Below are 106,971 nucleotides of genomic sequence, written 5' to 3' on the forward strand. Positions count from 1 at the left end.
GAGATGGCATGAGAATTAAAAAGAAAGAAAAAGAAAGAAAGAAAGAAAGATTGAAAGAAAGATAGATAGATAGATAGATAGATAGATAGAAAGAAAGAAAGAAAGAAAGAAAGAAAGAAAGAAAGAAAGAAAGAAAGAAAGATTAAAATGTTTCAACAATTCATCCAAAGAAGACAGGAAGCACAGTCTCCATCTCTGCAAACACCCCTTCACTCTCATCTCTAGCTCTCTCTCTCTCGTTCACTCTAATTCACTTACAAAGACAACTTGAAACTTTGGTATTTATGCAACACTATGAACACTATGTGTGATGATGTTTTCTTTTCTCATGAACCTTTCTACAATGGTAGTTGAGCTAACACCTCCTACCTCCTCCCAGTAATTTGTATAAAGAGGTTGATCCCGAAGCAGACAGGATCTTAGGATTGGAGGGGAATGAAGGAGATAGTACCATTAATGGTACTATAGCACTTCTATAATTCAGGCCATCTGAAAGAAAGTTCATGTACTAGGAGTACTAGGGGGTTCAGATATGGTTGGCAAAAATGACCAGAAGTTCTGAAAAACTCCAATATTAAAACAGTAGAAATATATTGTTTATTGGGTACCACTGGGAGAGCATACTGGAATGGGAAAACCACTATTCTGAATCTGACAGACTTTAGAAACAAGAATAGGTTGGATTTCTCAGGTGCTATTGACTAATACATGATGCTATGGTTCGTTTCTAGTCTTACAAGGTTCTTATTGTTCCCAAGGACAATGCTTTTAGCAAGGCAGACAGACAGCTGTTTCCCATCCAGTTGCACTCTAGAAAACTTGAGAAAGTGGAAAACTTGAGAAATCTTTCTCAGCAAACAAGCTTGCCTTTAATAATGTAGTACTAAAGAATTATGGCATTTTCATTAGACTTGCAAGACTTTGGCATGCTTAATTGAATTTGAAGAGTTTTACAGAGGGAGAAAAAAAAAAAACTAATTATGTATCAAGGCTGAACAGAAATGCTGTGAAGGTAGTTGAAAGCAGTTTGGATATAGCCAACACTAGGATATAGCCATATCCTTGTGTTGCCAGTAACTAAGAACACAAAGAACAAGAGCTGTTGGCTTTAAAGTGTTGTGGAAAATTCATTAGATAATGCCCTTAACTAGTACAGCAAAGAAGCAAAGAACATGCATGTGCTTCCTTGCACCAGATCTACAGCTTGAAGCCTTTAAAGGTACACTCCCCTTGAGCCCTACAACATAAATTCTGTGTTCTACCTGAGAACTTCGACTTTTCCTAATATGACATAATCCAAAACACGTGAAATAACTTAACAAATGTGCAGTTTTGTTTGCATAACTGAGATTTTATTAACATCTCTCTGACACAATCTATGGCTGACAAATTATTCTTCATTGCCCCATAGTTGACATAGGTCTCTAATGCAGATTGTAGACTGCTTGTTCGTTTGACAGTATATATACTACCTATGTCTTCTAACCTTTACATAGGTCCTTTGAAAACTGTTTTCAAAACTTTTTAGATTGCAAACACCAATCATCTGTCAACATTACCATTGGACCACCATGAACCATTATCAAATGTTTAACTGGTAACATTTGCACTAGAGCTTGACAGACTGCTTGCAGATTTCCCACTGGGACCTGACAAACCAGCAGTGGCCCCCACACAACAGCTTTGAGATTGGTTAATTTAGAACATGTTATTTGTTATAAGTCTTCCAATGAATTCTTCCTTTTCTGTCTCACTAATCTTAGCATCTATCACAGTGGATCAAAACCAAATGTTAAAGGGGGGGGGGGGGGGGGGGGGGGGGGATAAAGAGAACAGACTATGATACTGTGAAAGCCAGAGAAATTGCTTTTTCTGTACCCTGCCATATTGAAGAATTCCCCTTCCAAATCTGAGACTGCTCATGTAACATATCTGCATCACCTCTGTAAAGGCTAAAGGAATGGGAAGTCCATCACAGCAGACATTTACATTCAGAAACTTATATTTTTATAAGCATCCTATGCACCATTTATGTTTTTCTTTATTTCTACAAAATCTGAAGTTTTTGAAAAAGAATATAATATTTTAAAAGATTGAAAATTAAATGCTAGAAATAGCTTTTGTATGCAAATGACATTTATATGTAGTTGATCAGCAAGCTATTCTACTTATGCACAGTATAGAAATACTGGTGATTATAACATTTTCTGCTCAGAATTTTGGTTATAATCATTCTGGTATGGGAAGAATATATACTTGTGTAGAGGTTCAGATCTTGTGAGCTATGATGAACTGTATAACCCTTTATTTCTTGTGTTTCGTTAAGAATAAATTATTTATTATTTAATATTTTTACCACGTTAAGTTGTCAGTATTTCCTTCCCTATAGAGATTCATAACATGAGATTTTTTCAGATTTTGAATGCCTGGAGCCAGTCTGAGATTTTTTAAAGGGTCTAATATTCTGATGAGGTTAGGCAGATATCTTCCTTTTAAGACTGATCTTGAGAATTATTATGTTACCTCTCTCTGTTAAAGTGTTGTAAATTAACATTGTGAATTCTTTTACAAGGGATATGAGTATCTTTATTTTGATTTTACATAAAAATGGCATGACGGGTAACAATACTGTTTTCACTTGGCAACTTTTATTTTACTAATCCTGCATGGATAACCTGCAGGCTGCTCTCCCTTGGAGGGGTCCATACCCTCGTGTGGGTCACCCACAGCTGCAGTCCTTCATATGCACACCTTAAGGAGCGTGGAGTGTGTCCTAATACTGCACCACCAACCACCTCCTCAGCAACGTCCCCTACCATGCATCTCCTCCATTTCATTTCTCCAAATGCATCTCTTCACATTGTTCCTCATGAAGTCCCTTTTAGCATAAGCATATCTTTACTTTTGGGTGTCCTCTGTGAGCCTGCATGTCTCCTCCAGTCTCTGCTGCCACAGCTGCTACTGCCCTTTCTTGCATGAGTCTGAGCAGAGGAGCCATGTCTTGGGACACTGTTTCCGTCTGTTGCTGAGCTGGCCCAAGGCCGTTCATGGCTGCCTCTTCCACAGGGCACCCTGCAGTCCATACTCCCAATTTCTGCCTTTTACTCCCAATACAACTAATTGAAAATTGAAAAGCCAAATTTTTTGAACACATAAGCACTGCTCTTCAAAGCCATTATGTGACCTAAATGCATGACTGCAGGATCTCGGCCTAAACTGAGTATGCATGCATACCCTGTTCAACTTCCTTTCACCATCTCTGCAAACAAAAGACTTTAAAAATCAATTAAGCTGTCAAAGTGTAATAATTCATTTAAGTGTAATTCCTTGAATTAATTAATTTGTCAAAACTGAATACCTAGCATTGGTCTCCAACAACTCTTACAAACTGATACTTCTAGTGACATACTCCCACTCCTAAACTGTACCAAAACCATTATATTAAGCAGATGAAAAGACACAAACAAACCTTATAGACTCTGAAAATCACCCTTCTCTTTTTCTCCTTTTCTTTTTTTTTTTTTAAAGGAACTCTTTTAAAGTCTTCTATTCTGAAATTTTATTTATTGAAATTATCCCAAAATGTTCTAGTTATCGGTGAAACATAACTTCAAAATTGAGAAAACTGGAAGGAATCTTTTTTTCATTGCTGCAATCCAGAAAAAAAAAAAAAAGGGAAAAAAGGTAGTCAAAAGCAATTGTACAAAAACAGTGCTACGCCTTATTTTTTGTTCTGCTAGAATTAGAAATCTTGTTGTCTAGAGCCAAAATCTTAAGAGCTAATGACTTCCTAGGAAAACTAAAATTCATAGAGCTTGGAAAACCCTCCAGAAGCCATTTAATTCATTCTCCCATCTTTAACACTTTCATTTCTCAAATTTCTCCATTGATAACTTTCCCTCTTTGCTGGACACTAATAATGTCCTAAATCTTCTTCTCATACCTATTGTCTTTAAAATTACATATCATTTTCTGCCTTTAGCTTTCAGCTTTTGTCTCAATATGTTTTTCCTGTGCTCAGATGTAGTGTCAGTTTTAATTTCCCCCATTTCTTTCTAGAGCTCCAGGTCTTGAAAGAGCTCACAGTTCGACCAAGTCTTCTTGTATTCTCCATCTTTCTGATTCATGTCTTTTTTTTTTTTACGGACCACCTACTTTCTTTAATTCTTTTTTCTATTAGGTAAAACAAATTTCTTCTGAAGTATCTGAACTTGCTGAAGATTGCCTGCCAGAAATATGGAGATTTGGCTTTCCTGTTTTTCCCATCCACCTGTTTATGAACTTTAAATAACTATTCCCCAAGCTATTGTTCACTGTTATTTTCTCAACAGTTCCTCCCTATCACATATTCTAGTCATTTGCTGCACAATTCACTGGGCAGTTTTAAATTTACTTTGCCACCACGTTAGTGGTGATTCTGCTTTTTGCCATCAAGACGTATTATTCTCCCTTTCTCCTGCTTTAACTGTTATCTTTACATGTGGAACTTGCTCCTACAGCAGGATGCCTAAGGGGAGCCACACAGGGTCACTGCCTGGAGCCTCCTTTGTCTTTTTCTCCATGAACCTTTGGACCTGCTCCAGGCCATTCCCAGAGCTGCCATTAGAAGGAAGAGATGGAAAACTCCTGGCAGCCTCCAATAGCATCTCAACATCAGGATCCTGGGAGGCAGCATACTTGCTGCTATATCAGGTCCAGACTACGGAAGGAAGTCTCCCATATGCTCAGGATGAAATAACCTGCAACCACCTTGACCACGTTTTGTTTCCTCCTACAAACCTTGGTCCTGAACCTCACAGCCTTGGGCTGCACAGCTTTGTCTTCTTGCCCACAACATTTCTGAAATATAGAAAGTTTCTTGGTGGTTAACTTCTTTGTTGTCTCTATGACACCTGTACAGCATTTATGGGCCTAATTCTTTGCCTACAGGTGTGTAGAAATTCATAGATAACCAAAGAACTTTATTTTATCCTTGATCTCAATTGGCAGCTTCCTTGGTTCATAATGTCTTCAATCAGATACAAAAAGTGAGAGGAAGGGAGAAAGAGGGAACCCACTCCTAGAAAGAAGGATGATAAGCCAATCTCTAGTACAGTGGTGTTACAAACCCCTTAAAACAGGACCTCTAAAGGATGTGGTGTTGACCCCTTAGCAGGCATGGTGCACTTTAGCATAATTACATCCTCTCTTTGTCCCAAAACCTAGGAAGATTTTTACGTTGTCTTTTTGAGATTGGAGTCATAAAATTAGGTCAGCTGTGGGCAATATATTCAGCTTGCTTTCATACACTGCAAGCCTTGTTAGCAGGGCCTCACAAAGCATCTCTTGAAAAAGGAATACAAGATGCTCTTTGTAAATAAAAGTTCATGAGTCTGAGTAATGAAGTCGTTTTCCAAAATTGCAGTGAATGATATTCTTTTTCACAAGCCGAGAAACTGAGAGGTGGGCTTGAGGAAAAGGATTTCAATGAAGCATGTTAGAGCAACCACTTCGCCCTATTAGCCCATGGCACAGCCAGCCTGCCTCCGTCCTCCTCCTCCTCCCGCCCACAGCCTCCCCTCCCCCAAGCCAAAAGAAAAGGTTTGTCGAGCGGCTTTTTAATAAATTTGGCACCTTCCTGCGTTCCACTGAATAAACTGGAGATGTTAAAAAATAAAAATAAAAAAACAGCTGTCACAAGAGCCCCTGCTTGGCGCAGAGGGGTCGATGGTGCCCAGGCGGGGTTGTGGGGGTGGCGCAGGGGGAGGAAAGGCTGACCTCACTTTCTGAACAGCAAAGTTTGAGTGGGAGGGTCTGGGCACGAAAGGTAAAAAGGGAACGATGTGAACATGTGAAGGAAGCCAGAGCACTGAGCACAGCGTCAGTCTGTATCCTGACAGGGGGAGATAAGGTGGCTGGGGAGCCAGCGGTGCTTTCCTGGAATACAATCTCCGTTTGACACTCTCTGCTTAAGCACTGCCCATCTGTATGTTATTGAGCTGGAGCCTCTGGGGAAAAAGAGGAGCCACAGGCACAGAGAGTGAAAGAGGGAGGCAGCAAAAGCGCTTTTCTTCCCTTCCTTTCTTTATTTTTTTTTCCCTTTTAAATAAGGATCTGGTTAGACTGCCTTGAAGTGCCACATCTGGAAACTGAACACTGAAAGTTAAAATAACTGAGGCACCACTAAGCCAAGGGGGGCTGATTGCAGAAGAGGGTAAACAATTACTAAGACGCTAGAAGACCACTGCTGGATGTGAGGGGAGGAAATGGCTTTGATCTCCGCCTGGCCCCTGGTTTTTCCAATATTATTCTTTTTGAGATGCTTCTCCTCCAGCACAGCCTCGAGCGCGGGAGGCGCCTTTCAGTTTGACATTGAAGGTAGCTCAGCGGTCAGCGTGCACGAAGCCACTGTTATCAGAGGGCAGCAGCAGGCAGTAGCTACTGGAAGCTGGGTGCCTTTTGCTGAGGTACAGTAACTGCGTTCTCTCTCTGGTGTCTGCGCTTTCCTGCTTTCATCTGTCTGTGTTGAAGTTCCCATCTGGTTAACGTTAGCTTAATCATTCGATCCTTAAAGCGATACCGGAGATTTTTTTGCGGGGGGTCTGAGACACTGCATTTGGAGACTAGAGAGATACAGCTCAGGACTTCAAAATGTACACATGCCATGCCTGCTGCAAGCAGACAGCTGCTGTACTCTGCAGTGAGACCAGCTTAGCACGTCTCTGACTTTCCTGCCAACATAACTAAGCAGGCCTGTGCAAACAGACCTATTTTACAAGGGTTAATTGTCACAACACTTTTCTGCTTGCTCCGTGTACTGCATGGGATTTTAACTCACTTAAATTTCCAGAGTCTCTCTTTTGGGGGCAAACACCGTACTCGAGAGTTTTGTGCTTCTGTCTCTGAATGCCATCCACCTCCGAAATTTGAAGTTCTTTCTGGTGATGAGAGCAAGGATAATAAATCAAATGTGTGTTGGAAACTGCCTGCAGAGAAAACACCTGCAGAGATTTTAAGCCTTCCAAAAAGTATGAGGTTGGGATTAGTGACAAATGAAATTAGAGAGATCAGAGAAGTAATTTGACTGTGGAAAATTTTCCTGCAGTCCCTGTATTTGGGGATTGGTTGATACTTCTCATTCTATCATCTGGAATGAACTATTCAAAAATAAAGCTTGAGAAAACAATAAATTACTCCAGCATACTCTGAGAGGGGGAGACAGTAATGTCTCATGCGTGGGAGATGCAAAGTAGGAGGCAAATTGAGTTACATAAGGTCATGGGAAGAGAAGGAGTAGTTCTTGTAGCATAACATCCAAAAATGAGGTGCGATTAGCACAGACATGTCAGTATGACAATATCAAGATCTTAATCTCTTATACCAGAAGGCTAATCTCCCCCTCCCTCCCATCCCCCCGTACTCCAATTACCAGAACTAATAGCCATGGAAATAAATGTACAAGCCTTTCAGAGGGTCGAGGTTACCGCAGCACTGGCCAGAGCTCATCGCCACGCTGCTGTGCCTCCAAGCAGCTGCACAGCCTCCCAAAATGCCTGCCCACCCTGCGAGGGACTCTCTGAGAAACATGACCTGTGTGAGAAAATTGGAGACTAAACTCTGCTCTGCTCGGTGTAAGGGCTCTCAGGAGCCATCGGGGACTTGGACGGGCTCCATGCTGTGGGATGTACATCCCTTCTCCACCAGGCTGGGATCAGCCCCTGGGAGGCTGTGTTGCCACCTGTTGCTTACAAAATGGAAAGTGCCTGAATGAAAAGCCAGATTTAGGAGCCGAAGGGGTTTTGTAGCTGGATTCCACAGGATAACGGGCATAAGCGATTAATAGCCTTTCTCAATATGATTATGTGGTACATTGTTCCCAAAAGTCATGTTAATAGGCTTTACCTTAGGAAAGTGCTGTGGAATATACTGAACATTATAAAGGAATAACAGTTCCCATCACCCATCCCAGTCTTCCCTAAAGTTTCATTTGTACAGTCTGATCTTACAGGCCTACTAACTGGTGTTCCTTTCAGCAGTTTATTTCAGCCCCTGCAATGGCAACTTTTACACTCTGTTCAGATCCCATGTTACAAATGGATGCTGCTGCCTGCAGTAGTCATGCCAAGGTCCTCGACTGCAGGAAGTTATGGTTTCATGAGGAAGGAGCTCAGGGTCCCTTGCTACCTGCAGATGCATCCCATAATTTCATTTCAGGGCCCACCTCCACAGCAACTTCTTCTGAGGCCCAGTAGGATTCCCTCTAGGGGCAAGGCTGATGGCTCTCTAGCAGTGAGAACCTCCTACCCATCAATCTACGAGTTGGTAACGGCAGCTGGGGAACCTACCCTAAGCCCAGAGATTGACGTGGTGGCCAGAGAACGAATTTGGTAGTCTCTTGCCAGGAAGGAGCATTTTCTCCAGCCGTCAGAGACTTTCCCTCTCCTGAAGCCCACCATCCCTCACCCAGCCCTGGGAACAGGGCTTATCACAGCAGTTCTGAATTAGCCTTCTCCAAGCCCAAGTTCTTAACCCACAGCTCACAGCGAACCGCAGTATAAACTCCCTTACACAGCACGGCTTGATTCAGCTCCGTCGTCTAAATATTGACTCAGGCCCATAGCTCTCCCAAGCAGACAGAGGCTGTTAGTCATGTTGAATAGTGCCAAGTTATACAAGGGGGCTGGTTACTGAGGCAGAGCTGGAGAACTACACAGAGCTTTATGGTGGGCTGTGGTGCCACTCAACCGCAAAGCCAAATGTGCTGCTGTAAAGGCAGAGCACAGACCACAGCAGACAAAAAGTATGGTATTTCAGCATGTGGGGCAGGTGATGGACAGAACTGGACCCACACATTATTCTGCTCTTCATATCATCTTTAGAAATCTGTGAGGTCTATAATAGTACTGGTGGGAGTTTGCAAGCTGTAACTGGTGTGATCTTCTTAACTTCTGGTAAGAGTTCATAATTATGAACCTACTGAAGAACATGCAACCCCAGTTAATGTAAACAAGCATTTTAGTGTATATTTTTTAGTCTTCTACTTCTCTTCCTTTTCCATTTTTGGCAATCTTGAACTCAGAGGAAGTTGGAGAAGTGGTTTAAAATATTGAGAATTAATGCTAATATGGAGCTTTCCTGTGCCTTGGATTTGAATGAAAGTCTCTTTATGGCAGAAAAGAGACTGACTACATTTTCAATGCCATGCTAATATACTGTACCCCATCACAAAGTGGACTGTGAGTTTGAGTAGGACCTCAGGCAACATCCAATACCTTGGTGCCCTGGCTGTAAATCAATATGTAACTGGGATCCAGTACACATAATTTAGGCACATAACCTGTGCTTAGACTTTTTCATTTTGAATGAGGTATTGTATTCAAGTACAAGACCAAATTTCCCATATGATAATGGAGACACCATTTTTTTAAAATCCTATAATTCCTAGTGGTCTTCTCTGGAAGCCCTCAAAGGACCCTCTTCACCTGCAAGGGCTATGTCGGTTCTTACTTCAGGACTGTTTAAATTAACTTGACTAGATTCCACCCAATGAAATGTAATATTACCTGCATAATAAATACTAGTAACTGTCATCATGGAATAATGTATCTAGCTCTGTGCCTCTGTTTCAAGAAGAATGCTTATAGATTGATGAACATTATTCCAAAAAGTATCATGAGAAGGATTAAATTGCTAGGAATTTAAAGATAACTGAGAGATTCTAGAATTCAACCTGCTTAGCTCAGAGGAAGATTAAGAAAAAAATTTGAATTAATTGTGTAAGCAACAAATTTTTAATGATAGGCTGGTTCGTCTAATGCATGAAAATGCAATCATATGCAGCAAGTGGAAATTGAAAGTGACTGTGTTCAGACTAAAGGTTAGTTGTAAATTTTAATTTTAAAGGTAATTAAGCAGTGAAGAATTTATCCAGTTGTGTTGGATTGTCTATCAAGAGGCAGAACAAGATGCAAAGCACTCTGTCAAGTACTCACTTTGCCCATGTGCTACTTAGGATGATTAAGTTCCTTGGCTTAGGAACACAATAAGGCAGGGGAGATGTTAGAGTGCTGCAGTCCTAATGTATATGGGGAGAAAATGAGAGGCAGTGAGCCCAAAGTGCCGGATCCAGTTCACCAGTGTAACCCAACTACAATTGGTGGTATTAAGTTAAAGATTGATTTTTCCAAATATGGACAGATTAAAATAATTTACAAGGAAGTTTCATCAGAGGTGGAACACAAAGATTTCAAACTGACAGTCCAACCACAAATGAAAGCAAACTATTGAGTAGCAAACATCTGAAATCTTTGTTTTCAAGTTCCACACATTAGCCTGGATAGGACAGAAGGAAAGGAAAGGGGGCAGTGGGACACATCTAGTTTTGTTGAGGCACAGAGACAAGACAGAAAATCAGAGCTAACTTTTGAGAACAATTATATCCCACTGTCAAACACATGCCTTTAAAATAAAAGGCAGGTCATACATTATTGTTTGGATCTGAAGCCTGCCACTGTCAACATTTATGTTTGCAAATTCCACTGACATGATGATTTTAATTATATAGATGCAGATTTTGTTCCCCGGTAGGAGCAAAGCTGCTCATAAACAGTGGAAGAGTACAAAGTCTAAGGTGAGAGTAAACAGTGGGGCAAGACTTCAAATACTGGAGAACAAGGCAAATGTTTCCCTTTGATTCACATTGTGTAGTCACTAACTTTAATGTAAAATGAATGTAAGGTGATATCCAGATGAAGATTCATTTAATTCTGATGTAAATGACTACAGGAGGTTCAAGAAAATAGTGAAGAGAGACCAGTATAGGAGATCAGTTTAGGAAGGATTAATGGAAGAAAGAGAAAACACTCTGTGGAGACATTTGCCAAGTAAAATAAAAAGATGAACTGAAATTTCCTCTGTGGAAAGAAGGGAAGCAATTAGTGGGAAAGGAGGAAAACTAAAGCAAGAAGATGAAGGAGAGGAAAAAAAATAGAGTAAGAATGAGATAATCTAAAGTCTTAAGGCTAAAGAATATCTGAAGTAGTTGGAACAAGGCAGGAAGCCAATTCCCGTAGTGAAGGAAGGCATGATATTGTTGGATGGATGGAAGAGGAAAACTGTTTCCAGCATCAGTGTTTTTGGCTCAGGAGAAGGGCAGAGAGGCAGAAGAAGAGAAGTCCTTTAAAGGAAATGATTGTCATAGTCGAGGGAAGATATAGCTATCTACCATAAGAGACATAAATAAAGTTAACTGTTGGAGCTTGCACAATAAAATGACATGTTTAACAATCTTTTTTTTTTTTCCACCTGCCTTCTACCATAGTTGCTGATCTAAATTTTCAAAAGCTAGAAACGATATTTGAGGTGCTTTCTTTCTGGTTTTCTAAAGCAATAAGCAATAATGAGCCCAGGAACTGTGAAAATCTCACCTCTCTAAAATGGCTTACATTAAATATCTGAAACAGAGTGATCAAAAGTCTTAGCCTCTTGTTAACAAATGCTCAAGCTATCACCAAATTTCCTTCACCCCTTCCCCCATAAGGGCTGGAACAGGAGGCCCTGCAGACTGTTTAGAGAAAGCACAATTTGATCCTTACTTGTGGCATTAATCTCTTCAAAACAAACTAGTTCTAAAAGAAGCAGCAGAAGACCTAAAGCTGAGGTCTGAGCCAAAAAGGGTTTTAGCTTGACAGAAATCTTTGTATTCTTTTGAGCTAATAGGAACTGCATCTACCTTTAAAAAAGCAGATCTTTAAATGAATTCATTTCAGACCCATAGGGTTATGTTAGGTTAACTCCCATAACGGGCACTTTGGATTTCTAACTGCTGTTTTTTTTCTGGTGCAACAAGGTTATGTTCTGAGAAACGTCTATTAGCAGGGAGGAAGTTTTACTGCAGATGTTTGTGATTCCAGCTTAAGTTTCTCATCAAAGCTTTAATGAAAATCAGCTGCTAGGAGGAGAGCCGCCAGACCCCAAACCTTTTAAATCATAGGAAGCACAAGCGAATGGAACCAAAGGACAGGGTAGATGGATAGTGGGAAATGTTCTCCATTTCAAGAAGGTGCATAAAGCACCCACCAGAACAATGCTATTTAAACCCTGCTGTGGCAAGTTCCCACAAAGTTTTGGGCAAGTACCAGCAAAGTGCCCCAAAGCTCTTTCAGAGCTGTGAAAACCAATAAAAGGCATTTCATGCCCACTCTTATTCATGACATGGGAAGGAAGGAAAGAATTAAAAGTCCAGTTTTTCCAAGGGGCGCAAGAATAAGAAGCAATAAAATAATTAGTTTCTGAAGGAGAACATGTCCTGATTTAATCTGATAACAAATATCTACAATTTTAATTGCAGCTCTTAGTGTTCAAAAACTGTTCGCGAGGAAACGGGTCTAGTTTCTGAGTAATATATTATCAGCCACTGGTAATTTACAGTTTGCTTCTGGACTTAGATTTTCGAACACCCAAATATAGACACATTTGATTGTTATATATTTTAATTGGTTCTCTTGAACATTTGGATCTGATCCCAGCTCATTTTCAGACACTGACATGAGCTGGGGATGTTTGGGTTGTGCATCCTAATGCAAGATTCAACAATTGCTGAATAGTACTGTATACAAAGCTGTTAGAGCTCCACAGTTTTTGAAATCTAATTCTTTGTCATTAAATGATCTCAGAGAGGTTTTCCTAACAATCAGTCAGGAGACATACAATGTATACTTGACAATGCAAGCAGATATTGGCTAAATTGCAGTAAATGGGATCTGGTTTGTCATTCCTCTTTAGATTCATTATGCAATTCTTTAGATGTTTTTTTCCTTAAAATAAATACTTCAAAAATAATAGGATTCTTTTTTTTTTTTAAGACAAATCAACAAGAAACAGACAAAAAATCTACATTCAAGAACCACTAAGATACTAAATATGAGCCAAAGAATAACAGAGGCTAGTGAAAAAAAAATTGTAGAAATTACTATTCTGAGTTTACAAGATTCTAAAAAGAACTAAAACATTATATCTTAAGTTCTGACATAAGTAATCCAGAGAGCATGGGAAGAACTGGCACACCTGAATGCTAAATTGAAACACAATTTAATAAATAGTGAATAAAAAGAACCTACCTGCATGGACAACTTGCAATATGATCTGTAAAATATAGCCGCTTTTGCTAAGACTGTAAGGCTCTGACTGATTATTAAACTCTGTCTTCCCAACAAAAATGAATTAGAATGAATTTATTCAGCCTTTCACCATTGGTGTCAGGTGTAAGAAAATGCACAGGGAACCAGCATCTAAACCGGATCATTTCTGGGCTGTGTTTTAACCCTGTTACCACCCTGTGATGCATCTGCCCCAGCATATGGGGCGGGGGGGGGCAGAAAGAAAAAGCCAGCAGGGTAAAACACAGCATCACCTTCCCCCCTCCCCAGCTATTATTATTAGGCATATTACTATGCCTACAGTCTTGGGTGCCCTAGGAAAGCTATCACTGAGTGTTGGCAAGAACTGGGGAGCACCAGTGCCTGGCAGAGGTGCTCCTGGGAGAGGTGGGCAGGTGATGAAGGTCCAGACAATGCCTCAGAAGGGATTTGTGCACTTCAGTCACCCATGACCACCTCCCTCAGGTTTACCATAGCAGATTTAACATTGCAGTAGTACAAGTGCAGTAGTACATGTTTTAAGGACCATTTTTATTATTTTATCCCTTCAAAAATTTTGTGCCTATCTGGAAATCTCTCTGGGGCTGCTGTCATTTGACAATTGATTTTGTCCCCTTTATCTGGGGGACTCACGTGAACAAAGCAGGACTCATAAAGCACATTTATGTGAGTGTTTTATGGGGACAGGGCGGACAGTGGTTAATGGGGAAACAAAGCAAAATTATTTATCTATTTTCTTCCAAATCATTTTCCTTGAATAAACTAGGCATTTTGTTTGAAAGAAGAAAATCAAATAACAACATTTCCAGCTGCAGATTTTCTATTTGCAAGAATAAACATCTGTAACAGCAATATTTTTACTTAGGAGCTGTAGTAATAATTACATTAGAGTGGAGGATGGTGTTAATCTCCCATCCTTAGCCAGCCTGCAGGCACCTAAAACATTTTAGTCCTTCCCCTTTTTCAAGAAGAATGCCTTTTAAGCAGAGGCTTTGTCTTTCCCACTGTATATGGAAAAAATGACTACACACTTCTATGGAGAATGCCTAGCTGAGAAATGTTTATGTTGGATCCAACCCCATCTATGTTGCTGAATGGCATTTTGTTTTTCACTCAGACTGGGGAAGGGGTAACAGCCTGGAAACGTTTTCAGCACAGGAAATTTTTAATAGTTAAATACAATTACTTAGTTAAGGTAATAGATAATGTTGTTGCTCTACATAAAGCCATCTGGCTTTCAGCTTTTGCTTGTTTTTTCAGGAGTCACAGTTGCTCTGTCACAGTTACAACAGAGGCATGCACAAACCCACTCAAGGAACATGAACACAGTGTCAGTGGGCACGGAGAGGATCTCCCTCTGATTTTTGCCTGTTCCCTATTCTCTTCTTTGCTTATTGGTTTGGGCATTACCCGTGGGCAACGACCCATATTGCCTCTCCCTCCAGCTCCAAGCTCCACAATGAAACAGGGAGAAATAGAAGTAACTTTTGTTCTGTATCCCCTCTGCCAACAGGATGCTACCTACAGTCAGAGCAACTGCCTTCAGTCTTGTTAGTTTTAGTTTTTGCCATCACTGAGCTTTTTGTCTAAAACTCTGGGAAGACAGTTTCTGTCAGCACAATAATCTGGTCTTTATTATCATCAAAAATAATATCTACTTTAGAAGCTCATGAGCTGATAACTCTTCAGGTGACACATATATATTCCCAATTGTCAGGGATAAGCCAGCAAGCAAAGTTTTCAAATAGTCAGTTATTAAGTTAGAGACTTGTCCTGTCTTCCTTAAAGAAAACATATTATTTTCTGTAAATTTTGAGGAAATCTAAACTCTTCTATATATATAAATGATGGAGATTTTATAGTCTTTCTTGTTTGGCTTGAAAATCAGACTAAATTCACTTATTAGACGTTTTCTTTAGCAGCTGCAGACTGGCCAGATATGGCGTGCATGTCTGCAGTCCAGCCCTTGCACTGTGTTCTCAGGTGGGGACATCTTGAGGACACAGACAAAATGAATGATGCTGAGTTCCATGCAAAAGGGACAAGAGAAAGGACACTAGTAATAGAAAATAAGGCTTCATTTCTTTCATCATTCGCTGAACAGTTCATTTACTGAAAAACATTATGGATTCAAAATTAGTGTCACTGCTTTTTTTTTTTTAATGTTTGAAGATTCAAATTGCTGAGGTTCATAAAAAGACACCACTGCAGTTTTAATGAGAATTTCATATAATTTACCTAAAAAACCCCATTATTAGATTCACTTGCCCAGTGAGGCCTTAATTTTCATTGAACCTATCATATGTTAGAATTTAATTTAAGATATGAGAATATCCAACAATGTTGGGGTTTTACTTTGGCTTTCAGCAAGAAATAATTTGCTTTTACATTTGCAAGCTAAATAAAATGGAAAGCTTTTTATTTTGTAATTCACATAATTGCTTTACTTTGTAATCTCGTTAAATGTAATTAGAATTTAGATACCTGTCAAGATAAGTGGATAAAAAAAGATTACCAGCATTATGCCCAAAACTCTTCATCAACTTCTGGTTAATTTCTGATTTGCAGCATCAGTGGAGCACTGGAAGAAATTCTTTCATTGGTAACAATGTCAGAAATTGAAGATAATGCAGGAATTTGCTGTACTACACCAGAGCATTCATTATAAAATCTATCATGAATATTGATTTGGAGACTAAGCTAAAAAATGGGTTCCTCTCAGAAATGTTTTTAATTTTCAAAATAAATTTGAAAGTTCAAAGAACTAATTTGTATGAGGTTTTTGAAATGGCAAATACAATAGACTGGGTTTTTGCATGAAGTTATCTAACAGCTGTAGTGTCCTATTAAAAGGGGCAATTAACTGCTAGGCTATGATGTCACACACCAAATTATTTTCTCCAATAATAATAGTTAGAATGTGACCTTTCTAGTTCAGAATAATTTGATACTGTGGACCAGAGGTAATGAAAGCTTATAGAAATTAAAAATAGTGCCTGGAGGCCTCAGGGGAAGCTGGTGAGCAATCTTGTTTGTTTTTAATTCTCTAGGATTGTAAGGCTTCAAAGCTCAGATAAATTTAGCAAAAGTCAACAGAGAAGAAATAAAATTGCAGAGCAGATGTCTGCTTTTGTCTACACGTTAGAAAGTCATGCAGTGTAGAGCAGGATTTCTGTCCATCTCTCTTTACACTGAGTTTAATGATAGAATATGTCTGGCCAATGGGTTTGGCCAATTGGTTGGTTACTAACTTCTGAGCGCCTCATTCTGCAGAGAAAGACCAAGCTCCCTCTGAAATGTCACTACATAGGGATTTATAGGTTCAAGCACAAAGACAGTGAAGTGAAGAATACAGAAATTCCTTAAATGTCTTAAAAGCTCTCCTATAAAGTTAATTGCAATTTTTCTTGTGAAATTTTAACACAAATAATTTCTCTTTCTCCCTACTCCATTTGACTAATCCTTTTCATATATCTGGTATGCTCTGGCAGTAAATCCTTGCAGGTCACTCATAAAAGTTGCCCTCAAATACCAGAGTGTGGTCTATCCCTTGCAAAGGATGGAGACAAAAAATGGGAAAGAAAGACGGCACAATGCCAAGCAGTGCCGTCTAAGTAAGCAAATAATTTTGAAGCATGATTGTTTAGTTGGAAAGCAAAAACATTCTTTCATTGAAGGATTAAAAAGACTGGAAGTCTTTGTACTGGCAACTGCTTTACATTCACTGCAGGTATTGGAAACAATTCATCACCATGTAACTGTCTGCCCATGAGGGGATATTCATTATTCCTAGTGGTTTTGACCAGTTTTCTTAAAAGAAGTGACTTGTTTTACTATCGTGGATTACATTGGGTACACAGAGGTTCTTCGTTTTGTGAAAACTAGAACTAATGGAAGTTCTGCAGACCATTTTCTTTCATTTTACCGTCCTGGGATTGACACCAGCTCAAGGAAGCATGAAACTCTGTAATACATTTACCAGTTGTGCATATTGTGCAAAAACAGAAAAGCTTACCTTGATCCAACAAATGAGGTGCACCCGGGAAGAGAATTAAAAAACATCCTGAAACCATGAGTGCAAATAGTAATAATTCATATTATTGAAATATAGCTATTATGTAGTTATTCCATCAGAATACAACAAAGCCCTTTCCAAAGAGGACTGTTGTCATTGTTCCATTTCACAGATGGAAAAAATGAAAGAAAGACTGATGTGAATGATCACACAAGAGATGAGCAGAATAATGTGTATTCCTGGGTCTCAATGTCTTTATGAACATAGTTAGGAACAATGGAGTCCATGCACCAAAACAAGGTGACAAGTTTCTCAACTGTTCGGAGAGAAGCAGTATTTTTGCCTTGTGTTAATTTCAGACTTAATATAATGAAACTATCACTGTGAAGGTATTAGTAGACTAGAGGTGGAGGGCATGTCATGAAGTGGATGAGTGACTAGAACCAGGTGCGGGGAAATGCCAAGCGGGGAAGAGGAATAAGAGGATGAATGGAAATCCGGACCAGAAGGACACGAGCAGAGAACAAGGTAGCAGCAGAAGGGCTGTGGGAACTGATGGGGGCCAAATGGAGATCCACAACCCATCAACGTAATGTTCTGATGTACCATTAATAGAAACAGACCAAGAAAAGTAAAGAGGCCTCCCCCAAGAAGGGCCAATGAGAGACCATCTCATCTGGTTGGCATTTACTGTAAGACTGTTTAAGTGACATTCAAGCCTCATTGCCAACAAGAGAGATACATAATACAGACAGAACTAAAAGGTATCCTATAAATAAAAACTAGACTGAATGTGTGCTATAAATATAAACTAAGGAGCTATGGATTTAATGAATGTCTCACTATAAATAAACAGACCTACTGGAAAATGCTGTCTGCAGCAAACCCCTCAAAGCTACAAGTAATCACCAAGCTTTTGAGGAAACTTGAAGCTACACAACTCTATCCATAAGAATATTCTTTCTCCTTTTGCAAATTGAAATCTGTCCAAATTTGGGGGACCTGAGAGCTAGAAGAAATTGAGAAACAAATGATTTGTTGCTATATAGATATGAATGTAAAAAAGCCACAGGACAATGAATGATGGTTAGGAGAATACTATAACCTTCATCAAATACTTTTATATAAAGAGCCCAAAGATACCTTCTAGAAATATTTTCTCTGTCCTGCCCTCAAAAATCTGAACAAAATAAAGCAGAGAAAATTTAGAGAAATTTTACCCCAAGTCATACAGTTCACATAGGATTCAATTCCATCATATCCATTGTGTACATGGCCTACACATAGTTACATCAAATTTAGTTGTAAAGATGGATCCTTTCAGCAGGCTAGAGGAGTAACAAAAATGAAAAAGTTTAAATACAGTTATCTGATACTTCGACCATTTTCAGCTACTGAGAGGTAGAGACCATCCTCTCAAGCTTATCCTGTAGAAGCTGTTACAGGAGAAAATTTATCAGTTTTGTTCTGCATTTCTTGATTTCACACTGTCAGTTATCTTGTGAACAGTCTAATATTCGTGCACAGAGCAGAAGGGTGTAAAAGTTGTGAGGAAGAGGAACGGTGACATAATAATAAATAATGTTAAAAGTACCAAATAATATTAAAAGTACTGTTTTCATGAAGCTATCACTGACTGCCCTGCCCTTTCAGAAAAGAGGAATCAGGAGTCTGATCATACAGAGGTGTTTGGCAGCATCTGTTGCTGGGTTCAGTGATATATATATATATCCAACTTATGAAGTCCAGCAAGACAGTCTTTTGTGGTTAACTAGGCAAAACGGGAAAGACAGATTACCTGATGATACACACTGTTCAGATAACTTCCATGAGTTACTTACCTGTAAAATGCGTATTGTCTCATGGGGACAGGAAAAGACAGCATAGTTCTGTTTTGTATCAGTCAAATTCATCCCAAAACTTAGTTAACTGTATTTTCAGCTGTAGGGGATATTTGGTATAAAAATGTTTCCAGCATACGAAGCAAGAGCTGGTGAGCTAGTGCCAGTGAATTCCCCACCCAGAAGAGTGGAAAAGTCTGAGCTGAGATACACTGGAGCATCACACATTGCTTGGTTGGGCAGAATACCAGCTGGGTAAGACATAAGATGGGGATAAAAGTTTTTGGCAATTAATGCCCTGCAAGAAACAGGGCTCCATCTCAATAACTTAAAGAATTGTCTGTGTAGACAATTTAAAAGAGCATTAACTTATAAACATCCTATTAATCTGGTAAATGCAACCTCAGATTGGCCCAGCACAGATGTCTATTTGTAAAAGACAGAAATGCATGCAGACTTTTCTGTCTGCTAATCCTACGCAGCAAGCACAGTCTGTAAGTTTTCTAGTGACCTTGCAGGTCCATCCAGTGACTCTGAGACCAAGGCAGCAATGAGCATGGCTGAGTCAACACCAGGATCCTGCAGAGCAAATATAGCTGTACCTTTTCCCAACAGTTAACCCTTGCCCATCCCCATGTACTCACACAGAGTTGAAACCCTCTCCAGCCACAAGACACTCCTAAAAACTATGCATGCAGAATGCTTGAACCAAAATAAAGCATTCAGTGGCTAAGCACCTTGCCTGTGATCCGTAAAAGTGCATGGTAGCTGTGTAAGAGGACAAAAAGCCCAGAGTTCCTGAGAGCTTTGCTCACCAGTAGCATATGTTGACACCGAGCTGCAGTTGCACACATTGTATACAGTACAACTGTCAGATTTTGTTTTTTGGCAACAAATGGAAAGGGATTTCTCCTGCAGGTCACTAAAGGCAGGAAGGTCAGGACAGTGGGGCACAGTGTTATTGCAGCTCTTTTTTTTTTGCATGAAGTTTCCCAGCAGACTGAAGAAGAACTAAATCTTTGTGTCTACACTCATGAATAACATGTCTTTGACCTGAGGAATTTGAAATGTCTGTTATTCTGCTCCCAGGGAACAAGGAATGGTCAAATGTCCATCAGCCTGCAATTTGCAGTCTGGATTTTTAAAAGTCCACGTTTAAAAGTACTGGACATCAATTATGCTTTGATCTGAGAAGCAGATGTAGAAGTCATGTTGGTGCCCTCAGTACTTCCTTGCTGAATGAAACACCATAAGTAGACTCTCATATCTGTATGAGGTAAAAAAGAGTGCTTTGTAGTTAATGCTTTCTAAACATGATAAGCTGTACAATTTGTGCCTACCCAGAGTGGTTTAGAGCTAGGATCTCCAGGGGTCAAACCCTTTGTTTACCTACATCCCAGTCTGGCCAAGCAGTATTTTTATTGCAGTAAGAAGTGTGCCTTTTGGAGGGAGCCAGAAGCTGTTCTTAGAATGGGGTCATGCTTCAAGGAGCTGCCAGCCACAAGCTCCGCAGATTGTCCAAGTCACTCACAACAATTTAGAATTCTTCTTCCCAGATGCATCCAAAATGTTCAATTGAGGCTTGAGCTGGGAATGAATGTGACAGCCTTCACATGATGCCAGGGATCAGTTTTGCTCTCTGTAAAATGGGATAATCTTGTATCTCACAGCCATGTCTTAGAACAAAAGTCCCTGTTTGCAGTGAGCACGGAGTATCTCAGATGACAATACAAACTCTTAATAATAATTGCTTACAGATTTCTTTCTTAAATATGTTCAATGTTCTCCAAAGCCATCCAGTTGAGATGGGACAGAGTTACTAGCAGCAATAAGAACAATTCCCAGATACCAAATGTCTGGGGGTATTTTAAAGCTCTTCCTAAAAATTCTAGATTTACCAAAGGTGTTAGCATATATTTTATTTGCAGATTTTTGAATGCACAAGTATTCAATGGAGAAGGTAGCACCAGGGCAGGGTAATATAACAGAGCTCCCTTTGAAAGCTAATAGTAAATATCAGAAGAGAGACAACCTTGATGAAGGGAAACATCCCAAGATCATACTCTGAACTGGCCAGAATCAAGCAAACTCAAATGTAGCAAAAGAATTGCTTGGGTGATTCCGTCTATACACCAGAGCTAGCTTTGCAAGTCTCCCTTCGCAGTCAGGAGCGAACAGGCGCAGCTGACCTACTTTAGACACATTTTCATGTAAAAGGAATTAAAACACACAAAGGAAGTCTAGCTGGCTTCTTCCCATGTGGACATCTCCAAACTGCTGACTCCTGGCCTGCTGTGGTTTGGGCTTCCTAATCACGCAGTCCTGCTGCTCAGCTGTGAAGGTTGCTGGCCAGGACGGCCCTACACTCACACGGCCACAGCTGTACTAGCACAGAAATGCACGTGGGGCAAGGAGGTCCTCCGAGGATCAGCCTGGGCCTGTCTTCATTGCTGACATAGACAAGCCAGGTGGGACCTGCTGAATGCTGAAAATTTGGCTTAGCTAGGGATTGAGCATTTCTGAGCAGGAAGATTCTATTGTAGGTGACAAAGACCAGGAATCTCTTTAGAAAAGAGTCCTACCTATTCTGAAGAAACCAGAGAAACTTGGAATAGCATCAAATCAAGTGTACAGTAGAGGACTACTTTCTCAGAGCTGTTTGTGTAATTCTCTGATTTCAAAAAAAATAATTAAAGAAATAAAAGTACCAGAAGATATTCAAACAGGAAAACGTCTTTATTTTTAGGAAGGGCAGTAGGCTATTTATCTCAAGTTGGCCTAAGCAAACAATCTTCAAAAAGGCTCCAGTACTGTGGCTGCCAATTCTAAATACAAAAAAAAAAAAAAAAAAAAAAAAAAAAAAAAAAAAAGGGTATATAAAATAAACAAAAGCAAGCATGTTTGGGTTGGGTTGAGAAATGTCCCCAGAGAGCAGATGGATATTGTTTCCATGGCAATGCCATGTATTTTTGTACTTTTTCTACAGCAGATTGGTCTCTATTAAATACAGACCCACAGATTTTAAAATGGGTGAAGGATATTTAGAGTATTTATTCACCCCTGTATAGCTGAAGATACAGAGTTTCACAGAATCAGTGTTATGTTGAATCCTAAACTTCTGTTTAGCTAAACCCTACTATCCAGAAAAAAACATTACCTCTTGATGTGACGCTGTCAAGAATGGAAGAATCCCTCACTCTGCTCAATTTGTCTGATTCTTTTCATCAATGCAATGAAAATGTGCTTTATTTACTCGCATCTCTGATTCTGACAGGTTTCAATAGATGATGCTATGCCTGTATCTCCTTATATCACAGGAGTAACATTTTTCTCTTTTCTTTTCCCTAGGCTCTGGGGCAAAGCTTGATAATGCTGAAGTAGCTTCTCTTCTCTTCTCTTCTCATGCTACAATCATTTGTCTAGCCTCTTGACATATGAAGAAGTAATGTGAGGGGTTGTGAGAAACAAAAAAAAAATGCATTTTTGCCTCATGGAATAAAAAAATCACTGTTGTACATAAAATACGAGTGTTTATGACAAAGGATTGAAATTGTATTTTCATAAGTCTATGATATTAGTTAATTAAGGTAATTTTAATTTCATCACAGGCCTGTGAGTTTATACAATTTAAATGTGACCAGGCTGCATTCACTTTCACTACCCTGAATTGACTTTTAAAGTGAAAATCTACTAACACCACAGTGTTTTATCCTTGCCTTCATGTCTGAACATTCATGCAGCCTACAGAGGATCCTTCTCAGACCTGGAAAGCAGCATGCCTTTTAACTCTATCTCTAGTAGCAAAGCGAGTAACACAGGCCGGTTAAAACCAAGTCTCAGGCAACACTAGACCTAGCAGTGACTTGGCAGCTGATGTGACAATATGTGACTGCTACTTTGAGTGCTGTTCTTCAGCTTCAGTGCCCCCAGTGAACCATCTGTATCCTCTTTTACAATGGTCCTGGAGGCATGCACCATCTTTTGCTTCGGGTTTTGTTCTGGGTCAAATGCAAGGAGGCCCCTGGTCCAAGACTCGAAGTCATGAGTATGAGGAATATAACAAGGGCTGAAATTGCTTAACGTAGATCATTTAACCCTGAACCCACCTCCCTCTGTGTACCCCAGCACTCAAGAAAAAGTTCTGGAATTAACACTGGTGAGGATCCAAGGAGCCTTTTACTGCAGAAGAGAGACCCTTTGTGCTTTTATATGGTCACAGGAAAGTCACAAGTTCCAGTACTAACTAAAGAGACATGACATGTTTTCTTACCTTTGATGCAGAGTCAATAGCTACATCTGAATTACTGAATAAAAAGCAGTCTGGGGACCTCCTAGTCGAGTAGCATAACACAGCACATGTCCACGTGCTTAAACCCTCTCTGTGCTTGCCCAGAAAAGAGCAGTCCCAGACGTGTTGCCTCATGGGAACATGTCCTAAGAGATGCCATGCTCTGAAGTGTGCCTGGACATTGTCAGGAAAAAAGCAATCTGTCAAAGAGCAAAATCAAGGCAGAAAATGAACCAGCAGTCAGCACGGATATTCATAAGCCACTGTCTGAAACTATGCCTTGCCCTTTCTTTAGTTGGCTGAGGCAGACGTAACCGCAGAGAACACTCTGTGCATATTTACCAGCACAGCACTCTTTTGGGAAAAGCAAGGCAGAAGAGACAGGGTCACAACAAGCACGCCTACCCCAGCGTGGCTAGCTGGCAGTGTGGAAGCAATGGGGACCTAGTACTGCCCTCGGCTGCTCAGGTGCAGATCAAGAGCAGCTGCAACCAACCAAATTGGTGGAACTGCTTCAATATAAATGGGAGCAAACTCATAACCCTGTGTATCTAGACTGCCTTCTGTCTTCAGTCCCATCTTGCACCCATACCATCAGAAGGGTCTAAAGCAACAGTGCATGACTAGGGACTCCACAGCACTTGCAACACTGCAGCTGGTTCTTGTTTTTAAGAAATGTAATAATGAAAGCCAGGTGCAAGGGGGGGAGAAAATTAAATGCACTATGGGTATAAAAGATTTTCAAGAGCTCAGCAACATCCACATTAGATTGGACTTTTCAGCTTCAACTGGAATAAACATTGTTCCCTTGGGGAAAAAAAGAAATATATATATATATATATACGCACATAATAATTACAAGGATGTAATTGCTAATGCAGACCTAGCATTTTGGCCTACTGATTGTCTTCAGTATTCAGAAACAGACACTAGATGGATATGTTCCTCACTCAATTGTCTACATAACAATTTTTTGGGGAGGATATTTCCATTTTGTTCCAGAGCTGTTTGTGCTTTGTATGCAATTATTTTGTGCTCCCAGAACATTCAGCCATTGAATCCCTCAATTAGCTCAACACTCTAACACTTATTTTTATAAATATGATGTTGGCTCACGCCCTGGAACAACTAACAGATCACTCCATTATCACTAGTAGGGCAAGGAGCAGCAAAAATATATCAGAATAATTGAGAATGCCTGAGAAAATTTCTGAACCCCAAGCAAACAACTGTATCCAATTTTCCTCCCATTCCCATCTCCCTCATAGCATTGATTGTTAATACCTCATTTCTGGTTTAAATTGATGCAACCCAGGGTTTAAAATAGTGCATTAAAATAGTGAGCATGAGCACCTTCCAAGCTGTTGTGATGAACTGAGGAGTTATAGGGAGATAACACTGCCAGAAGTTAGCCAGGTGACTTAGGAGCCTACCTCTCATTCTCAAGAGGGGGTCTGACAGCCACAACAGCAGGCACACCCCAGACTAAGGTAGATGTCTCAAGGGGCTGGGAAGTGTATCTGCTGAGAGTAGGGGGTAAGCTGGTTCCCAGCAGGCTCCAGTGGCAGCCATGCAAATCTGGCCATATAGCTGAAACCACTGATGCTGGGCTGAACTACACCTAACTTGCTACTGTTGTGAGTGAACTAGATAAAAGCTTGCTTGTGACTGCAGTATAGACATACCCTTTGCTGAAGTTTATAGGATATTAGATTTATGGCCACCTGAAGCATATGCACAGATGCCTTTGCATATACTCCTACATTTCCATTGTCCATATTCATCATCATATGTGAAAAAGGATTTTGCTTAGACCTGCAAAACCAAGAAAGCTTTTGGACAGACACTAGTGGACCAGCTAGGACCACCCACCAGCTGAAGGGCATAGGAGAACATAACATGCCTTAGAACTGTATGGGTGGAGAGAAATATTGCCAAGAAAGACACTGGGAAACGAATCTGTTTTCAATTTAGAAAATAATTGTCTGCCTTCCACAGTGTGTGGCGTAATCATTCAGCTGAAATCCTTAGTCTAGTGGGAGCCAGACCTACAGTTCTGTGTTAAGACTAAACAACTGAAACAAGCAGTGCAAACAGATAGTATTTCTGATGTCCCAAAGTGGATATGGATGAAGGCTTTTCCTCCGAGGAGCTATTATCTAAGAAAGTGTTTCCAAAGCAAACCGGATAAAAAATGGTGTGTAAGAATCTTAAAGGCAACTGAGTTTTCCATTTATGTTCATCTCAGCTCCTCAGAGCTCTCTGGGATAAGATTGGATTAGTGATTCATTTGTAAGCCTGTTTTTTAAAGCTTGTTGTTAGTCATCTCATAAGATATGTTATTTCCTAAATGAGCAGCTCATCCAACTGGATAAAAGCATCTATCCACCCTTGAGAGTGGAAACTCTCACAGAGATGAACCTCGGGATTGCTGGCTTTTGCTGCCCACTGTCCCACAACTGTATCTGTAGCACAACGCAGGCATACGAGCTCAGGTCCCAGAAGCAATGGAGCTAAGTTCACTAGCCCCAGCCACCAGCAGGCCAGTGAGCAGTGCCACTCACAGGCTAGCTTTTGCAGCCAGTGGACATAACACTGAGCAGCACTGAATGAATATTGTAGTCTTGTTGTTCTTGTCATAGCTCAGAGTGGGCGTGCAAAGGCCCAGTGCAGAAAAGAAATCACCCTTTATTTCATGGCAACCTAGGAAGATGAGGAAGAGGAAGATTCAGAGGAAATCCAATCCTGATTAGAGCAGTATAATAAATAATAAGTGTCATATCTCGTGCAAATGCAAATTATGTAAGATCATGACCTTCTGATTTGCTTGAATTTCCTACTTTTTTCAAGAGCAAGTGACCTCAGAACACAGAAAGCATTGTGTAGTCAGCTACAAAAGATATTTCAGGAGAGCCAAGTGTACCTCAGGCTCTGACGATTCTCTCTCTTCAAGTGCTAGCAAAAAGAGGGTGTGGTAAATAATTTCTGAAGATCTGAATGATACGCTAGGGCCTTCACAGAAGCTCTGCAACAACACTGCAAGAGTTATGCAAGAGTAAGAGCTTTAAGATCCAAAAGTTCATGAGTCTGCGTGGATCTAACATCATCTGTGTGATGCAGGGAGACTGCTACACAGGGTGAGCAGGCACTGCCTGAGCAGCAGAGGTTGCTCCTGAGATCAGCTTCTTCATGTCTCGCCAACTTTGCACTACGGTGGAAGTTCCTCAGTGGAGAACAAGAAGTTACACATAATAGATACAAAAGCAATCCTCTTTCATTTTATTTTTGTCTTTAAGTAAAAGCAATTCTTTTCCTATGAATGTACCTTCTTTACTGAATAATGATCAGTAACTTCTAGTTAACCCATCCTCTAACACAAAATGCAGTAGGAACCTGGCAGCCCACCCCCCAACCCCACACTGCAGGCACCCAATGCTGATCAGGGGCAGCACACAGGCAGGGGTGCTGGCAGCTTAAACATCGTGAGGCAAAAAGCAAGCACCAGGGCAGGGAGCATAAGAACAGACCGGAGTTCAGCAGTGTGTGCGTAGTCTGCTGCGATAGGGTTGTGGAGCGTGCTCGTGGGAGACCTGATGGTTGTAGTTCTCGCTTTCCCCCGCCTCGTGCTTTCCCCTGCCAAACCTAACTCTCAGAATACACAGGCATAGGAAATACTTTATTTTTATTTTCTTGTTGCAGGGATGCCAAGAAGGATTTTACCGTACCAGCTCAGGAAAATGCTCTCCTTGCAACTGTAATGGCAATGCAAACAGATGCCTTGATGGATCGGGAATCTGTGTGGTAAGGAATTCCTCGGCCACTCCCTCATAGAATGACAGCACTAGTTTTTGTATCTTTTTTCTGATAACATGAACCTTTTCGCCTTCTTTTTGCTCTTGCATGAGGCTTCACATGAAAGAAATATTTCCCAGGCAAACCCAAGAAACTGTGGGCCACGGTCTGACTCTACTGTTAACACCAATGCCACCAATGCTCAGTTTCAATATAAAGCAAAAACTTCAGCTTTTTGCTGAAGGTCAGGGCCAAGATCAAAACAACAATGAGATTATCATAGCCAAATTTCATTCTCACTTAAATTATCTCTGCAGATTCAAAACACTTTTTGCATGCAGTATTTGTGAGAGTCAGTATGCTGGGGAAAATTTTTAGTCCATTAGAAGTGTGGAAAGAGTTTTGTGTCCCCCCAGAGAAAAATGCATAAATTCAAACACATTTCATTCTCCCTCAATGAATACATTGCTGTATATCATATAAACAATTTACAATGGTGAGTGACCCCTGTGAGTGTATACACATGTGTTACCCATAGTAATTCTGCTTCACGGCAGCCTCCTGCTGTGCAGGAACAACATGAGGAGGTTGAAATAATACACCAAGGGAAGAGCATGTTGAACTCCAAGGTAGTATTACAATTTCCCATATGTTCGGTCTCACTCATTATCAGCTCAGACAAAAAGCTGTGAGTTGCATTAGTAGTTGATCACTTGTAGCTCCAGAGCAAAATTCAGGGCAGTAAAACCAACTCCAATTACTAATGGGTAATCAGAGCAGTAATATGGTAAAGAAAGGATGGAAGTTAATACTGTAATGTATCTGAACCACATAGCGAGAGCTAGGCATTAGTGTACTCTTTACAGGTTTGTATAGATCCCAGAGCTCCAGTCTATGCCATGGATTTATTGTGTTACTTTTGACAAGTCATAAACCTTTGCCCTCAGTTTGTCTCTTTGTAAAATGGCCTTATAATATTCACATACTTTGCATTGCTGCAGCTTCTACCAAGTTTTCAGTTATAGCTATACACAGTGCCATGCTCCATGGAATATTTCCATTTCCATTCCCGTGGGAGGAAGACAGTGCAGCTGTTCAGCCCAGGAATAATTATTATGGCTTGGCCACTGTAGCGTGCATAGGATCGGCTAGTTTCTGCAGAACACATATTGGACTAATTGGTTAACATTAAATTTTTTAAATGGTTTTACATTGTGAGGCATTCCCTGCTATTCTCTTTCACACGCACGTGACTTCTGTGCATGCGAAAATGACAAGAGGAAGTTTCTGATGGAAAACTTGAGAACAAGAGGGACAGCTTAGCAAATGTCTGCTTCTCATGACTCTGGTAACCAAAGAGTTTCTGGAGTAGAATATATGAGGTAGGAAAGTGATTATATCCTCAGTTTACAAACACAACAGAAGACTTGCTTGCTGTCTTCTACACAAAATGAGACTGATGTCAAGAGCTGGAGAGAAAGAAAAAAAAAGTTGCTGTATCATCAGGAAATAATCTCAAAGGATCTGTATATTCCTGACTAATGTTTCTCTAGTATACTAAACTCCCTTACTTGATCAGGTAGTAAAGAACAAACTAAGAGCTGAAGCCCAGTTTACTGCTTGAGTTCAAATAAGCCATTGGATGGCTGGTCTGAATGGTTTAATAAGCCATTAAGCTCAGGCCATTTAAGCTCAGGCATGATAACAAAACAGAACCAGAGATGCCCATGGGGACTGCAACAACAGGACTTCGCTGAGGATGTGGAGATCTCCAGGGAAGATCTTTCAATCTTCCAACTGGTGAAACTGGTAAACCACGAAGTGTGACTGAGAAAGCCAGGGAGAATAAATGCTTAAAGAAAGAAAAATGTAATTTGGATTAAAACAGGCAGAGGCATGTTAGATGAATGAATGAATAATTTGGGGAAAAGAGAGTTGACGGTTAAGAACATGATTGGTGTCAGAATAAGCAGTCAAAGTAGCCACCCCTAAGGGCCGTTCTTGAGAAGCACAGGAATGGATCTGACCAAAGTGTTCTGTGGGCTGAGCTTGGGCCAGAGAGCAGTAGGCATCTGTATGGCTGGGAATTTCAGGGAATAGATAGGACCACATGGTAATGAGAGTTCACTGGTTTCTTCCTCTTTAATTTTTAGGCAAATTATTCCAATGAATGTTGCAGTAGTAACCACCACACCTGATAGTTAGACATAAGACCTTCTGCATTCTGTTAATTTTTGAAATGCTGAGGGAGGGAGGGAGGGAGGGAGGGAGGGAGGAAGGAAGGAAGGAAGGAAGGAAGGAAGGAAGGAAGGAAGGAAGGAAGAAGAAGGAAGGAAATAGAGATAAGAGAGAGAGATTCTGTTCATATCCTTCACTATTGTTGTTGTTGACCTGCATTTATATCCATATAAACCTGTTATCTCCCTGCTTCTAACATGCAACTCTGTTCTGAAGTTTTATCACAGACTCCCCAGTGGCAACCCAGGTTACTTTAACCATGTGTTATAGATGTTAATGAACAGCCTTAGCAGAAGATTTTTAGATGAACTGATGTTCAGCAAAGTTAAAAAGTTTTATGTTTGCATGTTTATTCACACAATTGAATGATTTAAATGTTTATATATATATATATAAGTTAATTCTGCTAACAATGATGGGAGACAACATGAAAACAATAATAACATTGTATTCGGTGGGTGGATAATTATTTTTTATTGTTGTTTAAATAATAACTAAGCTGTAAGAGCTGGATAAATGAACAAGCTTCAGGCATTATGAAAATGAAAAAGTACCCTACTTCAAAAGGGATGAAATGTAAGGGTCAGATTCCATACAATGCTCTAAGACCTTCATATTATGCAAATCCCCCAAATCAGTTCAGTGAATGTAGTTCCCACTGCATACAAATTAATGAAATTTTCGTTGGCCTCTGCCCTCAATTTGAAATCAAATAAAATTAAACTGCTATCAATGAAGCCTTAGGGTAAAGTACTCACATCCTTAATTCCTGCTGACATAAGTATCTATCATCTGGTCCTGTTTTAAAATTTCTCTCAGCTTATTCATAGAGTATAAATCCAACCCATTTGTCTCTAAAAGCTTATCAAATGATACAATCAGTGAATCAACAATCTCATTGGGTAACCAGACAGAAGAAATTATTGCAAAGAGCCTTTCTTGGATAGATGTCCAGACAAAACTGGTACAGAAATCAATCACGTCATCCTGTGATTATAACTGAAGAGCCACTCAGCCCATTTTTTAGTGTGCCCAAGTGTTAGAAGAGCAGTCAGCACAGTGTAAACTCCATTTATGATATAATATAATACAGATGTCAAATAATACTTCATTTCAAATACATTATCTGGTAATGCATGTAAGGCTGATAGGGGAAAAAACATTATTTTTTTGTATTGATTTTAGACTTTGATATTTTAATAGTATTTTAACCTTCTCAACCCTAGCTAAAAGAGGAAAAGGAAGTCACTTGTAGGACCATGTAGCTTTTGATTTTGGAAACATTCATATATGTGATAACTGGGTCAAACTATAACAACTACAAGTTGCAGTCTGCAGATAGAGTGATGTGCATTTCTCCTGCATAAAGCCAAGCAATGAGGTTTACTGTCAGTAAGATCTGAAGATATGAGGGGAACATTTTGCCTCTTTCACCACCTCCAGACCCTACCCCACCAACAATCCACAACTGAGCTATTTCTTTAGTGTCTTTGTTGAGGGATCAGCTGTTGAAAATTCAGCCATGGCAGCAGGCTTCAAATGACTTGAAAACTGAGCAAAACATCACAGCAGCCATGAGGATCATCTCTGAAATGAGTGGCATACAGAGATGAAAAAGCTTGCCTAAAACAATGAGCTCTAATACTATATGCCATTAACAACATAGGCAGGTTTTACGATATTAAAAATTTTGCATTACATTAGGAAGGAAGTCACTTGAGGCGGCTGCACAGTACTATGACAGTGACTTCAGAAGAACACAGCGAAATGAATTGGCAGTCTGAAAGGATTAAAAAATTGTAGAGTTGGATATCCTGACAAAATTTTTGTTGGACTGAGTTATCAGTGTGCAATAACCACAGAAAGTGGTTACTGCTATTAATGGAGGGTAAATATTATTCTGTGGTTAGATCTTCATAAATGCATAAAGGCACACAGAGCAGGAACAGTAAGTCTGGAGAGAACATTACAGCTTGTGTGTGCCTACCTACAAAACTTCAAGTGCTATGTTATCCTCTGCTACATATATTTGATCGGTATGTATATAAGGTATCCAAAGAGTACACAAAAATAAATAGGTGGATCAATAGATAGATAAGTAGATAATGACCATTTTCAGAACAAGAAAGGCCAAAGGATCATAATGATGGAGAGGATAAATTCTCTGGTATCCTTTCCAGCCTTTTATGGAATTCTTGACAATAGAATGTACTGTCGTGTAAGTGATTTGTGTTTAAGTGTTTGGGTTTACATCTGAGTGGAAAGGTTGGAACCAATTCGGCAGTTCTGCCTGAGAGAATATGTTCCACATGATTGCCAAGGCAGGTCTGGAGAACCGCCAGTGGATCTACAAACATCCATCAAGCACGAGCACAAAACCACAGGGAGCTAGCAAAACTCTCCAGCTTATTAGGTACTCCTGGCTTCATGAAGAGCCTTGCAGCTTGCAGCTCAGTCTTTCCTTCTTGAAAGATGGACTGCATCTATCTATAGTGCCCAAGGTGATACACCTTTGGAAAGCTAACAAGAACTACAACAGTCTGGTGTTGAAATGCAGCCCTTGTCCAGAGGGTTTTTGTACACACTTGTCAGAAGTGCCAGTGCTAATAGTCTCAGTGCCTCAGATGGAGAAATTTCCCTCCCCCTTGGCTCTGTTTTAACATAGAATATTTGCTGTCCTAACGGTTTTACTATTGAAAACTTGCAACAACGACACTAACGCGATCACTTTCCCTGCACAGCCTCTTCAAGAGGCTTGTAGGAAGCCAGACCAAGACTGCAAGGAAGTGCTGCCCTTGCTCTCACACTAAGCTAAGGCAAGTGATGGATGGAGAAAGTAGAGAGCCAAATGTTTTTGGCAAGACATGAACTCCCACTTTACTCAGCACAGGACAAGCTCTACAAACCAAAACTTTGACATAGATGGGCTATAATGACCCACACCAGACAAGTTTCAGGGCTGAGTTTTGTTGCTATTCTCATTATTTCAGGTGGTCAGCTGTCTTTACGTTACACGTAGAGGTTGCACAACATTTAGTGTTTCTTTTTACTGCCTCATCTCTTCCATGAAATTTTGAAAGCTAACACTGCAGCTCACCCACTGTGGCTGGAGAGAGAAGGATGAAATCATAAACCTTAAAGACGAAAAAGATAAAACACGTAAATCTCATGGCTTTCAAGTCATTATGCTGAAGTACTTTTTTTACTATTATTATTTTGGGACAGCAATGAGCTTTGGCATGCTGGCATGTGCACTACTATGCAGCTCTGTAACCTCAGATAGGAGGGCATGTCACAGATTTGGAGATTTTTAAATCTGCATCCAGATACTATACCTCAGGCCAATCTCTACTGGCCTAGCAATAAATACAGACAGACTGGACAGTAATATAAACCAATTTCATCACTCTACACATATAATTTATTTATTCCCATCCAATCTTTCTACATTAACAATTGCTACAAAACTGCCTCTAAGAAGAACAAGAAATAAGGGAGAAAAAAATAAATCAGTTCTTGCTATCTTGTAACAATGACTGCTTTCATCTGCAAAGTAATATTCAGAATTCCTAACCGAGGTTTGAGGGTACTTCCAGATTTCACAGATAATGTTTTTAGGGTTTATTTTATTAGAAGTAGTATTTTGTTCACTTTACTAGCCTCACTAGAAGCAGGGCTGGATATTAACTTTTGTTGACCTGGAGAGCCTCCATACCATCCCGCATTAGGTGCCTAACAGGGGTGCCCTGCATCGCTCTGTGCTAGGTCCTGTCTTTCTCCTTTAACTGTAGAGGGTACAGAAAATTTGTCATCTATCTGTTACCTGTGGAAGAGGTACAGCCTGCCCAAATTGCACTGTGTTAGCCTTTCAAGGAAATAACCTTCCTAAAATAATTGTCTAAATGGCACATTTAATGAAGCCAGTGCCTCTGAAGACCATTAAAAAGAGCTCTTCTCTCTTCAGGATCCTAAGTTAAGGTGGGACAGATTCCCACATCTTAGATTTTTAGTAATACTCATTTGCAGAAAAGCATGTTTGTCTTTTGGGGGGACAAATTATAATTTTACTTGTCCTGCCTGAAGAGAATCAACAAACTCTTCAATATTATTTCTGCACAAGCATATTTACAGAGCAGAACTGCATCACACTAAGTGCTCCGTGATCTCAGAACAGCAATTCTGGTTTTGCTTTCCAAGCAGAGAAGTGCAAGAGCTCAGTGATGACAATCACTCCCCCCACAGCACCTTTTCATGTGCAAATATGTGGAGTACAGATGGTTACAGTAAGGGCAAGGTAGAAATGCTCACCCTGACTGATGACGCTCCATGAGACCAGAGCAGTTTGACCAGCAAAGGTCAAACTAAGGCATTTTCTAACACAGGAAAATACAATCCAGCCACTCTGTCATATGACACGTTGCTGCTGGTGTAATGACGGATGAATGATGGTGTGCTATATCCTCATATAGAAGCTTTCAGAAGCCAGGCTGTTATTACATCAGATTACTTCCTCTGAAACTGAATTGTCCAAGGAAAAAGGACACCTCTGCCTACTTTTGCTTTATGAAAATAAAGGCTGTATTAACATGGGCATATGGAAAGAATTCAGCATAGAACTTCAGCTTAATGTAAATTCCAAACATAGTTTACCAGGAAAAAAAAAAGAAAAAAAGAAAAAAAAAGTATTTTATAGCTTTGTTGCAATACTTTTCACTGCATAGCTCTGTCTGTTTTTGTGAACTGTACCATGTCTCACTCTGTTCTGTGCAAAGACAGGCAGCAATTTTCTGCTAGCTTCAGTGCTTGATGTCCTAAGAGACATATCAAATGACTATTTTCTAGAGATCTTTACTTCAATTTTCCTTGTCTTTCAAAGGAAACAAAAAAAAAAAAATACTGAGTTGCTTTATTTGAAAAAAAAATAGACAAGAATATTACTAAACATGTTTCACAATTTTGTGAATTCCTTTGAACAAACCACTGAGACAGAAAAGGCTGTGAACAATCACACACGCAGTCAGATTTATGACACCTACTGTAAATGATGCCTTTCATTCTAAAACAGGTATGAATACTTGCACCAAGAATACCCCTTGTAAGTCTTACAACAAAGCACTTTAATATCCAGTTTCTCAAAGAATGCTAAAAATGGAATTCCATTTTTTATCCCATGATTATTTCTCAGTCAAAAGTGGCCAGTTCAGAAGCAAAACATTTTTCTCAAACTACAAAACCAACCCCACTCAGCGCTGAGAATCCCTCGTGAGCTGCAGGGAGGGTATCCTCCCTCCTTCAGCGATGTCTCATAGGCTTACTGTAGTTAGTAGCTTTGTTGGAGATGCCAAGATAACACAAAATAAAACATAAAAGGACACCTTTTATCACTTTAAAACTGTAATTCTAAATATCCACAGGAGTGCTGATTTGTTAAATAAGATAACGACACTTCGTCATAATCACTGGAGAAAAACCTCAGAAGTGCTTCCAGCACTCATCTACCATGTTCTTTGGGGTAAGAGGCCCTTTTAGCACTTCCCTTCAGTTTAGAAGATAAAAAGCACTGCAGATTTAAGGAGCAGCATCGCCTACTCTGCTGCCCTGCTGTTATCATCCCAAAAGTGTCTGAGCTCTGGAAACCACTAACGGATTTATTCTGCTAGTACCCACATGTTGTCTGGGGAGCTGAGGCCAAGAGAGGTGATGTGAATTGCTCAGAGCGAAAACAAAGAGCATGACAAAGGCTGCGATTGAATGCAGCCCACCTGAGGCCTCTGTCAGCATTTTAGATACAGGATCCTTCTTTCTCTTTGAGCTCTCGATGCCCACACTCTCATCTCTTTCTTGTGGTGCATTAAAATTGCATGTGCATTGAATAATGACAAACACGAGCTATTTTTTAAATGGTGTTAGCCTTCCACTGCCTCTTGTCTCACACCACGTGTCACAGCAACCTTGTGGTTCATGCACTCTTGCAGGAATAGAGTGCAAGAGCTGGACATCTCCACAGTGGCTGCCCGTAGCTCTGCCCTTGTTTACTCCTCTCGGCTTCTCTGCTCTCACCAGGCTTCTTTTCTCCACCTTGTCTGAGTCAAAATTTCTTTCTTTTCTCATTTTAGAGCCCTTTTGTTAAAAGAACTTTCTGGTTTTGTGCATAGTAAATACTCTCTTTACATGAAATATTACTACGAAAAACCACTTTATGCTCTGCAACTATTTGTGTCTAATTCATTTAAAGATCCATGGAGAAAGAGGCTGGCCTTTTTCTTTTTTCCTTATCATATTCTACCTGATGTAGAGTTCTCTGGTCAAATGGCTTTCTGGCTTTGTAGAAATAAATGATTGCTGTGCAGTAGGTTCTGTATGACCAGAAAAATGCAGCACAAGCCTTGAATCCTCCTTGAATCAAAAGAGGTCTGAACTAAATTAATAAGTCCTAACTGGGGGACTTTAATGAGATTCAAATAAAGAAGATTGGCTAAAAAACATCAGATGCGCTCTGGCAAGAGTGATTGTCCTTTACTGAAATGATGTTTTTCAATGGAGATTGATGATATTGGCACACGGTATTATGAAAAAAAAATCATCAGTGTTGCCAGGGCAGAATTCTGCCACTAAACCAAACTTTTAATATTGGGATACAAAACTCATTTAGCAATGCATGTATGTACAAGTGAAACACAACTATTTGTTTCCATTAAACATCTTCCCTAATCTCATCCCTCTTTCCTCATACTGTTTTATTCAAAGCACACTCTATGGTTGGAGTAGAAAGTGAGTTCCAGATCTGTAGGGTCTTGGCTCAGCAGGACATCAGTAAGCTAAGCTCACCTCCCCCCAGCTTGGTGCTACTAGAGGAGCTCTGCCCACAGAACCCAGCATGAAACACCGCCAGCGCTCCCGAAATCTGACACACAACTTCCCGGTTCTTTCAGACACCACCAGCTGCTGACAGCTCGGAGACTTCTGCAATGGGATTAAATGACTACTGGAGGAGAAACTGGGACACCACAGTCATTTCCTAGAACCTGCGCCAACTCTGAGCACCACACAAGAGGTCCCCTTGCAGGGCCTGACCGAAGGCCTCTGCAGTCAACATTGAGTCTCCCATGGTGACAATAGGACATACTGTTTGGGGATAACACCCAGCCTGGCCTGTTTCTGAGGTCTCTTGGCTTCATACTCCACCAGCATCCACAATTGCTGTATTAAGGAACATTAATATACATACATACATACACACATAGCATACATACAGCCTGAATCCTCTTAGTGTTAATTTATGAACACATTCCCCATGAATCTCTCTTGGAAATTTTCACCCCTGCAAAAACTGTCGCCTCCTGGCAGCAAGTTGCAGAAGTTTCTTATCTTCTGGATAAAGAAGTACCTTTTAAAGTGAAACCTCCTAAAAGTGAAGTCTCCTAATAAGTTTACTGAGTGTCCCTCTTCTCCTGTACTACAGATTTTGAGTGAAAATTGTCCTGCATTCAGTTTATTTCCCATCTCTGTTATTTTACATACCTCAAATACCCTCTCCTGTCAGCCTTTATCTCCCTCTGAACAGCCCTAACATTTTCAGTCTCTATTCATAAGCCACTGGTGAATACAGAACAAAACTGGTCTCAGGACCAAAGCTTAAGTGAACTAAATAGTGACTCTTCCCCATTCTGAAAAGTGACCATTACATCTGACCCTTTGCTTCCTAGTCTTTACCAGATTTCAATTAGTAAAAGAAACATTCTTCAAGTCCTCTGACAATTTAGTTGACTTTTTTGAAAGTCCATAAATGTCCTCTGGATCCCCTTCATACTCTTGCTTATTTGCACCATTATACAGCAGGTTAGTGAAGCAGCACTCCCTGACTCAGATGGTGCTTAGTCGCACACTCAGAGACCTTCTTCTTCATTACAGATGCTGTCATCTTACCAGGGATGGAAATTACATTCATCAGTCTATAGCTTCCATGATCTGCTGTTTGCAGGTCTGAAAAGGAAAGAATCAAGGACATGAACCCAAAACTACAGCAAACATGCACTGCACAGAGTAGTGCTCTGCACACTTCTGCCATGGACCTGGCCCTTTGCTTGCCTTTCATAGCTATTTGCATCCATACTGTATCAGGTGCAAAGTGGTGTCATTGGAGAGTTCTGATTCAGGGGTATTGCAAAACTCATTGCACATTTGCAAGAAAGAAAAGTGCTTCTGTGCACCTTTCCTACTCTTTGAAAAGCAATTCAGCAAGACAATTAGAATTTGGAGGGTTGTGTTTTTTCAATGGCAGCTTCTGGGTATTTTGCTGAAATGAAGGCAGGAGCATTGCCATGTGCATAGGGGAAAGCCCACGTAACCTGTCACATCTGTGTGTAACCATTTTTAAATTAAATGATATAAAAATGCTTATTTGGGCATGCAGAACCTCTGAATTCAATTTAGTGTCCTTTACAGAGAAATTTGACTGCAGTGTGTGTGTGTGTGATTGAAAATGTTATCTGAGGCACAATTTTCTACCCAGCATCATGAAATATTTTCAAATAAATATTCTGTATAAGTTACCATAGCTTGATTTATTGTCTTAGAACTCCAAAAATATCAACCAGTGGCTGATTTGCCTCTGCATGGGGAATTATATTTCCTCAGAAATATCAGACTGCAGAGATAAAATTTGCTTTGAAAGTGAGTGACATTTTGTGCAGTTGCTCTGTATTTTATAAAAAAGCCACTGCAAATGCAGTTTGGCATGAGAAAGAAATATGTTAGGCTCCCACTTCTTCCCACCATTAAACAAACCTCCTTTAAGATGAGAACATGGCATCCCTTAATAGTGTAACACATTTCATCTCAGGAGAAAAGCATCAGAGCTACATGGTGTATTAGCCACCATTTGCCTGCAGATTCCCCTGATGCTCTTTTCCAATCATCAAGCCCAAGGAGCAGCCTCGCTGAAACCTGCCTAGACTGAAATCTGTTGACAGCATTTACCAGCAGACATTTTTCTTGTTGGTTTGATTGCAGCAAAAGGGATCTTTCCTGCTGGCACTTACAACTCAGCAAAGCTGACCGCTACACTTGAGTACCCATGGCATCTCTGACAGCAGCCGGTGCTGTTTCTGCTCCAGCACCTGGCACACACGTATGTCTGTTTTGTCCTGTCCTGCACCTTGCCAACACTCACCGGCTGGCCAGTGTGATCATTCAGAGCATTTTTATTTGTAGCAGTACTAGCTAATACTGGGTCTGGTTTCATCCTTCAGTTCCTTGAAGGATTGGGGTCTGGCCTCAGCCCCTATTCTGTTTGGCCAGGTGTTCAGCTAAATGATTTCTTTCTGAACTAGGCAGTACCTTCATCTGACTTTCATCACTCTCTCTCTTTTCACTGAAGGACTGCCAGAGAAACACAACAGGGGAGCACTGCGATCAATGTCCGGACGGCTTCATCAGTGACGTTGTCAGGGGAGTGCCCACCTTCTGCCAGCCTTGCCCTTGTCCCCTGCCAGGAGCTGCCAAGTACGTGAAGAGTCTTTGTTTGTCTTTGGTTTGGGCTGCTTTGGGCCCTTTGCAAGGTGGGGGCAGCATCCCTGCCTGGGTGCATGAGACAAAGCTTCTGCCCTTCCCAGCAGAGGAAAATAAGAGGACTTCCCACTTACAATCACAGTATTTGATATTCGAACAAATTCAAGTTCTCCCTCTTTTATGTAGGAGAGATTACTCAGCTGTCTGGCTACTTTTAGGAATGCCTAAAAGACGAGTTACCGAGGAAGGTAGCAGCAGGGATGTGTGTAGTAGAGACAGACAGACAGGCAAAAAGGGCAGTCCATGACCCCCAGAGGGTGAAGCCAACCAGGACAGAGCACAGCCTGGCAGACTCCTCTGCAAATAGCAGCACAGATAAAAGGAAGGAGTGGGAGGACTCTGTGACAGGTACGCTGCCACTTCAGCTGACACACGGCCACCTTCAGGAAAGAAGCTCTAAGGCCTAGTAGAAAATCAAGGCTGAGCCAAAGAGCTCCAGGTGTCACCCACTTTGTGCCTTCTGAAGAAGCAGAAAGCTACAAACTGTAATCAGTTTTTGGAAACCTGGTGGCACATCAGTAGCGCAGGTGAACAGTACATAACCAGCTTCCTCTTGCTTGAGTTCCACGCTCCATGAGAAAGGCATCCAGGCAAATCGCAACACAGGGCCCAGAAGAAATGCTACGTGCCAATGGGTTGAGGCTATTTTTAGTTGAGCTACCTACTCCCCTTGTGTGTTTTTTTTTTTTTTTCCCATTCTACTTTCAAGCAGGGCTTGTCACAAAGGGGGAATTTTCTCATCGTGTTTGTTTGTGGTTGCTATAACGTTACTCATCCAGCCCTAAGGTGGGATGAGCCGTGCTTTGCTCAGCTGCTTGGTGGCACAAGCCCAAAATGGCAACAGGACAAAATCTCTCTGGCCAAAGTCCTACAGGTCACCTCCTGGCTTTCGTGGCGAGCTGCAGACATGAGGAGGGCTTTGGGGTGGAGAACAGCTGTTGTTGAAAACCCGCAGTTTTGACTAGGTTAGAGAGAAAACCCTCAAGAGACAGGGGAAGAACCTGTTTTTGCTTACATTTATAAAGGCTTAGGAGGGAGGGTGCTCACAGACAAGGCTTCCTGTTTCCTCCAGTTTCAGTAGCAGAGGTAATGCCAGAAATAGTAGAAGTACAACAGTCGGAAGCAGTGCTTTCTCCGTAGCAAAAGGGATTTTTTTAACCTGTTGGGCACAGAGCAGCCACATGGGTGTAAGGAACAGCACTGCTAACCACAGCCTGGGCTGCCCGCTCCCAAAACCCAGCCAGGACACAGCAGGGTGGCTCAGGCACACCTCCAGGCCTTCCTCCCTGCAGTGCCACTTGGCAGAGCATGGTCACTTCTGCCTGAGCCCAGACCCTGCCTGAGCCCGCAGACCGCTGGGCTTTGTGGCAGTGCCCCCAGCCACAAGCAGCCCTACAGATAAGGGGCTCCTAGAGATAAGGAAGCCCCGAACCCAAAAGGGCTGCAGTGTGGGATAGGGAAGGGAGAACAAAACTTGCCAGGAGTCTTCATGAGGACGCTTCAACATCTGCATGCCACGCCTTTTAAATTATCCCAGTAAAAATCCACTTCAGTTTTTCAGGGTTTTCCTTGGAATCAAGTCCTGAAGGCAACACCTAAAGTAGTGTCCTGCCTCAATTTGCCTTATGCCTATATTTAAATAACATGCAGAAATTTCCTGTACAGCTTTTTGTATGACAGAGACCCAACAACAGCAATAGCCTTCAGCTGGGTCTGGAACACAGGCAAATATTAAAGACTGAGCAACATTCAGCCTTGCATAACTAAATTCAAAGAACAACCATTCTTTCTTATTCTTGTATTTTTCCTCCATTCGTCCTACTCCATGTACGGTAAGGCAAAACAGTAACTCTAGCAGAAAGCAGAGACGCATTAAAAGCCTTAAATAAAGAACACGCAAAGGTTATTTTTTTGAACTCTGTTTCACTTTGGAAATAGCCAGTGAATCCATAATAGTTAGACAAAGTGACCAAATCTGTAAACTGACAGACTCATCAGATACATATTTGTTCTTGGGATTCATCTGCGTGTCATCAGATTTTCTGGCCAGACCATCTTCATGTCTACTGTCCAGGGAACTTTTTGAGTAAACCACATGAAGTGTAATGTCATCCCTTTGGAATAAAAAAAGGGAATGGGCATTGCTTCACAGTCCAGCAGATGTTACTTCTTTTTAAACCTTTGGGAATTTTATGAACTTTTCTTCCCCTAAGAGGTCACAAAAAATACAAAATCTCAGGAAGGCTTCAGTCTTATTTCATAACTTAAATCCACAATGCGGTTTGTACAACTACGTGAAGGAATTAGGCTTTGTAAAAAAAGAGGAAGGCTGCCAAACTCTCATGATTTTCTTGACATGTTCTCATAAAAGCTTTACTGAAGTCAATTTGTGAATTCTGTGAGAAGGATCTCATTTTGTGTTCTCTCTGGTTATATGAAATGTTTTGAGACAACACAGACCCAGACGCAGTTTTATTTGACCCTGGATGTCCCAGTAGCTGAGAAATGCTGATGGAAAATGAAATCTTGCAGGAATTCTTGTCACCTTTCAATGCAGCTCTTTCCTGGAGCAAGCAGTGTGTAGATCATGCTCTTTCCCCGTTGCTCTGAGTCTTTTGAAATCCTGTGCAAAAGGGATGCAAACTGCTACAGCTGCCCAGCACAGCTCAGCATCATACTGGAACAGGAGACAGAGAGGAGGATGCAGACTTACAGTTTTGATGCTGTCAGTTCTCAAGGGGCACGCTGCCTTTTAGAAACCAGAGCTGGTACCACTCAGGATGAGGTTAGCAGCAACTCAGGGCCTCCATTTTAGAAATCATGGGCCTGCAGCTGACAACTGCTGCCTCTCAGTGTGCCAGTTGCTTTCCAGTGCTGGCAGGAATTTGCTCACACAGATTGCAATCTAACTGGAAACACCTCTGGGATGTATGTCTTCTAACAGCAGATGTATTTAAATCATGTATATCGCCGTGTTTGAAGTGTATGGAATTTGCACTTTCCAAATTTGGCTGCTGTTCTCTCTTGTCTCCTATTTTGTTATACAGTTGTTAAATCCTGAAAACACCAGAAAGCAAGGAGTCGATGGTTTAGAATCATGCCAATGTAAATTACAGCACATGGCATTACTGCAATCAGTATCACTAAGTGGCAAGCTGGTCTCACAAGAGGTCCCGGAGTCTTTCCAGCTTTCTCAGAGAGACCGTAGAGCATCCTCAGTTATCGTAAATGAGGACAGCACCAATTAGTTCACTTTTCACCACTTGCTACTCCCAGATCAGATTTAAGGAAAATTGTGGGATTTGCACAGGAAACTACTGTACCCATTCCAGAGTCTAAATTCCCGAAGGGCTCTCTGCAGTGTCTTTTAAAAGCAATCTTATGTCCCTTAAAGTACAGGAGAGGAAGCAATTAGGTCTGCATGACATACATATTTATCCAAGTCCCTGGTCTAAAACACGTGAAACAAAACCTGAAGGTGTCTCTGATCTACACTGCAATACAGAAATGTATATGTATCTGGGAATTATATAGCTCCATAGTGTTATACACTAATTAGTGCTTCCTATACTAATTAAAAAGACTAGACAAGGGGTATAGTGTACATCACATATGAAGCTTAAGGATACCTGTGAAAAAATATTTAGCAGTGAGGAACCAAGAGCCAGAGTTTGCACTGACAGCAAATGTCCATCATTTACAAAGATAAACTCCCAAGTGTTTGCCATTGCCTGCAATTCTAATGATTTATTCTAATGAAATTCCAGCTTTGCAGACTCCTGTTACCGAAAAAATGGAAGCGTGCGCTGCGTCTGTAAGGAAAACTATGCAGGACCCAACTGTGAAAGGTAAGAAACTAACAGGATAACTTACTGGTCAAAATGCCAAAGTCCAGGAGCCTTCAAAGGAATCTTTGCACACTGGGGAGAAATGTTGTGGATGTGTATTCATTTGACTGAATCACGTTTGTCAAAGGATTTCATTCAGTTCATAATAAAATCTGTAAGGATTTGCTGCAGAGACATGTCAGGGTAGGACAGACTTCTACATCTGATGTATTTTGATCCAGTTCTTGCACTTTGTATACCCTCATGTGGTGATCTTTGTAAAAGGAATACAACTTACAAATCAAAATACAAATCAGAAACAGCAGCTGAAGTGAAAAATTGCCACCACAGAGATGCCTCTTGCAATTCCCTGCTCTGAAAAGATATCAGGCTTCTGCCAATTAAATGCTTCGAAAGCAAAGGAGAAAATACCTTATCTGCTCAAATTCGTAATGAGCAGACTCCTTCTTGGTTAAATTTTAAATGTACTTCACAGACGTAATTAAAGCAAACAACCACAGGTCAGTGCTGCTTTTCAACTTTTCCTTATGCCCACAAGCAATTTCCAGTAAATATCTTTTAAATTACAAAGTACGCAAATAAATGGAGCCATGCAGCAGAAATATAGCTTACTCTCCTGTCTCATAAAGGCCTATCTTACTCACCATGGACACACATGGACAATGTTTCAGTGAAGAAACGTGATTATAATTCAAAAATTCTCCTTGAGCATCCAATAAATTAAAAGTGCTCTAATACAAAACTGAGGGGTGTAGGATGGCTCAGATAGTGAATTTCTCAACACCTCATTTTGTTTTTCCTTAAAGCCCCTGAAGTATTTAAAAATTCAATCCACTGTCATTAATGGGCAAGGTCTGAATTCAGACAATACTTTTCTAGAGAATGGAAAAAGGATATTTGCTCCTGATGCAAAGAGAAATCAATGTGAAAAAGGTAAGATGGAAAAAAGAAAAAAAGAAAAAAAAAAAGTGAAGACTTTTGCCTTTATAGAGGGTGTAAAAATGTCAGCATATTACCTCCACAGCACTAGCACAATGACAGCAATAGTGAAAGCCCTCTTGACAGATGGCACAAAAATGGAAAAAAAAAAAAAAAAAGCCTTCTTTCCAGGCCTGTGGCTGTATGCTTTTGTTCTTAAGAAATGTCAGATGTATGCACAAAGGATAACACAGACAATTAAAAGGTCAGTGAGGTTTCCTAATAGTTATTAAAATGTCATCCTAAACTACAAGCAAATCAGATTGTATGAAATGAGCAGCATATTCACTGCAGCAGCAGAGAATGGCAGCGGCTTTCTTTTCTAACAGTCACTACTCAGCCTTACACACTGCAGCTGTCTCAAGGAAGGCAAAGCTGTGTAGATGGGTTAGGAAAAGCTACAGAAAGAAATCGGCCTGCCCTGGTCACTGGGTTAAGTCTTTGACAAACCGCTGGGGTAAGCGGCAAGCAGTGACAAAGGGCACTTCCCTCCTGCAAGATTGCTGGTCCTGCTCCCGTTTGTGTCAGTCAGGACATAAAGCATTTCAAAGACTAATGAGAGATGCCTTGCTTGTCCCTGTCCCCTCGCCAAAGAGCAAGCCCCTGCCTTGTTCACACTGCTGCTGGGCACCACCACTACTGGCTGCTGGTGCTGGCAGCAGTCACAGTATAGGGGCACCAGGTGAGAGAGGACATTGCCCCTGCCCTCCCTGCATCCCATAGAGCAGCTCATGTCCCCAGGGCAGAGGAAGGCAACGTCCCACTGCCCTCCATCCCTCCCTGCCCTCCCTAGGGGCAGCGAGCTGTGGGACACACTCCTTGGGCAGTGCCTGGCAGACAGCCCGCTCCGTTTCCCCTGGCGCTTGTGTAGGAGGCTTCCTTGTGCTGCTCCAGGGACTTGGCGCAAGTCTAGCTGGTTTCTTTGATGTGTGCCAGCAGACGGTGTCGTGAAATCGTGGAAGCCTGTGCTAGGAACTGGGAAAACACACCTCCCAGTTCAACATTTAGCATTCACCTTCACATCCAACAATCATGTTGCTGCTGGACTCCAGCGATAAAGCACTGAGGTGGTAGCAGCTGAAATCCAGGTTTTCTTAGTGCCCAAAAGTTAAAAAAGATAATTGAGCAAATGATGCTTTAGTGTCCAAAGTGAACAGATGAGAAAGGTCCTTTTGGCATTGCCAGTGAAGAGGAAGTTAATTTTTTACTCACAAATAATTGCAGGAAGCAAACATGGCTATAAGATGAAACAAAGTTTAACTTAGCAGCTTTAGTATTTCCACAATGCTGATAAATCACAAGGGAGAGGAAATATTCTTAGCAACAAAGAGCCCCTTATTGATACAACAGAGGAAAAAGACATTTACCACAGGCCTCTACTTTTTCAGACCATAAAGTGCAGAGATGGAGCAATATGTTTCCATCCATCCATCCCTGTTCTTCCCACGTGCTACCAACCATTCAAAAGAGGCCAGCGAAAGTCCAAGCCTATGATATGCCCTCAGTGGCAAAGGGAAGGGGAAAGTGAAGTTGACACATTTATTCACACTCTAAAAGTTCCTATTTGTTTTAGACAGCTACTCCAGATGAGGAGATATGGCTAATAAAAGTGAGTCAGATGGTCATAAAAAGCAGCATTCACTTCCAGACCCACAAATGCATCTGTGAGGATGTGAGGAACTGCCACTGCATTTCTGGCAAGTGAACTGAATGTCGTATTTCAGAAAAAAATTTTTTAAATCACCTTGCCCTTATAAGAGGGAAGAAACTGTGGGCCTGATGGGAACAGTAGGCAGTCTTTGCTAGTCACTGTCTGAAAGCCAAAGCTGGCTAACAGTAAGCAAAGCCCCCTTCTCACCCAAGCTCTGCTGAGTGGCTTCTGTGAGTTGGTGGACATGTGAAACAGGCAGGCTTTTGGAAAATGCCTAAGCACAGAAAGTTAAAGAGAAATGCTGCAAGATTTTGAGAGTTCAGAATAAATCAAATAGTACAACAGATTTTTATTTTTTTTTAACAGAGGGGAAAGTTTTTCTTTTTTAAACTTCATAAACATTTTGAAATTTGGAAAATATGACTATGCCACATCGTCTGAAATATTCAAAAATTATAGTAAGCCTTTTGGCATAACTATATAGCAGCATCACCCATCACTGCTTGCTCAAACTCCCATGGAAATAGGGAGTGACTCCATCAAAGTCAGTTAAATCACAATCTTTACACTCAGCATTGTATTCACAATTCTTCGAGGGGTGCAGAGAACTCCAGGTCACATGCTTTATTCTTTACATCTGGGTCACCCAAGTGATAAGATCTGCACCGAAAGTTCTGGCAGTGCTGCAAAGAGACAAATAGACTCTTTGCCATTGGCAAAGGCAGTATTTGAGGCAGCCAAATGGTTTATATTAGGATGCTTAATATTTTATATGTGTTTTTACTGTGGGGGTTCAGGACTGGAACATGAACAAAGCAGCATTGAGGAAATTACTTTCTTTATTAAAAAAAAAAAAAAAAAACTTCAGCAAATGCAGGAACAGATCAAAACTGGAAGCTCTTATCAGATCGCCCACATTTTCATTGCTCAGACACAGCAGAACCCAGATTTGTCTATGTTCACATTTTAGGAGACAGCAGGCCTCAGCCCAGGTCCCCAGCCAGAAACTTGGGAAAATTACACCAAACTGCCTGAGAGCTCACCCTCCCACCCAGAAACAGCAGAACAAACAGCGCCTGAAGACAGGGCTTTATGGACAGGAGAAAAGACTAGGACAACAGGGCAATAAAACAGGATGACACAGAGTACTCCTTACCTAAATCACACTGACAGCCATTCAACCCTCTGATACCTTCAGTGAGCAATCACTGTGCCAGCTAGTTACCCCGTGGTCATTCTTCATCCCCAGTTTGGGGCATGAGTTCCCAGCCCCTGCGGTGCAGGCTGCGGGGTCATGCGCACTCCCGCAGTGACACCATGGGTGGCACGGGCTGTCCCCATCCTGCCAGCTGAGACCCCAGTCCCACTGCTTCACAAGGTCATGCAGCAGGCAGGAATAAGCATGCTCCCTGCTACCAGCAGAAACTCCTTTAACCGAGACCCTGATGATGACACCAGGTCTACTACCTGTTGTCTTAGTGTAGGGTCACCCAGAAGCTTGAGGTATTACTGCTCACCCAGAAGCTTGAGGTATTACTGGTTTGACTAGCCTTTCAAAAATCACCACAGTTTCAACATCTCTTCCATTTTAAGATGGAGCAAGCATTCAACAGAAATGTTGCTCAAATAAGACAAAACATGAAAAGCAATTCGGGCCCATTTCAGGCCTTCTCTGAGGTGTCTGTTGCCCACCTCCCTTTCTCCCTCTGCAAACCTCCAGAGGCATCCTCCCCTCCTGGGCTCTTACTCTTCTGGCCTCAGCCAACAGGCTAACGTAGAACAAATCCGAAACACAGTGGGGATGTAAAGGGAGGCTGGCTTGGTGTCTGTTTGATTTTGAAAAAACCAGACGCCATCCCAATGCCATGTCATAAACGTATTTATTCAGCCCCCTTCCGGTCAGAGCTCTGGTATCTGCATTATAATGAAAATAACGTCTGAACTTCCCCTGAGTTTCCACATCATGAAAGGCAGTCTCTTGCCCCAGTTTCCTATATAACACAATATAGCTGGAGAGATCCAAAGCTGAAAAGACGAAAATAAACACTAGGACTGCATCTCTGCCAAGGTCATGCTGTCATATATTTTAAAACAATGGGAACAAATCATTGCACTGCTAAGGATACAAAAAAAAATAATGCAGACTGAAGTGATTGAGATACCAGGAGTGTTCAAGAAGGGAAAAATAAATAACTGTACAGACTGACGTTAGAGCACAAAACAGCCTCTGCAGAAATACAGCTTCTAATTTGCCTTCTGTCCTTTAGTAGTTGCTGACCATCATCAATTCATGGGGACATAAATAAGGTCAGAGAAAAAACACTACCGCAGATGGCAATGTCATTGCAAGTCGTCTCTGGGCTCTCTTTTCCTTTCAGGTGTGCCCCTGGTTACTATGGGAACCCTTTGCTAATTGGAAGCACTTGTAAAAAATGCGACTGCAGTGGCAACTCAGACCCAAACCTGATTTTTGAAGACTGTGATGAAGTGACCGGCCAGTGCCGCAACTGCCTGCGCAACACCACGGGTTTCAAGTGTGAACGATGTGCTCCGGGGTATTATGGGGATGCCAGATTCGCTAAAAACTGTACAGGTATGGTCTATAGTTCAGCGTAACAGAGCAGAGCAAAGAGTGGCACAGCATGGGGCATGGATTGCCTCCCGGGAATGCCTGAATCAGTCATAAAATGCCTGGGAATGGGCCTGGGAGGCAGGGAGTGCTCCTGGCCACCTGGTGGGAGGATTTGGATGCTCCAGTGGATCAGCCCTGGCACTATCCCCCTGTCATTGCCCATGAGCAAGTCTCAGAGTACAGACCCCAACATCCCAGCTGAATGCCTGGGCACAACACTGCCTACATCTTGTATCAAAAAAGGGTCCTTAAGCTCTATTTGGATATAGACATCACCTTTGTGTTTGTTCATACCACTCACATACCACAGCCGAAGCATGCAACCACCATGAACATCTGAAGTCCTCCTGGGTTCGAGGTATAGGGCTATAGGCCTCGGGACATTTGTGATGTCTGGATCAAACCTACATCCTTCTTGCAACTCACTGTACAGCTGGACTTCTTACTAGCTGACTATGAAGTGCTAGGACATGTTTGGGGACATGGAGGATGGAGGCCATGAGGATATTCTGGACTCAAGTGTCTTATGTGCTGCAGTCTTCATTTATGGGCATATTATGCCACTAGCAGTCCCTTCTAGTTTTGCTCCTGTCTCTGGGATTAATTCACATCACTAAGTCACACACTTAAATTCCATTTACACTGAATGGAAGAGATGGTGCCCACACACAGCAACCTGAAAAGCCAATCCCAGGTATCCAATCCAGCCAAAAAGACAATGGCTATAGGGAACAGTGTGTCTCAAAGCTCAGCTCATGCTTGGATCTGGGCACCCAACCCAGGCCTGCAGTTCAATCTCTGTGATTTTGAGGTTGCAAAAGCAAACCCTGTTTATGTGCTTCACTGCCTAACTCAGCTCACCAGAGATGATTTAACAGCAGTTCTCCCATATAGAATGACAGGATGTAGCTATAGATAGCAGTTTTCAGCCTCTTTTCAATAAATTTCTTAGCCATTTGCCCTTTATCCACACTTCCAAGCTTTCTACAAATGTCACTCAGAAATAAAGGTAAATTTAGAACCTTTCTCCACCAGTAAACCACAACAGCATTCAAAGCCTTAATTCCATATTAAAAGTTTGGTACCTCCCAAACAAATAGATGAAATATTATCAGAAGTGCTTTTGAAATGAATTCACTCTAAACATTTGTGTGAAAAGCTAAGAATTATCAAGTTAAATAAGAAGACTTTGATTTTCTTGAGCAGCAACCTAATCCAAATTTTAATCTTAGAACCGTAATCTTACCAACTGTTTTGGGGGCTAGACTAGATCCTGTCATACAGCTAAGACTTTTCTTTCACTTCTTGATAAAAGAACTAACAAATGAAAGCATTGTAGATGTGGGAGCTGGGAGACACCAATTCATACTTGTGGAGAGATCAAAAGGTTGATTGCCCCATAAAATTCACAACCAAATTCTGTTCTCACATTAGTACAAAAAATGAGTAGTTCCACTAACTGTGGTTCAGTTTCAGAGAAATATTCCAATGTTAGCACATCATGTTTAACTTTGAGGCTGTTTTACACATTTTCCTTGAAAATACCATGAATGTTCAATGTGGAATGTAAATACAAGCACAATTCATAGAGAACAATGAATGGGCTGCAATAAAATAGCAGTAAACAATTTGGTTATATGAGATTCTGCTGAAACCATGAATCACAAGAGCAAAATGAATGCCAGATAAGTCACTACTGTTTTTCTGTTCTGCTAGAGATTTTGTTATTCTATCAAAGTGTTCCAAGAATATTTTAATCTTTAAAGTAATATATTTTAAAGGGTCAATTAAATCCTGAGAGAGACACTTTAGATTAAAAATTATACTTTTTAAAAAGCCACTTGTGCTGGCAGTAGAAATGCAGCTTACTCAAGTTAAAAAAATGTAAAACCTCACTTACTCTTCATTGTAAGTGGTAGGAGATATTTACTTTTTGATATGCTCAAGCTGATGATGGGATTGGAGTCCACTATCAATCCCTCATAGCTGGAAATCTTAATTTAGTGGGAGCCTGACACAGCGCTGAGAAATTCCACAGGCCTGCAGAGAGGTATGGAACTAATAATTAACTTCAGCTGTACTGCTTTCCTTAGTCCATCTCCCAGACATCACCCTCTCTAGAAGGTGATGTTTTGGAACTACTTTTTTGACCAGCTGGGAAGCTTTGAACAAGTCTCTTCAGCACAGGCTTTCTGTTTTTTTTCTCATATTTTATCTGGTTTAATGAAGGGAAAATCAACCTGAGAAGCCCTTGATTTTGGTTTGACTTTCCATGCACAATCCTATGTATAATTATTACATTGGTCTTGGGATGGGAAAGGTGGGTTGGATGTTTTGAAGACTATTAATTTTAAGACCCTTTCTTTTTCCCCCAGAATGTAACTGTGGAGGGAGAATGTGTGACAGCCAGACCGGAGAATGCCTCGCAGACAGTCCTGTAGTTTCTACTGGCACAGACTGCCCCACCATTAGTAAGAATACTATGAGAACACCGAAAGTGACTGTTGTTCTTGTATTTCAATGTTTGCAGATACTAACTTAAGAGCTTGGCTCTCCAGTGGACTTAGCACTTATACCTTGATCCTGCAGTGCACCTAAACATGTGAAGATGCGCAATGTCTTGCTGACTGTGTATTTAAACATATGCTCAAGTGCACATGAGTGCACAAGCACGTTCTGCAATACAGACTGAATATTTAGGTACCAACTGTGGAGCAGTAGAGATGTATCACCAAAGCCACTTCTCTAGACTTAGAAACATAGTGACTGCAAAAAAAAACATATTCCAGCCTTAAAAGTTGCTACAACTATTTTATCTGTGCTGTCTTGCATATCACTTCTGTTTTTCTAGTTGTACATCTAGTATAAATTGTTACTGTTGAGAATTTGACATATACACATCAGTCAGTTGCTTTTCAGCTCTCTTTTAGTCTAACTATAGGAAGCCTGGGGAGCTTCCAAATGTATTATGTTGTAACTACTGGTAAACACTGATTTTTATATATATATATATATATGTATATATTTAATGCTAGTATTATTACATCTGTGGTTTAATGCAGAAAGCATAGCACATACAGGCTTCTAAACCTGTTCCCAAGAAGAAAGGGGTCCCAAAATGCAACCAGAAGGAAAATATTTGGCAGCTTCTGCCAACAAGAATACAGACTAGATGATGCCAAGCAAAAGTTCCTGTAGGAATCTGTGTTTCATGTTCATCTAAGTCTCTCCCATTTACTGGTGGCACAAATATCACTAAAAAGAAGGTGGCACTGGAGGCATTCAGCCAGAACAAGGATGTAGTGCTGTGCAAGCATAATTCAAACATGTTGTAATTGTGCTTTAAGAAGTTGCCTTCCTAATCAAATATGCATCCAAGAGTCCAGCTGTTGGACATCCTTACTTCTCATACCACCAGATTTTAAATACAGAATTCTGGCTTCTGGCAAAATGAACTTGTTTTTTCACCCCCCATCTGTTGTTCTTTGGGACACAAACACACGGAGCCTCTAGGGAATATCCAGGAAATGCCTCATCTCTCTCTCCCTACTGATTACAGAGCCGCCTCGACAGCCCCTCAGAGTAGTCCCATCTGGTGCTGCTCAGCTGGAAGCACTGTGACTGTGTTGTGGGACCTTTGGAAGTGGTATATGAAAGTGAAAAAAAAAATTGTATCCATCAGGTCCCGTCAATGACAAAGAGAGGGAACCCCATGGGGCAAGGGCACTCAAAAGTAAATTGAGGATGTTTGTTGTTAACTGACACGAACACTTAAAGAAAAAAATGACACTTTTATTTTCTTATCAGGCTGCGATAAATGTATTTGGGATTTGACAGATGACATCCAATTAGCAGTTCTGGCTATCGATGAAAGCAAAACAACTTTACTGAGCATTTCTACGGGTGTTGCAGCTCAGAAACGCTTGAATGACCTGAACCTCACTGCTACCCATCTCCAGGTACAAACAGTGGTGACGTTTCACTTTTTTAATTTAATTTCATTACATGAATTTCCACTCCATTCGTGTAAATTTCAATTCCTGCCCTCACTAAAGAAATGTGTTTTGTGGGTGCACTGACTTCTTTTCCTCTGCACACAGGCAGCGATGTCCAAAAAAAAGAACCACTCTATGCTTTGGACCATCCAAGTTGATGATGCTGCAGATGAAATGAATGATCTCCTGAGAGAGGCAGCAACTCTTGAAGACCAGGTTTGTTCACAGCCTCCTGCCAGAGCACAGAAGCTTTGCGGCTTTTCATATTCAAATGCTGGCATAGGAGGCTCACCAAACAAGGGTAGCTGAGAATGCTTTCTATTTCTAAACCTTCTGCTTTACTTAGGCTCCGAAATAAAAGTGTAAAAGATCTATCAAGTCATCTTCTCAGAAAAGGAGGAGAGCAGGGCCAAAGTCTGCTGAGTGTTGTCAGAGGTTTGTCACCTCCCCTCAGGACTCAAGTTCCCACCTTAATCCCTACACCACAGGCACAACATTTGATCTGAGGTAGACACACTGCCTTAGTATTTCAGAGCAAAGTAACCAACATTAAAGTAATTTGGACTGACTTTGGGAGCCCTTGTACTATATTTATTTTACACGTATGCCCTTGTAAAAATCCATTTAGCCTGATTAGACACTTCACAATATGCTATGAAGCTGCCAGTGTAAAAGCCTTTTGAGGTACCCACTGAGATGGAAGCTGATCAGCACTCAAGATATGTTATAACACAATTATAATCATAAATGTTATATCCTCATTCAATTGCTAAGCTATAAAATTAAGGTTATCTACTCTCAGCTCACTAACACTTCTATTGCACCCTAAAAGAATACCAATATATGTTAAGAGAAGAAAAAAGGTTGAAAAATTTCTTCTCCTGTATTTTAAACAGGTATTATTAGCCAGTTTTCTGTTGCTGAGATATATATATATAGTGAGATACATCATGTGATGTTATTCCCAAGCAGAGATAACCACAGCTGCAGTATGACTAGAGTATATTTCACGCTTATTGCAAAAAGCCAGACCTTGTATTCATTTACCAATTCCTTCAGGAGACAAATTTATACCTTAGGCTAAAACTCAGATGCAGGAGCAAGAAGAAGAAACACAAAGGAAGAGAAAATAGGGCTGTATGGAGAGGTGGAAGAGAAAATGTGGGGGTTAGTATTTTTAATCAGCACTTAGCAGAAAGGGCACTGCAGAATTACAGACTCTGTGTTCAAAAGAGAGGTTTGAATGAGAATAATAAATGGGATCTGAAACTCCCAGAATCTGCTGGCGATGAGCTTAGAGTAAAACCACACAAAACTCAATCCTAAATGTTTGGCAGAGCCCTGGGGGAGCCATGTACCTCTCCTTCCCAGGCTCTGGGCAGATTCCAGGACAAGTCTCCCTCTGCCAGCAGCAATTTGAGGGTCAATGAGAGTACCCCTCATCTGTGCTGCTATGCTTCCCGTCAATTTTATGGCAATCAGGAAACCTGTCTCAGCAATTGCCCATGCACTTAATAGTTTTATTAATAAAATGTTTGGTGAGGAAAGAGTATTATTTAAAGGCAAATGTGTGTAAAAACAGAGAGAAGCTGCTTAAAATAAGCACAAGGTGACAATGCCAAGCAACTGAGCATTCGTAGGAAACCCTGACAGGAATAAAGGAATACAAACAGAAAGCACAGCACATGCCCTTTGAAGACGTAAAATAAGCAAGTCAACAGAAACAAACAGCAAACCCTTCCACAGACCCACGCTTCATGCAGGACCACCTCCATTGCTGCCTTCCAGCTCACCCTGGTGTCACCACAGGCTGCATGGCAGGAGGGAGGCCGCGGCCTGGTGGAATTAAGCAGGCATGAAGCCAGCACAGCAACAGCCTAAAATCTTCCGGCTTATCTCCCAAACTCAAACTGATTTTACAGTGGGAATTCTTGCTGTTGCAGCCCCAACAGAGGCTTTAAACTAAACACCTTGCTACCGGCAAGCTTGTGGTGTGGTCTTGCACAGGCACACACACACATCCCCTGAGTCCAGGAAATGTCGAGAGCAGCCATATTTCCTTCTCCTTCATGAGACATAACAGTGAAAAATAAATCCAAGGACTCCCAAAGTTAATGGCTGGCTAGGAAACACGATAACTGTGCCATGGTTCACTTCCCTTATGTCCTCACCTGGTGCCTCACTATCACCATTTGGGGACCACGTCACCTCGTGTCTATATAGGAGAACGCAGCGTGGTGTACAACCTCCACCATAACATAGGATAGGAGCGTGGCTATGCTCTTCGGGGCATTTTGAATCCTGACACTCATTTTCTTAATTTTACAATTTGCATAGCTGGCAACCTCGCATGAGGGAGACAGTGATCTAAAAATGGTGGGGAGCTTTGCACCTTGTTCTTCAGTCTATATGTTTACTCAGGAAACACGATACCCAGCAAAATGAGCCAGCCCTGCTGAATGCCTAGGAGACTCAGCAGATGGGAGTTTTACAACTGTACATAATTTATGGCAATTTGATTGCAGCAAATGATGGATAAATATGGGACAGATTTTAATCTCTCACTCTGCAATTCTGAAAATACCGGCAAGACAGCCCTTCACTTCAGACTGTAAATGCTACTTTATATGATAAATGGACTTTCACATGCTCATCAGGAGAAAGCAAAATGTGTGTTTACACTGCTCATCGGCACACACGCATATGGATCTGAAAAAAAAACTAATATCTTTCTCACATGGTTTATTCATAGGGAAATCAAGCATCCAGCAAAGGCCTACTGATACAGAAGGAAACCATGGAGACCAACAACCGTGCTACGCAGCTCATGCAGCAGCTCCATAATATGAAGGATAACATTCAAGGTAAATAGATTTCTTTTCTGGTTCAGCTCAATGTGAAGCATGTGTTAATGAAACCTCCAGCAAAAAAATGTCATTGCACCCGGGCACTCTCACAAAGCAACCCATAGGCTTTAAACGTAAGGCTTTTAGAGCCTGCAATGCCATGATGAAAAGTTGTCTCTCTTCAAAGACAACTGACACTATGGGTTGATTTGGTCTGACAACCAGAATAAGAGCTTCACTTTTTTTCTCTCTCTGAAAGAGAAAAATAATAATAAATAGGTTTACATGGAATACTTCAAGGTAATTCAACTTGCAGTCTCTGATTGTTTGAATAGCTGCTCAAAGTATTTATATACACTCGTGGAGGAAGAAAAAAAAAAAAAAGAGCTGGGGCTGATTGCAGCCACAAACACAAGCACAGGATGAGAAGTAAGAGTGCTTAGTGTCTTCCCTGTCAGCAGATTCATACAAATGCACTTTTCTGATCATCCTGGTAAATAATGGAGGGCATGTGAACAGCTAGACAGATTTTTTTTTTAAAAGCACTTTTCCTTTTGAACCCACAGTAGTCAGTTAGATCTGACTAACTCTGGTGATCCCCCTACTGAGTTTTACTTCCGTTCAATTTTTTGCATTTTATGAAATTGTTCCTAAGTAGGATTTCTCTGCTTCATATAACTTCATGCAAATGCTTCTAAAAAGCAAAAGATGCTGAATAGTACATCATTTTGTGAACTTACTGCTCCGCCAAGCTCAGTGTAGAAGGTGGTAATGATTTTCTCCTCAAGCTGTTTGTTGCTTCATCAAACCAAAATTTCTAGCTGAGTTTGGGTTCAGCCCCATCTACACAGCCTTAGAGAGTGGCTGTTGTCCTCTTCTTTTTTTTTTTTTTCTTGAAATACAGAAGTAGAGTTGAAAAACTACATTTTCATTGGCTCTTTCTTTCCCAACAAAGAACGCATTGGTTCTACTAAAAGTGAAACAGAACTGTTAACCACATGGGTAGCGCAGACTGCCAGAAATGGTTATAGTGATGCTGTTTCACAGTAGGAAAGATAAATGTGATGATGAAGATCTCCCAAAATTAGAAGAGTGTAACCAAGTGCTTTTTTATGTTAAAATAGGACAACCTGTCACCTATCATCTCAATGTTCTGCTCATCTGTGTATATGATGTGAGGGAATGCAGATAAAACTTGTATCCATCTTTGGGCAACATGCTAGAGCAATAACTGCATCTCTAGAACTAACATAAACTTCAGAACATTACTTCTCTTCTGACTGTAAATGTAGGTATTTTAGACCTTTGCAGATGAAGATTCTTGATTTACAGACTCAGAGACTGCTTGGATCTTCAAGAATTTTTACTGTACCATACATCAAAGGATAAATGGCAACAGTGAACACCTTCCCAAGCACAATTGCAATTAAATAAAGATTTCCTAGTCTGAGAAGATCATCTTCATCTGGAGTATCTCTGACGTAATGTTGTTGTGCTCATATATAAAACTAAGATTAAGCCAGTTGTAGCCTCTTCTTCTGTAACTTCAGAAAGCAATAAAACCGCAAGTGAGTGCACACAGAAGCATCCCTGTCCCCTGTAAACCTGCATCATGAAAGTATCCATTCTGACGTAAAGAACACTGATTTCTCCCAGTCCTTTGCAAAGCCAACAGTGTAAAAAGCTGTTTATGGCACCAGAATAGAAAAGCAGACTGCCAGATGAAGTTAAATAGTCCTTTTTCAGTTAATAGAAATCCTTGATTAACAGGCCTGAGTGGTTCTGACTTAAAACAATTATTGCAAGTTTGGTGGCAACTTTTGTAAGGAAGTGCTGTAATACACCAAACATTATCCTTGCTGATCATTACCTCCATGGGTGCTTCAACCAATATTTCAATTTTAGTAAACATAGTTAACATATCCTGTCACAAAGATGAGGCAGGCTAAGACCATGCACACAGCATGTTACAAATGTTCTCCCTTCTTATACCTACAGTGGTAGATCACTTCTGATTACTGCTGCATCTCTCACTTTTTATAGTTACTGAGTACAGGTGTCAGCCTAAGCCTCGTTGTACGTCACCAGCACTCACTGGCTGACTTGTGGGGATAGTTCTTTTGTATCATTAGTTGTTTGGGGGAGGAAAGGAATTACAGAAGGCAGAAATATGTCTAGTTTGGGTCACAAATAGCAGAAGTCAGGTTGGCGTAGCATAGAAGAAGCAGCACCTGTCTGTGATGAAAAAGAGTGTTTGTTCAACCCAGAAAAATAGTTGCAAGCAAGTGGGTGAAAATTATTTTCACCATGCATAAAAATATTCTCCAGCATCACTACTGCAGAAGGCAAGCCAGGTTCTACTGAAGGTAAGCTGCATGTGTATGCACACGTCTATGTGTGTAGACACACGTGCCAGTATGAGAAGGAGAAAGAAAGCCACGGAGGCACTTGTGGTCATCAGTTGCTGCTGAGACTGAGACTTTAAAGCTTCACTAATGAGTTCAGGAGCCATCCAGAAACTGCATGAAAGGACATTCTGCCAGAGAATTAGTTGTGCCACAAGTACACGTAGATTTTTTTTATTAAAAAATTACAGATCCATAGAGCTGCCTTGCCAGATCTGGCTATCCACAAATCCAGTGATGAACGCAAGCCAAAGCTACTCACAGGGTATGAAAGAGGAGGTGGTTGGTATTCGAGGCCAAGGATTGAAAAGTGAGAAAACTTTGTAATGCTTGCTCAGGGAATGGGTAAACTCAATTTCAGCTGCAAGGATTCAACAGCATTTTTTGAATTGAGACCAAAACCTTGAAATAATATCCATCTCCAAACCAGCGAGGCAGCGTCATGCCAGAAGCCTTATGTTACGTCTTTAGGGTGCCTCAAACTTCTTCAGAGGGACAAAGAGATTGTTTCAGTCTCTTTGCTGATGTTGTTGTTTAATAAGCATCACATTTTTGCAGTAGCACTTAAAAACCACGATCTTGGAGGAAAGCCCCAGTCTGCTACATGCCACAGAGCTCAGAATAAAAAGACGATCTCAGCTTGCAAGAACTGCCAAGCCAAATAATGCACACTACCCACACCTATTTAATCTCATCCTTTTCTGATGAGACCCCCACATATGCCATGAAGTGTGATTTATTTACAGGTTTAATTTTAAGACTGGATTAAAGATAATAATTATCTACCATAGGGTGGTAGCATAATTAAAATTTTCTTTCGCCATCAGCTTGATCTGGATTCACAAAAGTAAGAGTACTTCACAGAAGAGTACTTACTTCTCCGTAGCATGCTGGATTGACCATCTGTTCCTCCATCTTTTCTCACAGAAATCAGCAGCAAGATGAAATACTATGCAATTCAACAAGAGCTGAGCCCTGAGGAAATTGCCCAGAAGCTGAGTGAGGCTGAGGAGATGCTGAAGGAGATCAAACGCCGTAAGCCTTTCACTAATCAGAGGCAACTTGCAGCTGAGGAGAAAGTTGCAGCAGAGGACTGTAAGTTTTGAATCTGTTTTCAATTCACCCAGATGTTGATGCACAGCTGGCAGGAGCTGGGCAGCTTGGGACATAATGCTGAGCCCCTGGGGAGAACCAGGAGGTGCTGGTGGGTTGGGCAGCTGCAGACATCGCAGTTTAGGAGAATGTAAGGCCAAGTATATGAGACCTGTGTGCCCATTAGCAGACTTCTATCCTTAATTATTTACACAGGAAGTGAAAGAGATTAAATAATAATACCTGCTCCTGATGGTTTGAAGGAAAAAAAAAAAAAAAAAAAAGCTGACAAGATCAAATCTGGGAAAGAAAAGAATAGGAAAAGTATTATCTGCCAACATGAAAGGAATCCTGGTTTCTGTCCCTGAGTGTGGTTCACCACAGCCGGTCTCCTAACCCAAGCCAATATAACTCTGCTGACTTCAGGAGACTGTCAAGCATTAAACAAACGTAAGGGCTACAGCTTTTCCTTTCCCTGCCTTTCTCCACACTAGTAACAGAGCAGTGGAAAAGGGACCAGCAGTGGCATAGCTCTGATGGACACACTCAGTGAGCCCTCCACAGCAGCCAAGGGTGACACTGTTTCCAAATGTCTGCCCCAAGTCTCTCCTTGCTGCTCCCATGGCAGAACAAGCAGAAAAATGTGTTTGTGTTTCGCAAGTGTCTGTATGTCTGTGCGTACGTTTGTCTGTGCCTGCTATGGATTAATCAGTGGCCTCTGATTTTTCTCCCAGTGCTACAGAGAGTTGAAGAGTTTCATGAGAGGTACAATGACACCAGATCTCTAGTTTCTGATGCGAAGGAGCAGCTCAGTGAACACAATATGAAGCTGTCAGACCTGGAGGAGGCATTAAACCAGGCATCTGACTATGTTAAACAAACAGGGGATATAAATCAGAAAAACACAGCCAATCTTCAAGAGCATGAGGTATTATGCAGTATATTTATCATAAGTATCTGTGAATAGTTCGTGTTTGCCGGTACTTAAAAGAGTGGATTACAAACAATTGAGATTCAGGAATTACCACACACACACACAAAAAAAGGAGGTTTTTGGGCTACTCAGCAGGATGAGCTTGACACTCCAGTTCTACACAATAAGTTGAGAAGTACAAGGTGTATTACTTATTCATGGAGTCAACAATAAATGCCAGATTTTGGCACAGCATGTCCCAACTGGCCGAGGAAAAGATGGTTACTGATGCCTAAACATAGGAAGATGTATTACAGCAAAACCCAAGAAGCCTAAGATTCCAATTAGCATGGCTGCTGTAAATACGTGGTGGAAATGTTTCACCTGTTATGTACTGATTTATAATGTGACACTGGAACATATTGCCCAGAGAGGCTGTGGATGCCCCATCCCTGGAGATGTTCAAGGTCAGGTTGGATGAGGCCCTGAGCAACCTGGTCTGGTGGGAGGTGTCCCTGCCTATGGCAGAGGGGTTGGAACTGGATAATCTTTGAGGTCCCTTCCAACCCAAACCATTCTATGATGTGGAAGGACTTCATGCTCTCAGAAAGTAATTATATTCTCTTGAAATAATTATTTATAAAGACTCTGTGCTGAATTCATGCCCTGGTGACTGTTTTCATACTGTCCCATCCAAACTTTCTCCCTGGTCCTCTTTAAATGAAATGCCTCATTTTTTCAGGAAGAGCAGATGACTATCTTTACATCAGGAAGCACAAAGCCATTCTCTAATTGCTCCACAACAGATATCTTAAAACTGGGTTTCCTACTTGGTGGGTGAACTGCCTTGCTATGAGGCTACAGCAGTTTTCCCTTATGCTCTGTTCAGACAAATAGTTCCAGTCTTTTGAACAAAGCAGTCGGTCCAGAGGAGAGCTCAGATATCTTCCTCCTAGAACCCCTGTGGAAGAGGGAACATTTGCATGTGAGTGGTGGTGTTAGGTTCAGATAATATCTGGAAATTGAACTTTCAAGTCCTTCATCCCAGAAAGATATTTAATTCATCAGTCATATAGAGAGATTTTTTTGTTTGTTTGTTTGTTTTTTCCTTCCGAAAGTTTTGTGACTCTTCTTTGTTTTCTTAAGAGATGCAAAACCAGAATGTCCCACCTCAATATGTTTTCCTCGGTTATTTTTTCATCAGGGAAAAAAATGACAAAGATAACGATTCAGGACCATTTGATCTTAACTGCTTTTATTTCAATGTCTGAAATTGTTTGGACTCTGGAAGAGAGCAGTTTGGGGAACAATCCTGTGATCACAAGAATGATCGTCTGAATTCAGGCTAACCTCTGGGTTTCATAGCACCAGTGGCTGCACTTTGAGCTCTTGAAATCTGCCATGCTCAAAGTTCATGCTGATGTGGAAGGTTTACTAATTCAAAAGATAAATCAGGCACACTTGTGACTTCTTCTGTGAGGACCTTGGGAACTTTATTTATAAAGAGTCTTCTGCTTTTTCATATTTAATTATTATAATGCCAAACTGCAGATCATCTCACATTTATGAAGTGAAGCCTTAAGTATGCTGGTTGTAGCCATAATTTTTCTGTTTTTAACCACTTGGATTTTCATTATTCCTCACAGTGAAGGTGCATGCTGTATAAAATATTGTTCACATTATCTTCATTATTGACATGAAAAAGAATTCTCAAGACTGTAAATTTAAAAAATCTGCAGACAAAAAAAAAAAAAAAGTTTCCAGGCCACAATGAAAAGTCCGTGTTTAATTTGTTTCTGCTGGCAATGCACTGAGTAATGTTTCATCCCAGTAACTGCTCATGCTGTAATATAAAAAGAAATTAATTCATATAAATAAAAAAGAGTATTTCACAAGGACAAGAAAATGCAAAAGAAACATTATAATATGCAGCTATTAGGGTTATCTATGAAAAACAGACTTAATTTACCTGAAATCTACTTTATCACTTCATCTTTTGAATTAACTTTAGTAACATGACAAAAACAGTAATACTGTTCTAGCAGTTCACAAACATTTTTGGATGCTTTTTTTTTTTTTGTAGAAACAACATGATAAAATAAAAGAGCAGGTAGATGAAGTGAATGGCATTCTGCTAAGTGCCACAACTATTCTGGCAGGACCACAAAAGATCAACTCAGAGTTAAGTGAGGTAATAAAGGTAGGTGCCTTAGTGACTTGTTTAAATGGTATGTCCTGAATTTTTGAACTTTTGAAAAGTCATGTGCTTAGACCACTGAGTGAAAACCTCTAGTTTTTTATATTGCTTCAAAGAAATACTGATGAATAGTTCCCAAAAAAATGTATAAATCCTCCTGAATGGAAAGCCTTGTAATTACATTTTGCTGCCTTGGAAAAATAATATATTAGAAGTATACCTTACTGTGGGCACAGCTGACTGAAGGATTTTGCTGTAGGGTTCTCATTTCATAATGAGCAGCTGCCAAAAGGCCCAAAGGTACTCTGTTGGCAGATTCTACTTGGGAGACAGTTTAAGATCCCACATCTCAGTGTTAAAAGCAGTGATGGTCAGAATGTAAAATTTACATATAAACTTATTGTCTTATTGAAATCCTCATCTGCAACTGTAGAATCCAGTGTTATGAATGAGAAAAGGTGTTGTGGGAAATTTTTAGATTAAACTTCCCCATGGTTTTTGTTTTTTTCTATAAAAAAAATGAAAATAAAAGTGGGATTTTGCTAACTAAAAGTTTTGCCATTTTACAAAAACTTTTATTTCCATGTCTTACATTAAGATTTTGATATAGTTTAAGACAAATGAAAATTCTCCAAAAGCATTAATTTTAGCCATAGGTGCCCAAAGCAACACAAAAGCAAATACCAAAGCCATTCATTTTTCTTTGGAAAAGTAATTTGTGAAAGCAGAAAGAAGACAGCTTTCTTTAACTATAGCAATCCCAGGGTGATCAAGCAGTATGATTTTTTTTTTCTCCTGTGTTTTCTGTAAAATAAACATCATGTATCTTCCATTGTCAACAGCAATGAGTATCTTCACGCTTCACTCATTCATCCTTTTTCACTCCCCCACTTTCATCCTTTTTTTCTAGTATTTTGAGGCCACAATGATAATCTTCAAACTTACCAGCAAGGTTGTATATTGGAGAAGCGAATGCAGGTCCAACAGATCTTCCCCACAAATACTTTACATAAGGAAGGCATATGGCTAAGGCAAAGGGATGCTACTTCTCCTTGCCTGTACATACACAGAGTTAGTGGTCTGAAGGACTCCTGTAAATCAGAGTAGTCCAAGATGTCCTCCTACCATGAGGGCTATCCCTGTGCAAAGAAAGAATGTGATGAGGGCCTCTTCTCACAGCTGTGTGTGGCACAGCGTACAGCTGTATTGCTAAACTCCCTGCTCCTCTCCAGCATCACCTCCCATACAAATTGCCCCTGAGGTACAGGCACTGCTCCATGTTATTCTCCAAGGAAGCAGGTCTGGGAGGGTGGCAGCTGGCCAGGGCCAAAACAGTGCCAAGGATCAAGCACTAATAGGATGTTGTGAAAGCCAGCCCACCCTAGCACTATTTTGTTTGCTTGTATAGATATAGTTTAGAAGTCCCAAAAGCTAATGTCTGGCCTACAGTCTTACAGAGAAGAGTTTTTAAAAAAAATGGTTTCCATCTCCTAATTTAGTAAAAACCACAATGAGTGGATCTTGCAAAGTTTTGCTGTAATTATTCCACCTATTAGCAATTCACACCAAAAAGCTTCACATTGGCACCATTCTGGAGCAAACGTAAGTAATGGTAAGATATCATTCAGCTGTCTCTCTTTTATATTTCACAAATGTTTCTCCAATATATTTTCAAGGGATTTCTGGAATTTTTGCTGATTTTTATTTTCCTGCATTTGCCTTGATCCACCAACATTCATGACAGATTCTTTTCTGACCTTTACTCTCTTTTATATGCTAAGTATATAACATAAAACAAAATAAAAGCATTGTAATAATGTAGAAAGGTACAATAAAACATAATAATCAAAATATAGGTTTGATTTTTTACAATATTCACCTTCTTCCCTTCCTTATATATTTTATTCAGAATGTGTCAGGGTTCTACGCAGAAATAGATGGAGCGAAAAAGGAATTGCAAGAAAAAATAGCCAACCTGTCTCTGTTTGATGATGATTTGGTAGAAAAGGCTATGCATCATGCACACACCCTACGAGGACTTGCTGATGAGCTGGACCGGTAAAATTTAACTTCAGCAGACTCTGTTCATACAAGTGCTACTGATTGAACAGCTGAATGAACTTAGAGACAGGCAGAAACACCAAGACATTAGATATGCTGTCTGTAAATAGGCATTAAACAAATCACTGGGAGCTCATGTATGGGAGGAACTGTCATAGTCTGGAGGGAACAGCTGAAATTGAGCAAAGCAAAATCTATTCATCTTGTCAAAGAATAAACATATATCTCGCGTGATATTATTCTCTTTCTAATTTGGCACATTCCCCCCTTCCCATAGCTAGAGAATAGGAAAAGTAATATAATACGGGGAAATTAAATGGGGTTTGCAGAAACAGCTTGTGTCAATAAGTTATGTTACATTACCTTTTTGCAGTGTGGGCCAAAACAAATGGGATTTGTGATAATTTTTGTTTGAGAACTGGTTTACAGATGGAGTAGTTCTGAAAGAGTGAATCGTACCCCAATGAAACTAGCCCCCTGCAACACCAAACATTTACTGCAAGGCCCCCTATTTTGCTGAAAAATAGCAAACACATAAACTTTCCTTCAATTTACTAAAAAGTCAGCTCTAGGCAGATTTGAAAGATGAGTTTATCTGCAACTGGTACTACACATGAAAAAAATCACTGTTGCAAATGATTTGTTATAGAAAATGCCTCACCAAATTCTACCTTAAGTAACATCATAGACATATGTTTTTGGAAGATAAACTAATAACTACTAATCAAGTGTATTATCTAAATACCAGTTGTTTCTTAATATTAGTATGCACTAGATGGGAGATTAAAACAGAGAAAAAATAACAGATGGTTTTCTTTTATAAAACTGCATAAAGCTGACATCTGAAACTGTTGTTCTATAATGCTACACAAACTACAGACAACCTAAAAAACAAACAATATGTTCAGTCTGAGATCGGCTAGCTGGGGGTAGCAGAATCACTTGAAAGAAAATACCCCATATGGCTAGCCTTCATCCCTCGCTACAATAATTTAAACATGACTACCAACTCCAACACATTCAGAATTTAATAGAAAGCAAGCAGAAATCATTACAAAATATCCAGATGGAAATGTGCTGACTCTTTTATTTGTTGAGAAGATTGTCCTGCAGTAAAACTTTAATCCTTTAAAACTTTTAGCCTGTCTTCAAATCTTTTTTTTTTTAAGGGTTTGTTTTACAAGCCCATTAGGCTTTTATTTGGTAGAGGTTCTTCTTTTGTCTTGAGGGAATATAGCAGGAAATTCTTGCAACAGTTGTGGAAACTGGAAAATTAATAAGTCCTCAGTGTGCAAATACTTTGAAGTGAGTACACACACTTACATATAAACATATATCTAATATATAGTATATATATAATATAATATATATAATAATGTATATTATATAATAATACAATATATATTATATATACCCTAATTCTGTTTATCAGAAGAATATTAAAAATTAAAGTTACTAGCAGTTGAAGGTTGAGTCCTAAACCATCTGCTGTTTTAATCTCCCCTGAAGACCAGTTGCAACCTAAAATACAAATAAAGCTCTACCATGCTAGCAAGGATATATTGTGTTTCTTAAATTTAACTTTTTGCAAAATTTCATGACAAATGGGCAATTCTATATCTGCTCTTCCCCTTTTCCCACTTACTTTTGGAAAATACAAACAGCCTGGTGATACAGCTCTCCTGATCACTGGCACACATAGCTCTTTCTATTCACAGCCAGAAGTTATCCGTGTAGAAGGACAGCTGATGGATCTGTTATTCTTTCAATTAATGGAATATCTAATCTAGATTTAAAATAAATAAATAAATAAATAATAAAAGCTCAGATGTTACTTGTTGTTGCTCACAAAGACATTAAGGACAAAATTCCCAAAGTTAAACCCCTGGGAAGTACCTTCTATTCACATAGTTTTTTCCTGCTTTAGTTTGGCATAGATAGTCATACCCAATGAAGAGAATACGGCTCAGGCCAAGAGTACTTAAGTGCACAATTATGTAGTCAGAATTCACAGAATATTAAGAAAGCTACTCAATTTGAAACTAATTCGATTTACTTTGGTTTCTTCCTCCTTTTACTGTCTTTTTAACAGGAATTTACATGGTGTTGACACAAATGGGTTGGTACAAAGGGCAATAAATGCTTCAAATGTGTATGAAAATATTGCCAGTTACATTGAAGAAGCTAATAAAGCCGCATTGCTGGCACTGAACACAACAAACCGGGTCAATGATGTAAGTAGTTTTCATAATATCAGCTTTTACTTTGCAATACAGCAGGGGTTTTGGATACTTAAGTATGAAGAAAAAACAAGATCTGGCTTCACTATCAGCCTCAAAGTTCTCCCTGCCCATTTTGCTTCATATACTATTTCCTGAATTAAATACGAGGTTGTTAATTATTCTGCCAACCTAAATTTCCCTGTTATTTGAAAAGATGCAATAGGTCCTTCCTGTCCTTAAGTACAGGGAGATGCTTCTTTGTGCTGTTCACACAAACTGAGGCACTCCTGTGAAAGTCCAGACAACTCCCTGGCCATGTAGGAACCCAGAGCTGGAATTCAGCGCTTGAGTCCTCCTACTCCACACAGCACCATGTGGCAGGAAAGGTGGTCAATACACCTAAGAGGAGCATCACTATTTCTTATTGAAAATTAAAATGAGGCAAAGAGCTCACTGGCATACTCACTGATGTGATAAGGATGCTAATTTTGTCTCTGGCAAATATTTTGTGTGCATTTGTGTATGTATATCATTTTAAAAGACTTTAAAAGTAGCAATTCATTAGTGGGATAGAAAGAGGAATCAGTTGGATTGACCCCTAAGGCGCTCTGGGCTGTCCAGACCTCTGCTTACAGCGTGCTACTGGGGACCAGAAACAGCCCCCCATGCAGCACGTGTGTTCATCACCCATCAAAGGCAACAGTTGAAACAAACAGTCACAGTGCCCAACTTACGTGCAGCTTGAATACCAATTTGGTCAGATTGGAGTTGATAAACTAAGAGGACTCCTGTGCTTTCTGCATCTTTGTTATTCAGTATTGCTGTCTGGAAAGCACGCATTTCTCTGAACTTTTATTGCAGTCTACAGAAAAATTGCTTTTAAACGTCTTTTTCTATTCCAGCTGCCAATCTTAAAATGTTAACAATGAAAATGAAACCACTGTGATTTTGCAATTGCGTTTATATCAAGTAATATGTTACCTACAATTAAACACAATAAAAAGGAAACATTTGGTGAGCATTATTATGACTTTATTTTTTGGAACATACTTGCAGGCTGCAGTTGGAATTGATACTCAGATCATCTACCATAGAGGTAAAAGCGAAGAACTTCTCAACCGAGCCATGGAGCTACAACAGACAGCAGATGACAGTAAATATACATCCTTTCTACTTTCCCTGTCAGTTTATAAGCATGTACACTAAAAGACATTTCAGAAGCACATCACTAAGGCAGAACTATCACTGTAACACAAGTGTGTATTGATCAAAGTAATAATACAAAGTACTGAAAAGACCACAGGCACAGTTTGAGAAGTGCATGTGTTATGGTCCTGCCAAGATATTGAATATTTATTTCATTTACAAAAGAACCATTTAAGATATAACCACTATTTAAATATCTGATCCTGCAAACAGTTTTTCACATGTAAATATACTCAGACAAGTAGTTGACTGAAATCGATTCATAATAGTTTAAGTGCTCAGAAAGCTGAATTTCACCAGTGAAAGATAATAATAAATGTTAAAGGATTTTGACCTCTTTTTCACTGAAAATGAAGGAAAGTACTAAAATTACAGAACTGGCCTTTTCAATTTTTCAGGATCTTTTGAATTTCTTAAATCTTCTCTTTTTGGAGTTATTCCGGCAGTCCAGGTTAAGCAAAGAGAGATGGTACTGACTGAAATACAGGTCTCCAGATTTTTCCACAGAGCCCTGGAGCAAGCAAATAATGGCAATTCAAGGATGCTCTTGACTTTGAATTATGTGAAGTTAAGAATGCTACTATACCATATAGTAAAAGATGCCCTAGCATACTGCCAATGGTGTATTAAAGGCTAAACATACTTCTACAGGAGAAAACGTACCCTTTTAAAACGTGACTTTGATGCTATTCATCTATACCTCCTGTTTTCCCCCCCGCAGGTAATGATTTAACTGTTGCAGACACCAGCCGGCATGTTAATGGCACTCTGGCCAGAATGAATGCCCTGCGAAGCCAGCTGATGAGAGCCATCACAAAAATGCAATCAGCAGAGCCAGGTTGTAAGAGGACTTCTTTATGATTCTTTATCTTCAAATGCTTAAGAGTGTATTTTATCTTTGCATATGGCCTATGAAGTTGGTATTAAGATTTCAGTCCCAGGAATACCCAAAGGAGTTTGACTGAAACGAGCTAGTCAGTAAAGATAAAAACTTAACATACTCATGGGGAAACATTTTTCTATCTGAAATTATTAACATACTTTTTGAACCTCCTTACTACAATTACCTTCCCCCATGTAACTCTGGATCATTTCAGGGCTTGGAGAACATACAACTCTATGGACAAAAGCAATTTTGTAAATTTTCATCGACAATTCACATATACATCATGTCTGCCACATAGTGTATCTGGGAAGTAATTACTGACAGTCTTGATTGACAAAATCTCACCTTAGTTTTTCAGAAAACAGACATCAGAGAGCATACAGCAAGTATACTCAAAGGTGTTCAAAGTTTTCTTCACTAATTCTAACTAAAAAATGGCTGTTTTTTACTGCCAAGATGTTGTATTATGTAAAGTACCACAATTTCACAAATAAATTTAAAAAAAGAAAGAAAAAAAAGAAAAAATGCCAGATATGGAATAACAAAAACACTTCAGTGTTCTGGGTTTCTCTCCTTGAAAAATAACTTCCATGAAAAATATCCAACATTTGCATGCATTCTTTTAAAAAACTCAGTGAAAAACAATGCACTTTTTCACCTCTGTTCCAACATCCTTGGGCATACAATATCCATTAAAATCCAGGGATACTGAAAAATTTGAACAATCCAGAATGATGAGGAAATGAGAATTTATTAAAATTAAGAACTAATGTAACCGTGGACCAACCACAAGGAGTTTTGAATATTCCTTGTGGAAATCAAGAGAAAACCAAACTGAGGTTGGCTACCCATTCTGCAGAAGGTAAAATCCTCTTAGACTCATCTTTTTCAAAGCACTAGCAACAGCTGGTTTGAATCTTTGGCAACATTCATTTCTTTTCATTCCTTATTATTATGTAGTGGAGGCCAGACAGCGCTTGGAGCAAGCTAAGCAGAAGACTGCAGAGGCTGAGAGCACTACTGTGACAGTAAATCAGGCTACAACTCCCATGGATGAGAATGTGAGGTTGTGGTCTCAGAACCTGCAAGACTTCCAGCACAGCTCAGCTGCATACGAGAGCGCCATGCACTCAGCTGGGGATGCAGGTATGGTGGCCTGAGTTTTGCTATTCCATAGTGTTAAAAAGGAAGGGAACCATAGATTCATAGAATCACAGAATGGTTTGGGTTGGAAGGGACCTTAAAGCCCACCTAATTCCAACCCCCTGCCATGTGCAGGGACACCTCCCACTGGACCAGGTTGCCCAGGGCCCACCCAGCCTGGCCTTGAGCACCTCCAGGGATGGGGCATCCACAGCTTCTCTGGGCAACCTCTGCCAGTGCCTCACCACCCTCTGAGTGAAGGATTTCTTCCTAACATCTAATCTAACCCTACCCTCTTTTAGTTTAAAGCCATTACCCATTGACCTATCCCTAGACTCCCTGACAAAGAGTCCCTCCCTAGCTTTCCTGTAGGCCCCCTTTAGGCACTGGAAGGCCGCTGTAAGGTCTCCCTGGAGCCTTCTCTTCTCCAGGCGGAACAACCCTCAGCCTGTCTTCACAGATCTTCATATGAAGATTCTTGGGAAGATTTACACTGCACTTTCATTTCTTATAATCTTACGGAATTTTATCTATGGGGAAAAAAAAAAAAAAAAAAAAGCAGTTGCTAGAGATTCATTCTCATTTAAAACTTTTGGCTACATGGGCATTTCCAAAAATGACTTAAACACTTAAGGGCTGAAGTCTTGCTGGTTTCTAAGTCAGTTTTACCAGGGTGCCAAGGCCACACTGAAAGGTAGGCATATTGTTTAACTAATTCTCGCTATTATGATTGGCAGCTCAGCTATTATTTTTGTAACATTGGGAGGCATTTGGAAACAGGGCCCTTTTGTCCTCAGCAGTACAAACACGGAGTTGAAACTGCCCCTGATTTGAGGAGCTTGTAGTCTAAACAAAGGGGACAAAGAGGATTAGGGAGGAAATATAATATTTAAGCGGGGTGATTGCTGGAAAAGCTCGTAAACATCATATTAATTCCACTTTTATTATGAGGCGGGAGGAGGAAGGATAGAAAAAAAATGTGAGGGTTTGTTATGAAAAACACAGGGTACTGCTACAAAGGGGGCTGGCATGGGAAGTGCTCCAGTTAGACGAGGCTGTGATTCACAGCCTGGGGAGACAGATGCTGACATGCCTGGGGACAGCAGAGGGCTCTCAGATTAGCCCTGTGCATTGCCAGGAGTGGTTGACCTGGCAAGAGGAATGTCCATCAAAGCCCAAGAGGAAGTCACAAAATACGTTCAGCCAGGTGCCTACACCATCATGCCAATAACACTGCCATGGCAGAGGAAGTCTGTAAGCTGACATGCTCAAACTGTCTTTGAATAAAGCTTTAATTTCATTTTTGGAAGGGTAAGAACATGTCTTGGCTGTACAATTTGAGAAGCTTCCCTGTGTTGCCATTGTGCAGGGAATTGATGGGCTTCAGCAGAGAGGATGACGGACAGTTTGGGAAGGAATACACAAAAAGACAAAGTATCTGGAAGGGTATAGTCAAGGTTATTTCCTCCTTGACAATTTGCCTTCTATTATATTTTGTATTTTAGTACTGGGTAAGAGTAGCTTTCACCTTCATCCCAAAGACTAAAATGAAAAAAAAATAAATAAATAAATAAGAATAAATAATAATAATAATAAAGAAAAACAATATTCTTCTATGTTGAAGAATGCCATTATAAATGGCAAAAGGAAGAGATTTATGGTGATATTTTATAATAGTACTAGGAGTAATAGATGCTAGTTTGGTGCTTCCATGTCACAGTTGTGTTTCAATTTTCATACCTCCCGTTTCAAAGAGATGAAAAGCCAGTTTTTCAAGATAAAATCAGACACAGTTCCAATTCAGTTGCTGATTATTATTTTAAAGGGACATTTGAAATTTTTCTATATCCCTTTCTGAGCTTGCAATTTCTTACTTTAAGACTAAGATTGTTTTGTTTTGTTTTGTTTTCCAAATGATCATTGTAACATGGTTCATTTCAAAAGGCAGAGCAAACTTCTGTAAGTTAATTATTATACTGTGGCGTTGTGGTTTTTTTAATGTAGAATGTTTAATGAATTCTAGAATTAATGTGTTACATTAATTCGCTGTGCTTCTTTGAGGATTTGTTGAAATAATGGCACTTTAATATACAGTAAGTTTTATATGGAATATCTGAGTACTGATCCCCTACATATAAGGCCTTTCAGGTCTTAAGGGGAATAACTGGAGGATTGGGTCCTCTACCTGCCTCTCTGCTATCTTAAGAGACGACAGTAAAAATACAAGTGGAGAAAAACAAGAACAGGTGGATGCAAGTTGACAACCCCTAAAATATAACTGAAAACCCTACAAATCTGTTCTTAACCTTTGTAGTGAATCCATGTTATTAAAAATTAACTGAGAATACCAGATCTTTCTTACATGCATGCAGCTTGTGGCTAAAATCGCATTTAATTATACTCAACTAGTTATACCTATACCTAATTAAAAATGAAAAATTATGTGATGTGTAAATATCCTTCAAAGGGCACCATGTCAGTGGAATCTGATGTGACAAAACTGGATTATAATTAGGGGCATCATTTTATTTTATTTGTAATTTTTCTTTCTGGTAAAGGGCTTCTCTGCCTTTGAACACAACAAAGCAGCTGATTTCCCCTTGACCACAATCCTTCTCCCACATGTACTGGGAGACACAGCAGTGAAAGACTGGAGGTCCAGGATTCTGATTCATGACCCTGGCAGAAGTAGGCAGGAAAGCTGAAGAGTCAGGTAGTAAGTAAGTACAGTTTCGGTGCACTGCATCCTCTGCTAAGGCCCTCTAGCACAGAGCTGTTACCACAGCCTGAAAGCATCGGTGTTACTGTTCGCACACCGAGCTAACAACCATCACCTCTGCAGCTGTTGCTGCTATCTGGGTGATAACCTCAGGGAAAGATACACAGCTGAGAGCAGAGGGAAGCAACCTCTCCAGCTCCCTTAAATTGAATATGAAGAGCTCATGAGCCACAGTTTCTCTGTGCAGTTCCCAGGTCAGCCACAGATCTCCAGTGAGATGGTGAACAAATAGTCCTTCTGCTCCAGCTGCCGTGTCTGTAAGATTAGGTTTAACGTTTATCTGCCTTGAAGGAAGATGAAAAGGTTAAAATGATTAACATTTGCAAAGCTCCTCGAGGTAAGTGTTACAGAGGTACAACACCACAGCAGTAACTTGAAGTCCCATAAACAAGTTGCCACCTTTGTGCAAAGAAGGCATCTTTCCAAAAACTTTTGCAATACTAGATCATGATAAATCACTACCCTTCTGAAATCTCACACACCACAGCTAGGACTTGTTCTGAAAGTACAAGGAGATGGGCAGGCTAAAGTAAGAGTGTAAGGAGCAATTTTCCTGGTGTAAACCCAGTGTTGCAAAGAGGAAAAAAATAAAAGATGTCACTTCTTTTCTAACTGCAGTGAAGAAACTTACAGAAGTCTTCCCTGAACTCCTGGACAAACTGCACACAGTAGAGCAGAAGGCACCAGCAAACAACATTTCTTCCAGCATTCGGCGGATCAGAGAGTTAATTGCCCAAACCAGGAGTGTAGCAAGCAAGGTAAAACTTTTGGATGGGACATTGGATTACTAGTGCTAATTATCATACACTTCTTCCCAGGGGCTCCTTTTTCTAGGCTATGTTAGAAGCCTGAACCTTGACATCTCCTCCCAACAACTGGATAAACAAAGCACTGTGAAAGTCATTAAAATCTTCGCAGTTGCTATTTGCAAGCAATTAACATTACCACGGTATTCACCATGGACTATTTCTAGTGCCAGCAACTTTAGTTAAGTAATTGGCATAGTGTTAATGATCGCCACAGTAAAAGAACCATTTACAGGTAAAACTAATAGTTCATTACTCAACTGGCAATATTATTTACAAGCAATAGTAATTATGGCAACTTAATACGAGCTCTTCTGAATTGACAGCATTCCTTTTTTATTCTTTTGAATTAATTTTCTGCAGAGTAGGAGAATCTTTGGCTCATACATATTTAATAGAGAAAAATACTTTCATTTTCATACATAAATTATGAGGGATTTTTCTGTAATGAGAACACTGAGGTCAAAAATTAAAACAATATATTTGAGTTAATTCACATAAATCAAAAAAAAGCAGTCCATTATTATACGTTCACAATGCTGGAATACGCTGCCCATATAAATTACTTTAAAAAAAAAAAAAAGGGCAAAATTCACTTAGTACATGAGTGCATGTGCAGTGTTTGTTCTTCAAATGTATTTCATCACTCAGGCGTATTGTGCTTAAACTTGAAAACATTATTTCAGTTGTGTTGAAGTTCATTTTGAACTAAAATCTTTTTAAATTTGAATAGCATTTCATATATATCTCTACAACTTCAGCAGTAAACCAGGATTACTCATGAAATCCTGGCCATACTACTCTCAGAGCAAAGAAACAAATTATGGGCAGAAGTTTTAAAGTCCTGTAAGAACTGCACTATGGGTATACACAGTGATGTTGCCCTTATTCAGCTAAGCACACGCCTATGTCCCACTGAAATTTAGTTTACATTAAGAACATACTTAAGCATAGTTAAAGAGGAGCTTCAATTAATTTTAAATTTAATTTTCTACATCCTCTTTACAGTGTCTTCCACAAGTAATTGTTATAAACATACAATTTTGAATGGCACATACTTAGGTGCCAATTCCATTCCAGTAGTAAGGGAGGCGGCTGGCTAAGTGTTCTTGCACATTTACCTTAAGTAATGTCCCCAGGCAACAACAGTGTGTCTCACTTAGAATATCTGCAATGCAGGTCCAAGTTTCTATGATGTTTGGAGGCCAATCAGCAGTTGAAGTCAATCCAAAGATCAATGTGGAGGAACTGAAGTCTTTCACTTCCATGAGCTTGTACATAAAGCTTCAGAAAGACAACCAGCAACTGGCAGCATCTCCAGACAGATTCATCTTGTACCTTGGAAGCAAAAATGTAAGAGAATCGCCCATTTCATTTAAAAAAAAAAAAAAAAAAAAAAAAGTTGAAATAGGTTTGAAGTTTATTTGCCCTTGGTTTTTCCTCTCACCTTTTCTCCATGTCTCAAAATAAGAGGTGTCTACTAAAAAACTGTCATTGATTAAGTGCCAAGCTTAGAACAAGTGCTCCCAACCATCCCTGTCCTTGAAAATTCTCACCCCAAGAGCAATGAAGGTTCTCTCTAAGAGGCAAATTAGGCTGCCTATGCAGAATGCCACTGTGATGGTCACTACTGTGAGCCACGCTTGCCATCTTCACTGCCAGTATTGAGCTGTTCTGAAGCAGCTACTGATATCCATCTGGCTTTCATGGGCCACGTTTTAGCCAGTTTTATGTTGTTGAGAGCACCGGCTCCAGACCTCCAAGGCCAGAAGTCCACAAGATAAGAAGGCTGCCTTGCCTGTGACTTATGCTGCTGTTGTACATCTGTACATCTCTACTTTGAAACACCTGGAAAGGGCATATGCTCTCATGATTTACAAGTGTTGTGAAACAACAGCTCATTAAATTCTGGTTCCTGAAAGAAGAAAAATCGCATCTCACAAGCCAGGTATAATCCTGGCAAGCTGTTAGTTGAGAAAGGTAAAGCAGCATGCTTTTCTTTTTGAGCTTTTCTAAAAAGAACACTGAATCTACTGAATATAAATTAAGAGAAACCCCTCTTGGCAGAAGATTTAATTGCAGCATAGTACCTGGGCTTCAGACAGACATTTCTTCCTATTTTCTCCATATGGCATTGCACTGTAAATACCAATGAAGAGCTTCCCATTAAACATGACCAATTTACAGTCAGTAAACATCTTATTATCTTGTATTTATTTACCTGATTAAAAATGGGGAAAATATCAAGAGATTTTTTTCTACGCAGCTCTTTTGGTGAAGGAAACTAATTAGAGAGTTAAGCTCTTGTTTGTTATATTTATATAACATATATATGACACCTTATCTTTAAAGGTGTCATTTTGTCTTATATAGCCCATGCCTTACTAACATTCTGCAATAAATCTGTTTTGATGTTGTAGCTCTGACATCCTTCTCCATTGGTGTTTTAGGTTAAAAATTACATGGGTCTTGCAATTAAAAATGACAACCTTGTCTACATTTATAATCTGGGGGGGCAAGATGTGGAGATACCACTGGACTCCAAGCCAGTCAGCACCTGGCCTTCTTACTTCAGCATCATCAAAATTGAAAGGTAAACTGATAATGTACATTTTGCCAGAATCAAAAAGCTAATAGAAGAAAATCAAAAAGAAAAAGGTGGGCCAGAATTGCCCATCAGTTGCCTTAAGTGTCTGGTTCTATCCCTGCTGAAATAAAAGGAAATTCTCTTCCCTTTCAGACAGCCGGGACCCATGGGGCCTTGAGGGGGAAGGGAAAGTGTCATTTCTCTCTTTCTTTTCCCGTAGAATATCAGTCTTCTAATGAGGAAATAAAAACTCTTCCTGGAGCTAGAGGCTTGCTTGTTGATTATTTATTTTTTTTTTAAGTCTAGTGAACACAAAACTCTCTTCTCTTGCAATTCCCTTCTGCAGGATTGGAAGACATGGCAAAATACTTTTAACTGTGCCCAGTCTTAGCAGCACAGCCGAAGAAAAATTCATCAAAACAGGAGAGACCCTTGGGCATGGCTCTCTCCTGAATTTGGAACCTGAAAATACTGTTTTCTACGTTGGTGGAGTGCCTTCCGACTTCAAGGTTGGTCAGATAAATGCTCTACACTAAGACTTAAATAATACAAGTCTGTCTTGCTGGGCTTCCCTTTTAAAACAGAAATGGTTAATAAATGAAATGTCCTTATTTAGTCACTTATCATCATCTTATCTTCTAGCTTTAGCAAAAACTACTACTTTCTGTGTAGTGGTTGTGTCTTATCATCCTACTGTATCATGTCATACAGTAGAATGATCAGATTCCTACTAGCTGTCAGTAAGGTTTTCTGAAAAGTAATAATAAGAAAAAAGCTTGTTTTTTTTTTTTAAATTAAATTATATAAATTAAGGCCTAGTAGCCCAGCTCAATAGGGCAATGAGGTTTTCAAGCTACCAGTTTATTTCAATGCTAATGGATTCTTGGTACTTACAATTTTTCTTTTCCAGCTGTCACAGAAATGAAAGGTAGCACACTCTTAATATTAACATGGTGTAGCAAAATACAGTGATTTGTTTGAACTTAATTTATCACTGGTTTAAATCCAGCCTTACAATGGCATGAAGACTTGCCCATGCAAAACACACCTGAGGACTTGCATGAGGCAGGTGCTTCAGCCTGGTTCCTAGTGGACAGCACCCACCCCATCACAGTCAGCATGAGTTAGCACCTGCCTCACTTACCTGCCTCATATCGGGCCATCTTTTTGGATTTAGAAAGTGTTATGAATGATCTTGGCTATGAAAATTGACCTGTCTGACTGAAAACAAACTTTGGGAAGACTTTGAGAATGCTACCTTCTTGAAACTAACTGTAGTAGGTGCTAAAATGTCCAGCAACTGTTCCACAAGCAGCCCTCCTAACTACATAAAAACAAAGATTAATTCAATTCACTTACATACTCCTGAGCTTTCACATTGTTGTGACTACCAGATATATACCATGATTTGAATTTTAGATTACTAAACCCTGGAAATACAGTGCAAATTACCTGGGAATAGGACTGAGGAATAAATAACAGTTGCACAAACAAACAAAAAAAAAAAGTAATATGACAAATGAGCCCTCCAGGTTTGGTCCAGTGCAGATGAAAAGGAAATGAGAAAAAGGAAAAGAGAAAAATGAAGGAGAACAGGAAGGAGAATGGGAAGCAAAGGATTCAAGGCTTTATTTGTTAAGCATACGTGTCTCTTGCCCCTTTAGGAATAGGCACCTCACATTTTTGTTTATTAATATACAATCTGTTTTGCTAAAAGCTAAATGCCTTTGCATCCCTATGGTATATGTTAAAATACAAAATGTGCCACTTAACCATTAGACATCTCATGCTTAAAATAATTTAACAGAATAGTAGGGAAAAGAAAAAAAAAAAGAAAAAGAAAAAAAGATCATTTGCCAAATCACAGGTTCTGTGCTGCAGATGAGAATCTCATTTTCTCTTACAGCTCCGTATATTCTGCATTGCTGCATTACCGTTATTATTATATTGTAAGCAAAATGGAAATAATGAGAAGCCAAAGAAAAGTTACTGGCAGTGATCAGACTCTGAAGTACAAGAGGTGTTATTAATATCACACTTGTTCCACAGGGCAGAGTATTTTAATGTTAAAAGAATGATTCACTAGGTCTGCCAGCTTTATTCTTTTGTATTTTTCCCTTCACCAATGTGGCTATTTAAATTCCATTTGCAGTGACCTTTGTTAAAAAAAGGAGTTTCTCTATCCTGCTAACTGTTTAAAATAATACCTCCTGAGACTTAGACACTGGTACAATCTTTGAATCCAAGTACCCTGGGTTTAAAGCATTCTTTCATTTCTCTCTCTTTCATCATGGTATGAAATTATTTTTCAGGCAGCAAAGGACATCTATACGTTAGACATGAAATATCAGTTGAGAGAGTCAAATACATCCAGCAAGGTCTGTGATTAGTCAAATCCTAACTCTTTTTCTTTTTTCCAAGTGCACTTCCTTCAAAACTGCAAGAAAAGTTCTTGCTGGCAGTTGCCTTACCTGCCCTGATGTTCTCTCTGTGAGGGCATTTACAAGCTCCATTTTCACTTACAGAGCATTATCACGATCAGTACTGCAGGGACTGTTCCAAGTAGGCAGCACCCCATTTGTCTCAAAATATGAAGAGCAAAGAGAGAAAAGTGAGGCTTTCGTGATATCCAGATAAAGCACGTGTCCTTTTACTTTTCCTCTCCCCCTGCACAGCTCCCTCCTAGCTTAGACCTCCCTGGCTTCATCGGCTGCCTGGAGCTGGCTACCCTGAACGACGATGTGATCAGCCTGTACAACTTCAGGAACGTCTACAACATTGACACCACCACATCGCCACCTTGTGCCAGGTAGGGGACAGTCCCGCCGTCGCTCCGGTTTGTAGGAAGTGCCACTCCTGGTAATTCAAACCTGATTCAGAGTGCAGATGGGAAGGGGATGCTGGGGTGTCCAGGAGGAACTTTGCCACCTTTAACTTCTAGCCACTCCTGGGCTCCCCAGCAGAGCCCATCCTCGGTTAAAGGCCACAGAGAATTCAAGTGGATTTCTGCACAAACCAGGCAAGCTTTTAATAGGAATATATGTATATTCTTATAATGAGGAGGTGTCATTACCCTGCCACTTTATGAGGATGAGCAAAGAATTTTCCTGTCCTCTACATACAGCACAGGATAAAAGCTTGATATAATGACAAGGGAGGTAGATACACCTTTAAAACTACACATTAATTTTCAGGGGAAAAAAAAAAATCCAAGAAAGAATTTGAAAGAAAAATTCATCAGTCTCACCACTTCCAGAAGCAAGTATCAGTTCAGAACAATAATTTCAAAAAAGTACTTTAATTGTAAAGTCCTTTAAATTTCCCAAAAAGAAAATGGCGATGACACTGCCAAAATTTGCTTCCCTGCATGTTTTTTGTTTTTTCATAGAAATAAGTTGGCTTTCACCCAGAGCCGAGCTGTGAGCTATTTCTTTGATGGTTCTGGCTATGCTGTGGCAAGAAACATTGAGAGAAGGGGAAGATTCAGCCAGGTGACTCGGTTTGACATCGAAGTTCGAACACCTACAGACAATGGATTGATCCTGCTGATGGTTAACGGGGTGAGTACCAAATTCTGCTGGTACCCTTTAGCCATGAGCACCATAAGTTCTCCAGTAGTTACAACATCATGTGAAATCCCAAATATTTATGTCCTTATGTTTAACTTCTGGAAAGAGGAAATACGTTGTGTTCATCTGGTGCATATATGCATTAGGAGAAGAGCTGGATTCTGCTCTAATCCAGAGGCATCTGGGACTTCAGGGTGGTTATACTGCTGTGGTGACACTCTGAGAGAAACTGCAGTTAAGACCAGTATTGCATCTTTGTTTAAATGTGAATGCACAGCCAAATCTATAGGAAATTTCTGTGAAATAGCTCCTATAAAGCAGTGACTTCATGGTAGCTGCCACTTTATAGCTGTGACTCAGGGAGTACTACAGTTAAACAGTTATTCAAGTTACTGAAAAGAGAAAGAAACCCAAATAAAAAGGCTAGATCCAAATGTCACCAGCTTTTCAGACATTTGATGGTGATACAAACTCAGAAATGGTTTAAAGAAAGAAGATGTCATATGCAAATATCCTCTGAAGACAAACTCAGACTATTTTTTTTTTTTATCTTTGGGCATCTCCACATCAAACTCCTGTCTTGTGTGGGTTACAGCTTAGTAAAGCCACAGAAAACAGTTTACTATGTAGACACAGACCACAGACATACACTTGTCTACACACCACAAGGGAACAAATCTATTCTCAGTACAGAGTTAATCTCTAGTTTGTACCTTAAGGATAATTTCCTGAGAGTTATGGTGAGCGATTTGCTCTGCAGCATAGCATGCCACCACTAACCTTTGTTCTTAGGAGGTTCTGGTCTAAGCAACTGCTTTTAAAAGTTTAACAGACTCCGTTGTGAATCAGTCACTTCTCTTCTAAGCAAAAGTGCCTGGAGGTTTGTTGGACGTGTAGGTGCTTTATATGTTATGGTGAAAACTGTGATCAAGTTGGGTGTTAGCTGTAGAAGACCATGTCTGCTCAGACACTTTTAGAAAGACTGTGTAAGATGCTCCGTTATTCAGTTCTGCAAGGACAGCTCATAAATATTTCAAGTGTAATCCCTGTTTCATTTTCAAGTTTAGCTTTTCAAGACAAATCCAAGCTGCAGTTTCATTTAAAAGCACTAGATTAAAAAACTACTTTTACTACTTTAAGTAATGACTTTTGAGGGTGGAATCACTTGTGTCACAGACAGCAGTTCCTGGCCTGCAGTTGTTTTTTGAGAGTTATTGTTCCCATGTCTCCATTAGGCATGGGAACAACAGCATGAGCACTAGAAGAGAACACAAACATTAACATTAAAAGCATTAACCCAGATCCACATTTGGTGTAAACTGTCCTTTCTGCTTCTTTATGTTCAGATTTGGAATAAGTCTGTGCTACAGGTTTTCATTTCAAACACTCCCTAAAGGTTTCCTGGAGTAGAGCTTCCATTTATAAAGTCTAGGACACTCAACCACAGAAAAGAAGCCAAACCAAGAAGCAGGAATAGTCAGGAAATCCAGAAATCAAATACACAGTAAATATACTCTACCTATTGCTCAGCCTTCAGCAAATGCAATGGTGCTGATCAGGGCTGTGAAAAGATATAATGCTGTGCTATTATAGGCATCCTCACAGAAGCTGCTAATGCAGACACAGCCATTCTAGCACAACATTGTTTTTACCAGTACAACATCTTGCCTTGGAGCATGAGTTACTACTTTATCAGAAAATGGATGTGTTCACATTAGGAACACTTCACCGGTGAAGAATATTGACATACCTGTGCTACCAAACACTATTTCTACAGACAAGCAGTTCATTGAGCCTTCAGATAAGTGGTGTTCATCAAACAATTACGTGTGCCTCTCTCTGTATATTTATATACACATATAATATACATAAATCCAGAAACTGTGTTCTACTTCTGCAAACTAAAAGACCTTTTCCCAGTACCACGCTGTTCACAATGTCAGACACTCTCATTGCACTGCTTTTTGTGTTTGTTTTTAATTGTTGTCACGATAGTGCTTTTCTGACTGCTGTTTTATTTTATACAGAGTATGTTCTTCAGTCTAGAGATGCACAATGGGTTCTTGTACCTCCGCTATGACTTTGGCTTCAGCACTGGCCCCATGCTGCTAGAGGACTCTATGAAGAAGGCTCAGATTAACGATGCCAAATTTCATGAGGTAGAGATGGGGTTATGATCACAGCTATTTGACTAATTATCCCAGCAGCTCCAAAGCAGCAAGGATTTGGTGTAACACCATTCAAAAGAGGAAAAGGATGAGGAGCCAGGTGGTCATGCAGTAGAGTGGGCAGAAGAGTAGAGCATACACATATCTTGCATGTGAAAGAGCACGTCAGTCCCACCAGCGCTGAGCCATGGAGGGCTCTCCATGCCTCCTGGTAAATCAGTGCTTGTGGACAGATTCTGCACACTGCTAGCCAAGGACAGGGCTGTTCATGGGGGACAAAAGGTGTTAGAATTCAAAATTAAATTATATCAGTGACAATTATATTCTTCAAATATACAATTCTCATAAACTAAAAACATGTCATGATATTAACTTGACCACCTTAGTTGTTATACACTGTATTACAAGAAAGATTGCATTTTCTGTTTTATTCAAAGTAAGAATTATTCAGGTAGCAGTCTTTTATATATGGATAGCATTTTATGGACTTTTGAAGATCATAAACACCAAGTTGTACTTGTTTTAAGAGAATTTTCTTTAAGCCAGAGTAACTGTGGCAGTGGCAGTAGCAAATCCCCCTTAGTGGCTTGCTTATCCTGCTATTTATTTGATGTAAATTCAAAGGCTGATTCCTGATCCACTACTACAGCTACAGCTACAGTTCTGCTCAAACAGTTTAAGCAGGGCAAAATTATGCCTTTCATGTTTTGACAATGAAACAAGTTTTTTTTAGAAGTATGCCCTAATTTCCTGGATAAATCAATGAAGCACTCCACCGTTAATGGAGTTTGTCAGCTTGCTGAAGTGTAGAATTTGGCACGGGGTAATTTTGTGTGGTTTTAATCATAAATGAAATAACCTGTTTCTTCAGGCATCAGAGAAATTGTGGCATCAACATAAGTTCCCTACTAGTAATTGTTGTCAACCTCTCCCGATTCACAAACAACTTTTTCAATAAATGGGAGTAACTGTTCAAACAAAAAGACATAAAGATACAATCGATCTTGCAAAATCACCATGACAACTTACAAAAGATGACACTTTAGACACCTTTAAAAACATGTTTTTCTTTTCAGATTTCGATTATATATCACAATTCTAAGAAGATGATCTTGGTAGTAGACAGACGACATATAAAAAGCGTTGACAATGAAAGAACAGCAATGCCATTCACAGACATCTACATTGGAGGAGCACCTGCTGAGATCTTACAGTCCAGGTTGGTTGACATCTGGCATTCAGTCATTATCTTCAAGTAATTTAAGTTGCTTTTTGTGACCTGGGCTTACAGTAAAACATTTTTATTTCTCAGGAAACATTTCTTTCTTTACTCAGGAAACACTTATTTACTGTGCAGGTGACTGAGCACTGGCACAAGTTGCCCAGAGCAGTCGTGGAGTCTCCCCCCTTGGGGACACTTGAAAGTTGTCCAGACATGGTCTTGGGCAACCTACTCTAGATGTTCCATCTTGAGCAGGGGAGTTGGATCAGATGACCTCCAGAGGTCCCTTCCAACCTCAACCATTCTGTGATTGTGTTTTTCTTTCCCAGTTTCAACACCTTTACATGAAACAACTCCTAAGACAAACTTCTAAGGTTTTGTACATAGCTCTACAGTAGCAAGGATTAGGCGAGATCCAGCACAGCAAAATTCTGCTGAAACCAGTTCCGTTATAGTAATGTTAACAGAAACTGTTGTCTTCTTAAAACAAAAAGGCAATTTCAAACACATGAAAATATAGAATCACTATTTCTTCTCACTCTGCAAAAAAGTGATCTTTGTAAAGTAAAAATGCACTAGCTGAAGAATCAAAACCCTTTACCAAGTGCATTTTCAAATCTAAAAGTGATATCTATCCTACTATGCACTTCAATTCTGATGATTCTCAGTTTCTCTATAGACTCAAGTCAGTTGTCTATGTGTAGGCGTGAGAAGAAAAGGAAAAGTCTCATTTTCCCATCGTACCATTTGACAGAAGCCAAACTTAATCCCAGTAGACCATACAGCTCCCAGTTCCTGTAATGGTAATGTACTGAAGCCGAGTGACACTCTGGGAAAGCAGGACAGATGCTTGAAGAAGCATATGACAGGCACCATGCATTCCCTTGATCAGACAGCTCAGCTAGAGTTTTCAAAAGGTCTCCAGCTGCTAACTGAAAACTCACAACTGCTGACAGAAATACAGTCTCTCTTTAAAATAACCTCTATGTACTAAAAAGGGAAGACAGCAAATGCTGCAGAATAATTTCTAGGAATTACTGGTAAATCCTGAAACCTTATTTTGTTGTCAGGAGATCCTTTTGTAAAATTGATATATAATGAGATATAATGATAATATTGTCTGTGATGTATACCGCGGATTAAGCTTTTATGATAGTGACAAACCTCCTGTAAAGGAAAATGATGCTTTTTGATCCCGTGTAATTACCTGACCATGCAAACAAAATGGTGGGCAAGGGAGAAATAGCCTATGCAATTTATCAGGCCTTTCAAATAGTTCTTCATAAAGGTCTGCCATAAAGGGCTACTGAGAAAACTAGTGACATCAAGGGAGGAAAGAATGTGGTGGATTAGAAAGTAGCTGGGAAAGGGAAAATAAAACATAGTTACCATTCAATTTTCACAGTATAAAAGGTCTATACCACATGCCCAGAGGATCTCTCTTAGGGTTGATATTGAACACATTAATGATCCAGAAACAAAGGCAAAAGAATGGTGAAAAATACTTTGGTTAATCAAGCCTAGAGAAAACTGAAAAAGCCCAGAAGGCCTAGAAATCTAGGCAATTGAGCAGCCCCATGGCAAACGAAACTTGCTCACAGATGTAGGATACAGGATGAATCACATGAATTATGTGCCTGCAGTTTTCTGAGTGCATTGTGGCCATTATACAAAACACCTAGAAGATACTGTCAAAGCAAAAACAAAACAAAACAAAAAAAAAAAGCAACTCAGTGAACAAATGGTAACAGAGAAAAAATATGAATAGACATTGTAAGAATATGATCAACATTGAAAAATGTGTACTGAAATGATTTAAGCAGAGCTACACCTTTGCCTTGTGTATTGTACCCAGTTCTGGTTCTCCTGAAAAGGGTGCACAGCAAAAAGCATGGTCTAAATGTGGTGACATCTTTCCATTTCCAAAAGGTGCATCAGTTGCTGCTAGAGTTATATCATCGATGAACTAAGACTATCTGTCTATCATTCTACTGCTATTATGTACTATTGATATTTATGCTTCCTTTTTCTAGACAGATTTACATTTGACTGACACTGGGCTGCAGCAGTGGTGGGAAAACTAGCTGCAGTCTTAGAAGAGAAGTTTGATATTCTTTCAAAGCAGTATATTTTCCTTCACTTCAACAGCACTTTCCTCTGTCAGTTGTCTTTTAAATGAATCTGGAAGTAACATTATATGTTATTTTCCTACCACTTCACTCCCTGCATAAAGCAAAGGGGGAATATAAGGGGAGCTAGGAGCTCTCGGGGCTGGGAACTATAAGAACAAATTCAGAAGAAAAATTTCTTTAGCTTTAAGCCTATCTTCTTTAGTTCCAGTTGCTCCTGGAAATTGTTGTTAATGGCATGTTTGTGGCATCCAGCCATAGTCAATCAGAGTGGAGGTAAAACTGATTGACTGATACCCTGCACTTTGATCCAAGCCTCAGTGAGAATGACTGGAGCTTTGCTGTTGATTTAGCCTTCCCACCCATTTCACTGAGGGGCAGATTATGCCCCTACAGTGTTCTTATTCTCACGTCATTTCAAACATGTGCATCTGCACTCTTCCACATGATGGTCCATTTTAGCCAACACAGAAAAACAAGTATTTCCAAAGCTTTATTCATTTTCATGTGTTCCATGTCTACCTTACAATGAGATAAAGCATAGACAGCTAGCGCAGAAGCAGATGTCAACACTGATGTCACGTGAGGTGAGAAGAATACAGGTGCTGGAAAGCACTCTGGAAAGTACAAAGACCATCTACATGTTAACCAGGTCAAAACTCTTTATTTCACATTCATTCCTTCAGTGTATTTGTTCCTTGGTTATCTCCTGGACTGGTACCCAGTAGGTAGCATGTCATTTCCTTGCTCTGTGATTTTAGGCAAATTTCTCCTTCATGCAGCCTAAGTTTTCAGTGATATGTCCTGTGTTGTGATGCTGTGATATCTTGATGAGGGTGGAGTAGAAAATTTAGAGCAGTGAGCAGGAGCAGGTGGGATGCACTGCTGTGCTATGGACCTCAAATCTGACATAGAAAGGATCCTGGAAGCCCACCTACTGCTTTCATTTACAGCTATGTAAACCCATTCATCAGCAATCAGAATTTACTCTTAATTCCTTGACCTCTGTTACTAATACATGTTAAGGAATAGGAATGCATTTGCTCCCTAATGCAATAATAGAGCTTGCCAGTAACATCAAGAAAGGAAAATTAACACAGAACTTTTCTAAAATGTCAGGTGGAGATAGAAATCCAATGATTTTCACTGTAAGTGGGTACAAACCCATTTAAAAATATGTTCTTTTATTTCAGCTGATATTTTTATCTTAAAGTTACTCTGTATGTGCCTTCCCTCTGAACTGTCATGTATTTCCCCCTGTAACATTTATTACAGCTGGTGCATCTTGGCTTTTCAACACACCTAATGTGGTTAAATAGTTGTTTTACATAAAGACGTAGGAATTGGGCACTAGTGGTGCAAGCGACTGAGGCTCTTCAGTGTTTTTTAGAACACCTCTGCAATAAAAGTATATTCAGGAAGGCAAGGAATATGTAACTGCACTTTTTTTGACATTGTTTTCCAACAGCATTAGCTCACATCTGGCAGGAAGTATTGGCTTTAAAGGCTGCATGAAGGGTTTCCAGTTCCAAAAGAAGGATTTCAACTTGTTAGAAGAACCAGGAACCCTGGGAATTAGCTATGGGTGCCCAGAGGATTCACTGGTAAGCATAACATCATTTGTGAGATAAAAACAAAATTTTGGCAGTGGATGCAACCATGAGATAGACTTTTAACTCCCCCCAAAAAAAGAAAGGAAGTTTTCAGCAAAGGAAATGACAACAAGCTCATTGACTTGTGTGTGTGTGTGTATGTGCGCGTGTGTGTAAGTTTGCTGACATACTATCCAATTTTCACTGTGAATCGCAGCACAAGGTATTTTACTTGATATTATTATCGTATGTGAGATTGCAATGTAAAGGTTGAATTTGAAATAAGTTGTGTGTTGTATTCTGGAAGGAAATATTCCCTTGTAATTCAGTTTTTATTAAAGAGACAAGGAGAATTCTTCTCAGATGTGTCCTAATACAGATATATGGAATGAAAAAGACAGCAAGATCCCCCTTCAGATGAGTTGTCAGACTCCTTAAGTCAATCCAGCTCTATCTCTGTGATACACAAATCAACTGCACCAGCTCCAACACTGCGGAGATTGCCATTTCTTTTCTGATCCTTTCCATCATTTATCATTTGTTCATTACAGTGCAAAACTGGTAAATCTAAACAGTGTTTATGGTCTACGTCCTATGGACATATCTATTCAATATATCCATGAGAATCCATGAAGAGGAAAGAGCTCACTACTTGTAGAGTTCGTCACTCAATCTCACTCTCTGCAAAGGAGGAAGCCAGCTGCAATTTGTCTTACTGCAGACCCAGTTTTCCTTCTGAGACTCAGAGGGCTATCGATTGCCATGTCCAACCCCCCACACCAGCATTCAGTCCAGCAGGCAAACTAATACATCACATGCTGGGGTGGTGACTCAGTGCCACACAGTTCAAACAGGGGCTTGAGCCCCCTCTGCTTCTAGCTTGCACGTTCGTTAACATCAGCAGGCTTATGATGAGGCCAGGAATCCCAGGGAACTGAGAACAATTTGGCTTATGCTGTCTAAAATGTCTGCGCTTTCTTAAGATTTTCATAGCCTGCAAGGGACAGCCTGTATAAATTACGTGCAGAGAAAAAAAAAAAAAAAAAAAAAAACCTATGGAGTTTTTATAGAACTGAATTGGCTGCATCTTTAAAAGAAAGAAATAGACTCATTCTTTTAATGATTTGAATGTTGTCTGCAGTTTACATGTAAATTTGTTTTATTTAATACACAGATGTCCCGCAAAGCATACTTCAATGGAGAGAGCTTCATTGCATCAAGCCAAAAAGTGTCCCTCTTAAGTGAATTTGAAGGAGGCTTTAATTTCCGCACATTGCAGCCCAATGGGCTGCTGTTCTACTATTCTGAAGGAGTGAGTATATTTTTCTTTACAGTTTGTTTTATTTTAGCTTTGGATTGTTTCTCAGGAGAATACTAAGGGCATGAAAGAATTTCTCACTTCATCTTTTAATAAAAGAGAAAGCAGTCCGCAATACAGAAGCATTCATTGATGGCTTCATTTTCACAGTTCACGTTTGATCTACAGATGAACCCAGCAATGCCTAGACATTATTTTGATGTTGAGAAGAGCATGTGATCATATGCCTAGAATTAAAGTCCTGAGGGTAGAAATGCACAGCGGATCTCACTGTGTTCAGCAGCACTGCAATCCCTATTTGGACCTGTAGATGCTACCAAAGTACAAATAATACTGAGGGCCTGACATTTTCCTCCCAGAGGCAATCCTCAACAAGCAAAGGCAGAAAGTTTGTTTGGATTAGTGGGATGTTATTCTGAGCATTGCAGAATTTACAGAAATTAGTTGGAAAATTGCCTGTATTCCCCAATGGTACTTAGACCTCCATGTGTGACCAGGAAAATCTGCAATTGAGAATGGCTCCTTGCAGTTATGGAAAGCCAAGCTGCTCCAAATGCCCCCTCAGAGATGTGCCACGGGCAGAAATACAGACTTGCACTCCCAAAATGTTGAGTGAGACAGAGTGATTCTAGGATTCTGCGGTCTCAGACTTACACCAGCAGCACCCACGTGCTCAAATGACAGAACATTTGCAACCATCCCAAATGTCTGCGCTGCCATACTTGCAGAAGATCACGAGCAATGCAGCAAGGAAAGCTGTATGACGTCTATAACCACTCCTGAACTTTTCCATTTTACAGTGTGGAGTATTGCCTTAAATTGAAATCAGTAACCATGTCAGCTATCCATGCTGCTTGCATAAATGAGACCCCACACACCACTTCTGGTTTTACCTCAGAATCGCTAATCCTATGAGATGCCAAGTGCCCTATTTAACAAATGGAGGTTCAGCAATTTAGCACTTGATGGAATTAGACAGCGTGATTCCTCTGAGTGCACAGTGGCAGTGCTTGCGCTAATGGAACAGATAATGCTCCTGCTACGTGGCACTGTGATCCTGTATGCCTGACCCAGATAGAGGATCATATCTGTAAGATAATTTTGAGTGACTGAACAGGTCTGATCAGAGCGAATTAGGAAAAGAAAAAATGTGTTGGTCTTACGACAGTGGTAATCTTGAAGTACAGCTGCTCTATGTAGTACCATAGCTGGGGTACCAGAAGCACAAATGAAACGTAAACATCATATATGTGTGCTAGAGGTAAGGAGCTCATGTGACAGAAACATGAGACATAATCAGTAGCAGAATTTCCAAAATTCAATCTTAAAAAACAGCAAGAATACCATTTCTAGTGAGATCATCTCCTGTTTTGCTTCTCAATTTATCTTTCTTTAAATACAATAAAAATTGGGAAAACAGCAAAAAGAGAGCTCTTTGGTTAGAGAAAACAAATACAGCAGGAAAATAAACAGAACTGTTAACTTTCCTGTGTTACACTTGCTTATGAAGATGATTTTGTCTGTATTTCAGTCAGATGTATTATCCATCTCTATGGACAGAGGTGCTGTTGTTTTAAGTGCAAGTGGAATCAAAATTCAATCACCAGACAGAAATTACAACGATGGAAAAACCCACTTTATCATTACTTCCATCACACCAGAAAGGTAAAGCTGTCCAGCAACTTTTATTGCCTACCTTCAGAATAAAATATTTCTTGTAAAGTGCATATTATCATTCAATATTCACTCTCAAAGTGATTTTAGGAGTTGTTTTTTGTTTGTTTGTTTGTTTTTTTCCACTGATGTTTTAAACTAATTAATTCAGTTTAGAAAAAAAAAATCAAAGCCAAAATCTCAGATTGAAATTTGGCCTTTGTGGCCTGAGCATGAGATGCTGGGAAATGTTATTAAAACTAAAAGAAAAGAATAGTGTTTTTAAAAGCTTAGTCCTTTTTTTTTGTCCTTAGGTATGAATGCAGTTTAGTGTAATTAAATACTAGCAGGAAATTCTTTCTTCCTCGGAACTGACTGTTCTGATTTGCTAATGAAATCCCAAATTGACCCTGAAGTAATTGAGGCATCTTCAGAAAAAGCATTCATTTGGGATGTACAGAGTGGAACATGTTTAAAGTATTTTTAGTACTGAAAGACATAAATGTAAGATTAAATATGGCAGTGGGAAATAAGTCTATATCTGCTTCTCAGAAAAGTTGAAAGCGTTGTTTTACTGGTATGTATTTTACTGTTGTTTTCTGTGTTTAGAATTTTCTTAGACAGTAAATACTCAAAATACCCTTTCTTCAAGAACCTTGCCTATGCAGATTCAACCAGGTCATTCTCAGTTTTCTAACTGAAATGGAGGTTTGTACCTATGACTTCTGACATCCAAGAAACATGGTTCAAAAAGCTCCAAGTGCATAAAGCTGCCATGGAAAAGTGCTGAGGGCTGTCACAGTTCCCTGAAAGTTTTGAATTCTGAGCTCGCCAAACAAATGAGGTCACCTGTCTGATGCTTTAGCTATATTCAGTTTCTTATTAAAGCAGTAAAATCCTTCCTGGCATCTGCAGCAATTAATGTGCTTGTTGCAAAATGAGATTAGGTAAAGGACATTGTATAAGCCCAAACATCCATGTACTGTGATGAAAGAGAAGGAAAAAGGGATAGGGACATGAAGAAGAAGAAGGAATAGCATGAGCTTAGATCTTATATTACACAAACAGTAGCTCCATCCATTTATTAGCAATCCCTTGGTTTATTTATCTTCACTGAGTGGACTGTATTTTTTTGGACTTCATGTTTAAACTCAGGGTATTATGACATCTGTGGGCCTCTGGACTCTATGATGCCAGTGGGCTAATTTCACTGCTGCTTGTGGCACAGATGTGAGAAGGTCTCACAACTTTGGGCACTACCATTCAGTGATTTTATGCATTGAGCAGAATATTTTAGGTGCATGTAATATGCTGTCTAACCACCATCATGGACTTTTCCAAAACCAGCCTACGAAGTGGATGCTTTGTCTTTGCAGATATGAGCTGAGTGTTGATGACAAGAAACAAAGCAAGAAGAATCCAGCAAAGGACAGAGCAGGGAAAAGCCCTGACAGCATCAAGAAGTTCTATTTTGGTGGCTCGCCCCTCAAAACGCAGCAAGCCAACTTCACGGGCTGCATAAGCAATGCATACTTCACTAGGTGCGTAGCATCCTCCTAAACATATTATTAGGCAGTCGTTGCCTGACAGCTCGGGTAATAGCTCAAGAGAGCTGATTGATTTTCACAATAAAAATCCCTCTCTCATTTTGTGAGGCTAGACAGTATGCGTGAATACGTTTCTCACCTTATTTTCTATGGAATCCGTTGGCGCAGACCTGCTAGGTTGAGATATTGTTAAAGTGGGAAGAACTTGATGCAAATCAGCTTTCATGCTAATGGTGTTGGTGCAATGCAGAATTTGAATAGCTGTAATTTACACTTATGTAGCTTGCATTTCTGCCTTTGAAACAAAATGATACTAAGGAATCTCACAGACATTGCTGAAGTTAGGAGTCTGGTCATGTGCAAATGGTCCAAATTTGTTGCTCTTAATCACTTTATGAAATATTCTTATATAGATTTTAAAGCGAATTGGTGTTTCAGATTCAGACTATTTATAAGAGCATGGGTACAACAGACAAAGGTAGGATAGGCTGCCTACAATACTCAAACGTTGACTGATTGATCTGTAATTTTTTATCCACAATCCAAGAATGAAAAAGCCTACCAAAACATCATTTAAAATTGAAATGTAAATTACTGTGGTCTTTATAAGAAGAATTCCAACACTTGGAAAAAAAGTTGTTTTTGTCATCCCCTCTTTGAAACACAGATTGGATCAAGAGGTTGAAGTGGAAGATTTCCAGCGGTACTCTGAGAAAGTTCAGACTTCTTTTTATGGATGCCCTGTTGAATCCCCTCCTGTTGCTCTTCTCCATAAGAAAGGAAAAAACTCATCAAAAGCCAAAGGAAACCGTAATAAAAAGGTTTGCTACAAACTGTGTCAGTACCACCTTAGAATTTTCCACTGTTGATACATACTCTGTCATGACTGTAAATTCTCCAAGTTATGGACACCAAAAATGTAACACTTCAGACATAGAAAAGGAAAGGATTCTATTCCCTTATACATTCCATCACTACAAATGACTGTCCTGATCCAGTGTATCTGGCCTATGCTCGCATCACTCCTTCTTAGTAGAACTGTAAAACAGAATTTCTGTCATCTTTTAAAAAGTCCTGCAGAAAAAGCCCATCTTGATTTCTTCTACAGCCTAAAGGCAATAAGCTCGCTTCTGTTCTCAGCTATGTCCGCATGGCTCTCTCTACTGGGTGCAGCTAGCATACATTAATATAAATGAAAAAAAAAATCCCTCTTCCAGCATGCAAAACTTTTGGCTCAAACATGTTCTTTTATGTCTGTACTATAACTTATATCATCAAAAACAGAGAGGAAGAGTTGAAGAGGAAAAGTGCAAAAGAACTGGATTATAATTATACACAGGCATTCTAATTATCCCTTCTTCCCTACATGAGTATCTATAGTAGATCTCTGTAAGGAAAATTTGACTTGGAACCATTCCTGGTACTTTTGTAAGGAAAAAGCATATTGTTGACTTGTATATAAATAATATTTATTGATTGATTTGTTTTATGTCCAATCTTAGTTAAATATCTGATTAACGGTTCTCTTTCTGTGAAGGTGGGAAGAGATAAGGACAAGATCTCACAACCTTCAACTGGCCTCAAAAAAATGTATCAGGAAGTGAATATGCAAAAAGACCCTCAGTGCCACTTACCGATGAACCCCAAAGCAACTGAACACGCTTATCAGTTTGGAGGAACAGCAAACAGCCGGCAAGAATTTGATCACATACCAAAGGATTTAAGTGAAAGGTAAAGGGACTTCAGAAATAAACATGATAGAAGATCTTTGAAAGAAAAAAGGACATATTTCTGCTGGCCTTTTTTTGTTATATCTTAGGCAAGTTTTTCAATAGAGTACGTTGTTAGGATACATTAATAGGTATTTCAGCTGAGAAATAGCAATAAATACAATGTGTTTCCAGTTACATTCCTTTTGTGGAGTCTTCATCCGTATTGTATTTTTTTTCTTTTTTTAAATGTGTTTCCTTGCCAGTATGAAGACTTTGAGAATGTAATCCCTAAACAAGCAGTGTATCATCAGTCTCTTTATGCAAGAAGTAATGTCATTAGAGCAGAGCTGGAAAACATGATAGTTCACCAAGAAATGAAATATAGTTATGTGTTGAGTGGACATTGGCAGCTGTTTAATGCTTAGGAGTCTACACAGTGCTGTAGGACAAAAAGCTATGAAAACCATGTCCAATTCAAGCCATAATGGAAATACAAGTAATTAATAATGAGTCGAGATATTGTGGACATTTATTTCTCAGGCTCCCACAGAATACGCCATATGGTGTGTTATGACCAGCAAAGGATTGTGGTTTAATACTTTCCATGAAAGACTATAAATTCAACAACACAGCACTTCCTGGAAGCATACCAGACCACTAACTCAGAAAAGAAGAGTGCTATTTCCTGACTTAAGTAACAAAAGCATTAGGTTTGTTTTAATTCAACAGTGTTTTCCTTAGGTAGTCCTGATGGTGCCCATATGAGATGGAAGAACAAAAACACAAACTCTAACATGTCCTTTCATCCTTACAAGATATATTCATGTTACAACTGTTATTACAGAATTTTCATTGTTATGCACATTTAAAAAAAAAAAAAAAGACATGATGTTTTAAAACAACTGACATTGGCAAGGGCCTAAGTGTGTGTGGAATGTACACACACATGCAATGGCGAATGTACAGGCCCTTCAGAAAATATCAGGAATAGGAACTAAGCTAGTCACCTGGAGTGAGAAGCAGGACTAATCAGTTCTGTCTCTATGTTACACTAATGCAGCTTCGCCTTTTTCAGACCCAAAGTAGTAATACCAATCACTCAAGAAATCTTCACTGCTTACCATGTTGAACAGAGCAGGTATAATTTGCCATGCTGTAGTGGACTTAATGAGGACCTATTGGGATGCAGAAGCTTAGCAGCAAGTCTGGAATAACAGAAGAGATTTGTGAACACTGCCATCACAGGAAAATTTATCTCTGTTCAACAGGAATGGAAATATATACACTGTCAGTTATTTATGGTCTATTCTGATTTTATTCACTCAAGAGATTTTGATTTTTGAAAATAAGTTCCTTGGAAGGCAGCTTCTTCTCCAACTTTGAGTTCTACTCCAAAACTAATGGGAAGTTTCTCAGAAACACCGCTTCCATAAAGGAGATATGTATTCCTTAGGATGAGAAAAAAATCTCAGGCTTCCTCTGCTGCAATTTGATTTCAGTTAATTATATCTGTTTTAATACTGATATTGTTTTTGTTTGCCAGAGCTCAGTTCTCTATCAGTCTGAAAACTCACTCATCTCATGGAATGATTTTCTACATCTCAGACCAAAAAGAAACCAATTTCATGGCCCTTTTTGTTGCCCATGGCCGACTCATTTTTATGTTTAATGCTGGTCATCAGAAGATAAGGATTAAGAGCCAGGAGAAATACAACGATGGCCTTTGGCACAATGTAAGTTTGGGTGTTTTTTTGTTTGTTTTTCTTTTAAAAAGGCAATCAATCAGTATGATGATGGTACTTGTTATAATGCTACAGTAAAAACACTGATGATCTGACAGCTCAGGGAATTTCCATTCATGTTTTCACAATCACACCTATATGTTGAGAAGCTTCTGCCAAAACTTTCGTGCAGTATTTTAACAAGTCATTAATTAGGGACAGGAAAGTGAATCAGTTATAAAAATCCAGCAACTCCCAACACTGAAAAAAAATGACAGAAGCAAGTAGAATAGTGAAACAAACAAACAAACAAACAAAAAAGTTAGCTAGGAAAGGAAGGATTGTTCAGCAAATTTCTTGGAAGTGCCTAAGCAAGGAGTATAGCTCTCTTAGGCTCCCTCTGTAGTCCAAGAAAATAAAATGACAATTTTAAGGGCAAGGTGAATTTCCCTCTGTAGGTACCCGTTTCTCCTCAATAACTACAAAAGAAGCCTACAGTTACTAAGTTCCTAAATTGGGCACTTAAGTGTTTAAAGAAGGTTGGATGAATCCAAACCATAAAACATGAGAAGTCCATGAAAATACTAACTGTGATAGCACTGTAGCAACCAATCATATATGCAAATATAAGATGAGCAGATCTCGGTAGACCTTGTGACACCTGGAATACCTCTGCCTTGTACCCTAAAATGGTAAGACTGCAGTTCTACTATCTACCTTTACATAAATGTGGAGAGAGTTGTCCAGCAAAAAGTATTGGCAGTCAGTAAAATGGGTTTGTAGATTATGACTCACAAGCTTTTCTTCTCAAACTTCTTACCTTCCGCTGGAGAGAAGTGTTCCCTCAACTGATGAAAATACTTTTTCTCCGTTTCTAGGTAATATTTATTAGAGGAAAAAATATCGGCCGCTTGATAATTGATGGTCTCCGAGTACTGGAAGAATCTTTCAGTGGTAACACTAATACCTGGCAAGTTACTGAACCACTGTATATTGGGGGTGTAGCTCCAGGAAAAGCTGTGAAGAACATCCAGGTAAATCTGATACCCATTACATCATCCCATACCTTTGTGTACAGCTAATGCAAAAGTTGCCTGTAGGGATGAGTTCGAACAAAAGCATGTTATGATCCCAATTTTCAGCATGCTGAGGAGCACACAGCTCAGTCTGAGTGGATAGCAAAGCTCCTGCAGGGCTGAGCTGGCGGTAACGGGGCTAGATATCAGTAAATTTGCAGCAGTATCTGGAAAGCCAGTGGTCCCTGAGGAAGAAAGAAATCTTAGCAACATCCAAGCTTAGGTGAGTCAGGGCAAGTTAGGTGAGATCAATTTCACCCTAAGGTCTGAGATATACGAGTTTCAGAGAGGCTTAGTGTTGGCTCAGTATCTCTGTTTTGAGACAGTACCTAGGAATCAGGAATCTGCTCTACATCTGCGATATTGATGTATATAGAAAGGAGTGTCAAAGCAAAACCAAACATAACCAAGACCCATTCAAGGTAATCTTTGGTGATGTGTGCCTAACAAAATAGCCACACTACTCAGGAAAAGTAGGCCTCTGCATTGCCCCAGGGTAGTGTGGTATGTATAATACTGTCTTGCTCTAGTTGCACTTTGGTTCTACTAATCATGCTTTTCCCCCCACATCCAGATTAACTCAGTCTACAGTTTTAGTGGCTGTCTCAGCAACTTGCAGCTCAACGGAAGATCAATTACTTCGGCTTCGCAGACCTTTAGTGTAACGCCTTGCTTTGAAGGCCCATCAGAAGCGGGAACATACTTTTCATCAGAAGGAGGATATGTTGTCCTAGGTAATACACTACTGAAATGTATTTAATAATAAGACTGTCGTTTTCACTGTACTTCAAAATGGTATATTTCACTAAAGGATGTGGTAATTTCTAAGGCTGTGGGCTGTAAGGATTATTAGATACAGACCATTATTGTGGTAAGCAGATGATGTTGAAAGGTAAGAACGTCACCATGAAACTTAATAAGTTGCTAGATAAGTATATCTATATGTGTGTATGTATACATATATTTAAAATAATTAGAATAATTTCAGCAGAGAACACTTTATAATATGGTAAAAATTATAGACATAGAAGACAATGCAGCTAAAACCAAGTACACCAGCAAGAGGTCATCCCTTCTTTTTTAATTAATAAAATAGCATGTCATTCAAAAATCCTGAGGAAAAGCTTTCTGCATATCTTGACATTGAACAACAGCATGATGGACACGTTTTCTGTCATTGAGGCCTGCTGTGTTCCAGGAATTGTTTTAAGAAGGCTCTTTTGGTCACATAGGCTGTGATCTGAACAGGGAAGGAAACTGCACAACCCTATTTATATTTGGCAACAGCAAGAAGACCCACACAGTGTTTCTAATTTGCTCCCTGGCCTGCCAGCAGATTGAAAAAGGGACTTTCTGCTATTGAATCATCAAAGCTTAAATGAACTCCCACTCACTGCATAAAGACTGCTGAAAGTCTAGCAAATTGCACAATAAGAAACTGCCAAAAAATCTAAATGGAAACTATTTTCTGCTGTCCACTTCATTGCTATTTTTTTAACAGAATAACTGTTTTTTTGAATAATGAGAAACATACAGAAACCTTTATTAGTACTTCAAGCAAATGTAATCAAAACAAAAGTTGAAGTGGGTCATTGATGGCACACCATGACATCTCTTCAATTATGTGTACTGGCACATGTTCTAATACTTTTGAGGACAGGGCAAATAGGTTCCACCCTGGGACTTTGAATTTCCATGTTGACTTTAAGTAGATGTCCAGTTTTACCATTAACTTACTACATAAAGAATGTTATTCTTCTTCCCTCACAGATGAATCCTTCAGTCTAGGCCTGAAATTTGAAGTTGTTTTTGAAATACGTCCCCGAAGCAGCTCAGGAATTCTACTGCATGGCCACAGCGTGAATGGGGAGTACTTGAATATGCACATGAGAAATGGACAGGTATAATGAAGGTCACATTTCTTCCACTTCTCTGACTAGTTCCTCTACTAGGTACTTGGGGTCTGCTATATGCATCTTTTGTCTTACAAATTTGCCATTACTCAATTCTTATTCCTCTGCTAGATAAGTTAACTGCTTAGATTAGGCAACCCAGATACTTCTTTTAACATACAAAAAAATAACACCAAAGACAAAACCAGATCACTTTACTGATACCAACGATTAATATTTAATGAGCAGAGCACTGATGCTTTGGTACTGTTCTTTCATCCACACATTAAAAATGTATAACAAGTACGGTGATTTAATTTCACTTGATGGATTTTTATTTCTTGTATGCTAGAAGAGTCTGAGTTGTGCTCCTTCTCTTCTTGCTTTAATAGGAAAAGGAGGAAAAGGCAAAGTTCTGATTGTCTGTTTATCCAGTCTCTAGACACCTGGATTTTTCTAAGGCTGTTAATTGAATGAGAGAGGTTTGAAATTAACTCATCAGATAGTTGTTGCTGTTGCTACCTTTTTCTGTTCATCACTAGACTCTGGATCCCTCCATACTAGGCATTCTACACATGCAACAATAAGCTGCAGTCTAAATAGACAAAACAAGCAAAGGCTTAGAACAGAAAAAAAAAATCTTTTTTTTTTTTCCTTTTTGTAAAAAAGAAATTCAGAGACTAGGCAGTGTGAATATTCTGTGGCCACTGCAATGCACTACCCAATATCAAACTGTCAGCTAAACAGAAGGATATTTAAGTGAGGCTGGCTGAATCTCAGGTAGAAATGCAACACCTGGGGAAACATGCTGCCACTTCTCTTACAAGAACAGAATTTTACAATAGAGAACCTGAGTGGACAGTTCAACACGGTCATTCATCCTATTCTGAAGCAGGTGTCTAGCATAGGTGGGGTGAGCTATCTTTCAGAGAATCTGTTTTTCTATATTTACTATAGAGAAGACAACAGGTGCTTCAGTAAGGCGCCTAACTTTTGACAGCCCATTCTTACAGATGTAGCTACACGTTGGTAAATCAACAAAGAAATTACCATAGCACATTTCACTGCTATGTATCATGCCACACTTAAAGGCTGAATCTCTGTACAACTGCTCCAGCCTAGTACTTCTGTAAAGAGCTGAAGGAATACTGGCATGTCCAGAAGGTTGTCTGTTTTTCTAGCTGTATCAGTTGACCTAACAAAAGCTATTGCCTCACTTTTTACTTCATAACTCACTTCCTGCATAATGCATGTGCAATTCAAAAACAAAATCCATTATGGAAAAGCAGTTCTTCTTTGCCTGTCACTGCAACAGGTATGACAGGTATGCTAGTTACCCTCTTAGTAAGCATCTGTGTTTTTACCATCATCTACCTGCTCTCCTTGAATTCATTAGCAATGACCTGTTTTGTGACAACATTTCTGCTAGAGAAACAAGAATGATCAGTATGTTTAGTCCATTTTTCAAATGCCTTTATCTCTCTATATCAGTATAGCTTGTCTAGGTGATTTATTAAGGAGTCACTTTCTCTAAAAATTCTTCATTTGCTTCAATCAATCCTATGTATTTCGTCCAAGGGTGGATGAAAGAGAAGATGAGGATCATTGCATTTTTGTTTGCTGGTGCCCTTGTGAAGGAAAAAAAAAAAAAAAAGTTTTTAAATTTTCTTGGTTACAACTACACCGAAACAGAGATCCCCTAAAATTAAATATAAGTTGGTTCCTTACAATATTTTTAGCCAACAAGCTGTCAGTATTATCAGGGAAAACTTAGACATTTGCCAAGCCTGAGAGGCTGGGCTGAGTGTTTGGAGTTCTCTGGCAATCACCACTGGGAATCTTGTGCCCTGCAGCAGGGACATGGCGCTGCCCTGCCGCTACTGTGGTGTTAGCACGCAGGAAGGTATTCATCCAAATGATTAATGCAGAGGTGCAAAATTCAGAATTAGGTTCACTTTCTAGCTCTGCCAGCGGCTTTCTGGTAAGCATGAAGAGATAACTTAGATCATTCTTAGATTTCCCTATCTATTCTTTTCTCACATCTTGACTGTTTTTTTATACTCAGGTTTTTCATGACTGTTTTCCTTATTAAGTGGCTATCAAGATGCCAAAACATCATCTGATGCCTCTAAACACTAATTTAACACCCAGGAAATTATAGAGTAGAAGTACTAGAAAATTTGAGTGAAATTCGTTGTTAAATCTTTTTATTTCTTTGAACTCTTTTCTGAGTTCAAATCAGAAATGTTTCAGAACTATTGAATCCTAAAAATAAAAATCAAAATCTGTGAATTAGATGTGCTATTCTAAGGAATTTCATGAACTGTTATTCTTTCACTTATGTATTACTCGTTTTGAGTGGGGAACACCGCATCATTACAACAGAAGAAAAAGAAAAAAAAAAAAAAAAGAGAACAGGAGGGGTTTTACAGTGACTGTTACATTGTTTTCCCCCAGGTTACTGTGAAACTGAATAATGGAATCAGGGATTTTTCAACTTCAGTGACACTGAAACAGAGTCTCTGTGATGGCAGGTGGCACCGAATTGCAGGTCAGTAAAACTTGATCATCCCCTTAAGAACGGTAACAGAGCCCAATTCTCCCTCCCCAGCTATCCATCTCCATGGACCAGTGCACTGGAAATGGGGTCATATTTTCACTTCTTCCCTTTCACCTGTCAAGATGCAAGTTCATATGAAAGTGGCAGTCCTTTTCCTTGCTCAGACAAAGGAACTGTAGAGTTTCCTGGGAATACAAGCACTAAGTTCCTACCAAACACCAAAAAGATGGATGCTTATTGTTCAGGGAACACAAGGCAGCCTAGCTGAAACACTGGCAACCTTTTCCAAGTCGTATACCAGAAGATATTCTTCTTTTGCCAAATTTTCCAATTAGAGGTTAAATATACTGATATTTAACCCAATACTGGGCACACGTATATGCTGCCCTTACAGGTCAAATAGGACAGACCTGGGAACCCCAACCTCACACAGAAAGAGGTCTACAGTCAGGATTTTTTCCCTGTGGAAGACAGCCATCCTTCATTCCCACGTTTGAAAGTCAAAAAGTACATCTAAATCTCAGGTATTCTGGACTCCCCTACCTTCCTGTCTGGGGTGGTCATTTGGGATGCCTTCCAGTGTCACATCCAGAAGAGATCTGAGTGTGTGCCCTTTCACCATGCATTCTGGTTTCCTTCTGAAGGAAGCCAAGGCACACAAGCAAGGAGGAAACCCCAGTGCATTCCAGTAGGTCCACTATTGGGAATGATTTGGCTACCAGTTTTACTCAGCAGCCCACCATTGTATGCTCATGCCCTGCAGACTAGACACAGCCACCAACAGTCAAGAATCTCGCTCAGAAGCACCCTTGCTCCTGTGCCCTATCTTGCATTGGCCCTGCTCTGTACCAAAATCTGCTCAGGTACTGTCACTGGCACTGATAATGGTTCTCACTTAGTCTAGTGAAAACTAAATCAAACCACTTAGATCAAACAGATACTCCTTTCTGTCATAAAAACTTCAGATGTTGCTTTTTACCATCTTTTTCATCCCTGTTCCTTCTCCTTCCAGTTATTAGAGATGCCAACGTGGTGCAGCTGGATGTAGACTCTGAAGTCAACCATGTAGTAGGGCCACTAAACCCAAAGGCAATTGACCACAGAGAGCCAGTGTTTATTGGAGGTGTACCAGGTAAGTATTTGACAGTTTTGTACTCAAATTTCAACACAGTTTACACAGGAAGCATAGAAGCTGGAGAGGGACTCTTTGCCAGGGTATGTAGTGATAGGAAAAGGGGTAATGGCTTTAAACTGAAAGAGGGTAGGTTTAGATTAGATCTTAGGAAGAAATTCTTCACTCAGAGGGTGGTGAGGCACTGGCACAGGTTGCCCAGAAAAGCTGTGGGTGCCCCATCCCTGGAAATGTTCAAGGCCAGACTGGATGGGGCTTTAGGCAACCCAGCCTAGTGAGAAGTGTCCCTGACCATGGCAGGGGGGTTGGAATTAGATGGTCTTTAAAGGCCCTTCCAACCCAAACCATACTATGACTCTAAGCCTAGTTTTACTTTCAAAAAAAAAAGGAACAAAGCATACTCGTGTGAACAACCTGGTAAAATTCAAAGGCTCAAGAGCTGATCAGAAATGTTCTGCCTCACATTCTTGAAGAAAAATGTCCTGCTTCATTGAAATTAAGACATCCATAGTTGCTAGAGAGTTGGGTATGGGCTCAGTTCTCTAGTCTACTAGCTAGAAAAAATCACTATTTTCCACTTTCCTTTCCAGTAAGGGCTTACTGCTTTAAAGAAGTTATTTATTTATTTAGTTGTTTATTCATTTACGGGATTGGAAACTCACTGTAAATGGAGTCTCAAGGATTTGTTGCTGGTAGGCTGCTTTCCTCTTCTGCAAGCAATGGCGTCTTTGAACACAATACCAAACATGAAGATCCTTTTTCTGACTAGTGATTCCTATTGCACAGATGTCTGCTAATGTGAATTTGTGACTCACAGACCATCTGTGTAGCGTGGGCCAAGATTACTACATTTACTTCCCTTATTCAACAGACAGAGCTACTCTGTTGGGGTTCATATGCAAACTGTAATCAACACTACGTGATTCAATTTTTAAATCATCTCCTGTACATTTCTCACTGAAAGCTTGCAGCATTATTTCTCTGTGCCTTGCATGTCAATCACAAGCAGCTCTAACTATACAATTTATTATATTGCTTATCTTGGATTAGTGGCTTGAGTGCATGATGTTCTCATCCAACCAACACTACCAGGAGGAAAAATGAGCCCAAAGGGAATCATAAAATCTATGTGCACATGCCTGTTCACTCTTTAAATCCAAATTGGAGTTTTATTAGGATAGAATTCTTCCCAGAGAGGTAATATAAAGTGGTAATTGCAAATGCTGTTCTGCGTCATAACAGAGCTTTCTATTTCTACATTAATTATAGAATACTAACGCAATGCCATACATTGGCTCCCTATATACTATTATCACCCTGGCACAAAAGAATCTTGTAATGAACTTCACAACAACAAACAAAATACAGCACTAACTATTACCAGGTAAATACAGTAAACTAAATGCAACCTAACAAATCAGACACAGACAATGATACATGTAATGTTAAAAGAAATTGCAAACATGCAGCCTGGAATTCATCTACTCTGTTACTTAAAATGCAGTCACCCAAAAATGCAAGATTGAACCTCTATTGACTATGTACTGTCAAGAGTTTTACCTAAATGTAGATAACTCCCCATACTTACTCTAGTGGCCTCTGGAACACTGGCAGTAGTCCAGACATAAAATGACCCACAGAAGATTCGGTAAAGCTGCAGTTAGTAGCAAATTGAAAGGAAAGAAAAATTTTTGGAAGATTCTTATCGCACACATAGACTAGATTGCAGGCACCAACATTCCTTTCATCCATGCAAGCTATTCAGTGGAACACAAATATTTTTAGTGTATTCTGACTATTCCAAAAGCTAGTTACTCCAGTAGCTAAACTTTTCTATAAAGCTAAACTTTTCTATAGAATTTGGGCTTTGGTTTTCTGGGTGAACTGGTCACAAGTAGGATCTATTACAGCATGGGCTTTAGAATAGAGCACTGAACTGTAATTGAGGAGACTCAGCTTCCAGTACAGATTATGCCACCAAACTGATTATTTTAGTCTTCCTAAACTCTAACATCTTTTTCCTTAAAATCTGTTTCTTCCAGAGTCTCTGCTAACTTCCAGCCTGACAACACGCAACTCCTTCATTGGCTGCATTCGTAATTTCATGATTGATGAAAAACCAGTGAGTTTTAGTAAAGCAGCTTTGGTTAGCGGTGCTGTAAGCATCAATACATGTCCAGCAGCCTGATAGTGCACTGCACCAATCCTGTAAAGTTTCAGTGGTCCTGTAAAGACCACAAGAAGGAAAAATAGAGCAAAAGTGTTCTACTCATCACCAATGCTGAGAAGAAAAAAAAAGAAAAAAGAAAATATCAAGGATCCATCTACAGAAAGCATTTTGTTTAAGGGTCACTTCTAATGTTTATGTGCAAACAAAAATCACTGAAGAATAAAGATCTATTGCTTCTGCAGTTCTCTTATTATACCACAAGAGTGAGCTTTACCATTTCTTATAGTGTGCGTGGCCAATCTGTCACATGAAAAAGTGGAATCATAAAAGAAATTTAAAATATATTAAATATGTTATTTCCAAGATAGATCCTGTATGTCATTTCATATTTTAGGTCACCACTTGTGTCCCAGGAAAAGATCTACTACTGTCCATTAAATAATAAAGCTACATGCTAGACTCACGTTGCAAATAACTGTGGTTAAAGATTTAAAAAAAAAATAAACTCATTTATATATTCCTCAATTAAATTGAGGGGCAGAGAGCATACTGTGTCAGCCTTAACCAGTACCTTCCCCAGTCACAACAGGAAAAGGGATTTAACAGACTGAAGTGGTCTTGGTTCATTCTAGATGAAAAACTGCAAGCTCTGGACCGACTGGCACAGGGACTCCCTGGCAGATGGGATGCCATCACTGCCTCTCCACTCGTCTATACAGCCCCGTGTTGTGGCTCAGTAGCCACAAGAGAATGGACAAGAGAAGAAAGCATGGCTCCAGGAGGAGAGAGGAAAGCATGCCTTTCTTTCCACCAGTCTTGTCAGCTTTGCTTATGGTTTCAGCCCCATGCCTGTTCTGCCTTCTCCTGGACACACCTCCCATTCTTGTCTCTGCAACTCTAAGCCCCCAGGACTAATGGCCACCTTTTTCTGGGAGTGGTGCCCAGCCCTCTCTTTTCATCACTCCACATCCCACCGTTCATAGTTTAGAAGCAAGCAGTGTGAGTATCCCTCATTACCAAGCACATCAGGGGGTCCCCAAACCCAGCTGCCTTCAAATGTTGTATTTTTCTCAGATATCAAAAGCCATATGCCTGCTCAACTCTTTCCTGTTTCCAGCCACTACTGAGACTGTGAGTAGAAAACTTTTAGGCCTTCTGGATTGGGATTTTTTTGTTATTGGGGCTAGGGTGATATCCTCAGGTCAGTGAGCTGGACTCCTAGTGGGTACTGGAGACTGTGCATGGTGTCAGGGCTGTGCAGCTGGGACAAAGACTAGAAAGGGGAGCAGAAGTCTCTCTCAGTTCTGACGCAGCGATTTGTTAGATTGGCCTAATATATCTCTTGATGCCACAACTTCAGCTAAGCTTCCTCTGGCCCTGGGCTCCTGAACCCCATTGCTGGAGAGAAAAGAACAGCAGATTCACAGCTTAGATAGGTTCGTTACAAGGATTACCAAAATTCCTTTCAAGGTTGTCTGCAGCTGCTAAGCAGAGATAGCTGAGAATAGCATATGCTTGTGCCCTCTAAGAGCATCACAGTTTAGCGAATGCTGGTATTAAGTGGAGCATTATATGTTAACTGGCACACATATACTCACATTTTTCCATCTCACATTTACTTCAGACTAAAGCATATTTTCTCATATCTACATTCAAGCTCTGTCTGGTAAAAACAGTATTTTTCTTAGACATATTTGCTGCAATAAGATTTGGGTTTGTTCAGTGGTTTTACATATAAAAATGATTTCTCTGATTAATCAGTCCTTTGCATACTATATATATACATATAAAAACAAAAAAATACAGTAAAATAGTACGTGAATAAAATGCAAATTAAAATTAATAAACTGCTACCATTCCGTTTACTTCTCTTTAATATAACCCCAGCTAATCAAACCCAGCAACAGTGGAGGACATCTTCCTCAAGTTTCCTCTCTAGGCCTCAGAGATGCAGGTTTTCCCTCTGCAGAATAGGATTTCCAAAAAAAAAAAAAAAAAACTACAAACTGGAGGATTCTTGTAGAGTCACGGGAGAGTAGAGAATAACTTGAGTTCCTCTGCTCCCAACACTCTCATGAACCTTGAAATTACCATCCCACACACACCCAAAAACTCTGTCTGATGCATTACATCACACATATCTGCAATCATTTCAAAGCTCCTGGTGTTTAGGAAAAGGTAACTGCCTAAGCAGAAATCTTCCCAGAATTAAATTCGTCTTTCTGTCTTAAAACTCATAGCTCCAGGGCAGAAAACGCTTCATCTACAAAGATCTGGGAAAAAACTCCAAGTTATCAGGTACATTGTTAGATTGTTCATTTGCATTTTCAATAGGAATATAACTAACTCAATTCTGCAGAAAGACTACAAAAAGAAAAAAAAGAAAAAAACTGACTTTAAGGAGCTTATACATTTCTTCTGACACCTTCAAGATTTTCATGTGTTGTTATATCATGGAGTATTCTGAAATCTGACATTTGCATGGCTATATAAGAAAGAATCCAACTTCAAGATGAAACACTCAAAAAAATGCTTCAAAGTAGGCTATTTAATTAGGATCTCTGGCCCCTCTCTCTCTTATTTCTGAAGATCTGTAGAGATCTCCCACAGTTCCTATCAACTTTCTTTCTCCTCAGGGATCAAGAGTATGGACAATAGCCTGAAAAGTAAAATGAAAGATGAAAGGTTAAAGGTTTGACAATAATTCCCCAACAGCCAACAAGTCCAAGTAAAACAACTTAGTATGTGAACTAAGCGCTGATAAAAATCCAGGAATAACATTAGTTCAAATTCCAGTGTATTCTCCCTACAGCAGCATGTGACCTAAATAGTCAAATTAAAAAGTTGCTGAAAGCATAGCACATACGTTCACGATGCACATTTGGCTCTTCTTGGGATTGGGATTTAAGGGTTATTCACGGATTCACAGTGGGCCATGTCAACTCATTTCCTCTCAATAACATTGTAAGTTACTCCTACAGTTCAACTCATGTTCCAAAGCTGTGCATGCTATTGCTGCACAACATCAACAATAAAAATTACTGAGAAAATAAGGGTACGAAACATGCAGTAGCATAACACCGGTGATTAAATAATTCATATGGGCAAGAAGTCTCTGAGGGAACTAGATTCATCTGTTTATGCTATAGCAACCAGGAGCTTGAACTGCAATGAAACAGGTCAGTGCGTGACTATTTCTTTTGCACAGTTGAACTGCCTTCATTAAGCCTCCAAGCACATGCATCAAGCCAAACTGGTAATTATGTACCCACTTTCTGCCCCTCAGACCTCTTTTGGAAGCTAAAAAGTATTCCCATATGAGCATGAAACTCAATGTATCCGTGATTCAGAATGTTTCCTACCTCAGGAAGAACAATCATTTGCCATCACAGACCTCTTAATAGTACATTGGAAGACAACGCCTGGGGTTTCTTTCTGCTGCCTTATGTGCAATGGAGCAAATCCCACTAAGATGAGTTGTGATGGGACATAGAACACAAAAACTACAGCTAAATGAAACAACAAGTAGAAAGTGTAACTAACTGGAAAAATAAAAAAAAAATAAAAAATAAAAAATAAAAAAGGAAGAAAAAGAAAAAAAAAAGAAGAAAAAAAAAAGAAGAAAGCAAGCCAGAGTCAGTAACAGAAGAGACTTCTGTAGACTTTAAATTAAGCTTTAAAATGTTTACAAGCTCTGCGGCACTGTTTTTAGCCAAAGTTAGGCCAAAAAGACACATGAAGGGAAGACTTTAAGGACATGACCATAGTCAAAAAATATAGAAATAGCCTCACATCCAGCAGCTAGAACAGACCACAGTTTTGGACCAGTCTTGGTAATCACAGGGAACAAAATTAAGCTACAGGTTGCACTTAGTTTGTCCAGAGAGATGAGAAATTACTATCTGCTTTCCTGATTAATATCCATGAAGTTTTACACTAGCAATTGTTTATAAAAGAAGAGTTTGAGGCAGCATTATTCTATTCAGCCAGTATTACTCTATTCATACTGAGATTTCCATCCACCTGTAACAATGAACCCACTGGTCCTTTGCAACTTCAAATGTGAAGCCTGTGTAAGCTTAAACTACTCCGTACTTTTCCTTAAGAACCTAAAACACTACATATTTCCAGTATATGGATTCTTTTCTTTCAACTCAGCTTTTAAAAATTAGTCTGGATATGTATTTCTTACATGCATTTCTTATACATCAAGTATTACTATAATTGTTTGCAGCAATACATAGTCAATACTTTCAGGATTTTTTTTTTTTTAGCCATTTGCTATAACTTTGTTTTTCTGGGGACTTGTAATCTCTACAGGATCCTAGGTCTGCGCAGGAGTCAGCACTATGGTTGCTCCAGAGTCAATAAAGGTTTAGGGTA

At 39.8% G+C, this 106,971-nt stretch overlaps 1 protein-coding gene across 2 annotated transcripts; it reads left to right on the forward strand.

Annotated features, from left to right (window-relative positions):
- The first annotated feature begins 5,826 nt into the window (after positions 1-5,826).
- On the forward strand, positions 5,827-103,047 carry LAMA4 (laminin subunit alpha 4). 2 transcript variants are annotated; one of them, XM_048081100.2, is made up of 38 exons: positions 5,827-6,446; positions 26,980-27,081; positions 38,690-38,814; positions 42,648-42,728; positions 47,736-47,950; positions 50,365-50,460; positions 51,797-51,948; positions 52,090-52,200; positions 54,737-54,848; positions 58,163-58,330; positions 59,062-59,255; positions 61,324-61,440; positions 63,347-63,495; positions 65,591-65,732; positions 66,777-66,873; positions 67,648-67,767; positions 68,773-68,958; positions 72,353-72,492; positions 73,720-73,893; positions 74,991-75,133; positions 75,474-75,636; positions 77,803-77,936; positions 78,516-78,687; positions 80,724-80,855; positions 81,941-82,083; positions 85,684-85,819; positions 86,982-87,119; positions 88,657-88,790; positions 90,155-90,319; positions 90,993-91,146; positions 91,863-92,056; positions 93,581-93,770; positions 94,637-94,792; positions 95,409-95,568; positions 96,605-96,735; positions 99,184-99,277; positions 100,299-100,418; positions 102,461-103,047. In XM_048081100.2, exons 1-38 carry the CDS (start codon positions 6,246-6,248, stop codon positions 102,604-102,606), a joined length of 5,487 nt encoding a protein of 1,828 aa, XP_047937057.2. In that variant the 5' UTR covers positions 5,827-6,245; the 3' UTR covers positions 102,607-103,047. The 2 variants fall into 2 exon arrangements, with proteins under 2 accessions (XP_047937057.2, XP_013031018.2); XM_013175564.3 differs by having other exon boundaries at positions 67,648-67,764.
- The last annotated feature ends 3,924 nt before the right edge of the window (positions 103,048-106,971 follow it).

This window comes from Anser cygnoides, chromosome 3 (assembly GCF_040182565.1).
Source record: "Anser cygnoides isolate HZ-2024a breed goose chromosome 3, Taihu_goose_T2T_genome, whole genome shotgun sequence".
Lineage (NCBI taxonomy): Eukaryota > Metazoa > Chordata > Aves > Anseriformes > Anatidae > Anser > Anser cygnoides.

Bases quoted from the DNA above. Each gene is read 5' to 3' on its own strand.
- LAMA4 (XM_048081100.2), top strand. From the start codon at position 6,246: ATGGCTTTGATCTCCGCCTGGCCCCTGGTTTTTCCAATATTATTCTTT. The intron at 65,733-66,776 runs GTAAGTAGTTTT...ACATACTTGCAG, and splicing joins CAACAAACCGGGTCAATGAT to GCTGCAGTTGGAATTGATAC. The intron at 92,057-93,580 runs GTAAAGGGACTT...TTTGTTTGCCAG, and splicing joins CCAAAGGATTTAAGTGAAAG to AGCTCAGTTCTCTATCAGTC.